This window comes from Trachypithecus francoisi, unplaced genomic scaffold (assembly GCF_009764315.1).
Source record: "Trachypithecus francoisi isolate TF-2019V2 unplaced genomic scaffold, Tfra_2.0 Lachesis_group5, whole genome shotgun sequence".
Taxonomy (NCBI): Eukaryota; Metazoa; Chordata; class Mammalia; order Primates; family Cercopithecidae; genus Trachypithecus; species Trachypithecus francoisi.
In genome coordinates, this window is record NW_022681470.1 from 88,995,048 (window position 1) to 89,118,420 (window position 123,373).

At 45.3% G+C, this 123,373-nt stretch overlaps 4 protein-coding genes across 24 annotated transcripts; 1 reads left to right on the plus strand and 3 right to left on the minus strand.

Annotated features, from left to right (window-relative positions):
* Positions 1-4,558: 4,558 nt before the first annotated feature.
* On the plus strand, positions 4,559-53,057 carry DCAF8 (DDB1 and CUL4 associated factor 8). 21 transcript variants are annotated; one of them, XM_033198477.1, is made up of 17 exons: positions 4,559-5,214; positions 5,969-6,042; positions 6,641-6,818; positions 8,797-8,922; positions 11,700-11,789; positions 24,947-25,021; positions 28,711-29,384; positions 30,331-30,471; positions 31,845-31,939; positions 36,663-36,773; positions 43,110-43,182; positions 43,655-43,712; positions 44,225-44,332; positions 45,988-46,118; positions 49,806-49,925; positions 50,336-50,452; positions 51,061-53,057. In XM_033198477.1, the coding sequence occupies exons 6-17, from the start codon at positions 24,973-24,975 to the stop codon at positions 51,175-51,177; spliced, it is 1,794 nt and encodes a 597-aa protein (XP_033054368.1). In that variant the 5' UTR covers positions 4,559-5,214; positions 5,969-6,042; positions 6,641-6,818; positions 8,797-8,922; positions 11,700-11,789; positions 24,947-24,972; the 3' UTR covers positions 51,178-53,057. The 21 variants fall into 21 exon arrangements, 17 of the variants coding, with proteins under 17 accessions (XP_033054368.1, XP_033054369.1, XP_033054371.1 ...); XM_033198483.1 differs by having other exon boundaries at positions 4,564-4,883; XM_033198478.1 differs by lacking the exon at positions 8,797-8,922.
* A 330-nt stretch (positions 53,058-53,387) lies between these two features.
* On the minus strand, positions 53,388-63,410 carry PEA15 (proliferation and apoptosis adaptor protein 15). Its single transcript, XM_033198494.1, has 4 exons — positions 63,212-63,410; positions 57,041-57,214; positions 55,495-55,650; positions 53,388-55,342 (listed from the first exon to the last, which is right to left on the minus strand). The coding sequence occupies exons 2-4, from the start codon at positions 57,210-57,212 to the stop codon at positions 55,278-55,280; spliced, it is 393 nt and encodes a 130-aa protein (XP_033054385.1). The 5' UTR covers positions 57,213-57,214; positions 63,212-63,410; the 3' UTR covers positions 53,388-55,277.
* A 3,285-nt stretch (positions 63,411-66,695) lies between these two features.
* Positions 66,696-77,886, minus strand: CASQ1 (calsequestrin 1). The gene is made up of 11 exons (XM_033195434.1): positions 77,051-77,886; positions 75,167-75,251; positions 74,226-74,326; positions 73,080-73,191; positions 72,632-72,705; positions 72,145-72,275; positions 70,627-70,672; positions 69,816-69,870; positions 69,543-69,643; positions 68,669-68,743; positions 66,696-67,349 (listed from the first exon to the last, which is right to left on the minus strand). Exons 1-11 carry the CDS (start codon positions 77,327-77,329, stop codon positions 67,209-67,211), a joined length of 1,200 nt encoding a protein of 399 aa, XP_033051325.1. The 5' UTR covers positions 77,330-77,886; the 3' UTR covers positions 66,696-67,208.
* Positions 77,887-81,100: 3,214 nt separating this feature from the next.
* Positions 81,101-116,618, minus strand: ATP1A4 (ATPase Na+/K+ transporting subunit alpha 4). Its single transcript, XM_033195433.1, is given in 23 exon segments — positions 81,101-81,407; positions 81,711-81,802; positions 86,301-86,402; positions 86,519-86,649; positions 90,658-90,803; positions 91,712-91,835; positions 92,068-92,222; positions 93,909-94,077; positions 94,395-94,545; positions 94,866-95,002; positions 96,823-96,995; positions 97,139-97,328; positions 101,026-101,160; positions 101,362-101,471; positions 101,712-101,910; positions 103,726-103,994; positions 108,611-108,728; positions 109,004-109,138; positions 111,998-112,111; positions 112,931-113,118; positions 113,121-113,133; positions 114,943-115,002; positions 115,996-116,618. Coding segments are annotated over 23 exon segments (3,087 nt in total). The 5' UTR covers positions 116,143-116,618; the 3' UTR covers positions 81,101-81,378.
* Positions 116,619-123,373: the final 6,755 nt, after the last annotated feature.

A 123,373-nucleotide genomic window follows, 5' to 3' on the forward strand; every position in this document is an offset into this window, starting at 1 on the left:
TGGTCACATGTATCTATCTATGAATATACAAAAAGCCATTGAAATGTATACTTTTTTTTTTAACCTAGGAATACATTTTTTCCCCAGAAAATGCCATTTAAGTATATACTTTAAATGAGTGAATTTATACTTTTTGTTTGTTTGTTTGTTTCTTTTTGAGACAGCCTCTCCCTCTGTTGCCCAGGCTGGAGTGCAGTGGTGTGATCTCAGCTCACTGCAACTTCTGCCTCCTGGGTTCAAGCAATCCTCCCACCTCAGCCTTCTAAGTAGCTGGGACTTACAGGTGCATGCCACCACACCCGGCTAATTTTTGTATTTTATTTTGTAGAGATGGGGTTTCATCATGTTGCCCAGGCTGGTCTCGAACTTCTGGACTCAAGCAATCTGCCTGCCTCAGCCTCCCAAAATGCTGGGATTACAGGAGTGAGCCACTGTGCCTGGCCAATTGTATACTTCAAATGAATGAACTGTATGTGAATTATATGTATGTGAATTTATATGAATAAAGCTGTTAAAGGCTGGGTGTGGTGACTTATGCCTGTAATCCCAGCACTTTGGGAGGCCAAGGTGGGTGGATCACTTGAGGCCAGGAGTTCAAGACTAGCTTGGCCAGCATGGTGAAACCTCGTCTCTACTAAAGATATAATCATTAGCCGGGTGTGGTGATGGGTGCTTGTAATCCCAGCTACTCGGGAAGCTGAGGCAGGAGAACAGCTTGAACCTGGGAGGCTGAGGTTGCAGTGAGCCAAGATGGTGCCACTGCACTGCAGCCTGGGCGACAGAGACTCTGTCTAGAAAGAGAGAAAGAAAAAAGAGAGAGAAAGGAAAAAGAGAAAGAAAAGAGAGACAAAGAGAGGGAGGGAAGAAAAGAAAGAAAGAAAAGAGAAAGAAGGAAAGAGAAAAAAGGAGAAAGAAAGCTGTTAATTAAAAAAAAAAAAAGTGCCATTGGCCATCAGGTATATGAGTCTAAAGCCTGAGTTGGAAATAAAGACTTGGAAGTCATCATTATGTAGATGGTAGTTTTTCTTTTTTGGGGGGACAGGGTCTCACTCTGTCATCCAGGCTGGAGTGCAGTGGTGTGACCTCAGCTCATTGCAACCTCTGCCTCCCAGGCTCAAGAGATCTTCCTACCTCAGCCTCCTGGGTAGCTAGGACTACAGGTCACACCACCATGCCCGGCTAATTTTTGTATTTTTTGTAGAGATGAGGTTTTGCCATGTTGCCCAGGCTGGGTCTGAGCTCAAATGATCCACCCACCTTGGCCTTCCAAAGTGCTGGGATTACAGATGTGACCCACTGTGCCCAGCCCTGGACAGTAGTTTAAATGTGAGAATGGATACAATCACTGAAAGAACACATAGAATGAAGGGCAAGAGAAGCTAATTGAATAAATGATTAGAGAGATAAGATACACAAGGGATAATAATCATCACAACCTCAAATAGGAAAGCCCAAATAAGAAAGGGACAATTCAGTGGTAATGGCAATTGATTCGGTGGTAATAACCATCGTGTCCACAGAACGGTACAAAAAGCAGATCGTAGAAAAAGAGGCCTCTATCCCTATAGCTCCACTAAGATGACTTGCCATGGTCTGATCCTCCATTTTACAAATCCGATGGTCAATTTTCAGTGATCTTAACCTGTTTTATGAGCAGGAATGATGGAGATTATAGCACCTTCTTGAAGCCTTTTTTTTGGTTTGTTTTATAAGACCCCTCACTTTTGAGTTTTCTTCCTATTTCCTGGCTACTCTTTTAAAAGAAATTTTGTTGTATGTTCCTCCTCTCTGACTTTTATTAGTTGGAATGCCTCAGAATTAGAGGTCTCAGTCTTTAAACTGCTTCTCTTTTCTTCCACATTGATTTCTCTCCACCCCGTGGCTATGTATGCCATTTATAACTTAACTACTCCTTAATTTATACCTCTCACTGTCCCTTCTATGAGCTCCAGGTTCATATTTCCAATTGTTTACTCAATAACTCCATTCAGAAATCTAATAGGGATCTCCACTTTAATATGTCTGAAGTAAAATTGGATGTTCCCCCTGCCAAAAAAAAAAAAAAAACCCTTGCTCCTGTCTCCCCACATGCGCTATCTCAGTAAACGACATCACTATCCAGTTACTCAAATCAAACTGATTTTTGTATTTTGTACTTTGACTTTTGTACTTTTTTACTGATTTTTGATTCTTGTCTTTATCTTGTACCCCACATTCAATCTACTAACACATCACCTCTCTACCACTTTCAGAGTACATCCTGAATCCTACCACTTTCATTGCAACACTAGTCTTGCAGGTCTTCTGTAATAGCTTCCTAACTGGTCTTTTAGCTTCTATTTGGCTACCCTATAGGGAGTTCTCAAAGAATCAACCACAGTGAACATCTTCAATTACAAATCAGATCATGCCACTCTTTTACTCAAAACCCTCCATGGCTTCCCAGCATTCTTAGGATAAAATTCAAAGTCCTTTCATTGGTCCATAAGTCCGTAAGTGATCTGGCTCCCATCTTGTTTCTCCAAACTAGGTTCCTATCTCTTCTTTTGCCACGGTGGCTTCCTTGCCAAGCACACTCAAGCTGCAGGGTCTTTACCTTGTTGTTTCTTCTGCTTGAAATGTTCTTTCCCAAGTATGTATAGCTTACCGTCTCACTTCAAACCTTTATTTAGATGTCACCTCAGCAGAGGGGCCTTCCCTGAACCCCCTATGTAAAAGAGCACACCCATCCATGTAACCCATTTTTATTCTGCTTTATTTTCCTTTACAGTACTCTTAATAACTTTATTATCTGTGTCTTTCCCCTCCTCCTATGCTCCCAACCCTTGCACTAGTAAGTTCTATGAATGCAAGAATCTTGGTTCTATTCACTGTTGCAGCCCCAGCACATAGAACAGGGTCTTCCAGAGCAGGAATTCAATAAATAGTTGTTGAATTCCCCAGCTTGGCAGCTGGGAGTAATCCTCTGCATGGTTCCTGTAGGTGTCATAACGAAACAGAGTACAACAGTCACCCCATATCACCCGATGTGGGAACCTTTACCACACCACCCCTCTTCAGAAAAGAGCCTCTGGAATAGCTACACCTCAATGAATGAATGAAAGAATGAATAGGATGGTGGGGCATTAAATAGCTACTTTGTGCTGTAGCCCTCTTCTAGGTGTTGAGATTACAAAGATGATGAAAACATAGTCCTTGCCCTCAAGAATTTATATTCTAGTAGTATAGCTGGATTACAAATATGTAATTTTAGATTAAATGTTATAGGGAAAAATGTTATGAAAAAAACAGTGCAGAGTAAGGGGATAGGTAGAGGAGAATAATGGCATGAGGTTCCATTTTAGTTAAAGCAGTCAAGAGCTGCCTGTCTTAGGAAGTAGGATTTCAATAGTCACTTCAAGTCTAGTAAAGATCTAGTAGATGGACATTCCAAGAAAAGGAAAAAACCCTAGGGCTGGGACATGCTTTGACTGGAGTGACAGTAAGGCTAGTGAGGCTAGAACAGAGCTAGACAGTGTGGGAGGAGATGAATCAGATAAATAGGCAGGTGCTAGATCAGATCATGTAGGGCCCTTCTTAGAGGCAACTGATTTTTTGATGGCCTCTAAGGCTATCATACTTTGGACTTCTATTATGTGATGGGAAGCTATTGGAGGTTTTGAACAAGGTGGGGACTGGGGAAATAATACTACCTTACTTTTTTCTTTTGAGATAGTCTCATTCCATCGCCCAGGCTGGAGTGCAGTGGTGCGATCTCGGCTCACTGCAGCCTCTGCCTCCGGGTTCAAGCGATTCTCCTGCCTCAGCCTCCCAAGTAGCTGGGATTGCAGGCACTCTCCACCACGCCGGGTAATTTTTTTTTTTTTTTTTGTATTTTTAGTAGAGACGGGTTTCACCATGTTGGCCTGGTTTCGAGCTCCTGACCTCAAGTGATCCGCATCTGCCCACATCCGCCTCCCAAAGTGCTAGGATTACAGGCATAAGCCACCGCGCCCGGCCAGACCTTACATGTTAAAAAATCACTCTGGCTGCCTTATGTTTAACTGCAATGGCAATAATGGAAGTAGACAAACGAGGTAAGTTTCTATTGCGGTAGTCTTAATATACAATGACTTGGACTAGGAGAGTAGCGGTAGGGGAGGTGAGAAGGGGTCCGATTTTTGCACCCTGGCCTTCTGGTTGGAAAAAAAAAAAAAAAATTCCCCAGCTTGGCAGCTGGGAGTAATCCTCTGCACGGTTCCTGTAGGTGTCATAACGAAACAGAGTACAACAGTCACCCCATATCACCCGATGTGGGAACGTTTACCACACCACCCCTCTTCAGAAAAGAGCCTCTGGAATAGCTACACCTCAAGCTACTGAGCCCCTTCTTTAAAAATACGTAAATGGAGACTCTCAGGGGAAAATGGGCCTCGATAGTATAGAAACCACTTAAGGAAACGAAGTCCTGAAAGGAAACGGGGATTTTCAGAAAAATCCTTGTGGCAATCATTGCTCGTTCCCAGTGTTCAAAAACGGCAAAATTGGCCATCATCCAGGAAGTAGCCTGTCAATCCCTTGGAAATTTAGTTTATTTCTATCACAACTCTGGGAAGCCCCTAACTCGCATTTGTTTTGAGTATCACAAGAAAAGCAAGCCCGAAGAAACTACAAAAACAACTTTGCCTCTTCGCTAATGCGCACGCGTCCCTCGCTCTGTTTTCCGTTGGCCTTAAGCCCCGCCCCTTGTGCGTCCTTCCAGGAGGGTTGCGAGCCGTGAGCTTGCGCGACCACTCTTCCCTCAGTCTTCTCGACCACGTCGTCGCAAACGGGGCCGGAAAGCGTGGCAGCGCAGGCGCAAGCGCAGAGAGCGGAGGCGGTGGTGGTGGCGGCCGCTGGCCAGTGTAAGATGGCGGCGGCGTTGGTGGTGGCAGTGGACGGGGCGGCTGGGCCTGGAACAGTCGGAGCAGCCGCTAGCAGAAGGATTACCCAAGACGGGAAGCAGGCTGCTGAGCCTCGCCGATTCCCGTGCTTGTAACTGCCCCAGCCGGACACCCCCCCCCCTTGACCTTACCCGGTCTGTGTCTCGTTCCAGCTCGGCCTGCCCCCCCTCCGCTCCCCAGCCGGTTTCCCCTAAGGATGGGCCTGACTCCTTTCCCAAGCTCTTAGCGCTCAGGTCTTTTCCTTCCGCCGACCCGAAGTCATCGCCGGGAATACTGGTTGTCCTTTCTTCAGGTCAGCCCTGGGGTTGCCCCCAAGAGCCAGCCCCACAGTTCACAGGGACGCCTTGCTTCGTTGGGTGACCCATTTGTGCGCTCCTATTTCTCCCCTTAGATTGAGGGACATGGCTCGCCCTGCGTCTCCCCGTCACCCCAGGGCCACCGCGCAATGGGTCCCCCTCCCCCATCCCAAGTTCCCAGGCCCAGCACTTTGTACGGAAGGCAGAGGTCCAAGAATCCCGGAGTCGGTTGTTGCCTTGTGGTCTTGTACCCTTTGTGTTATAATTCTCTTAGTTTACCTCCTCTAACTCCCAAATCTTTTAGGATATCTTAGAACGGTCCCATTTGGTCCCTGTTAGTTGGAAAGCATCTGGTGGCTTGAATTTCTGACTCATGATTGTTACTGGAGTCTCTGTAAACAAACCGGCACTAGCGCTATCACATTCTCTCCGGGATTTCCCCCTCTGCTCTGTGGCTTCTTGTTGAGAGGTTGTTTGGTTATGGTTTAGCGTTGAAAAGATTCAGGTTATCCTTTTAAATGACTTTACGTTTTAGTGGAGCTGGGAGATTACTTGCCTGGCTTCTAATCTTCATGTTGGTTCATTTTATTTCCATATGCGTGTGGGTTATTCAGTAATTAGAATTAGATAAATTATTCTGCTTTTAAATAGTTTTGAGAAGGCCTAAACATACAGAAGTGTATTCATAAATATTTTTATTATGTTCAGTAGAAGACACACCTTTGCCATGTAAATTTTAACTTTTCTCAGTCCTTCAGTGAATCGACAGACCTATTTTCTCAGGAGCTCAGCCTGGCCTTACTTCAGTGATAAAAGGAGGAAAGGTGAGTGGGAGTTGGAGGCATTAAAATTCTTGAGTTCAAGACAGACTTCCCTGATGTTCAACTGCTGACCACTACAGTCATAAAATTCCTACCAGTTTCCCAGAGTTTGGGTGTTGTTCTTGGCTTTGTTCCAGCTCTGGTTGAATTACTTTTACAAGTTTAATTGTCTGTGGGCTTCTTGTCTTTCCGTCCTAAACTATTGCTGTATGTCTTCAAATGACTTACGCCTAGGAGTGAGTGCGTGCCCCCTACCCCATGTCTTCTTTTCTTCTTTATTCATTTTCATTGTATTTTGTCTGTGTGTCGATCATATTTCTTACGTTGTTAAAAACTGGAACTTAGTTTGCCTGCGTTCTGTTCAGCCTGTTGTCAAATCAGGTCTCTTCCCCTCTCACAGCTTTGGGTTGTCATCCCTTAGTATTTAGAGGAGAATATTTAGCTGCTTGTAACTAAAAGCTAGGGAGTGATGAGTGATGCTGCCTTTAGCTGGTGTCTGAGTCCAGTCTATTTCAGAATTCCGACTTTTTAGGATATAGTGGGAATTTTTTTGTAAATAAATAAATAAATAAATAAATAGTGGCTGCTCTTTCTTTTGTAGCTGGTCTGAAGAATTCTTGGTTAGCAGAAGAAACATCCTGGGCATTCAGCAGCATGGTTTGGTGCCAAAAAGGGAGTCAGAACATACTTATAAATGCAGTTTTCCTGAAGCTTTCAGGTTTCTGGTAGCAGAGACTAGAGGCTCATGGAATGTGACAGAAAAGCTAAGTGACTGGAAGGTAGGCCTGGCTGATTCCTAGTATCTTTATGATTTGTAGTGGGAAAAGATTGAGTGACGCTGGTGAGTTTTATTCCATTTGATGACTGAATTAGAAAACGCTAATTATGTACTGGAATAAAATGATTAGTGATGGTGTGTATGTGTATCAGTAACATATAAAGAGAAAAGGACAGTCTTTAGAGATTGGACCGACTTTTAATTTAATTTTAAGGTTTAAATATTAGACTAATATTTCTTAGCCATGTGACCTTGAGCAAGTTACTTAAACTTCTCTGACTCTTAATTTCCACAACTCTAAAAGTGTGATAATACCACTTACCTCCCAGGGTCATTGTTAATATTATAGGGAATCTATTTAAAGCTCTTAGTAATCTAAGAGCACGTGGTACACACTCAAAAAATGTTTTGTTTTCTTCTCCACATCATTGATATAACTTTGAATAAGTTATACATTAATTTATGCTTCTTTTCCATTTTGCCTTAAAACACATTTTTCTGGTTAATTTTCCCAACAGATTTTTTTTTTTTTTGAGTCTTGCTCTGTCGCCCGGGCTGAAGTGCAGTGGCCGGATCTCAGCTCACTGCAAGCTCCGCCTCCCGGGTTTACGCCATTCTCCTGCCTCAGCCTCCCGAGTAGCTGGGACTACAGGCGCCAGCCACCTCGCCCAGCTAGCTTTTTGTATTTTTCAGTAGAGACGGGGTTTCACCGTGTTAGCCAGGATGGTCTCAAACTCCTGACCTCGTGATCCACCCGTCTCGGCCTCCCAAAGTGCTGGGATTACAGGCTTGAGCCACCGCGCCCGGCCCCAACAGATTTTTTTTTTTTTTTTGAGACGGAGTCTTGCTCTGTCCCCCGGGCTGGAGTGCAGTGGCCGGATCTCAGCTCACTGCAAGCTCCGCCTCCCGGGTTTACGCCATTCTCCTGCCTCAGCCTCCCGAGTAGCTGGGACTACAGGCGCCAGCCACCTCGCCCGGCTAGCTTTTTGTATTTTTCAGTAGAGACGGGGTTTCACCGTGTTAGCCAGGATGGTCTCAAACTCCTGACCTCGTGATCCGCCCGTCTCGGCCTCCCAAAGTGCTGGGATTACAGGCTTGAGCCACCGCGCCCGGCCGCCCAACAGATTTTTAATTGATCAACTTAGACGTGTCCTTTGTAAGTGCCCACCTAGAACTGTCTTCTAAACATGAACCCCCTGTTGGGGGTTCATAACCAGAGGACAGAATATTAGATATTGGTGTATGTATATTTCAAAATGTATTCTTAAACATCAGTAAATGTTTTTGTTCATTGGTTCCTTCTTGGTCTCTCTGTTAGCACATCTGATCAGAGTTGGCAGTGTTGCAATTCTTTCCCTTTCTGCTACAATGTTGTTTACCTCTCCTGCAACTACCCTTTATACTTTCCTTTTTTGCCATGAAGGGAATACATTTTTTCCTTGTTGTTGGGCTGTACAGTGATCCTCATCAACAAATTATCAAAGAACTGTATGAGGAAAAGGTTTTCATTTCTTTTTAAAGTGAATCAGGGCTAGGGAGTTAGGAATGAAGAGGGGTTTTTTTGTTTGTTTTTTGTTTGTTTGTTTGTTTTTGAGACGGAGTCTCGCTCTGTTGCCAGGCTGGGATGCTGTGGCGCGATCTCAGCTCACTGCAACCTCCAACTCCCTGGTTCAAGTGATTCTCCTGCCTCAACCTCCAGAGTGACTGGGATTACAGGCATGCGCCACCTTGACCAGCTAATTTTTGTATTTTTAGTAGAGGAGGGGTTTCACCATATTGGCCAGGATGGTCTCAATCTCCTGACCTCGTGATCCGCCTGCCTCGGCCTCCCAAAGTGCTGGGTTTACAGGTGTTAGCCACCGTGCCCGGCCAAACAGTTCTTTTTTCAGCTCCACAGCTGGACCATCTTAATAATATGACAGCACAGATGAAGAGTTTTAAACCCTTTGTTGGCTTTTCTTTCACATCTTTTTGGCAAGGGCACATGAAAATTAAGGACTGATAATATCGCAATGAAAGCAGCTGTGTCATTCAGACCAGTGATCATTTTAGATTTGATGAACTTTTAACTGCCATCATCCAGGGTCTGAATTCTGCATTGTAAGGTAAGGACTCTCCAGGGTGGTGGTGAGATGGGTTGAGATTGCATTTGTATCATTTGTGTTTTTATGAACTCTGAAGATCCATGTCGGGTGAAGGAAAGGGTGGAAGGAGAAAAGAAAATACTTTGAAAGGGATAACTTGGACTCTATTTCCTTATGTGCTGGGTAAGAATCCCCAGGTAACATCTGTGTATAGTAAATCAGTATTTCTAGTCTGTGGGCCACACTGTAAACTTTTTGTCTTCTAAAGTTTTTTTTTATTTTTGGTTTTTGTAGAGATAGGGTCTCACTTTGTTGCCCAGGCTGGTCTCAAACTCCTGGGCTCAAGTGATCTTCCCACCTCAACTGAGTAGCTGGGACCACAGGCATACCCCCATACCTAACTAATTTTTTTTTTTTTTTTTTTAGAGATGAGGTCTTACTTGCCCAGCTCGTCTCAAGTGATGCTCCCATCTTGGCCTCCCAAAGTGCTGGGATTACAGGCATAGCCACAGCACCCAGCTTGAAGATATTTTTATATTTCCAGGGTTTTAGGTGTTTGCTTAAGAATTATGACATCTTATTAGGTAGTATTTCCTAGGATGGTTGGAGTGGAAGGCTAAGAATGCTTGTGACCTTTTAGTTCTCACCACCAACCTCTTAAAGTGCAGTCTATTTATTTTTGAAACAGATTCTTACTCTGTCACCTAGGGTGGAGTGCAGTGGCACCATCATGTCTCACTGCAACCTCGACCTCCTGAGTTTAGGTGATCTTCCCATCTCAGCCTCTCGAGTAGCTGGGACTACAGGTGCACGCCACCATATCTGTCTAATTGTTGTATTTTTTATAAAGATGAGGTTTCACCATATTGCCCAGGCTGATCTCGAACTCCTGGGCTCAAGCAGTCCTCCTGCCTCAGCCTCCCAGAACAGGATTACAGGCGTGAGCCACTGTGCCCTACTAAGTGCAGTCAATTTAATGTATAAGAATCTGCCAGGCCAAGTGCGGTTGGCTCATGGCTGTAATCCCAGCACTTTTGGGAGGCCAAGGTGGGAGGATCACTTGAGCCTAGTTGTTCAAGTCCAGCCTAGGCAATGTTGAGACCTTGTCTCTACAAAAAGTTAAAAAGATAGCCAAGCATGGGGCAAGTACTTGCACTCCCATCTCCTTGGGAGGCTGAGGTGGGAAGATCGAGTCCAGGAGTAGAGGCTGCGGTGAGCTGAGATTGCGCCACTGCACTTTAGTATGGGCAACAGAGTGAGACTTGGTCTCAAAAAAAAAAAGAATCAGTCCCAGTGCCATGGTCCTTAATGTTGAGTAGGACCAACCTAAGACAGAAGCTTGTCTACAGAGAGCTGAAAGAAAGCAGCCTCTTTGTTGCCAGTTTAAAACAATACTGATGTTTTAAAAACAAACAGATTTGGCCGGGCGCGGTGGCTCAAGCCTGTAATCCCAGCACTTTGGGAGGCCGAGGTGGGCGGATCACAAGGTCAGGAGATCGAGACCATCCTGACTAACACGGTGAAACCCCGTCTCTACTAAAAAGTACAAAAAACTAGCCGGGCGAGGTGGCGGGCGCCTGTAGTCCCAGCTACTCGGGAGGCTGAGGCAGGAGAATGGCGTGAACCCGGGAGGCGGAGCTTGCAGTGAGCTGAGATCCGGCCACTGCACTCCAGCTTGGGCGACAGAGCGAGACTCCGTCTCAAAAAAAAAAAAAAAAAAAACAGATTCTAGTAGGAAACATTGTATAGAAGCGCACCCTGTTGTGAAAGACTGGGATCTTGAGTTTCATCCTCTGAGTCTTGTATTCTATCAGGTGAGTTATAGACTTTTAAAATCATAAAGTGACTATTAAAATGCTTTCAGTAGATAGATTGATTACTCCATTATTTCTGCTGTAGAAAAGTTTATTCTAAACATGTCTAGGAAATATCCAGATTATAAAAGAGAAATAACGGTATCCAAACAGGATTTTGTATTGCATAACATTGATGTTAGAGTTAGTTTTTAAGTCTCTGAGATTGAATTAGCCTTTTTATTTTTTATTTATTTATTTTTTTTTTTTAAAGCAGATTATCAGTGAGCTAAGATAATCTGCTGTTTACCCTCACCTGTTTGGAACGCAGGCAACTGAATTAATTGAATCAGCAATAGGCATGGAGTGGTGACTTTATATATTTTCATTTTAGAGCCAAAAGCCATTGAGTTTTAGCTTAACTTTATAGTAATATTAAAAACTTCATCTTTTATTTTCACTAATGTACCTAAGAAACGTCATTGCTGTTAAAATCAGTCAGAAAAGGAGGCTACTTGCTCTTTATTGATTTAGTCATTCTGCTCTTGGAGTGAGTAGAAAGTCTTTGAAAGCTTTTCAAAAATTGGTGAGTGATGAATTTTATGAATTAGTCACTTCTTTGTAGCAGTTTTTTTTTTTTTTTTTTAATCTCTACCTCTACAGGACATAGTTCCTGGGCCAGAAGCCAGATTTCTCAAGTACCACCTAACCCCAGAATTGTGTTATGATACAGATAAATTAATGAACGGAGGCTGCCTTGAGGTTGCCAGTAGGGCACTGGGGAGTAATTAATATGACAAAGATGGCATCTTATTAATGAAATGTAATAATAGTATGTCTAGTGGATTGGGTCATTGCAAAAATTTTCATCATTGTATCTGAGATTAGATATTTGCTATTTATCCTCTGAAGATACTGTTTAAGGAAGTCTGGCCAAGTTCTGAAGTTAAGCATACGTATTTGCCTCACATGCCATTTTTTTTTTTCTTCCTGGTTTTTTCTTAGCCATCTGGAAAGCTACTATAGGGTTTACCTCTAATGGTAGCCAAGTGACTGTATTCCTCTGGTGTACTTTAATCATTGGCATATTACCAGGTATGTTTTGGTAACCTTACTTAGGATCCAACATTAGACCCTTTCTTCTAACCTAACCTGTAGGAAGGCACTTCTTGATGTTTTAAGCCTCTCTTTACTGTTTTATTGTAAGTTGTACCTTTGGAGCATCATTTTTTCATCTTAAATCCTCTTCAGCAATTTAAGAAAAATTTGAAATATAAATGGCAAAAACTGTTAATGGCAACAGACTTCTGATGTAAACGTAAATCGAGATGGGAACGAAAAGTAGATTTCCCTAAGAATTAGTTAAATTGAGATAAACGCGCTTGGATGTTTTTATAGAAAGGTCTCTTAGTCAGGTGCAGTGGCGTGCACTTGTAATCCCGACTACTCAGGAGGCTGAGTTGGGAGGACTGCTTGAGCCGAGGAGTTTCAGGCCAGCCTGGGCAACATAGCAAGACCTTGTCTCTTAAAAAAAAAAAAAAAAAGTTTCTTAGTTCTGCTGCTGGAAATTAACACTTAAGGGTTAGAGTGCATTCCTGACATAGTCTGAAGTACTGTTATTAGAATTAAAACCAGAGGCCGGGCCGGGCGCAGTGGCTCAAGCCTGTAATCCCAGCACTTTGGGAGGCCGAGACGGGCGGATCACGAGGTCAGGAGATCGAGACCATCCTGGCTAACACGGTGAAACCCTGTCTCTACTAAAAAAAAAAAAAAACTAGCTGGGCGACGTGGCGGGCGCCTGTAGTCCCAGCTACTCGGAGGCTGAGGCAGGAGAACGGCGTAAACCCAGGAGGCGGAGCTTGCAGTGAGCTGAGAACCGGCCACTGCACTCCAGCCCGGGCGACAGAGCAAGACTCCATCTCAAAAAAAAAAAAAACCAGAGGCCACGCATGGTGGCTTATGCCTGTAATCCCAGCATTTTGGGAGGCTGAGGCGGGCGGATCACCTGAGGTCAGGAGTTCGAGACCAAACTGGCCAACATAGCAAAACTCCATCTCTACTAAAAATACAACAGTTAGTCAGCTGCAGTGGCATGCGCCTGTAGTCCCAGCTACTTGGGAGGCTGAGGCAGGAGAAGTGCTTGAACTGGGAAGGCAGAGGTTGCAGTGAGCCAAGATCACAACACTGTACTCCAGCCTGGGTGACAGAGTGAGACCTTGTCTCAAAAAAAAAAAAAAAAAGAATTAAAGCCAGTAAACTATAAACACTGGGCATTTGATGTTACCAGTAGGGAGAGAAGGCATTAATTCAAAGAAGGAACAAAGTTCCTTATTCATAGTTTGAATCCTTATCATTATCCATGGTGATTGCTTTGCAGTCCTCCATCTTGGGTATCCTCAGAACCTTCATGAGGGAGAAGAGGCCAGGTGTGGTGGTTCATGCCTATAATCCCAGCACTTTGGGAGGCCAAGGTAGGAGAATTACTTGAGCTCAGGAGTTTGAGACCACTTGGCAAGATAGTGAGACTCCGTCTCTACAATAATAATAGTAAAAAAAAATTTTTTTAATTACAAGAGGGAGAAAATCTTAGGGAGGCTTATATTGTGGGCTGCTGGGTAGACTGCCTTACTGTAGTTCGTAGAACATGAATACTTGAAAGAAGATTTTTTTTTTTTTTTTTTGAGGCGGAGTCTCGCTCTGTCGCCCGGACTGGAGTGCAGTGGCCAGATCTCAGCTCACTGCAAGCTCCGCCACCCGGCTTTACGCCATTCTCCTGCCTCAGCCTCCTGAGTAGCTGGGACTACAGGCACCCGCCACCTCGCCCGGCTAGTTTTTTTTTTGTATTTTTAGTAGAGACGGGGTTTCACCGTGTTAGCCAGGATGGTCTCGATCTCCTGACCTCGTGATCCGCCCGTCTTGGCCTCCCAAAGTGCTGGGATTACAGGCTTGAGCCACCGTGCCCGGCCGAAAGAAGATATTAACGGAACTCTCTGAATTCTTTAAAATGCCAGAGAGAATGGGTAAGCAGATTTCATAGACTTGGAACTGTGTCCTATATTGTATACGATGTTTGGAGTATCATTGCTGAGTGGTAAAGAAGTCTAGGCTTCTAGGAAATGTAGTCTAGTATAGAGATGGGAAACTAGAAAAATAATATAAATGCCTACTTGTACAAACAGGCTCTTAGCATACGTTGTCTTTAATCCTCTAAATTCCTGCAGGGTGGTGATATTATCCCATTTTACAAAAGAAAAACTCAAAAGCAGGTGGTAGCGGTAGAATTCAAACCCAGGTCTTTTTGACACCAAAGCCCTTTTCTTTCTTTCATAACACATGCTGTCTTTAAAAACAGGACTTTTTTTTTTTTGGACGGCATCTTGCTTTGTCACCAGCCTGTAGTGTAGTGGCGTGATCTTGGCTCACTGCAGCCTTCTCCTCTTGGGTTCAAGCAATCCTCCGGCCTCAACCTCCGAGTAGCTAAGACTACAGGTGCATGCCACCATGCCCAACTAATTTTTGTATTTTTAGTAGAGACAGGGTTTCACCATGTTGGCCAAGATGGTCTTGATCTCTTGACCTCATGAGCCGCCCGGTCCAGCCTCCTAAAGTGTGGAGTTTACAGGCATGAGCCACAGTGCCTGGCCAAAAAAAAAAAAAAAAAACTAGGGCTTTTCAAAGCCAAATGATGAAGCAAATGAACTGAAAGGTAGAATTAAGTATTTCATATAAATATATGTATATAAAGTATTCAAATGACAGTAGGAATAAAATCATCTTTTCATTGTTTAGACATAGTTATGCTATATTGGTAAGCTAATGAGTTTTTTAAGGAAACAATTTTGTTTTTTTTTTTGGAGACAGAGTTTCGTTCGTTCTTTGGCCCAGGCTGGAGTGCTGTGGCACAATCTTGGCTCCCTGCAACCTCCGCCTTCCAGTTTATGCGATTCTCCTGCCTCAGTCTCCCCAGTAGCTGGGATTACAGGCATGCTCCACCACACCCAGCTGATTTTTGTATTTTTAGTAGAGACGGGATTTCACCGTGTTGGCCAGGCTGGTCTCAAACTCCTGACCTCATGATCCACCCGCCTTGGCCTCCCAAAGTGTTGGGATTACAGGCATGAGCCACTGCACCCAGCCCAGGAAATAATTTTTATAGACCTAAGAGACAGCCGAATCCTTGTGTTTTATGATTGTTTACTAGAGAGAAAATCAGCATTCCATTCAGTCTTCTGAGATAATTCCAGGGGAAAAGCTGTTCTGACTCTTACAGCCTTTTAACAGTATACTGTTTTCTGTATTTTTTGGAAGCATGGACTGTCCTCCTTACCTTCTTGGTTTTGTTTTTCTGAGACAGGGTCTTGCTCTGTCACCCAGGCTGGAGTGCAGTGTCCCCATCACGGCTCACTGCCATCTTGACCTCTGGGGCTCAAGTGATCCTCCCACTTCAGCCTCCCAAGTAGCTGGGACTACAGGTGTATACCGCCACACCCTGCTTTTTATTTTTTTATTTTATTTTATTTATTTATTTTTGAGACAGAGTCTCGCCGTGTCACCCAGGCTGGAGTACAATGGTGCGATCTCGGCTCACTGCAACCTTCGCCTCCCATGTTCAAATGATTCTCCTGCCTCAGTCTCCCAAGTAGCTGGGATCGCAGGCGTGTGCCACCACGTGTGGCTAATTTTTGTATTTTTAGTAGAGACAGGGTTTCACCATTTTGGCCAGACTTGTCTCAAACTCTTGACCTCAGGTGATCCGCCCGCCTCAGCCTCCCAAAGTGCTGGGATTACCAGCATCACTTAGGCGTCAGCCACTGTGCCCGGCCTAATTTTTAAATTTTTTGTAGAGACAGGGTCTCCCAATGTTGCCCAGGTTAGTCTCAAACTCCTGGGCGCAAGCGATCCTCCAGCCTTGGCCTCCCAAGTGCTGGGATTACAGGCATGAGCCACTGCGCCCAGCCTATCCTCACGTTGAAACCTTTACCATTTTTTTTTTTTTTTTTGAGACAGAATCTCACTCTGTCACCCAGGCTGGAGTGCAGTGGTGTGATCTCAGCTCATTGCAAGCTCTGCCTCCCAGGTTCATGCCATTTTTCTGCCTCAGCCTCCCAAGTAGCTGGGACTACAGGCACCCACCACAGCACCTGGCTAATTTTTTGTATTTTTAATAGAGATGGGATTTCACCATATTAGCCAGGATGGTCTTGATCTCCTAACCTCGTGATCCGCCCGACTCGGCCTCCCAAAGTGCTGGGATTACAGGCATGAGCCACAGCGCCTGGCCACCTTGAAACCTTTTTACTCTTGACTTCCAGAGATTTAATTTTTATCATTCATTCTTCTCAATTTTTCTCTCTGCTCTCCTTTCTCTTCTCTAAGAGTAGGTGAAGATTCTTCCCTTGAATTTCCTCTCCCAGAGCCTTCTTAGGTGCCTAATTGTTTGAGGTATGATTTACAAGGTGTTTGATTTTGAAGTTTCTCTGTACAGATAACTCACAAGTCTGTATCTCTGGCCCTACTTTATTTAAGTTCCAAACTTAAATTTGTTTGTCACTACTTTCCTAACATGTCAGCTTGGATTTTAAATATATTCAGAATAATCTCTTATCCCACCTACCAGCATCTCATTTGTGTCACTTGATATCCTCTGGGCACCAGACTAAGAACTTGTCTTTTTTGACTCAGCTTTGTAACTGCTTATTGAGCTAAACATTACCTCCCTTTACAACCATTCTCATGTTGATCCCTTTTTAATTCCCTTTGCCGTCCACTCAAGACAGCCCCTCATTACTTCTTATCTTGGCAACTATAATAGCTTTTAAACTTGTTTCTCTTTCGTTTTCCTTCGTTTTAGTCCATCTTATTATCTTTGACAAAATAATTTCCCTGATGCCTGACACCACCCCCCCAACAACAAAGCTTTTATTATACCTCTTAACTTATACAACAAAGCTTTTATTATACCTCTTAACTTATCAACTATACCTTACCGGCTAGCCAAACTAGACTACCCGTATATGTTTCTTGACCATGTCAGGTTTTTAACCTCCATGTCTTTTCTCGCTCTGGTCCTGTGGAATGTCTTTCTCAACTGTACCCATTGAAATCCTGCCTGTCTTTTAAGGCCCATCTTAAAACCTAATTTTCCATAGAAGCGTTTCCTTTCTCCCCGAAACTAAATATAATCTTTTCCTCTGTTCAACCACAACAGCATTATATTTATCTTTTTTTAAAAAGATACTGATACTTATACCTCTTATATCATGATTATATACTCATTTTCCCTAATTGATTAATTGGCTACAAAAGGGATTGTGACTGCCTTGTTTATATTTGTAGCTTCTGTATTGCCTGGTACCAATGCTGTTGTGTAACAGCATGTTTGCTTACAGATAGGCCACTGGGTGGTGCCAGAGGCTTGTAATTTGTATAAAAATGAGTAGCCTAGACTCCCAGCTAGAGTGTACGTGCTAGAGCCTCTCTGCAGTTGGGTTGTTTGTACTATCAAATCTTCAGCACAGTAGGAATAGAGATTAATTTTCCTGTTCCAGAAACATTCAGTTTCTTTCTGCTCATCTGTCCAGCCTACCAGAGGAGACAGTCGTATGTTCGACCCCTCCAAGTACTTATTAGAAAATAGCCCAGAACTAAAGTCCTGCCTACAATAAACATGCTTTATATAATGAGTTTCAGCCTCTTTGGGGTCATCCTTTGAGTTTCAGTGCCTGAGGTTCTCTGATTGATAAACACTATCCGGCCAGGTGCGGTGGCTCATGCCTATAATCTCAGCTTTTTGGGAGGCCAAGGAAGGTGGATCACTTGAGTCCAGGAATTCGAGACCAGCCTGGGCAACATGTCCCCCACCGCCATCTCTACAAAAAAATACAAAAAATTTAGCTGAGCATGTCAGTGTGCACCTGTAGTCCCAGCTACTGAAGGGGCTGAGGTGGGAGCATCACTTGAGCCTGGGAGGTCGAGGCTTCAGTGAGCTGAGATCCCGTTACTGCATTCCAGCCTGGACAACAGTGAGACTCTGTCTTAAAAAAAAAAATCTGCAAAACCACTATTCTAAGTCAGGAAAGTAGGCTTGGAGAAATAAGTGTTTCTGGTGAAGGAGAAATATTAAGAAAAGTAAAATGAAGTTAAAATGAGCCATTTCATCTTGGAAACAAAAATTGGAGGTGGAGAAAGTAGAACTAGTTGATACCAGATGGACTGTGGGACCTAGAAAAGCAAATTTGGACTTTGGATGGAGATCAACCCTGAACAGCTGTTCATTTATGAGTGGTAAGGGACATCTGTCCTCCTGAGAGAAACTTGGGACTGTGTGGCTCTCTGTCTTAATAATAATTGAAGTATTTTCTCATCACCTTCTAGTTTCAGAGGAAATTCTAAAACCTTGTCTCATTTAAACATGGATGTTTATGTAGGAGAGTTGGGTACTTGAGTAGCAGAATGAGACAGGCACTGGTTTGAGAGAATGCTGGGATTATATAAACCATGAGATTTGACAGACTGAGTTCAGGTCTTAGTAAAGGGATCAAGGACAATAATAATATTTAGATGTTGGTGTTTCGATAGGGCTCAAGGTAAGGTAGTTGTCAGACCAGTGTTCATAGACCCTAGACACCAAAGGATTTAAAATGAACTTCAGAGAAATTAAAAAAAAAGAGAGCATAAACATACAAATTAATAGTACAACCACAAGAACAACTTTGAGCTACTTAAATTTCTGCTCTTCTTAGTTATCACCAAGACAATAGGGTTGTAGACTTTTTATGTATTTAGGATTCATCTTGCCATTAATGTGGTCGCTGAGAAATCACATAGGCAGTCTTGGTTGCAGCAAAAATCGTTTCAGCACTTTGGTTTTCAAGTGAGAAGTCTGGACATTATGCTCTCATTTGCTGTCACATATTGACCATTTTAGTCAACTTCTATTAATCACAGCCTTGAGAATTTAGTGTTTTTAATGGTATTATGTCATTTAATAATTTGCATTATTTTTCCCCCATCACTCTTCTCTCATCCTCTTTTTTTTTTTGAGACAGAGTCTCGCTCTCTCGCCCAGGCTGGAGTGCAGTGGCCAGACCTCAGCTCACTGCAAGCTCCGCCTCCCGGGTTTACGCCATTCTTCTGCCTCAGCCTCCCAAGTAGCTGGGACTACAGGCCCCTGCCACCTCGCCCGGCTAGTTTTTTGTATTTTTTAGTAGAGACGGGGTTTCACCGTGTTAGCCAGGATGGTCTCGATCTCCTGACCTCGTGATCCACCCGTCTCGGCCTCCCAAAGTGCTGGGATTACAGGCTTGAGCCATGGCGCCTGGCCCTCTCTCTTTTTTTTGAGACAGAGTTTCTCTCTTGCTGCCCAGGCTGGAGTGCAGTGGCGCGATCTCAGCTCACCACAACCTCCACCTTCCTGGTTCAAGCAATTCTCCTGCCTCAGCCTCCCGAGTAGCTGGGATTACAGGCATCGCTACCACGCCCGGCTAATCTTTTTGTACTTTTAGTAGAGATGGGGTTTCTCCGTGTTGGTCAGGCTGGTCTCGAACTCCTGACCTCAGGTGATCCGCCCCCCCTTGGCCTCCCAAAGTTCTGAGATTACAGGCGTGAGCCACCGTGCCGGCCTGCATTCTCTCTTTTTAGGCCACGTTTATTAAAGTATAATTTATATACAGTAAAATTTATCCTTTTTTAAGTTGGCCTATTCTTTTAATTCTGACAAAGGCATAGTTATGTAACACCAACATGATTGGGGCATAGAACATTTCCATCATTCCAAAAAATTTTCTCATGCCCTTTTGCGGTCAGTTTCGTTCCCCTACCCGCAAGCCCTAGCAGTCCCTGATCTCTCTATTCCTATAGTTTTATCTTTTCCAGAAGGTACTATAAGTGGAATCATAAATTGTATAGCTGTTTGAGTCTGAATTATTGCACTTACCATAACATACTTGAGATCTATCCATGTTGTTGCTTGTATCAGTAAGTAGTTCATTCCTTTTTATTGCTCAGTAGTATCCCATTGTGTGGACCTACCACAATTTGTTCATCCATGACCCAGCTGAAGAACATTTGTTTCCAGTTTTTTGATGAATTTAAGTAAAACTATTAGAACATTCACCTACAGGATATTTTTAATTTTGTGGACATACATTTTCATTCTTATTTATTTTATTTATTTATTTTTAAAGATGGAGTATTGCTATGTTACCCAGGCTGGTCTTCAATTCCTAAACTCAAGCCGTCCTCCTGCCTCAGCCTCCCAAATTGCTGGTTTAACAGATCTGAACCTCTTTTTTCCTATATAAATTTCTGAAGCTGAATTGGGATTCCTGAGTTGTATGATAAGTGTATATTTAACTTCATAAGAAACTGCCAAATTGCTTTTTTCAAAATGACTATACTCTTTTGCATATCTAGTAACAGTGTATAAGAGTTGTGCTACTTCTTGTTAGTACTTAATAAAGTAAATTTTTGTTAAACAATTTTTGACCATTCTAATAGGTGTTTAGTGGATTCTCATTGTGGTTTTGATTTATATTTTCTTAATTATTAATAATGTTGAGGATCTTTTCGAGGGATTATTATTTACAGTACTTTCTTTTGTTTGTTTTTGAAATGGAGTCTCTCTCTGTTGCCCAGGCTGGAGTGCAATGGTGCGATCTTGGCTCACTTGCAACCTCTGCCTCCCAGGTTCAAGCAATTCTCCTGCCTCAGCCTCCCGAGTAGCTGGGACTACAGGCATGTGCCACCATCCCAGCTAATTTTGTATTTTAATAGAAATGGGGTTTTACCTTGTTGGTCAGGCTAGCCTTGAACTCTTGACCTCAGGTGATCCACCCGCCTTGGCCTCCCAAAGTGCTGGGATTACAGGCCTGAGCCATTGCGCCCAGTGAGATTTTAATTTTGATAAATCCAAATGATTAATTTTTTTTTGTATATGCTTTTTGTGTCCTATCCTAAGAAATTGTTGCCTAACCCAAGGACACAGAGATTATTTTCTTTGTTTTCTTTTGGAAGTTGTATTGTTTTAAGTTATATTTAGATCTGTGATTCATTTTGAGTTAGCTTTTGTATATTGAACAGTGTATGGATTGAGGTTTTCTTTTTCTTTTGGCAGTTGAATGTTCAGTTATTCTGGCACAAGTTGAGCATCCCAGATTAAAAAATCTGAAATCTCAAATGCTTTGAAATCTGAAACTTTTTTTTTTTTATACTTTAAATTCTAGGGTACATGTACACAACGTGCAGGTTTGTTACATATGTATACATGTGCCATGTTGGTGTGCTGCACCCATTAACTCATCATTTACATTAGGTGTATCTCCTAATGCAATCCCTCCCCACTCCCCCCTCCCCACAATAGGCCCCGGTGTGTGATGTTCCCGTTCCTGTGTCCAAGTGATCTCACTGTTCAATTCCCACCTGTGAGTGAGAACATGCGGTGTTTGGGTTTCTGTTCTTGCGATAGTTTGCTGAGAATGATGGTTTCCAGCTGCATCCATGTCCCTACAAAGGACACGAACTCATCCTTTTTTATGGCTGCGTAGTATTCCATGGTGTATATGTGCCACACTTTTTGATTGCCAACTTGATGCTCAAAGGAAATACTCGTTGAAGCATTTTGGATTTTGAATTTTCTAATTTGGGATGCTCAACTGGTATATTGCAGATATTCAAAAATTTGAAACACTTCTGGCCCCAAGCATTTTGGATAAGAGGATACTCCAGACAAGGGATACGTAGTCTCTTTCTTGTACAGATCTTTCATCATATTAGGGGAAAAGAGCAGCCCCAGTAGTTTTAAACAAGAGACACTTGGTATCTGTTTTACAAAGTACTCTTATCCAGCGTATTAAAGTGTTTCTGCCTGGTTTTTAGTTAATATTTTGTCATGTAATTGGTTAAAAATTTAAGGCTTTATTCTTATTAAGACAAGAAAAATCTAGGTCACTGGAATTTCTTAGTGAAATTAAAATGGCATCTGGGCCTTTTTTCCTCACCCTCCAATGGGTTACTCTTTAACCTTCAGTTTGGCAGGGGTTATGGTTATTTTTAGAATATGAGCGGTGGAGCTAATCTAATTAAACTCCTCCAACTACCTGGGACAGTGAGCTCATCAGCTTTTCCAACCTCAATGAGATTAGCTTTGGACTAGATTTTATGTGAAAGTTGATCAAAGTAAAAATAGTGGATTTGTTGGAAATATAGTGAAAACTGAAGAAGATAGTTTGGATTTGGGTCAAATATGTCCTCTGCAGACCTTAATTTATAAAGTTAAAAGTGTATTCTTTGGTGATGGAAAAGATTTTTTATTTTTTAATGTTTTGGAGACTGTGTCTTGCTCTGTTGTCCAGGCTGGAGAGACGTGGTATAATCACAGCTCACTGCAGCCTCAACTTATGTGGCTCATGTGATCCTTCCACCTCAGCCCCGCCCCGAGTAGCTGAGACTATAGGCATATGCCTGACTGATTTTTTTCTTTTTTGTAGCAACGGGGGTCTTCTTATATTGCCCAGGCTGGTCTCCAATTCCTGCCTTGACCTCTCAATGTGCTGGGATTACAGACATGAGCTGCCATGCCTGGCTGGAAAAGATTTTTCAGTGGCTTCTATACCTGACACCTAGGGCACAGCATCTCTGCTTCCTTGATTAATTGATTGAGACAGGGGTCTCACAGTTCTGCCCAGGCTGGTCTTGAATTCCTGAGCTCAAGCAGTCCTTCCTCAGCCTTCTGAGTAGCTGTGATTACAGGTGCATGCCACACCTTTGAACATCAGGTTCATGCTCAAAGTTTTCACTGATAGAGGTGCATAATCAAAGTTTGGAGACCACTGCTCTAGAGTATCCTTCTGCAGAAATTTTGACATTTAATTCTACTTACCTTTATCATCTGTGCACATGTATTTTCTAGAGCAATTATGAGTGAAAAGTTCAGGCAGTCTGGACTCCTGTGGGAGTTGATACTTGGTTTTAAGAGAAGTTCTCTGGAGCTGCTTTTTAATTCTCTGGGAGTGGATAATGGTGGGGTGAAACGTATGGTAAAGAGTTTTGATTATGGAGGTGGGAAAACAAATCTGTTCTTCGTGTTATACTGGTCTGCGTATTACCTTTGTTTTTAATGGTTTTTTTTGTTTGTTTATTTTGTTTTTTTTTTTTGAGATGGAGTTTTGCTCTTGTTGCCCAGGCTGGAGTGCAATGGCGCAATCTCGACTCACTGCAACCTCCGCCTCCCAGGTTCAAGAGATTCTCTTGCCTCACCCTCCCTAGTAGCTGGGATTACAGGCATGTGCCACCACGCCTGGCTAATTTTGTATTTTTGATAGAGACGGAGTTTCTCCATGTTGGTCAGGCTCGTCTGGAACTCCTGACCTCAGGTGATCCGCCCTCCTCGGCCTCCCAAAGTGCTGGGATTAATCTTAACAAAGTAGTGCATTTTCCCCACTTGATAGGAATTAATATACTTTTAAACTCTAGATGGAGAAGATAGGCTCCTATGCTAAAGAATATAAACAGGACTATTGAGAGGGAAAAACAAATGCTGTGTGAGGAATGCTGTACAAAACTGTCTACCTCAAAAACAAAATGCATTGCAAACAGCTCCTCACTATTTTTCTTTATGTTGCTTCACATATCTGTTTTTCGTTGGCATTGTATTTCATCATCACCCTTCCAAGTGTCCTTTCCTGAAATTCAGTCGGCTTCAGCCCCACTCTTGCAGTATTTCTGTTCCCACCTTGACCTATTATGAACAATCTTTGGGCCACTGTCTCTTGACAGAGGATACTTTTAATGAAGCAGCTTAGATTTCTGTAGAGGGTAGCAGGGAAAAGGATAAGGATGAGGCTGCTTCTGGAATAATTGTCGTGGGAATGAAAGGACTGTTGAAAGATTAGAGGCCAGTGTGCCTGGGTACAAGGACTGGGGTCATAATTATACTTTGTCTTTTACCAGTGCCTTTTGTCCAAGTCACTGAAAGGGCTTAACAAAATTCTGATCTGAATAATATTATTCCTTGCTCTTTGGAATTTACTGGAGGTGGCAGTGAGGCTCTGAAAAAAATATGAATGTTTTATAGTGGCATAAAAGGAAATGAGTTAGATACCCTGATTCCTTGTTAAGAAAGATGAGTCTGGTGAAAGCTGGTGCTGTTAGGTGAAACAATGTTTGCCATTATTATATGAAATGGGATGAGATGGTTTAATGGAAATGTTGCCCTTTTCTTCCTCACCTTTGTCTTTGTGCTTAGAGACTCTGACTGTTAGTCCTAAGAGAAACAAAACAACTTAAGGTTCTTTCCTAGGGATAGGGTGGTCCTGATTTCTAGTTTCAGCTCTATAATCCTTAGTATCTGTGCCTTTAATAAGTTTGAAGTTAGTCGGGCCGGGCGTGGTGGCTCACACCTGTAATCCCAGAACTTTGAGAGGCCGAGGCAGGCGCATCACAAGGTCAGGAGATCGAGACCATCCTGCCTAACACAGTGAAACCCCATCTCTACTAAAAATACAAAAAATTAGCCGGGCATAGTGACAGGTGCCTGTACTCCCAGCTACTCGGGAGGCTGAGGCAGGAGAATGGTGTGAACCCGGGAGGCGGAGCTTGCAGTGAGCCAAGATCGTACCACTGCACTGCAGCCTGGGTGACAGAGTGAGACTCTGTCTCAAAAAAAAAAAAAAAAGAAATAATAAGTTTGAAGTTAGTCATCTGAGTGAATAGAGAAAGCTCAATCTCTTCCCCCAAGAGCTTGATTTCTTCTGTCTATTGATTTGTATGTAAAATGATATTCAGAATCTGACTCACCTCTTTGTGTTGTGAAAACAAGTGTTGTACGGAGTTTGAGGGTACATATGTCACTTATTTATGTGGGAAGATTCTTGCCTAGGGGGCAGTGCTAAAGTTAGCTTTATGTATTGAGTTGAGACTCTTGGCTTACAGTACCTGTCATTTGATATGCGCCTGCTGTTCCAGGTTTTTAGTTCCCACTTTCTCATCTGAAAAATCACTGCCAGTTACTCAGTGAGTGAAGTAAAGAGATGGCACTTGACCTCCCTAAAAATATGTCATTATATGGAATTTAAACATAGGGAAGAAAAAATTTCTGGTGTGCTTTTCACAAGCTGAGAAGCCCTGTTAAGCATGCATACACAAATCATTTTTATAAAAATGATAAAACCTGTACATTGTTAAATCTTGTCCCTGTTGTCTTCTTTCCCAGGTGGTTTCTTAATTGTTTTGGTTTCTTCCTCTCCCAAACCCAGGCTGGGTACAGCAAACATCATTCAAGATGTCCAGCAAAGGGAGCAGCACAGATGGCAGAACAGACTTAGCTAATGGTAAGGGGCCAAAATGAAGGTGAAGCTATTTTTACTATCAACTGAGGTTCTCCTCCTCCCTGCAAGATAGAGTGGAGGCCTGGATTTTAGTGGAGGGAGGGAAACTTTCCTGTATTGTTCTGAGTATATGAAACTACACAGGAAACACCTTGGACTATATTGTGCTTTTGCTTCTTCTCATTTTGTCTGATCATTTTCAAAAGATCAATAATAGAGCTCTACTTCTAAGAGGTCAAGTGGTTTGGAGTTGTATAAAGCTGTAAGGATGGGGAGAACCTAGGAAATGCTATTAATAAAGGAAAAAAATAAAATCCCATGGCTGGTAGGAACAAGGGAATTTTAGGGAAGATGCACTTCCCCAGTTACATTGAGAGGCCCCTTTCCACAGTAAGTAGTAGTTTGATAGAGAAATTACATGGCTGGGCATGGTGACTCATGCCTATAATCTTAGCACTTTGGGAGGCTGAGGCAGGCAGATCGCTTGAGCCCAGGAGTTTGAGACCAACCTGGGCAACATAGCGAGACCCCATCTTTTTTTTTAAAAAGGTGATTTCATAAGGGATGAAGTTACAACCCAACTATGAGTGGGACATCTTTCCCCTCCTTATTTCCTTCCCTTTCTTCCCCTTCCTTCTTTCCATTTCTTTCCTTCCTTCCTTCCTTTCCCTCCTTCTTTTCAGGACCAGTGCTGCCAAGTGTCAAATCACTGGCTTTAGGGCAGATTTGAAGGCAGAATATAAAAATTCTAATATAGTATAACTACCACCTGGGTTATTTAACCAGTGCTTCACCTCTGAGCCAACTTTTAAATTGGAGAAGCCGCCTTTAAATGGATACAGTTGGGCAGTACAGAGTCCAGCATTCCTTAGCACCTTGAAGGTCAGGATAACAGGCTAAATTCTAGTTGATGTGATTGGAGGAAGGATAGGTGAGATTTTCAACATGCTTTTTCATTGCTCCATATGTTCTTATCACTGCCATTCATTCATCTTTTGTAAAGGAAAGTGCTTCATATTTTTCACTGGGTTTAGTTGAAAGGCACAGGGTTCTAGAGGAGTTAAAGTATACTGTTGATTTGGAGCTTGACCATTAGCTAGGTCAGGGATTGGCAAACTATAAATTGCAGGCCAAATCCAGCCTGCCACTTGTTTTTGTAAAGTTTTATTGGAATACAGTCATGCCTGTTCATTTATGTAGTGTCTATGCGTTGCTTTTGTTCTACATACTGGAGTTGAGTAGTTGTGGTGGAGCTCCATATGGTCTGCAAAGCCCAAAGTTTTTACTGTCTGACCCTTTACAGAAAAAATTTGCAAACCCCTACTCTAGATCTTGGTGATTTACTGTTGGGGCCTTCTTGATGAGCTTGTGATACCTTCTGGCCCTTATGTTAATGTAGTAAGGCCTCCAAAGTTGTCTATATTTGTTACTCATAATTTTAACAATAAACACTAGATGTTTTGGTGTTTTATTTTTTCTTTTCTTTATTTTTTTCTTTTCTACAGACCTGTTAGGTGTGTTTCAGTTCCTGCTCACCACGCCCAAGCTCAAGCCCAGTTGCATTTCAAGAAACTGTAACTGCTAAACTTTCGTAGCATATATAACAGGCTCAGCACATGTGGTTCTTGGGTTCAAATTTCTGTACTTCGTAACTTTTTCTTCCAGCCCCTAGCCCAGTTGTTTTATACTGTGCTCTTAGTTGAGGCTTTTTTTTTTTTGAGTCAGAGTTTTGCTCTTGTTACCCAAGCTGGAGTACAATGGCGTAATCTCAGCTTACTGCAACCTCCGCCTCCCAGGTTCAAGCGATTCTCCTGCCTCAGCCTCCCAAGTAGCTGGGATTACAAGCGCATGCCACCACGCCCGGCTAATTTTTTGTATTTTTAGTAGAAATGGGGGTTTCACCATGTTAGCCAGGCTGGTCTCTAACTCCTGACCTCAGGTGATCCACCCGCCTTGGCCTCCCAAAGCATTGGGATTACAGGCGTGAGCCACTGCGCCCGGCCTGCAAAAACTGTTTATGTCTCCTGGCCTTCTGTTACTGCTTGAATCAAAGCACTTGTATTGTTGATCTTTTTTCAGTATTGGGTTTTGCCTAAGAGTACATTGAAAAGGATTTCCATTGCTTCAGAGATCTTCACAAATTACTGCTCTAATCCACATGACTAGGCAGTAAGGTGCTCCACCTTTGAATCCTTAAACATCAGTGTGGTATTGGAGTTGAATAGCTCTCTCATACTGGAGTTAACATTAAACATCAGTGTGGTATTGGAGTTGAATAGCTCATACTGGATGGTCTGCCTTTCCTGACAGCTTTTACTTCTGGCAGGATAAAATTTATAGCCATCTGAGGAGAGGAGGCCCATGAGCAGCATTTAAAATCTTTTTTCTCCCCTTTTTTTCTGCACACCTTGACTTAGGTTGGAAGTTGTGGTTGTATTGGCTCTAAAACATTCCTCAAGTGCTCATTGGAATTGACTTGGCTGGTGTGAGATAAGAGAATGCAATATGTAGTTATAGGAGATAAGATCGATGAAAGTGACCTTGTTATTTAACTACCAGCATAGCAGACCTAGAATATACTGAACTTTCTTTTTAGGCACCAATATAGTTGCCCAGCTTTTTCTCAATTTTATATATGCTTCCTAATAAAAATTTGTCTCAATAGAGAAACTAAAAATATGTGACTAAAAATTGTATTAAAAAATTCAAGCTAATGGAAGTAAGTCAAAAATATATTTACTAGCAAAAGGTGAGCAAGAACCCACTCAAATGATCACAATTCCCACTTACCCCTTCAGCTTCCTTTCTTAGTGAATTTTAGAAACTTAGGGGAAGAAACTTAGGATTTAGGTGACAGGAGGTGTACTGGTACTTTTTTTTTTTTTTTTTTTTTTGAGACAGAGTCTCACTTTGTCACCCAGGCTGGAGTGCAGTGGCGCGACCTTGGCTCACTACAAGCTCTGCCTGTCGGGTTCATGCCATTCTCCTGCCTCAGCCTCCCAAGTAGCTGGGACTATAGGCACCTGGCTAATTTTTTGTATTTTTTGTAGAGACGAGGTTTCACCCTGTTAGCCAGGATGGTCTCGATCTCCTGATCTTGTGATCCACTCGCCTTGGCCTCCCAGAGTGCTGGGATGGATTATAGCCGTGAGCCACTGCACCTGGCCCAGTACTTGCTTAAAGTAGAAAATGGTGCGACTCCACATCCATAAGTCAGAGTGATTTTTAATAACTAGTTTCCGTCTTTCGCTAAGAAGATGGCTATGCTAGTTCTTGGCTGGAGTTGGCTCTTCTTTTTATATTCTGTTTAATTATTTGCTATAACTTAATAAGTGCCCATCCAATATAACATTGCCAATGGTAGATGTATCAGGCACACTGTTATACAATATGCCAATGTTTTGCCTCTTGAGAACTTAATGTAATCTTAGATTGTCCTGAGATTCTTTGCTTTTGTTGAGGTACTTTATGTGTGTGGATTTCATCTTAATCTTTTCAGTTTCTTGTCCTTTACAAGATTTCCCCTCAGAGAGTACTCTCTGTAATCATTTGTAATGAAAACACTTTGACCAAAGTTCCATTTTTGGTCTTTTGATGTGATGATTTCTTAGACTAAGCTGGGAAGTCCTTCTGATCACTATCCTGTTTTCTTATTTTTCCCTCTCATCTACCCATTCCTCACTAACATGCAGGAAGCCTGTCTAGCAGTCCAGAGGAGATGTCTGGAGCTGAAGAGGGGAGGGAGACATCCTCAGGCATTGAAGTGGAGGCCTCAGACCTGAGTTTGAGTTTGACTGGGGATGATGGTGGCCCCAACCGTACCAGCACAGAAAGTCGAGGCACAGACACAGAGAGCTCAGGTGAAGATAAGGACTCTGACAGCATGGAGGACACTGGTCATTACTCTATTAATGATGAAAATCGAGTCCATGACCGCTCAGAGGAGGAGGAAGAGGAGGAAGAAGAGGAGGAAGAAGAGCAGCCTCGGCGCCGTGTACAGCGCAAGCGGGCTAACCGTGACCAGGACTCATCAGATGATGAGCGGGCTCTAGAGGACTGGGTGTCCTCGGAAACATCAGCTCTACCCCGACCTCGCTGGCAAGCCCTCCCTGCCCTTCGGGAGCGGGAGCTGGGTTCAAGTGCCCGCTTTGTCTATGAGGCCTGTGGGGCAAGAGTCTTTGTGCAGCGTTTCCGCCTGCAGCATGGGCTTGAGGGCCACACTGGTTGTGTCAATACCCTGCACTTTAACCAGCGCGGCACCTGGCTGGCCAGTGGCAGCGATGACCTGAAGGTGGTGGTGTGGGATTGGGTGCGGCGGCAGCCAGTACTGGACTTTGAGAGTGGCCACAAAAGTAATGTGTTCCAGGTGAGGCAAGGGAGCATAATGGCAACTGAGAGAATCAGGCATGAGTTAGAGAAATCTGAACTGCAGCATGGAGTGGGAGCTGATAGTGAGTTGTTCTAGGAATTAGGTATGGGAACATGACCCTACTTTGGCTCCCATAATGACCTAAATACACTGAAAGACTCTTGGCAATCTTAGATTCCTTGAGCATTATGGACTGTTGGAAGCCTTATAGATAGGGTGCATGTAGCTTATTAAATGTGTGCTGGTAGGAGGCAGTGTAGTATAAGCACAGGCTCTTGAACCAAACTGCCTGAATTCAAATCCTAGCCCTTCTGCTTACTAGCTTAGTGATGTTGGGCAAGTTATTTTACCTTTGTCTTCAGTTTATCTGTAAAATGGGACTAATAACACATTGGGTTATGAGGATTAAATAACAATAGAAGCTAAGCAGTTAGAACTGTGGCTGGTACTTAATAAACATTTGATAAATATTAGCTTATACTGTCATTATTCTGTAAAGATTTTACTCCTTGGCCCCATCTACTGTATTGGTACCAGCCATTTATCCTAAGGGTGTTCTCCTTTCTTCCCTGACATTCCCCCTATTTTACTTTTTCTTTGTGGCAAATTTATATTTGCTTTCTGAATCAAGGTAGATTTTCCTCCTATATTCCTTTTCTCCCCTGCTAGGTACAGTCCTAGTTCACCTGAGCTCTTATGTGCCAGTTCAATCTTCCAGAGCCAACTGAAATGCTCTCTTACATCAAAGGACGTTTTTTCTCTCCCTTTCCTTTAACTCCTGGAAGAAATTGGGCTTAGCCAGCTGTACAAGAGTAGGAAAACTAAGTTTCCAGCTGTCATGTAAGAAAAGGGGGTAAGTTGAGGTCATCATCGTATTTTTCATTCTCAAGTTTACCTCTCTCATTTCTTTTGTGTGTCCTTGTTTTCATTCTTAACACCCCAGGCCAAGTTTCTTCCTAACAGTGGTGATTCCACTCTGGCCATGTGTGCCCGTGATGGGCAGGTTCGGGTAGCAGAACTGTCTGCTACACAGTGTTGCAAGAATACAAAACGTGTGGCCCAGCACAAAGGAGCGTCCCACAAGGTAAGTAAGACCTTGCTCCCAAATTTGTGCGATCCAAATCCTTTGTGGTTCTCAGCCAAGGTTCTCCCTTATCTCTGCCCATTGTGGCACATTTGTTGTGGTCACATGCCTCACCTCTTTCGGTCCTAAGATTTGTAGTTAAAGGAGCAAAAGCAGCCACCCTAAACTCCTAGGAAGGCAAGTATTTGAAAGATCTCTAGATCATGCACTTACAGTACTTGGCCCCTAAGCTAAGCCATAGCTGGTTTGGAGATCTTTGAGGTCTCCTGTGCCCTTTAAACCTTTTACATTTATTCTGATTTTTTAGGGTATTTTGACAGTTTCAAGGTGCTAGTGGTTGATTCCTCATGTGTGAGAGCTTCAGCTTACCTGCTCAAACTCTGAGTTCACAAATAGCACTGTTTCTGGAAGCCCTATTTAAAGCTGGGAATATAGGCCAAATAATCATGGTGGCAGCTAGCGAGAAGTTAAGAGCTGCCAGTTTTAAGGTAGGCATGGTGGTGTTCTGTTGTGCCATGAAAAGAGTTTGGTACTCTCTTCTTAGAAACCCTAAGCAAAAATGTAGGTGGACCTGGAGTATCCTTTTCTAGCCAAGACGGCCCAGGATATGTGAAAATTACCTATTTCTTTGATTCTTAAGTCTACTCTTAACCCACTAGATAACTGATTTTTAGATATAAGGAACTAAGATGTAAGGAATGAAGTTGGACACCATTTCTCTCTGCACCTAAGGGTATGGAATTAATTTTTTTCAAGAATGAACTGTTGCTGAGTATGGTAGCTTATGCCTGTAATCCTAATACTTTGGGAGGCTGAGGTGGGAGGACTGCTTGAGGCCAGGAGTTTGAGACCAGCCTGAGCAATATAGCAAGACCCCATCTGTGGGGAAAAAAAAAAGTGAAAAAATTAGCCAGGTATAGTGCCTTGTGCCTCTAGTCCCAGCTACTTGGGAGGCTGAGGTGGGAGGATCACTTAAACCCACAAGATTGAGGCTTTAGCAAGCCATGATCATGCCACTGCACTTCAGCCTGGATGGCAAAATGAGACCCTGACTGGAGAAAAAGGAAATGAACTCTAATGGCTGATATTTTTCTTTGCTATCTCTGTTCATATCTCTTGGGGGCTTAGTTGAAATAGCAAATCACCTGTCCTTTGACTTGTATAGAATAAACAAAGCTATAAATAATTCACATAGAATAAGGGTAAGTGGACTTAAATATTTATCTCCTTTCCTGGGATTTTATGACAAAAAGGTAGACATTTCTCTTTTTGGTACATTTCAAGTGCAGCCCTTCCTAAAGTTATAGGAATGAACTAGATGACCTCTAATTCTAATATTTAGAAACCTCATGTTTTTCCTTTTTCTTCTTCAGTTGGCTCTGGAACCAGACTCTCCCTGTACGTTCTTATCTGCAGGTGAAGATGCAGTTGTTTTCACCATTGACCTGAGACAAGACCGCCCAGCTTCGTAAGTGTAGCAGTAATATCATTATAGAAACTGTATCTCTTAGCCTTGAACATATTCCATTATGTCTTGGTAATGCCTAACTCTGGTTCATCAGAATAGTACCTTTGTGCCTATGGTTAAGAGGTAGTGTAAGGGGAGTTCCTTACTTCCTCTCTTTCTCAGCAGTGAAATACTATTCAGTCTACCTTCATTTCTCAAACAGTTTACTTATTATATGTGGCCTTTAATAATTTGATGATCTTTTGCTCTTTATTCACTCAGATATCATTCATTTTACCCACAGAAAGCACATTATTCCACAAACTCATGTAGAGATAGGTCCTATAAATTTTAAAATTTAAATTGAAATAAATTTTAAAATTAAATTTTAATAAATTTTAAATTATAATAAATTTTAAATTTAGTTATTTATAGAAACATACAAATCTAATAAATTTTGGACAAAAATATTAGTAGCTGTAGTTGAGTTCTGTTTTATCACAGTTCATTTGTATGTGAATCTGAGACTCATAGGTAAATTTTGTTCCTTTTTAACTGGGTGATATCATAGAAAAAACAGAGCATCTTGTTTGGATCCAGGCAGACCTAGGTCAAATCTCAACTCACACACTACTAGTTATGACTTATTGATAGATATCTAGATTGTTTATTTTTTATTGTCTTATTTGTCTTAAAAATTATTACAGCAAATCTTTGTTGGGTGCAGTGGCTCATGCGTGTAACCCCAGCACTTTGAGAGGCTGAGCTGGTTGGATCACTTGAGGTCAGGAGTTCGAGACCAGCCTTGCCAACATGGCAAAACCTCGTCTCTACTGAAAATACAAAAATCAGCCGTGTGTGGTGGCACATACCTGTAATCCCAGCTACTCAGGAGGCTGAGACAGGAGAATCGCTTGAGCCTAGGAGGTGGAGGTTGCAGTGAGCTGAGATCATGCCACTGCACTCCAGCCTGGGTGACAGAGCGAGACTGTCTCCAAAAAAAAAAAAGATTATTATAACATCTTTTAGGTCAGTACCAGTATTGACTAAGGGATGGCAATGATTTACATAGGACATAAGTAAAATATAAATTAATTTGGGGAATATAATATGAAGACTGATTATTACTAGCCTTTTATTTTTGGAGAGATAAGTCCAGAAAAAGCTGTTGGGATAGTAGAAGAATTTCTACGGCTACCTAAAAGATGGAAATGTTTTAGGCTTGGGGAAAAAATATGTTGCTTGTTTATATAACCTTCAAGAGAACAAAGGTTGGGAGATTTATACTGGAAAGGAAACAAGCCTAAATGACAAGTGTTCTGCCTTCTAGTACTAGCTTTGTAGTTATCTAACTTTGAGGAAATCATTTAATCTTTTGAACTACACAATGTTTGTTATTTCCAGTTCTAAAGTTCCACGATTCTGTAATGGTAATGGAAGATTAGCAAGTTTTTCATAGGGAAGGGCAAACAAGCAAAAAATGATAATAAGTTTATTTAATCTGCTGTGTTAAAGAGTTGTGAAACAGAATGAGATCTTATCCTGTGGATCAGGTTCAGAAGGAAACTTTCTCCCCATATACACTTTTGCCACCAGGAATTGAATCTGGTTCAAGTAATGAGTAGAGCAAATGACTTTGGCAGATTATTGAATTTGTAATGAAATTATATAGGCAGAAAGTCTGGCTGAGAGTTAACCATGAATCTGAACATAAGCAGTGATGGGATAGAATCTAAAGAGGGGAACAAGGAGAAAATGAAGAGTAGAAGGAAACCCAAATCTAGATTTGAATAGTAAGGACAGTGAGTCTTTAAAGTTTTGTTGTAAGGGTTAAAGTAGTGTTATAGGCTGGAATGGGGTGAAAAGCTGAACATCTGCGTATGTTAGAGGCTTTTTTTTTTTTTTTTTAGGTGGAGTCTCACTCTCACTCAGACTGGAGTGCAGTGGCATGATCTTGTCAGAGGCATTTTTGTGTGAAGTTGGCATAAGGGAGATTTTCTTTTGTATATATATGATGATAGCCAAGTCTCTGAAAGCTAATGAAGTTGACTAACATCTTAGGAAAAAAGTTTGATTTGAAATTGTGGATGTAATATTCCTTTAGCCAGTGCAAGCCAGTTTGAGGTATTCTTCAAAGAAATCCTTTGGTCTCACCTGTAATTATTTTTCCCTTTTTGCTGGGAAATACTTATTCATTCATTTTAAGGCAAAATTTGGTGAATTTGTTTCATGTTTCCTCTAATGTGAACATTTTTTCTTCCTATTGCCATGATAATCATTTTTATAGCAGCTCTGCGTGTCACGTGCAGAGCTCAGGGTACTCTGCATTTACCCATCAGGAGGGAGAAATGTTTGTTTTATGGGATTAAGTTGAGGCATAGAAAGATTGAGCTCTTCGTCAGGATTACATAACTGTGGAGCCAGTACTTCCTAATCTATTCCTTAGTTTCTTCATTTTGCTTCCACATGGTAAGTTTTGTGTTTGTTTGACCTTGTCCTTCTGAAATTTCAAATTGCTGAGGAAATGAGATGGTCCTGTGGGAAGGAGCAGCATCAGCTCCTACTCTCTTTCCCTGTCTAAAGCTCATATTAGAGCAGTCTCTTAGCTAGTTTTATCCCTGAAGCTGTTATTCTTTTGACATGTTTCCTGCCTTGTGTTTTTGAGGTGTGTGGGGAACACCATTAGGGGATGGAGGTTTCCCCTAATGACATTCATTTTCAGTGCCCTCTCTCTTTTTTTTTTTTTTTAATTTTAAATTAAATAGAGATGGGAGCTCACTTTGTAGGCTAGTCTCGAACTCCTGGACTCAAACGATTGGCCCACCTCAGCCTTCCAAAGTGCTGGGATTATAGGCGTGAGCCAGTGCACCTGGTCCTCTGTATTCATTTAATGAAAAGGTGCAGAGATATTAAGTAAAATCTCTCCACTTTACCTAGAACAGTTCTAGGCTGAAGTGACTTTCGCTATGCGGAAAATATGCTACAATCATTTCTTTACAAAGAAATGTGTTGTCATGGTTATATTTCTTTCTGTTTCCATAGCATCAGAAATAATTAAAACCTTAGACTTAAAAACAAAAGCTAAAGCCAAGCCTCTTCCTATAGTTTCTTGAAGTCTTTCCTTTCCTGTAAATTTACCAATCTTCATTATGTCATATTTGACTAATCAAATGCTTAGATCTGAGAAGAATATTCATCATGCCACCCTTAACCTGGAATAAATTTTGGCTATTTTAGACAGATTCTTCTGGATTTCTTCAGTGAAAAATGTATGTTTTCAGTGTGCATGTTTTAAGCTGGGTTTTTTATTTTTTTGCTTTTTGAGACAGGGTCTCACTGTGTCATCTAAGCTGAAGTACAGTGGGAAGACCACGGCTCACTGCAGCCTCAACCTTCTGGGCTCAAGGAATCCTCACACCTCAGCCTCCTGAGTAGCTGGGACTATAGGTGCATGCCACTACACTGGCTAATTTTTTATAACAATTTTTTTTTTTTTTTTTTGGAGACAGTGTCTCCCTCTGCCCCTCAGGCTGGAGTGTAGTGGCACGATCTTGGTCCACTGCAACCTCTGCCTCCCGGATTCAAGCAGTTCTTCTGCCTCACCCTCCCGAGTAGCTGGGATTACAGGTGCATGCCACCATGCCTGGCTAATTTTTGTATTTTTGGTAGAGGCGGAGTTTTGTCATGTTGTCCAGGCTGGTCTTGAACCCCTGACCTCGTGATCCACCCGCCTCGGCTTCCCAAAGTGCTGGGATTACAGGGGTGAGCCACCACACCCGGCTTTTTATAATTTTTTTTATAGAGATGGGGTCTTGCTATGTTGCCCAGGGTGGTCTTGAGCTCCTAGCCTCAAGGGTTCCTCCCAAAGTGCTGGGATTATATGCATGAGCCAGTGCCTGGCTTAAGTTGGGTTTTAAGCGACTTTTTTTTTTTCTTTTTTGAGACAGTCTTGCTCCGTTGTGCAGGCTGGAGTACAGTGGCATGATCTCTGCTCACTGCAACCCCCACCTCCCAGGCTCAAGTGATTCTCCTCTCTCAGCCTCCTGAGTAGCTGGGATTCTCCTGAGTAGCTGGGATTACAGGCACGTGCCACCACGCCTGGCTAATTTTTGTATTTTCAGTAGAGGTGGGGTCTCGCCATGTTGGCCAGGCTGGTCTCAAACTCCTGGCCTCATGTGACCCGCCCTTCTCGGCCTCCCAAAATGTTGGGATTACAGGTGTGAGCCACCATACCTCGCCTTAAGTTACATTTTAATGGAATCTGAGAGATAGTCTCTGACCTTAAGGTCTTTTTTTAGCCTACTGTTTCTGTGATTCTTCCACTTCTCCCTTTGTTCCCAGGTGATTGGGAAGATAAGATGTATTTATCAATAAAGGGTAGGAAAGTATCTGTAGTGTTGTCTGATTAATGACTGGCTGTTATTGTGTTGGAGTCCAGCTAAACTGAGGCTTCCTGAGGAGCGGTACATTCATATACCTTTAGTTTATACTTCTTATGGAACACTAGAAAGTGACTTCACTACAGGTTTTTTTTCCCCAATCCCCAAGGTCCCATATAATACATGTGTGTGCTTTTTTCCTGTTGTTACGTACAAAACAAACAGACAAAACACAACACTGCTTTCTTTCCAAATGAGAATCTCTTTGGTTACTTATTAGCCATGTTACTCTCTTGGCTCTCCTTTACCATGGCCATCTGGATCTTTTGGAGTATATAATTTTCTGTGCTTTTCTACTCTTAAAGGAAACTGGTGGTGACAAAAGAGAAAGAGAAGAAAGTGGGACTGTATACGATCTTTGTGAATCCTGCCAATACCCACCAGTTTGCAGTGGGTGGACGAGATCAGTTTGTAAGGTGAGTTTGTGGCTCTTTTGTGTCTTTGACAGTTTATAAGACTGATTACCCGGTGCTCCTTTATGGAGAGTTATGAATTTTCTAGGAATCCATTAACTATTATCTTGGATTTTTTACAATTTTCCAAAAATCTTACATGCCTTTGGAGATGTTCTGTTCACTAATGTAACAGTCTCTGAGGGGTGACTTTACATATTTTAGAGATTATCAAATTTTGAAGTTAGATGATGGTCAGGTGCAGTGGCTCACACCTGTAATCTCAGCACTTTGGGAGGCGAGGCAGGTGGATCACCTAAGGTCAGGAGTTTGGGACCAGCCTGGCCAACATGGTGAAACTCTGTCTCTAAAAAAAAAATATAAAAATTAGCCAGGCGTGGTGGTACATGCCTGTAGTCCCAGCTACTCAGGAGGCTGAGGCAGGAGGATCACTTGAGCTCAGGAGTCAGAGGTTGCAATGAGCCAAGATTGTGCCACTGCACTCCAGCCTCAATGACAGAGCGAGAGTCTCTCTCAAAAAAGAAAAGAAGTTAGATGAATTTACCAAGGTCCTCACATGGCAGCTAAGCCGTGAATTTAGGTTTACCAGCAACTGCTGTATTAGTAAATAATCTTCTACCTTTTTCATATATAAATAAACATGCACTAGAAATTTTATTTTACTTTATTTATCCTTTTTTTTGAGATGGAGTCTCACTCTGTCACCCAGGCTGGAGTGCAGTGGTGTGATCTCAGCTCACTGCAACTTCTGCCACCCGGGTTCAAGTGATTGTCCTGTCTCAGCCTCCCAAGTAGCTGGGATTACAGGCGCCTCTCACCGCGCCTGGCTAATTTTTGTAGTTTTTGGTAGAGACGGGGTTTTGTCATCTTGGCCAGGCTGGTCTTGAACGCCTTACCTTGTGATCCACCCACCTTGGCCTCCCAAAGGGATTACAGACGTAAGCCACCACGCCCAGCCTAGAAATTTTAAATACTGGTTTTCAATTCAGAAATAGTTTGACTTGGGAGCACTTAGTGTGAACTGAGGGTTTTTTGGCTCTCACTGTCCTGAGCTACCACTTTTTTTAATCCATAGTGATATCTTTGTTACCGTGAACACCTTTTGTTAACACTGGCTCTTGATACATGACCTAAGGAAAACACACTGTGGATTCAATCTCCATATGTATTAGTTAATTTCCTCTGACCCTTAGTAGTAAGCTGTATTCATCCCTATCCATTTGGCCTATTTTAACTATGTTTCTTTGGGCTCATCAGTTAGAAAGGAGAGAGGGGGACAAGATCACTAGAAAAATGAGTGACTTTTTGCTTTCCTAATGGTAAGTGAAAAGCGTCATCTTCCTTTTGAAATGAGAGCACATTTTATAGCTGTATTTCCAGATTCATTTTATTAGTAAGAATCATGGGGAATAGGGTACATTTTTAGAAAATACATGAGAGATGACTTTGCCTTGTTCAGGAATCCTGGACAAAACCTTGTTTCTCTGTTCTTCCCCTATTCCCATTTCTTCAAAAGTCATTTCCTCTAGTTACCAACAGTCCTCAAATGTGTAGCCATAGATTTTTTTTTCTTTTTTCTTTTTTTTTTTTTAGACAGAGTTTCGCTCTTGTTACCCAAGCTGGAGTGCGATGACACAATCTCGGCTCACTGCAACCTCCACTTCCTGGGTTCAAGCGATTCTCTTGCCTCAGCCTCCCAAGTAGCCAGGATTACAGACGCGCCACCACATCTGGCTAATTTTTTGTATTTTTAGTAGAAATGGGGTTTCACCACGTTAACCAGGCTGGTCTCGAACTCCCGACCTCAGGTGATCCACCTGCCTCGGCCTCCCAAAGTGCTGGGATTGCAGACGTGAGCCACTGTGCCCGGCCGATTTTTTTTTTTTAGATAAGAAGCTGTTGATCAAAAAGGGTTGTACTTTTACACATTTTCAGTTGCTCCCTCTGCCAAGTTGAGCATTCACTGAAATTTCGAGTTGGGAGTTCCTACTTAGAGCTCCAGGTTACTTGAAAAGTCTGTGTCTCTAACGAATTCCACCAGTAGGACCAAGGTGTTTGGAGGGGAATGTAGGAATTTGCTGTATTGAGAACTGTAGTTCATATTGCCTTAACCCAAAGCTGATACTTTCCCAGGGTTAGAGTAGGACTTAAGAGTTTTAGCATTTCAGCACAAGGAGAAATACTCAAATCTTCTGTCTCTTACCAGCCTCAGTATCCTCTATTGGCTATTTACTTGGCAGAAGTTATGTGAAGATTTTTGGTTTTTTTGAGACAGAGCCTCACTTTGTTGTCCAGGCTGGAGTGTAGTGGCTTGATCTCGGCTCACTGCAACCTCTGCCTCCCGGGTTCAAGTGATTCTCATGCCTCAGCCTCCCAAGTAGATAGGATTACAGGCATGTGCCACCATGCCTGGCTATTTTTGTATTTTTAGTAAAGATACAGTTTTGCCATGTTGGCCAGGCTGGTCTCGAACTTCTGTTTTCAAGTGATCCACCCTCCTTGGCCTCTCAAAGTGCTAGGATTATAGTTGTGAACCACCGTGCCTGGCTACATGAAGATTTTGAGGAACACTGATCCTACTTGAGCAGGTGGCCGTTTTCAGCACTCCAGCTCTTCTCTGACATTAGGTTACACTCAACTTCTTTGGCACCTCTCCTGCGCAGGCAACTGACTGTTTTGAGGTTTCTCCTTTCTTTGAAAGAACCCGAACAGCTCATCTTCTGGTATAAATTTGAAAACATTTTTGCTGAATGTTTTATATCATAACATCACTAACTTTCACTCCTAGCCTAAAGAAATTACTTCAAGGGAATACAGAGAAATAGCTTACTCATCCTCAAGGCTTTTGCATCATAAATACTGAATTTTAGTTTAGGGTTATTAAAAAGTATTTAAAGGAAGCTCTGGGGAGACATGCTTTTTGGCCTGTGGTCAAAAAAAAAAAAAAGTAGGCAAGTAGAGGAGGTATAGGTATGAGTCCCTACTATACCTGCTAAGCTAAGCTAATTCCTGCTTAGCTTAGTTTTAAGAATTTATAGGAGTAAAGAAAAAGAGGATATATGAGATGAATCCTTTAGTGGTAAATTTGGCAGTGTGATTGGCTGACATGAAAATTTATTGCTAAAGGATTAAGAATAGGCCCTGATTGATGAAGCACAGTCAGTAAATCATCTCTTCACTTCCCAGTTCTTAAGCCAAAATCAGCAACACTGAGAGAACATTAGATTAAAGGCAGGTACAGAAGAGAGACTTAGGGTAACAAGTTAGTGGGTGCCTGAAGGCATGTGGGAAGAGATGTGGTAAAGGTATGGAGAGGATTGTAAAGCTATTCCTTATGTGACTTAAAATGTCAAGGGGCTTGGTGTGGTTTCTCATGACTATAAAACTAGAGTACTTTGGGAGGCCAAAGCTGGAGGATAGTTTGAGGTCAGGAGTTCAAGACCAACTTGGGCAATATAGCAAGACTGTGTCTCTACCAAAAAAAAAAATTAAAACATTTTAGTTTTTTAATTAATTAAATATCTCCAGATGTGGTGGTATGCTCCTGTGGTCCCAACTGCTTGGGAGGCAGAGGTGGGAGGATCTCTTGAGCCCAGGAGTTTGAGGCTGCAGTGAGCTGTGATTACACCACTGCGCTCCATCCTGGATGACAGAGACCCTGTCTCAAAAAAAAAATAACTAAAAATAAAGTAAAATATAAACTATCAAGGACCTATCATATGTTCAGAAAGTAGTAGGAATGTTTGTATTAATCTTTCTATGCTTACTGTCTATCACAGGGCTTGACAAACTGTACTGCTTGTTTTTATAAATAAAGTTTTATTGGAACACAGCCATGGCCTTCATTTACATGTTGTTTATGACCACTTTCATGCTACATGGCAGAATTCAATAGTTATAATAGAGATTAGATGGTTTGCCTGTTGACCAGCTTAAAACATTTACTGTCTTGTCCTTTAAGAAAATGTTTGCCAAACCTTGTTTTAGCATCATATGTAGAATATAGTAGATTATTAATAAACACTTAGTTGGGGTGTATGGCTTATACCTGTAATCCCAGCAGTTTGGGAGGCCGAGGCAGGATAATCTTTTGAGGCCAGGAATTTGAGACCAAACTGGGCAGATGCTGTCTCCACCAAAAAATAAAAATATTAGCCCGGCATGGTGGTGTGTGCATGTAGTCCCAGCTACTTGGTAGGTTGAGGAGGGAGGATCGTGTGAGCCGGGGATGTCAAGGCTTAAGTCATCAGTAACCTAACTGCCAAAGCCAACAAGATACTTTTCTTTTCTTTTCTTTTCTTTTTTTTTTTTTTGAGACGGAATCTTGCTCTGTCGCCTGGGCTGGAGTGCAGTGGCCAGATCTCAGCTCACTGCAAGCTCCACCTCCCGGGTTTACGCCATTCTCCTGCCTCAGCCTCCCGAGTAGCTGGGACTACAGGTGCCCGCCACCTCGCCCGGCTAGTTTTTTGTATTTTTTAGTAGAGATGGGGTTTCACAGTGTTAGCCAGGATGGTCTCGATCTCCTGACCTCGTGATCCGCCCGTCTCGGCCTCCCAAAGTGCTAGGATTACAGGCTTGAGCCACCGCGCCCGGCCAACAAGATACTTTTCAAATCTTTTTCTCTACTCTTGACATTATTACTCCTTCCCTGAAACACCTTCTCTCCGTGATGTCCAACCACTCCTCAGTGTTGTTCATGGGTGTGTCTTCCTTTTTCCACCCATTAAATGCTGATGTTCTCCAGCATCTCAGTCTTCAGCTCTCATCTTGCTCTATACCAGGGAATTTTAACTTGAAGTACAAGTATTATGTGAACCTCCAGAAAGTGTGCTTATGTGCATTTTTCTGGGGAGAAGGGACTAGAGTTTTCATTATATTCTGAAAGAGGCCAGAGATTCTAAAGGAGGAAGGGAAAATCCTCTCTATATTTTCCCCTGGAGATCTAATTCCATTACCAGTGCTTTAACTACCACCTATACACGGATATATGACTTACATCTGTGTCTGCAGACCACACTTATTCTGAGCTCTAGACTTATACCTACTTGACAAATGGATGTAATTAACTGATGATTTCAGCCAGAAAGTCTCAGTGGTGAGTTGAGGACCAAAACCAGATTAGGATAGACTGAGAAGTGAATAGGAAATAAGGAAGTGGAAATATTGAATGTTGATCGTTCTTTTCAGTAGTGTGACTGTAAGGGGAAGGAGGAAAAAAGCAATAGTAGGAAAGGACAGTCAGTAGAAGGATTTTTAGAAAGTGGCCAACTGGTGATGAGGAAGAGGTTGAGAAATGAGATAATCATCAAACAAGGTCCCTGGAAGGATGAAATGAAGAGCATTTGTCAAAAGATTGACCCTGAGATTGGAGGAGACTGGGTGAGGACAGATACTAGATCTGTCTTGTTCCTCACTGTATTTTTAGCACCTAGCATAATATTTGACACATAATGTGTGTATCCTAAATATTTGAGTTTAAAGCTTGGATTAGAGAGAGGAAGGAAGGTGAAGGTGTAGTGTGCTTGATAAGAATGTGGAAAGGAGAGGGAGTCTTGAGCTATGGGTGGTAGTTTTTAATAATTATTGTGGGGTATGAGAGGGAGAATAGGCGAAATAAAGTTTCAAGGAGGGATTACGGACCCACTGACTTACATTAAGCATGGTTTCTGCCCATGAGTAACCCTTTTCGGTAGGTAATATACGCATAAAAAGCTCCATATTAATGTTAGTTGTTTCAGTGAAAATTATCAGTATGTGATATAACACTTGAGAGAAAGAGACAACTTCAGACTGACAGAATTGAGGATTGCCACTTAAAATGGGAAGTACGTGGATGAAGGATTTAGGGCTTGATGCTAGGTGTGGTGGCCCATCCCTGTAATCTCAGCACTTTGGGAGGCCAAGCCAGGGAGATCACTTGAGGCCAGGAGTTCAAGACCAGCCTGGCCAACATGATGAAACTCTGTCTCTACTAAAATACAAAAAATTAGCCGGGAGTGGTGGCGTGTACCCGTAGTCCCAGCTACTTAGGAGGCTGAGGCAGGAGAATCGCTTGAACCCACAAGGCAGAGATTGCAGTGAGCCGGGATCATGCCACTGCACTACATACAGCCTAGGTGACAGAGCAGGACCCAGTCTCAAACAAACAAAACAAAGACTTGGGGTTTGGAAATGGATTGGAAAAGGGATGCCCTTTAAGAAGAGTGCAAGCCAGAGCTTGGTTTGGAAAATGTTGTTTATTTTCATCCAGCTGGCATTTTCCTGCCACTACATTAGATTGCAGCTCGTTAAGGGATTTGTTTGTAAATTTTTACATTTTCATTGCTTTTCCAACTATAGGATTTATGACCAGAGGAAAATTGATGAGAATGAGAACAATGGAGTACTCAAGAAGTTCTGTCCTCATCACCTGGTAAGATTCATGAAGGGCCAGTTGCTCCAGGCTTCCCTGACTCAACCCCAAGGCTGCACCTGAACTTGTTGGTATGGTGGGAAGAGCTTGGACTTTCAAGCCAATCATCTGGATTTGATTCCTGGCTTTACCACTTACCAGCCTTGTGATCTTGGCAGTCACTTCACTTCTGATAGCCTCAGTTTTTTTAATCGACAAAATATAAATCAAAATAACTGCCTTGCACCTTGATGGTGAGGCCTAATGAGACAATGTACATAAAATGGCTAGCACACAGATGACAACCAAGAGAAAGCCCCAAGATGCTACCCCCTGAGGTGGTCATGTTTCAGCAGTTGTACTCTTGTCTCTGTCTGTCTTTCTCAAATCTCTGGGAGAAGATATAGGGGAGTTTGAAGGAAAAGCTGTTTCCTGAAGATGGTGTAACAAATGGGGGGGTGGGGCATCAGTCAGTATCTGCTCCTTATTGCAGGTGAACAGTGAGTCCAAAGCAAACATCACCTGTCTTGTGTACAGCCACGACGGCACAGGTACGTGAGCAGGGCCCAGCTCCTAGGCTGGCATGCCCCCTCTGTCTAGGGAGCTGCTGAGCCAGTGAGGCATGTGCCCTCCAGTGCTCACCACTGTGCTATAGCTCCAAGTAGAGCAGCTGGGGAGTAACTGCTGATGGTGAGCACATAGCGGGAGGATACAGCAGATGACCCTTGGAGATGCCAGGTACCATTTGCAGAATGCTGCAGATGATATTTGGCAGGGCCTGTCCTGAAGCCCAGGTTGCTTGCCTGAGCAGGTTCTTATGCCTTTGACTCATTCCTGAGGTAATGGGTATGATCTTTTTGAGCATTCTGCTGCCCCTGGGTTGGCAGTGTGTTCCTAGTCTACCCTGTACAGTCGGACTTGCCTGGTGTTCCAAATAAGATGGGTGCTACACCTGGGTATTTGGAGGGGGCACTACTGGCAAGAAGCCCCACCCCAACCCCCAACTCCTGGTCCCTGCTTTTTTCAGCCTTTGCCTTCACTGCTATGTTCTTGTTCTTGGCAGAGCTCCTGGCCAGTTACAATGATGAAGATATTTACCTCTTCAACTCCTCTCACAGTGATGGGGCCCAGTATGTTAAGAGATACAAGGGCCACAGAAATAATGCCACAGGTGAGACTGTCTTCCTAGGTTTCTGTGGCCCAAGCCTGTTGGCTTTGGAGAACCACAGTGTCTTGCTCAGGTTATAGAAATAGAAACTACCTGCCTGTGTTGCCATGGGCACTGAGTAATTATCCTGAATTGGGCTGGAGTTTTCATGTTTTCTCCACTATGCTAGAGAGGAATGCACTCAAGAGCATCTCTTGTCACTCCAATAATGTTGCTTCTAATTGTTTTGGACATAAGGAGACTAGACTAACTTTTTTAAGATTTCAGGTAACTTCAAAATCAGCACAAATGTCTTAGGGAGTCAGGGAAAGCTCTGTTTAGTCAGTGGTCCTGAATTACTTAAAATAGGGAGTGACCTTATACCTCTAGGAGGAGGAGTAAACTATTCTTTTAGATGAGGCAGAAGAGGAGGAATGGTGGTAGTAACTAGCCCAAGATTGGCCTGTTTTGTTCCTTTGGGGCACATTGAAATCACCTCATGTGTTTTGTTTTGTTTTGTGTTGTGTTTATGAGACAGGATCTCACTCTGTTGTCCAGGCTGGAGTGCAGTGGTGCAATTATGGCTCACTGCAGCCTCGACCTCCCAGGCTCAGGTGATCTTCCCACTTCAGCCTCCTGAGTAGCTGGGACTACAGGTGCATGCCTCTACACCTGGCTGATTTTTGTATTTTTTGTGGAGATGGGGTTTCACCGTGTTGCCTACGCTGGTCTCTAACTCCTGGGCTCAAGTGATCCGCCTGCCTTGACTTCCCAAAGTGCTGGGCATGAGCCACCAATCCCAATCCTGATGTTCTTTTAAAAATAAGTTTGGCCTTAACGCTATATATTCTGATTTAGTAGGGATGGGATGGAACTTGAGCACTGAGATTTTTAAAAACTATCCACATGGTTCTAATGTCCAGAAAAGTTGAGGAATCATTACTCTGTTGTTACGACTCCTAACAGATACCTGTCATGATTTTGTCTTGGAGATAGCAGTTCCTTTTATTTTTTTTCCTGAGCTGGTAAGAAGGGAGGGAAAAATCTGTTCTTGGATCTCAGTACACAGGCAGATGAAGGAAGGTTGCCAGTCTCATGGCCAATATTGTACTGACCATAGTCATTGGAACTCTTGGCTTCTTTTACTGATTCTGGAGAGTGGAACCCTGTTAATGGTAGCAAGCACAGATGACTTGCTTCTTGAAGCAGTTGTGGCATATACCTTCATCAGTCTCAGATCAACTGATGACCCCAAAAATATTGACAAAGTACCAATGAAGTCCACATATCAAAGATAATCCTAGGCCATAAGACAGTACTGCCTAAGAGTGGACACAGCTGGGACGAATCAGGGTGGGACAGGTAAGGGATTAGAGAGGCCTGTGGTTGCTTGCTAGGGTATAAACTTAGAGACTGGGGCTGCTGCTAAAGGATTGCAGATTCCTCTGCCCTAAGGAGCGAGCTCTTTGGGAGAATATAAATCATCTCTGGGACTGTTGTGATTCTTATAACTATCTGTTAAACATGCATAATCTCTTGATGTGTTTTGAGAAAATGAAAATAATTATTTGGCCCTCAGCTGATTTAGAGTTTGTGAATAATTAAATTCCCTTTGAGATGAATATATATAGGCCTGATGCCAACCCTCATGTGGTTTGTTCCCTCATTTATCGTTTCAGTAAAAGGCGTCAATTTCTATGGCCCTAAGAGTGAGTTTGTGGTGAGCGGTAGTGACTGTGGGCACATCTTCCTCTGGGAGAAATCATCCTGCCAGATTATTCAGTTCATGGAGGGGGACAAGGGAGGCGTGGTGAGTATGGTATGCTGAGCTGGCTGGCTCCCTAATCTCTCCAGTCATTAAGGTAGGTTTTAGCAGGGACACTGAATTCTGTGACTACATAATACCATGTTTTAGAGGTCCAATCAGCCATAAAAGGCTAGTTAGCCTGGGGGTGCTGAGTTTTTGATGGAGTATTTTCTTCCTGTTCCTATCTTCTGTCCCTGTAAAGCACAGTTTATTGAGACAAGAAAGGGATCTTAGGGAAGAACCTCTGTCCTGTCCTGAGTGATGTAACTTATCTCTAGGCATGCACCTTTTCCAAATGAAAAAGTGTTAGTGTTCAGGGCACACCCTCGTACACAAGGCTAAAGATTTCTCTATTGTCTCTTCCCTTTAAACTAAACTAAGTAGTGATCTTGGCTGGATCTTAGATCAGCAGATAAAAACTATAAAGAGCATTTTTTGGACAGTTGGGAAAATTAGAATATGGTTTATACATTAGATAACATGGTATTCAATATTAAATGTATTTGATTTGATTACTTATGTAGGAGAATATTCTTGTACTTAAGAGATACATGTTGAAGTATTTGGGGTGAAGTGTCACGCTTACATTCAAATAGGTAACAAACACATAAAAATGTGTATATGTAAGGAGAAAGCAAATGTAATTTTTTTCTAGTAGCTGAGCAGTCTGCTTGCTGTATAACCCATGATCATATCATAGTCTGCCTATCCTTTGAGTTCTGCAGACCTCTGTGGAGTTAGGTCAAAAAGGAAGAGTGAGAATCGAGTTAGGGAATGAAGAGCCATCAGCTCTTAAGGTGTATCTGGTTAACCGTATCTTTTTTTTTTTTTTTTTTTTTTCATTTTTGAGACCTAGAATTAGGAAAGAGTTCAGTTGCTTTCTGTTACAAGGTTTTTGGACCACAGGAGATGGGAAAAAGACAGTTTGGAAGACTAAATTATACTGATTGCCCAGAATAGTCTGGTTACCCAAGACCTCTAAGGAATGACTGAGACAGCTTAGTCTCTCTTCCTTTTTATTGCTTCTTAGCTGTGGGGAACTTCAAAGAGCCTAGCCATCTCTTGATGAGGTTTTTTTCAGAGAGTGGTTTTATAATTTAGAATGGTTCCTTGCAATCAGGATCCCATTCCTTATGTTTTTCTTGCCCTGGTATGAGGGTATTTCAAATTTTCTTCTGGTTTCCTCTAAATTTTGGGGACCTGGGACCTGCATAGATCTGGGGTTTTTATGGTTTGAATACAAATGGAGAGGAATCTAGAAGTTCAAGGTGTGTCTCACTCTTCCCTGCTTCATTTCCTACTCTTCCATAGGTCCCCCTGTGTCATCTGCAGTGAACAAACCCAAAACACTTGAGTCTTAATGGGAATTATGCAATAGGCATTTAGAAAAAGGAAGTCAGAAGGGGCCAGTGAATTTTTTCTTGACATAAGCTATTGCCTTGCATTCTGTTCCAGAGAGATGCAGGGCTGAATGCCCTCTGCCAGGCCAGCATTTGTCCATTCTCCAAAAGCATTCTGCAGGCCAGTTTGCTTTTAGCTCAGCCAATGCCAGGGTTTGATGATTAACCCATTTGCCCAGGTGAGGAAGGCATCTACTTGGGATGGGTGGGGCCTAGGCCTAAGTTTTAGTGGTCCTAAGAGTAAATAAGTAGAGTAAGAGATATAGAGGCTACCCCTGAAGCAAATTTCCTTACATATTCTTGTCTCTGTGTAAGCTGAATGATCGATGTGGTCTTTTACTTGGCTCCCTCTGTTCTGTTTTTGGTCCTAATTTTCCAGCAGTGGGGGTCACCAGGCGCTAGTTTCAATGTAGTAGACTCAGCAGTTCTATATCATGCAAATTATAAATGTAGAGTAGAATGTAATTGTAACGTAGAATGTTAGAACCAAAGATCTTAGAAGTTATTTTCTAACTTGCCCAGATCTCCTGACTCTGATTTGAGGATCATTTCTTTGTTCCCATTCAGCTTCACAGGGACAAGAATGGGGGGTGGTATCAGAGGACAGCCCCTTAGTCTCCCAAGAGCACTTTGATGCTTGATCCCATTCTCTACATTCCCCCAACCCAGTCATCTAAGGCCAGAGCTCTTTTCTCTGCTCAGGCATTATTGACAGGATAAGTCCTGGCATTCAGACAGGTCTGGTGAAGTGACCAGGTACTCTGGCCCAGAAGTTCTCTGTCGGCTCCCCCCGCAGGCTCCAATTCAGGTACTGTATGTTATTCTCTTGTTCCTCTTGCCACTGGCTTTTTCCTTAGTCTTAAGTTCCAAGGAATTGTTCCCCTGCGCTTTTTTATTTTGCTGACTTATTCAAGCAGAGCTAGCTCAAAGAGTATAGGTCTGTAACAAGGGCTTATTAGGAGATAGATGAAAAAGTTCAGGTTTATATGTGTAAGTTGTCCGTTACTAGAGATAGACATTATTCCAGGCATTGAACTGCACTGCCTAAAACAGCCCAAAGGTAAACTTCACAATAGGCTGATATGTGGAATGGGAGGAGATAAAGAACGAGGTTTCTGTTTTATTCATAAGCTCAGTCTTAGCTTCAGTCTTTTCTGAGCGTTTGTTTATTTGTAAGATGGAGTCAAAGTAAGTGGGAAGTCTATAGGTCAGCTCTGTTTTCCATGCCTGTCCTTGACTTATCCTCAGCTGTTCTCTGCCTGGGCAGGTGAGGCAGGGGAGGTGGTTGGTCCAGAGAGAACTAAAAGAAGTTGTTTTCTTGGACTGTATGGCCAGCTGCAAGACAGGGTGCCCTTCCTATGTGTTCCTCCTTTCACTAAAAGACTCAAAATGCTTTAGCAGCTAGATCTGGAACTAACTCTTCTGGATGGGGTAGGAACTTCCCTGCCCTTCCCTTAGGGAAGCTCATGTTTCCAAGTTAGACAGCAGGGGGCATGGGTGCCTTTCAGACAGAAGGAAGCTGCCTAAGCTAGAAGGCCTTCCTGCTGTAGTTTATTTCTTTTGCCTTGTTCAGTGAATTTACCCAGAGGGTAGCTGAGATTGAGGCTATGGGAACCCCAAGAAGCTGCTGTATTTTAATGTGCTGCCTTATAGCTGAGCCTGTTGTGCTCAGGGCAGGTAGTAGGATGCTCCCCCTGGGATGTGCAAGGTTCTCTTAAGCAGACATGAGCCTCCATCACTCCCACCACTCCCTGCAACTGAGCCTCCTCTTCTCAGCCTGTGCCTTCCTCCAGTTCTAGTAAACAGTGCCAAATGAATGTAATTGTTCTCCAACTCTTCTCTGGGGGTTCATTGGCAGCTGCTGCTTGCTTCATTTTTTAAAATTTATTTGCCATTTGGTGAAAGCCACTGAGATGGTTTTTTCCCAGCCTTGGGCAAGTTGGAGCTTTGGAATCTGGAGTGAATGAGGTCATCTGGATTTCATTGTCTTATGAAGCCAGCAGTAAGCTTGGGCAGTCCACTCGCCCATCCCTAGGGCCGTATCTGGGGATGAAGCCACCCCTGACCTAAACATAGGAAATGATTGATGTGCCTGGTCTTATACCCAGTCTGTGTCTGGTTTCTCTACCCCCAGTGCCCTTTGGCTTAGGCTCAGGATGGGTGGGCCTCCCTTCCCCAGCAGCTGCATCAGCCCTGATCAAGGGCAATTATTTGGCTCAAGGTGAGTAGTGGTTTTTAAACCCTACTCCCACACACTGCTGAGTCTGTGTTTTCCTTTCTTCCTGACCAGGTAAACTGCCTTGAGCCCCACCCTCACCTGCCTGTGCTGGCAACCAGTGGCCTAGACCATGATGTGAAGATCTGGGCACCCACAGCTGAAGCTTCCACTGAGCTGACAGGGTTAAAAGATGTAAGTGGCTGACTGCAGAAGTTATTTTCTTTCTGCTTATCCACATACTGTTGATTCTTCATTGTCATAGGGAGGAATAACTTGCTGCCCAGTTCTTTAAAGGCACTGCTCTAACACCCTCCCCCACATTCCTGTAATTTCCTCTGTGGGAATAGTCCTGCTCCAGGGGGCAGCTGTGAAGTGGCACTAATTTGTAATAGGATGGGGATAAGGAGCATCTTTAAGAATTATTCTATATTAAAGCCTGCTACCTTTGCAGCAGCTGAACCTAGGGCATCGTTTCCTAATCTAATGTAGCTCCACTTCAACTTAATGGTTAGCTTTTATTGGGATAGAAGATCAGCCTTCTTGATCAGGTCCCGGGTTCCTCTTCATTGCTGCCCCCTCTTCCCAACCTTTTTGGGTTCCAGGTGATTAAGAAGAACAAGCGGGAGCGGGATGAAGATAGCTTGCACCACCCTGACCTGTTTGATAGTCACATGCTGTGGTTCCTTATGCATCACTTGAGACAGAGACGCCATCACCGGGTAAGCTGGGGTTGGAAATGAGTTCCCAAGGGAGTAACCCTCTTAAGAGGGCTAAAAAGTTCCAGAGTAGTGACTTTAAGGAGGAATCAGGTGATCTTGGTTGGATTTCGTATCCATTGTCCTCTATCCCCATCAGATCCCTGATACAGCCTTGGAAGAGACATCAGCAGAAAAGGGTGGTATCTACTGTTGTCCATTGCCATCCATGTGTAATCCTATCTTCATAAAGGCAAAGGGTGGAGGAGGGAATTGAGAAGAAATAACAAGTCTCAGTGTGACCTTTCTATTTTTCCTCTTATGCCAAAAGAGGTCTAGTTCAGGGGTTGGCAGACTGGCAGTTGGCCTGCTGCTGGTTTTTGTAAATAAAGTTTCATTGGCTTGCAGCCACACCCATTCTGTGTATTGTCTGTGGCTGCCTTCACGCTACAATGAGTTGAATAGTTGCAATAAAGACCATATAGACCGCAAGTCTAAAATATTTACTATCTGGCCCTTTAAGAAAAATTCTGCTGATCTCTGGCCTAAAGCATCTATATTCTAGCTAAGACCTAACAGGCTTGTCCTTGTTCCGTCCAGGGAGGTTACTAACAAGCCTTTCCCATCCACAGCGCTGGCGAGAACCTGGGGTTGGGGCCACAGACGCGGACTCTGATGAGTCTCCCAGCTCCTCAGACACATCGGACGAGGAGGAGGGCCCTGACCGGGTGCAGTGCATGCCATCTTGAGGCCTCATACCTAGGTGGGGCAGGCTGGGGCTGCCAATCTGATCCTGCCTGGGCAACCCTTTCCTGTCCCAGGCCCTACATTCAGCAGAAACGCACTTTGGACTTTTTGCTTTAGATAAAAGAAAGACATCCCAGGAGAAGGACAAACCAGAGGAGTGAACCAACAGAGTACCTAGGAATGGGAGCTGACCCCTGGAATGGGGCTCCATGGAGAGGTGCATAGGACTCAGTAGAAATGGCCTCTCCCCAAAGCCTCCTTTTGGGAGGAGAGGGAAGCCTATTTTGTTAACTGGTTTGGGATAGGGAATGGGGTTTCTTTTTCTTTAAGCTCCCTTGTTTGTTGGGCGGGGGGGGTGGGTGGAACAACTGGCTATTCAGTACCAAGGGGCCAGAGTGGAGGGTAGGAGTGCCACTCTCTCTTTGGTTTAGGTTTTTGACCTTTTCTTCCTTTGTTTTTTAAAAGTATATGACAGTTGGTCCCCCCGCCCCCCCACTCAGCAACCCCATCCCAGAATCCTGTTTTCCTGGGAAGTCCTTAAAGCCCCTAACCATCCCACACTCTTCACTTTCCTTTCCACCTTATTCATTCTTTGTACTTATCACAGTGTTTTGCACTTGATTACATATCCTTCACTCTCTTTTCTTCATCCCATCACCCCCTAATACGTCAGGTGAGGGAGGTTGGGGAGAGGTGGGAGAGGGGCAGATGTGAAGGAAGAATAGGAAGGATGTTACCTCTTCTGTTATTTTTTTAAAAAACATTGTTTGGTGGCAGCAATCTCCCTGTCCCTATCACTGTTAGAGGCCTAATTTTATATCTATAAATATATTAAAAAGCAAGTCAAACTTGGATGTATCAAGGTAAAATTATTGTCAAAGTTTAAATACCTATATATTCTCTATGAATGCAATAAAGGGACTTAAGAGTGAACAAGAGTAATGGTGTGGAGGTGACACCTGGGGTCAGTTTACCTCTGTGTATGGTCACTAGAGATTGGGACTTACCCTTTAGGTTTTTGGAGGCTCGAGAATGGAAGGATCCTCATTTCTGCCCTTCCTGGTTCCCTGCTTTGGTATGGGGGTTGGGAAAAACAGGAAATTCCTCTCAGCTCTTTGCCTCAGATCTCCTACCTCTCAAGTCTTGTAGGGGGTTCCAAGGATGGCTCTTCTAACCAGAGGCTGGCCTGTCTTTAAAACTTAAATACTTTAGAGTGGTGCCACCACTGCAGACTATTGTGGTACTTTGTGTGACAGAAGACACGTACACACACACCACACACATACACATACACACACTCTCTCTCTCTCTCTCTTACCTTTAGCTGCTTGATCTTTAAGCCATCCAACTTGATGCCAGTTCCCTTCTTTATAGAAGAGTGAAGGGAAAGACTTCCTGGGTTTGACTTAAACCTTGTCGGCCTCTTGATATTTTAGGATTGAAGAACAAGTCATTAATCTAAGGACTGATTACAGTGGCTGGTGCTTGGGCACTTGTCTTATCACTGGTCACTCAGTCTGAAAGTCCCAGCTGAATTCTTGCCCTTAAGTGCTTTTGCTGCTATTTTTTTGCCCCCAGTTTCCACAAGATCCAATCAAGAATTCTGTATCCTGGGACAGTCAGATTCTACTAAATCAGGCCAGGAAGGAGGGGAAAAGAGTGAGAGAATGGTATTCCCAGACACTTCTTCCTCCTGCCCCTTTTCCCAGCAGCTCTCAGACCAGATGTTGGCTGCTGTACTTACTCCCTGAGGTAGGGAATGTGTGATTGAGTGGTCTGTGTTCCTATTGCTGGTGGGGTGATAGGGTGGGCTAAAAACCATGCACTCTGGAATTTGTTGTATTTTCTCCCAGTAAAGCTTTTCTTCCCCCCAACTGCTGCTCTGTGTGGTATGTGGTCCATTTATTCACAATGGATGGTTTTTGTTCCTACTAATGTAGCTACCCCTCTCATTCTGCACATGATACAGTGTTAGAAAGTCCATTTTGGGAGACCCGTATTTCCAGTGCTTGGGCTCCAATTGGAGACTGTTGGAAGTAGGATACGCTCCATTTAGCTCAGTGATACTTAGGAGATTGGGTGGGGTGAGGGTATACACTTGGGGTATTTTCCCAGCCCTTGTTCTGGGGCATAAATATTGTTCCCCCTCCCTTCCCAGTGATTCAAAGGCTCCAAAATCCTCGTCACTCACAGAAATTTTAAAATCAGTTAGTTACAATACAATCAATCACCTTTATTCCGGGTTAGAACAAGGCCGTGCACACTGCAGACAGAAGAGCACAAGATAGGGGCAATCTCACAGCAATATAAGGAGTGGGTGGGCAGGTTAGTCTTTTTAGATTATTTTGCCTTACAGAGAAACTACTAGACTCTGCTGAAAATAACCCTGTCTCTCTTCTCCCATTTCTTCCATAAGAAAGGCTCCTTATTCTCTCTCTTTCTAATGTAACATATCCCAAATGGAAGGACAGTTTATGCTCATTCTTCCCACCCAATTTTACAAGTATCTCTCTCTCCTTAAGGGAGAAGCCAGACAGGGAAAGGAGACTTGGGAAGGTCCTTTAAGGCAAAACTGTGGAGTCCTAGAGGTGTGTGTGTTAAGGCAGGTGTCTGCAGCAGTGGCCAGAGGGGCAGGGCACGCTAGGCTGGGCTAGGAGTTAAGAATACTGTCTAACCAGTCTGGCTTCTTCCTTCTTCCAGCAGCCAGCCCTCCCCTCCCATTAAAGTTTTACTCTCACATCCTGAAAGCTCCTAACTTCAACTTTGTCTAAATAGTCTCTGAGATTGCATGTGAATTAAATGTTTTTTGAAAAAGCTTTCTTTTTTGTTTGGACTATGTAGCAATTTGATTCTGCCACTCCCTTCACTGTGGCATTCCCCTCCCGCCCCCGCTCTGGCCTAGACAATAAGTTAATGCTAGACACCACAAAAAAGGGCAGACATGGCAGTGCAGTTTTAATATACATATATGTAGAATATATATGTACACACAGTTAGCACGGTCAGGGTGGGGAGGGGCATCTTGGGGCAGGCAGGAGGCTGGGGTCACTCACTGTACTGTAGTGATGTGGCTAGGAGGTGTTCACAAGCCCAAGGGGCCAGGATATCTAGTAAAGAAGGGTTTCCTAAGTCCCTTCCTGGATTGAATTGCGGTGGGGATCGGTGCAAAGGAAAACACTGTAGTTAACTTCTCTTCTTTCTGGCTTGGGATGTTCTTCACCAAGGGAGAGGGAAGGTTGCCTGCAATAACCAAGTTGGGACCCTATAGATGGTGGGGTCAGGATGCAGGTTAAAACCTAAGGATCTCATTCCTCAGCCTCCCTAGGTTTAGAGTACAACAGTCTGAGTAGGAACAACTGAGTGGAAAAGGGGCTCCCCTCTCTCTGCCCTCATCCCCATCTCAGGCTCAGTGGTACATGTTCCCAGCACAGTCTCTCCAGAGTACAGGTGAGTGGGGGCATCTAATGCTGGCTGTTCCATGGGGTTTGATCTTAGGGGCCAGGAAAGGATCCCTGGCTCATACCTGTGCTAGGTCCATGAGAGGCAAAAAAGGGACCTGCTGGTACTCAGGAAACAGCTAGTCCAGCACAGGAGTACAAACAGGGAACTCTTGCTTTTCTTTGCCCCTTCCAGGTGGGGGTTGAGTGGCCTCTTTGCCTTCCCTCCCCACTGCTTTTCCCTGGATCCACCTACCTCTCCCATTACCTTACCCCCATGTCAGCTCCTCAGTGTAGGAAAATGCAGGTCCTTTCTGCTTCCACACTTTAAAGATATGGGGGGAGAGTGGAGGAAAGGGAAGTAGGAGGAATGTGCTGATTTCTATTTGCATAGAAATAGCCCCCACCTCCTCCTAAAGTGGGGAAACTCAGCCCCCTCCCCTAGCCCCTGACCCCCATCCCCTTAAGAAGAGGAACTAGATGAGCTAGACATATAGACAGACAGCCAGAGCGTGCGCACACGCACACACACGCGCACAGTAAGGGGGTTAGGACCAGGTTAGTAAGTGGGTAGATGGTGGGTTGCCCTTGCCCCCTCCCCTGGAGGATGGGGGAAGGGAGTGGTCTGATGAAGGTCCAACCTTCCTCCTCTTCCTCCCCCTTGCTCAGGCCTTCTTCGGTGGAGGAGCCAATTTGATGATCTCTTCCTCAGAGGGCTGCCGGATAATGTCTGGGGACAAAAAGGGATGTGTCCAGGGACAGCAGTGTGGGAGATGCCAGGCAGGCCCATTGGGCATCTGCCTCCACTCTCCTAAAACTCAAGTACTGCAAGGATAGTCAACGGGACGAGGCAGAGGTGCAGCTAAAGGAGTGGCCTCTTACCTTTGTACTTCTTGGCACTGGGGATACGGGTTAGCTTGGTGTCCAGCTCATCCTCCTCAGAGATCTTCAGCACACGGGTTCTATAGTCAACCACCATAGTGAGGAGGTCAGGACGGCGGGAGATCTCAAAGATGTGCTCAATGTAGGAGAGGTTGTCTGGAGGAAGGCAGGAGATAGGGTCAGAGCTAGGCTGTAGAGGTCAGCTTCCCCTACTCCACCAGACTAGTGACCTGGAAGCAAAGCTGAGTTGCTGACATTGGTTATGGGAGGGTACAACACTGGAAGAAGAGGGGCTACTAATCCAGTAAAAGAAAGCTAAGGCACCCAAACAACAATACAGAGGACTGTTTGCAGGAAGGGCAGATAATTGGTCAGTGAAGTTTCTAGACTGTGGTTAGAATGAGGGGTTTAGCTTAGATACTAGCTCCCATATGTTGTGGGGAGGGGACAAAAGAAAAATCAACTTGACTTCCAGATACCCCATCCCCACCCCCATCCTTTTCCACTTTCCATCCAAGTTTTAAGTATAAGAATTTGCTGACAGCACTTGTAGGACCAACAGAGTGGAATCTCTAGGCAACCCAGGAGAGAATCTGGGCCTGGTGAGAAAGGTTATTCTAAATGAGAGAAGGTATGGACACCACCAGAAGGATGATGTCCATGGCCTGGCCAATTTCAGGAGATTATAGATGCCCTTAGACCTTCTTCCCTGGCTCCTCCCCTCTGACTGTTGCCATAGTCTAACTGTAACATGTCCTCCTTTATACTTTCTCCCTGCCAGCCACGCAGCAGTCAGAATAGTGTATCTGAAGGGCTCTGAGTTCACTCACCTCACCTATCCAATACCCAGGCTTTCTACAACACAGTCTTACCCTTACCTTCCCAGCCATTTCTAAACACCCTACATCCTAGTCGAGCCAAGCAGGACTGCTTGCATTTCCAAACACACTAGATACTCTGTGACAGGGTTCTTCTGCCTGGCATGCCCTCCTTTGGATCTTGCCTTAGAAATCCCACTCACCTTTCAGGGCCATCTTAAACACCAATTTTTCCCAAAAGCCTCCAGCTGGGTGGGATTAGTCTAATCCATAGACCCCACTCCCCAAGCAGTAGTCTCTCAAAGTGGATAAGAAAGTGTTAGAACTTGTAGTTTTAAATTTTACCAGTTTTTAAAAAGTGCTTAACAAAGATTAGTATTACTATTTACCAGATGAGATTACACTTCGAGTTCTCCCCTCATTCAGGTATTCTATTTTTATTGTCTAGAATTCTTCCCAATTTTTGTCACTTAAAATTTTACTATTAGATTGTTTTTACATTCTGTTGTGTATGTGATAATAGCACAGGAGTATCTGAATAACGTTTTTTACTGATGAGGGGCACAATGAAAAATGTCTAAGGCCCCCATACTCTTAGAGCACATCTCTTCTGCCTTGCTATAGAGGGGTACACATTGTGGATGTAAGAGCTTTGAGCTCATCTCTGTTTGCTGAATGAACTGAGCCTGAAAGACTGATGACAGGACCCCTGTGCTCCCCTCCCCCACCTTTGTCCAGCTTGTTGTGGCTCTCCAGGAAGCTAAACCAGGCACTGCCAGTAGTGATCTCCTCACTCTTTTCGCTGGGGATGTCTTCCTTGCAGGCCGACTTGAGCTGTTCTAGATCTTCAAGGGTGATGTTGTTGGTCAGGTCTTGCAGGAGGGTCCCGTACTCAGCCATGACTGGGGTTGGGAGGCGACAAAGGGATAGGAGTTGAGCTTAAGGTACGGAGTCTGGTTTACCCCCCGGCACTACCCTCCTACTCCCCACTCTGCCCTACCAGGCATGTGCCTGGAACATGGAGGCTGGAGGTGGCTAGGGCTGAGGGAGAAAAGGAAGACCTAGGGGAGGCGGTCAGGGTAGACGGGATGTTAGGAGCCAGGCAGGAGCCTAGAGTGACAAGTCATACCTCCTTCCCCCCACCATCTTTTTCTTCTGTTTTCCCCCCTCTAACAGTAACCCTGGCAACAGTTCCCTTGACTGAGGAGGCGGTTACCATAGCAACCTGCTCCCGACTTTCTCACCCGCTCTCTCCAAGTCTCCCCCCCAGAATCGCCCCACCCACTTCCAACCCCTCCCCATGTCAGTGAAAAAAAACTCCAAAACAACGAGGGCGAGGCTTGCTGTGGCAATGAGAAGCTGAGAAGGAGCTGGAGGGTTTTGTAGGAGCTCGTGTGTTCTAGCTTCCCCATTCTGCCTCAGAGGCAAAGGGGTCCCTCACTTCAACTCCCCACCACTCCACTAATGACTCATTTTGGATGAATGCCTAGTTGTTTGTCCAATGGTTCCTTGGCCCCTCCATGCTAGCCTTGTATTCAGTCATTAGGGCTCGAGGTGGGGGAAGTAAGGACCACCCCCATCTTGTGGAGCCCATTTTCTCCCCTGATGGTTACCAGGCCCCCACTCAGCTCTCTCTCCTACCCTTTGTGCTGTGCCTGCAGCCCCTGTGCCCAAGAATACCAAGCGACTGGCTCTGGCCCCCTGCCCAGTTCCCAGGCTGGCTGGGTGGTGGAGGGAGGGGACTTTAGATGCGGCTTTGGGAGAATGGCAAAAGGGGCTGCCCCCTCTTCTTGCATCAGCATCCTACTGGCACTACCTTCAGCATGGTCTGATGAGATCAGCAAGGCCAGATCTCACCTAGGCCTTTACCCCATCCCTCTTTCATGATCCTTAGGTGAGAAGTAGAAAACATTCAAGGCCTTCCTTCCACTAAGATAGGAACTGTGGCTAAGACAGAAGAAAGAAGGTCAGATGTTTGAATGAACTTTCTGGATTTCATAAAATGTGACACTAGTGGTGAGCTCAAAAATGGAACTTATTTCCACAATGAGTATCTGTTTTCTTTTAGTCAGAAAAGTAAAGCATGTTTTAAAAAGTAAATTGTATCATAAACACTCTGTATGCGACTAGACCAAGGGGTGGGCAAGCAGCAAGATGACCTCGTCCCTGACTGAGGCTGCCCGCAAATCACCCCAGCATTAGGCTGGGAATGTGGCAGATCAAAGGGGCCTGGTTGACACACTCCCATTTTCCTTCCTTCTTGCTCTACTGCAGGGGAACTGAAATTGGCATGGTGGTCACAAAATAAGAGATGCAGACCCAGAAGTCCCCATTCCCAGCCCCCTACTTGGACCAGAATAAACAAGCCTCCCTTGGTGGCAGGCACCGTGACACAAACAGACAATGAGCCAGACAGCAGGGCTACCATGACCCCCGCAAGAAACAGGCAGTCATAGGCATGCTCAGTTGCACACCCAGGTGCAACCAGACAGAAGGGCCAGCAGTGGCCCTGCCAGGCCGGGCCAGGAACAATGCTCTCTGACTGTCAGCACCAGGAACTGTCTCTGTCTTGAAATCTAGGTCACAGCAGCAGGCTCTGGAGCCCAACCCCCCTCACTCCACTGATAATCCAAGGACAGAAGGAGGGGGATACGGGTGAGGGGGATGATGGGGAGGGGACTAGAGATGGAGATAAGAATGGGTCGGGGAGGAGCCGTGAGTAGAGCTGGAAGGGAAAGCGCAGCAGGAGACAAGACCCTGCCCCAATGGAGGAAACTCTGGGGTCAAGCCCTTAGCTGGAAATGGGGCAGGATTGCAGGATTGGGGGTTATACTTCCCTGCTTTCATATGGAAGGAGAGTTTGTAAATATCACAGATCCTGCAGGAGGAAAGAGTGCATGCGTGCGTGTGTGTGTGTGTGTGTGTGTGTGTGTGTGTGTGTCGGGAGGAGTTAAGATTTAGGGCTTTGAATCTAAAACAGATCTACAGAGGAGGTAGGCGGGAAGAGATTAATGTGTGTAACACACTCACCCACAAAGACTTGGGGGCAGTGGGTAGGAGCTTTCTAAGAGAGTGAAAGATACAAAGAGGCCCCTAAGAGAGACGGGGTTAGGAATGTTAAAGTGGCAGAGGAGAAATGTGTGTGTGCTTGGATCTTACGGATGCTAATCCCTGGGTTGTGGGCACAGCTCTGGAGGAGGCAGTGGCTGGGTATCTGTGGGTGTGTTTGGATGTTCTGGTAATGGAGGTGTATGTGCCAGCACTGGATATATGGCTGTGGGTGCACTGGCTGTGAGTATCTGTGGTGTGTGTTTGTATGTGTCTAAACCAGCCAAAAGCATGTGTAAGAAGGCATATAACCACAGGCTCACATCCAGAGGGGTAAGGGAAGCCTGCAGAATGGAGGAAGAGAGCTGGAGTTGGGAGACAGAAAGAGACTAAGGGTGCAAATGAGGCATGGGGGGGCGAGGGAGAGGAGAGCATACAGTCCACAACTATAGAAGGCTGTAACCTCAGCTCATCTGTTACTATGGCAACCTCAGTTCTGGGTCCCCCCACCCCCCAGTCGTTAGGACAATGACACCACTAGATGGGAGGGGTGTGGGGAATGGTGAGTAAGAAGGGACAGAAAGGATAGGAGTAAGGCCCCCTGAGGGTACAAGGAAAGGCCACCCTGTTGCCTCCCTTCTTGGAGAGATCCATTTGCCTAGGCCTTAGTATGGCAGAAGAAGCAAAGGGAGTGTTGTTTAGGGGAACCGCTCTCAATTCTCACTGATCAGCTGTTGTACCTGGGCTGGTCTGGCCTGACCATGGTGGGGCTTGGCAGAGCTTGTTTCCTTCATCCTCCATGTCACTTTCCTCACCAGAGATTCAGATTTCCTTAGAGCCTGTGGAGAAATCTGCTCTCTGGGCTCTGAAAAATCCTCCTGATCTCTGGAGCAGTGCAGAGAGCTGCTCAGGGATCACCAGGCAGTCTGGGCGGAGGCCATTCTTGGGACAGGATACCAGGGCAGGAATCAGGAACCGGAGCCCTGGCTGCCAGGAAGTCAGTCCTCTTCCCTCCCAGCTTTCTGTGCTCCGCTCACCACTTCCTCACACCTTCCTTCCTTCCTGCCTCCCTCTCCTTCCAAGTTGGCCCCAGGCACAGCCCTGACAAAGGTCAAACCAACTGAGGATGCTGGGGAAGAGGGGCAGGAGGTAAGGACCATTATATACTGACCTTTTAGGGTGGGACAGGTGGGAGCTCCATGGGCACTGGGGTAAGAAGAGTCAGGCCCTGGGAGTGCTTTGAGAAGCCTGGCAATTGGGATAACCACCTGTGGAGGAGGTGGCAGCACCAAAAGAATTTCTGTGCATTTTGACATTAAGTCGTGGTAGATTATCCCTTTTCTCTAATGTTTGGTTCCAAATCCTCTGTAAATTCGAGAAGGAAGCCTGAAGATTAGGAGTTGCTGCCCCTCCCTCTTCCACATCTGTTGCAGCTGCCTAAGGCTAAGGGGAGGGGACATCCCACACAGCTGCAAGGACCTAGAGGTCCCTGTATTCGGCAGGAGGGGACTCCCAGGCACTCAAGTCTGTCAGTCTTCTGCCTGAAGTTGGAAGTAATCATGGAGAGACAGAGGGGTTGGAAGGGAGAGTGTAGGGGTCCAGCTTTCCTCTTTTAAATTATATCTGGGCCCCAAATTCAAGCAGTCCTGTAGTTTATTTCCTTTAATATAATTCTCAATTGATTTCTTCTTTAAGCTTTTTATCTAGCTTTGCGGGGGAGGAAGGGGTTGTCTTTATTCCTGTAACAAGGAAATTGAGGGTTCTGAGGCTCCAGGGTCAGCCTGGAAGTGACAAAAGGCAGGACATCTGGACCCCAAAATGTTCAGCCCAAGAAGCAAAATGGATTACCTTCGGGCATGGGGACAGGGATTAGCCTTCAGCCTTTAGTCTAGAGAAGAGTCAGACCCAAGATGGGGCATCACGAGATAGCTGGTACTGGATCAGGCAGGGCAGAGGAGGGCCGGCTGATGGCGAGGAGGGGAATGAGGCCTAGGACTCTCCCCAGACCATCTCTGTCTCCACTCTTCTGATGTGGCACTCCCTGATTCTATTGCCATCTCTCTCCATCTCTCTCACTCTTCGTCATCCATTTCCTTTCTACTTCATCTTTCAGTATCTCTTTTCCTCCTTTCTATAGGCTTTCACCCCTTCTAGCATTTCCTACTCACCTATCCAACTTAGTCATAGCAATGAATATTTAGGACTTCTGAGATCTGTGCTTCAGTATCCCCATCTGAATACTCAGAGCTGCAATTAGGAAGGGGTGAGCATCCCTGCTACAAAACAGAGTAAGTTTGGTGGGAGTGGCTTGGAGATTCAGTGGTTGGCTGCCTACCAGCTGGTGAAGATATCCATCATGACATTGTTGGTGAGGATCTGTGTGAGCGAGTGAGGCGCTCTGATTCTGTGACCCTCTTCATGCATGATAATACATCCACACATGATGGGCACGGAATTGAGGAAGTAGGCAACCAGGGAAGCCTGCAGCCTAGGGCATCACTGGCAATTTCCCCAACGGAGTATTTAACCACAAAGGGAAGAGCAATTAAAGCTAATCGCTCTGACAGCCTGGGGCCCAGACACACATACCACTTTCCCTAACTCCCAGTGGTCTTCCCCCACCTTCATCCTCCCTAATTTGTTTAGTGCACTCTCAAGCACTTCTCACACTTCTCTGACCATCTCTGTCTCTCACTTCCTCCCTCTCCCTGGTTCCCTGACTATCTCTGGACCTCTCTGGAGATGTCTGTCTGCTTCTCACACACATTCCTCTCATTCTCTCTCTGACGGGCTCCATTCTTGGCTGACTCATACCCATTCTTTTTCCTCTCCGTTTCTTCCACCCCCTCCTCCTCCATCCCTTGGCCACTCTTACCCAGAAACTAGCCATTCCCAGCACCCTAAGCCCTAACCCCAGGAAGAGAGGCCACCAGAAGCCCCTACTCTCGTTAGCCCACAAAATCCTGTCTCCTTGTTTTAGAGGAATGAGACCAAGATTTTCTCCCATCTTTCCCCACTGTTAAAGAGGAACAATCTGAAGCCAGGGGCTGGGAAAAGCTGCCAGAAAATCAGGATGGATTTGGGGACAGTGGCCCTTTCTGTCCACTCAGCTGTCCTGTCGGACTGATGACTTGGAGCCCACAGTTCAGAAGACTCCTCATGGGATGCCCCACCCCACAGAGTGGGGGTGTGGTGGGCGGCCGGATGCGTAGTGCAGGGACGTTTGTGATTTGGAGTGTGCTAGACTATGTGTATAAGTCACATGGGTGTGTGTCACTGTGTGTGCTGGCGTGCCTTATAGGTGTGCGTGTTTCCCTGTCAGTTTTGACACGGATTATATGAAATTAATAAGGGTTTTTACGTTAGATACATCACTCCCCTACACCCCCAGCTCCTCCTTCCCTCTGGACAAGCTTTCCACCAAGCCCACCTCTTCCCCAGGTGCAGTGGGCTAGGGGTGAGGGCACATGGAACCGAGACAGGGCTGGGCCGGGAGACCGCCAGCGGGGGCGAGTCCGAAGCCTGAGCGGGGAGGGAGGGGCGGGCGCTGGCCTGGCCAAGCCGGCTGGGCGGGAAGCAGGCTGCATCCTAATCCCCAGGCCCCGGTCCGACTCTCAAACTGCCGTTCAGCGTGGAATGGGCTGGCCAGAGCCACGCCGCCTCCAGCACACGCTCGGCGCTCAGGACGCACCGACCGAAGGAGGGACCCCGTGGGGCCTGACACAAAGTGGACTCGTCCGGGGTCCCCACGCTCCCCGTCTGGCCCCGGTGTCCCAGATCGTTGCCCCTCCAAGCCTAGACCCCCAAATCTGCCCCTTCCCCGCGACATGTCTCCTCTCCGCCCCTCTCACCGTCTCTGGAGCTGAGCGCTCAGGGCGCGGGCACTCCTGAGTCCCCGGTTCCTGAGCAGCGTCCGGAACCTCCTCCTCGGCTCCCGCCGCCGCCGCCGCTTCTGCCGCCGCCGCCGCCGCCTCTTCCGCCCGCGGAGCCGGAGCCCGAGCCCAGCGCCGCTCACTCCACCCGGCTGGCCGGTGATGTCAGAGCCGGGGAGGGGCGGGAGGCGGGGAATGGCGGGAGGAGGGGGAGGGAGGGGGAGGCAGGAGGGGGCGGGGGACAGAGGGGCCGGGGTTCTGGAAGACTCCTAGGATGGGGGACAGAATTGGGCGAAGGGCTGGAGCAGAGATGGTCTCTTCCCCCTGAACTGCGAAACAATTCTCATATTTAATTATTACCCTGTAGCGCACCCTCCTCCCCTTTTGACCTTTGGATGTCCACGGTGCCTAGGACCCCTGGGAGGCACAGAGTAGGTTCGGTTTAGGGGTTTGGAAAGCCTTTGGGGGCTGGATTCTCTTGGCTGCTGGCTTCGATATTTGTAAAAACTTATTTCCTTGCCTTAAGGGTCAGGGGCACAGTGGTAAATGACTGATCAGACTTATCCACATTGGGAGTGAGGGGTCCGGGCCACATGGGGTCTTGAGGAGCCCTGAATCTTCTCTTTCCAGGATGATGCCTCCAGGCCCTCTTGCATTCCTCTCACCTTTCCCAAACATGCCCCACTCCTGCCTTCCCCCTACCATGATGTAATTTTATTTTCTGGGGAGAAAAAGAGCAGCAGTGAGCTCAGCAGGCAAATATAGACAACTTGCAAAGCCACACTTAGCTCTGTCTCCTAGCGCTGCCCCTCTGCCCAGGCCCAATGTGGCAGCTCTCACTTCCCCTCTACCCCAGGGACTTTCCTTCCCCAGATTCTCAGCCAGACTGAAAAGAGGAAAGGAAGAATTGGAGAAGCATATGTTTTCACCCCCATCTCTATAGCTTAAGGGGTCTGGTCTCAGTTCTGGGCAGGGTTTGGCCCTGGAAAGAAGTCTGACCCTGGGTAGGTCCTTCCTGCCAAGAACTCCACCAGGCCCGGGTTGGGAAGATTCCCTTCAGTGTTTGTGCCACTTCTAGGATCACCCCATCTCGCCTCAGTTCCTACCTGGCAGAGACTCCTCCAGAAACCTCAAATAAGCCCCTCCTTTCTCGGGTCTACACCACTCCTAGAAGAGGCTCAAGTTCCTGCTGCTCTGGATTTCACAGCCTTTCTCTGCTGTTTCCTCTCCCCAGCACTCCCTGTCACACCCTAATCATTTGCCTTTGTATATATCATGTTTGCTCTGTGTTGTAGGGACAAAACCTATTTCTTTGACCCATCTTTGAGACTCAGGTCGTTTCGAAGTGAAAGGCTCAGGTCTGGAGGCAACAAGACCTGGGGGCCTTGGGCTGCGTGCTAGTTCCACCCCTTCCTTGAGCAAGTTATGCCTGAAAGTCTTAGTGTCCTCACCGGTCAGATGAGGGTGCCGATGCCTATTTCTGAGGGTTCTTCTGAGATTCAGAAATAGTAAGTCTCTAGGGACTGGCACAGATGGGTGCTTAAAAAATAGGAGCTATTATTTAGACCAGGGCCTTCCACTGACCTATGCTAGACAGTAAGCTCCACAATATTATTGTAATACTAGCTTAGTGCCCATACTACTATTAAACATTTATTAAATAGCGACAAGTTGGAACGAATACATCGTTTCTGCTTTCTACACCCCTGCCACCTTCTCCAGGAACACTTCCTGGACTTGTTTGTGGGGAGTGAAAATATATTTAATCTCAGGTCTCATCTTTCCATACTTAGAAATCCTCTAAGTCTCCCAGCAACAACTTTACACCTGATCCATGAGAAATAAAATGTTGGCTTGGCATGGTGGCTCACGCCTGTAATCCCAGCACTTTGGGAGGCTGAGGTGGGTGGATCACGTGAGGTCAGGAGTTAAGACTAGCCTAACCAACATGGTGAAACCCCATCTCTACTAAAAATACAAAAAAGTTAGCCGAGTGTGGTGGCGGGTGCCTGTAGTCCCAGTTACTTGGGAGGCTGAGACAGGAGAATCGCTTGAACCTGGGAGACAGGTTGCAGTGAGCCGAGATCTCGCTAGTGCACTCCAGCCTGGCGACAGAGTGAGACTCCTTCTCAAAAAAAAAAAAAAAAAAGTGTATATATATATATTCAAAATTATGGGCGTCATCTCAAATATAAAATGTATATCTTTTATGGGCTTGTTTAGCTATTTGGCCCTCCCATCCCCAACCCCCTAAACTCCTTTTTGCTTACCCCGGCCTGGGCCTATTCTGGAAAAACTAGGTCCTTCCTGCCGAGACCTCCAGCAGGCCCAGGTCTGGGAGATCCCCGTTGTATACGTTATCTCCTCTCCATTCCCATGACTACCACTTGGGTCCATGTTCTCCCAACATCACTCCAATTATTATAACAGTCACTGATTATGGGTTGGGCTCCTTACCTCTGGCATCTCTATCATCTCCCCTCCCCATCCTGCTTATCACTACCAGATTAAATTTTGCCCTGCCTCCTCAGCTGGCAGGATTCAATTCAAACAGCTCTACAACCCAGCCCCATTATGCTTACCCAGCTTCATGGCCACAACTTGAATTTCTCTTCTTGTCTCTCTGGTCTCTGTGCCCCCAATATGACAAACACATCCTGCCAGTGTTTGATGTTTCCACTGACTGAAATGTCTCCTCCTCAGCTCCTTTGTCTGCAACCAAATCCCATTCTTCAATGTAAGGCCTAGCAAAGGCTTACTTCCTTTGTGAAGTCATTAAGCCCACTCTGATCTCTCTTCTGAGTCCATTCTGTTCTTTCCTTTGTTCTTCCTTTAAAAAACATTTATTAGGGACAAGTTTTGAGTGTCAGACCCTGTGGACACAAAGAAAAAGCTTGGGTTCCTGCCTTCAAGGGGCTCACAGTTGAGTAGGGAAGACAGACATGTAAATGAAGAACAATAATAGACTGTGCTGAGTGCTGGAATGGAAGTGCAACAGGAACTCAGAAGAGGTCATTGCTGGAGGGGCCACCTCTGGAAAGGCTTCACCAAGGAAGTATAATTGGAGCTCTGTCTTCCTGTTCAAATAAGAGCTGCAGAGAGGGTGCTATCGAGCAGTACATAATCACTTAATTACATATTGGTTTGTATTCTTCTTTGATTGTTTAGTATGCTTGTCTTGACTTCTCGATGAGGCTAATCAGCTCAAGAGCAGGGACAGGCCTGACACTCTCTGTTCTCCTAGAGCCTAACAGTGGCCCTGGACAAACACTATGTGTTCAGAAAAGGCTTGTTGACTTGAAGTAGATAAATAATCCAGGCTTCTCTGGGAAAGCTGCCTGGAGGAACCGCAGCCCCCACTATAAGAGTCCCCCAGCTCATCCCTAGCAAGGCACCCACATCTGAATCCCCTATCAGAGGCCACCTCCTCCTGCCATAGCGGGGAGACTTCACCAACATACACTTGTTCATGCTGCCCCAGATGTCTTTATTGAGGCCTCTCATTTGACCCAAATACATTAACAAGTGATTGCTGAGATACAGTCCCAAACACAGTATCCTCCCTTCCTTCTGGCCAGGGACAGGACAGTCAGAAAGATACAGGATTAGAGAGAGTGGGGGAAAGCTGTGCGTAGATGGAGGGAACAGAACAGAGATGGGGCCCATATAGATGGCTAGAGGAGAATCACAAGAAAGAGTATGGAGAATGATGGAAGAGACACATAATAGATACAAGTAAGTTATGGGATAAGAAACAGAAGTCAGATAAGAGAGAACTGGGCTGGTGTCTAGTGAAAAGTAGCTCATTTCCTCATCAAATGAGGGGGATCAGGGTCTCAGCACCCAACGTATAGACCCCAGTTAGCTCTATGGCGGAGAATAACCTAGTCTCCCTGGAGGAACTCAGGGAAGGACAAGGGAAGGCAGGAGAGAGTATGAAAAGACCAGTGGGGTTGAAAGATGGTTGCCATAGCATCTAGTCATCATCATCGTCGTCATCTTCGTCATCGTCCTCTGTGTTGATCTCGCCCTCCAGCACATCTTCCAGCCAGTCCTCCAGCTCCTCAGCAGAAGGCAGGTCCTCCTCGTCGTCCATTTCCATCCATACGCTATCCGCCTAGGAGATGGCACAGGCAGGGGATGGAAGCTAAGTCTGACCCAGGTCTTGGGATCTGTGCTCTCACTCACTGTACTCTGTACATCCTTCGCTACATCCTCAGTCCCTTCCTTTCATCTGCCAGTGGCCAGAGAATCTGTCCTGGTGAAGATGTGGGTTAGAATAGTGACAGGTGAGAGTGGGAAGAAAAGTTAGATTGGCAAATAGACCTTCTCCCTTCAATCTGTCTTCTATGCTCTTGCCACACTGAACTTCCCTATCATGCCTTTGGTGCAAAACCACTGGCAGCTCTTCATGGCCTATAAGAATAAAGTTAGCAACTCTTCAGCATTCAGGACGGTTCTTTCTTTCTTTCTTTTCTAAAAGAGACAGGGTCTCACTCTATTGCCCAGGCTCAAGTGCAGAGGTGCAGTCACGGCTCACTGCAGCCTTGAACACCTGGGCTCAAGTGATTCTCCTGCCTTGGCCTCCCAAAATGCTGGGATTACAGGCCTGAGCCACCACCCCGGCCCCAGGGCTTTTCATAACCTGCTTTTCAAGTACCATTCTCAGTGACCTCTAGACTCTCAACAATAAAGATCTACCTGCCTTTTCCGGGAACCTGATATTCATTTTCCTGTTTTTAACTTTTGATCTTCCTTTTCCTTCAGTTTGGAACTGACTTCCCTGAATCATCACTTGTTGAAATCGTATACATTGTATAATCTCCATTTTGAATGTCACTTTTTCTTAAACTTTTCTCTGATTCTGTCAAGCAGAAATCAATGTGACTCCTGTGTCTTATTTTATTTGTATCATTATTTTAAAGTTTATCAGATCTGGCCTTGTAGTTAATAGAATACTTGCCTCTCCAATTAGTCTGAGAATTCTATGAAAGTAGAGACTGTGGCTCATTCAGTTCAACTTAGCAGTTTTGAAGCACCTACTGTGTGTGCATGAGAAGACTTCTGCCCTGAACAAGCTCAAAAATCTACCGGAAGAGACAGACATAATGCATAAATAGCCATTTAAATGTCATGTTCTCAATGGCTAATGAGCCCTGGGTATGCCAGGGAGGGAATGATTCTAAATGGGAGATCTGGAAAGACTTCACAGAGGAGAAAGGATTTGAACTGGGCCTTGAAGGATGAGCCACTGAGTCCAACATGGGGGACAGGGCCACATTCAGATCCTAAGTCTCCCCCTCCATCCAGCCACTAGACTGGGCATGTCTGTGTCTTGTGAGAAGGGCCCAGCTCCTAGTTAGCAGAGAGGAGGAGAGCTAGCTATGCTGGGAAGTAGAGTCGGGGGTCCACCAGGGATGAGGACAGGAAACTCACATCAGTAACATTGACGACTCCTATTTGTGGGGCTGACAAGTCGATGTCAAACGTCTTCTCCCAGTATGGGACCAGCTGTAGAGAGATCCAAATACGGCAACTTAATGGATGCTAGGAGCACAGGAATCCAGGAGGATAAGTGTGAGGGTCAGCCCAGGGATGGAGATGGGACAACATGAACTGGCAGTGAATGGGGACAGGTCCAGCTGTGAGGGCATCAAGGCAGTGGGTAGAACTAAACAGCAAAAAAGGAAAAATCCTAAAGGGAGAGCATCGGGAGGGTCAGCCGGGCACACTGGCCCCTCTTTTCTGAGGAAAACTGGATAGGAAGCCCTGTTCTGATCCTGGATCAGATCCTTGTGTTCAAGGTCAAGTCACCTCTCTCTGGCCCTCCGATCTTACATTTCTGAAATAAGGCAAGTATACCTGGTAAGTGCCAATGCTTCTCACATTTCTCTTTGTTCTTTCAGCTACTCATTCAACAATGAGTGCTAGGTGTTAGGAATGTAGCTGAGAACAAAATCATCTCCTGAAACATGGAATCTCTGTGCTATGATTCTATGATGGAGTGTGTATAGCCATATGCAGGGGTATTGTGCCTCAAAACACTGGTTTTCTTTAGGAGTCAGCCCTAGCACCTGAGCTACCTGTCCAGCTTCTGCTCTGGGAATCGTATGTGATGTCCCGTCCTGTTTCCCCTTGCTCAGGATGCCCTCCATGCCAACAGTGCCCTTAAGCATGCAACACACATACCCTCCCAGGGCCCCGCAGCTAGGAGTTGGGGATAGGAACCCTGAAACAAAGCCCTCACTAACAAGATGCCACAGTCCAAGTCCCTGCCTTAGGATAGCAGTGCCTGAGCTGTGCCTCTTACCAGGGGGAAGTCATCAGGGTCAATCCAGATGATGCTAAGATCTGGGTTTTCAGTGTTATCTTGGGCCACAGCCTTGAGAGTCTCTAAGAACTCGAAACCATCTTGGAGGGAACACAAGTGCAAGGTGTGAGGTGTATGAAGAGGAAAGGGACCCAGATGAAACAGGAGTGCAGAGCTACCTCCCTGCTCCCCGAGCTTCACATGTCTAGCCCTAGGGTGTTTGCAAACTCCCAGGAAAACCTCCGAGTGTCCAACCCAGTATTCCTCCCTCACCAGGATCAGCTTCCTCTGCGAAGGCCACAATGTGGATTCCATCCATATCATCCTCCTGTCGGGGGGTAAGAAGGAGAACAGGGTTTTGGAGAAGACCTTACTATACTCCCTGAAGTTGGGGAGCCCAGAACAGATCTTAGATGTTCATTGAACCTCAATTTTGTGGAAGTCCAGCTTCGGGACCAGATATATTCTTTTGTTTTCTGGTTTTTGTTTTTTGTTTTTTGTTTTTTTGAGACGGAGTTTCGCTCTGTTGACCAAGCTAGAGTGCAATGGCACGATCTCAGCTCACTGCCACCTCTGCCTCCCAGGTTCAAGCGATTCTCCTGCCTCAGCCTCCAGAGTAGCTGGGATTACAGGCATGCACCACCACACCTGGCTAATTTTGTATTTTTAGTAGAGATGGAGTTTCACCATGCTGGTCAGGCTAGTCTCGAACTCCTGACCTCAGATGATCCGCCTCCCTCGGTCTCCCAAAGTGCTGGGATTATAGGCGTGAGCCACTGCACCTGGCCAGATATATTCTTGTGATGGTGACCTTTTTCTAAGTGACACGCCTTTCAGCTCCAAAGCCCCACACTTCCTCTGATAATCCCTTTATCCCCAGGCTTGAGGCTCCTCCCTTGTCATCTTCAGTTATGTCTGTCTCCCATTTCCTCACACATTCTTCAGCGTAGAAATCCTTCAACTGCTGCTAGTGCACTGTTTTTTCTACAAATGGGCCTGAGGAGCAGCAGGGTGGGATTTTGCTAGGACTTGAGTCTTCTAGCACTGCTTCCCTGAGGGCCTGACCCTGGCCAGGGGCACTCACCCAGGTCTCATACATACTCTCTGGCTTCAGTTTCCTCAGGGTTGATCTAGAAGAGACAGACAGAGTGTCATTACTCAGTGGGTTAGAAGTACACCCCCTCCAGAAGGTCCCGTAGCAGAGGCTGCCTCTAGGTCAGGCCCAGGGCACAGACAGCTTGTAGCCTAGAACAAAGCCATCTGGCAAGGCCTCAACTCTGGGCACCAGGCCCAGCTCACTGCATGGTTAAAGTGGTGGGAGAGGGGAGGGTGGGCAAAGGGACTGGAAGAGAGACTCTGGGGAGAAAGGCAAGAACTGGACATCAATGTATTCATTAATGTATTCATTCATTCACTCAGTCACTATGATTGAGTGCCCGATATGTTCTAAGCACTATGCTGGGTGCTGCGTACAGTTGAACCAGGCAAGCATGTTCCTACCTTGATGAAGGGAGCCAGTAGTATGGGAGAGAGTAAGTACTGTTTATACTGGTGATTGGATATTTCCAGCTGTTGACTACTATGAAGGAAGGGAATTATGTGTGAGTGCCAGGCAGGGTTATTCAACCTCAGCACTATTGCCATTTGGAGCCAGATCATTATTCGAAGTAAGGGGCTGTCCTGTGCACTGTAGAATGTTTAGCAGTATCCCTGGCCTCTATCCGCTAAATACTAGTAGCACTCCACACAACCAAAAATGTGTCTAGACATTGCCAAACATCCTTCGGAGGGCAAAAACCTATGCCCACCTTGCCACTCCTTCCTACCTTTTAGAGAACCATTGGTTTAGGGTATATTGTATTAGAAAGAACACGGGGCCGGGTGCAGTGGCTCATGCCTATAATCCCAGCACTTTGGGAGACCAAGGCAGGCGGATCACTTGAGGTCAGGAGTTTGAGACCAGCCTGGCCAGCATGGTGAAACCTCATCTCTGCTAAAAAATACAAAAATTAGCCAGGTGTGGTGACGTGCCTGTAATTCCAGTTACTTGAGAGGCTGAGGCAGGAGAATCGCTTGAACCTGAGAGGCAGAGGCTGCAGCAAGCCAAGATGATGCCACTGCACTCCAGCCTAGGGGATAGAGTAAGACTCGGTCTTGGAAAAAAAAAAAAAAAAAAAAAAAACACATGGGACACATCAGGGTTAAAATCCCAGCTCTGACACTTATTACCTGTAGAACCTTTCACTGAGGTTAAAAGGGCTTAATATGATCATAGAGATGGAAAGCACCTTGCAGTTCCTGGCCGGCCACAGGCAGTCAACACTCATTTGTTGACAGAATTATTTAAGTCTCAATCAACCTCACACTGAATTATATACATGTATGAAGGACCTTCTCTGTGTAGGGCTCAGGGCTAAGTACTGGGATGTAAAATATTGTGCAAAATTATCAGTGTATCAGCAAGCACTGGTGCCCAAAGTGTATTCATCTCCAGGCAAGACTGGCTTCCCGGTTGGCTAAGCTTTCCCCAGCCCATCTCACACAGTGTGTTCTCGCCCAAGGAGGAGCCGACCCTGCTCAGAGGGTTGCCCTTGGTCCCCACCTCCTGTGCTCCTCCACGAAGTTGACAATCTCCTCTTCACTATTGGGTTTGTCTGGGATGGTCACAGGCTCTTCCATGAAGGCTTCGTAGAAATCAATCTCATTCAACTTCAGAGTCAGCTTCTTTGCCACCTTTGGGAGAGGGAGTAGGAGGGGAGTGGAGCAGGAGACACAGGGTCATGTTGAGAAGCAGTATTACGGGGGAACAAATATTAGGAAGGCAGTCAGAAAGCTGGGATCCTTGTCACCGCCACTGTGACACTTGACAAGTGTCTTAACTTCTCTGGGGTTGGGTTTAACATGAGATGGGTTTTAGATCATCTAAAGCCCTTCTTCAGCTCTAAATCTATGGAATGGGAGGAGCCAGGGTGGGGTAGGGAGTGCCAGTGCGTAGGAAGGGACTAGGTCAGCCATCGATTCTGGGAGAGGAAGGTGGAGGACAGCTTCGGGACATGAGGGAGAACCAATACAGCTGTAGGGAGAAGAACCTTGCTGTCGAAGGTGGCGAAGAAGGGGATGTAGGGATGAAACTCCTCAGCTGCATCCTCGAAGGCTTTGTAATCTGTGGGGGGAATGCAGAGTCGGTCTCTGGGGAAACCAGGGTCTGCCAGGGAATCATCCCCCACTACCGTACCCAGTTCTTTGCAGGCGGGGTTCATTTTGAGACCCACCCCCTCTAGTTCTTTGAGAGTGAGGGGAAGGTGGGATACTGGAGGTGCTTGTCTGGGAACTCCCAGAGTACAGGGGGTTCAGGTGCTTGTCTGGGAACCCCCAGAGTACAGGGAGGTCAGAGCTGTTGATGGTGCCGACCACAGCCAGAGGAAGAGGTGGGAAGTGCGAAGGTAGAAGCTGAGACACTGGGTGACATGGGGAGGTGGGAGGACGGGTGAGATGGGGATCCAGGGAGGGGTACAGTGGAGTCTGAGGGTTACCCACGCTCTGAGTCTTTGCTCTTGAAGTAGCCAATGAGTTTGATCTCATCCTCAATATTCTCAAATGCCTGCAGCTCTCGTTCACCTTCAATCAATTCCACAGGGTCCTCTAGGACCTGAAAGAGGAGGACATTGCAGGTAGAGGGTTTCTATCCTTGAGTAGAACCAGAAAGGGACCTAGGGAAAAGAAGGCTGGGGAACTGGAGGAGAGGGCTAGATGTTGACTGTGTGTGTGTGAGTATGTGTGTATAGGGGGTTGTGTGTGCGTGTGTGTGTATTGTGTGCAATGTGTGCAGAGTGTGTGGTGTGCATGTGTGGTGTGTGTGTGCATGTGATATATATGCGTGGTGGGTGTGTGGTATGTATATGATCTGTGTGTGATGTGTGTGGATGGTATGTGTGTGGTGTGCATATGGTGCATATGCGTACTGTGTGCTATGTAGGTGATGTGTGGTCTACTGTGTGCATGTGTGGCATGTGTGTGATGTGTGTGAATGTGTGTGGTGTGTGCATGTGTGTAGTGTGTGTGCATGTGTGGTGTGCATGTATATGTGTGCATGTGGTGTGTGTGTGCGTGTATGGTGTGTGTGCATGTGATATATCTGGTGGGTGTGTGGTATGTATATGATGTGTGTGTGGTGTGTGTGGTGTGTGTAGTGTGTGTGTGGTGTGCATGTGGTGCATATGCATAGTGGGTGGCATGCAGGTGGTGTGTGGCCTATTGTGTGCATGTGTGGCATATGTGTGACGTGTGGCATGTGTGTAGTGTATGTACATGTGTGGTGTGTGTGGTGCGTGCATGTGTGTGGCATATATGTGGTGTGTGCATGTGTGGTGTGTGTGCATGTGATATGTGTGGTGGTGGGTGTGTGGTATGTATATGATGTGTGTGTGGTGTGTGTAGTGTGTGGTGTGCATGTGGTGCATATGTGTAGTGTGTGGTGTGTAGGTGATGTGTGGCCTATTGTGTGCATGTGCATCTATGTGTGTGGTGTGTATGCAGGTGGTGTGTGTGCGTGTGGTGTGTGTGCGTGTGATGTATGTGTGTGCGTGTGGTGTGTGTGTGCAGTGTCAGGTTGGGGTTGGTAGGGACTAGGGGGCAGGCAGTGGAGTTTTCAAGCAAAGCCGTCAGATCCAGGGGAGTCCTTACATCAAGCAGAAACTCCACGATGGTGTCAGCAGAAAACTCGCCATCGTACTCAATGACTTCATCTCCCTTGAATACATACACGCTGTCCACTTCAGTTAGGCCTAGGGAGTGAGCCAGGGCGAGTGAGCCATGATCCCAGGCTTCCCACAGAACCAAGGTCCAAATCCTGGGCCACAGCCCATTTGATAATCACCGGGGCCCCACCTGCTCCACCACATGGGTCCGCTGCCCTACCCACCTCCTCTGACCCGGAGGCGGACAGGCCTGATGTCTCTGCAGCTGGATTTAGCCCAGGGGGCTAGCCTGGCCTCAGGGCTCTCTAGGGAGGAGCTGGGGGATCAGGTAGGGTGAGGGGAGGGAAGAGAGAGGTGTAGATTCTAGCAGTATTTCTCCCCTTCTCTGACTGCCACGACTAGGAGATGAGTATTCATGCCACCCCCTCTGAGGACTCTAGTAGCTGGTTCCCAGTCAAGCTCTTTAATTGCTATTACTGACCAGATGACTTCATTATTACTAACCACCCCTCCCCCATCCATGTCCAGAATCCCGTCTCAAGCCTGTGCTGCCCCCTGGTGGCTCGCTGCTGTAACAACCATGGCTCTGTAGGGGAGTGGGTGGAAGCGGAGTTGGCAGAGGTCTGGCCAGCCCAGCCTGTATTCCTTCGCTCCAGCACCTACCATGTTTTTTAGGTAAGTATAAAGAAGGCCTCCCCCACCTCTTTCTGGGATTTGAGCATGGAACTTGATAAGGAATAGAGAGCCAGAGTCTCCCAGCCATAACCCTCCCAAGCTCATATTTTCTCACCCCTTCTTTCAGAATAGATATAAATCTGAGAGGTTTCCAAGCCCCTCAGATCCCAAGGTCTGTCTGACAGGTCCTCCGCCTTAAGCCTCCCTTGGTCTCAATGCCACCTTCCCCTCCCCTCCTCTGCCCTCTCTTACCCAGTTTCTTGGCCACAGCCGCATCCTTCTCAGAGTCTACCAGCCCGAAGCCAACACCCTTGTCTTCTAGGACTTGGGCTGCTAACTGGAGGGAAGGATTATGATGAAAATTAGCCCCTGGAATTTTTATTATACCCTATTCTCCCTCTCATGCTTTCAAGTTGGGTCAGTAGAGGTGCAGGAGATATAAGAGTTGACCTTGACCCTTTGCTGAGATCCAGAATATCTCCCAGATTCCCTACAGTCACACAGTTCTGTTTTTGGCTCAACTTAGTTCATGAATATTGATTGCTCATTTGCAATGTGCTTATTATGTTGGACTTGAAGACACTGCACTCAATACTTCCTAGTGCCTGAGAGGTGCTGAGGAGTCTGGCTTCAGAGTGACTGAGGGCCCCTTCCCTCCTTCAGGGTTGAGCCCTGCATTCCATCTTGGTCAAGTCACACCTGGAGGTCCCTGTACCTGGTCAAGGGCCAAGCTCAGTGTGGGGTTGATCTTGGAAGTCCCTGAGATTCTTCAGAGTGACTCCCAATGGGAAGAATTTTGGAGGGTGGAGGGTAGTGATGGGCCTGGTCATGTTGCTGAGGAGTGGGGAAGGCCAGAGAGCTGAGAGAAGAGGTCACCATTTGTCACCCCCCAGAGGGAGACTGACAACAACTGGACAGTTCTCCCCATCAGGGCCCAACTTTCCCTTTTCACACTCTACTTCAGCCTGTCCTTAGGCTGTGGACAGTTGCTCCTGGAGGTCCCTGCCGCCGTAAGTCTTCCAGCTTAGCGTTCAACCCTGATTCTCTCTGTTGTGGGCACAGCTTGCAGCTCTACCCCCACTCAGCACAGACTCAGGCACTGTGATTCCCAGAGGGGCGGGGAAGGGAGGCAGTTGGCAGGTGGATGGCCAGGGATACTGAGCAGTCAGGATAAAAATACTCAGCTCATTAATCAGGTGGCAGGTTCTAGCACCCAGCAGGGGTGTACAAAATGAGAGCCTGTGGTTCTGGTGTCTCACCCTGAAATGCTCCAAGCTCTGGACAAGCTGAGTCCTATCTGCATGCCAAGCCAGAGAAGGGGCCACAGGAGCTTGGACAAGAAAACTCACACATCCCAGCTCCTAAAGGGGTGTGTACGACCACATAGCCCCGTTATTCCCAAATATAGGTTTTTTTTTCTTTTCTTATGGTAACTCCTTTCTCCTTTGGGCCTGAAGTCATTTTGGTGGTGAGAAGGCTCTTCCCACAAAGAGAAGATTGGGGAAGACATTCTGACACCTCCCGCAACCAAAAGAAATTTTCCAGTGAAGGCGTCCGGCTCATCCAATGGAGACAAATGGGAAATTAGGGAGGGGGAAGGAAGAGAGAGGGGACTGTGAGTCCAATGGGAGGCATGATCTCTAGAAGATATTTAAACATGGCATGCAAGTATCATAACACTTGCATTTACATTTACACTCAATTTGGATTTCTTTGGGGTGCAGCCCCTGAAGTATATGGAGAGATGTGTTCTGGCTAAGTGGATGGGTTGGGTAGGGGAGTGCAATATACACTGCTGTTCTCCCCTGGCCCTCCAAGTACCTCCCTTTTCTCCCCCGCACTGTCCTAGCGAAACCTAAGTCAAATACTACCAGCCTCCTACAGCAGGGAGGGGAGTTCTTCCTGCAGCACCCCCAGTAAAGAATTACCTAACGATGATAGTACTTTGGGGTTCCTGAGACTCTGCTTCTCATTTGACTAAAGCCACATGCCACTTGCGTCCTGTTGGTTAAGACAAGGGTCCTACCATACTGCCCCTCACCCCCAGATCCCATCCTCAAAGAGCTGGGATGTAGGATAGGGGATTCCAGAGAGGGGCCAGACATGCTTTGCAGGCCTGCAGTGCCCCCAACTCACCTCCAGGATCAGCTCCTCCATCTCAAATTGTCTTTGTGAGGCCTTGTCATCCTCGGGAGGTTCATGGTAGAGGAGTGCCAGCACCTCATACTTCTTGAACACATTCTTGTAGTTCTTTGCATTGACATTGATCACACGGTCCACACCATCGTACTCAGGGAAGTCCAGCCCTTCCTCCCCCTGTACCCCTGACTTGGGTGTTCCTAGCACCAGCAGCAGCAGCAGTGCCAGCCACAGGCCCAGCACAGCTCTGGGCCCCATCCTGCCTGTAGCACTCATGGAGGCAGTGGGATCTGGGTTGGCTCTCCTGGTCCAGAAGAGGTTAGCTGGGGTAGGGAGGGGCCCCTGGGTCCCAGATTCTGAGTTAGGGGCTCAAGTGGGAGGGGGGATTGGGGAATGGCCCAGAGCAGTGGACAGAGGACACTGCTGAGTCCTGGAGAAACTGCCGACAGAGCCAAGGGAAAAAGGGTCAGGAGGAGGAATAGGAACAGGGGGCGGGGAGGGAACCGGAGCTGCCCCCTTAAATTGGCACCCCTCAGTCCCCACCTGGTCCTGTCTAAATATGTCTCCATGGTTGGCAGGAGAGACAGATAACCTTCTGAGGCCAGGACAGCTCCATGTGGGCCGAAATCCTCCCACCTCCTACACTTCTACCCCAGGCTCCCAGGGGCTCCTTCCCTCCCCCTCCTCTGGTGTCCAGGGCACCTCAGCCCTGGTCCCTATGCTGGCCTAAGAGCTCATCGCCATATTAAGAAAGGAAAAGGAGAGATGCCGGAGCTAAAAATAAGACCAGATGAGTCGGAGGTAAATGAAGCTGGGGCTGGGGGAGGGGAGGAATAAGGGTAATTAGGGAGGGCCGAGGGTAGGGCAAGGGTAATTAGAAGTTAAATGCAGTGGAGAGGAGGAGCTAACGGGGTCAGAGGCTAAACTGATAATATAGGGTAAAAGGGGGCACATGTGGTGTTGGCTGTATGTCCTCAAGCCTGGGAATCTTCTGTAGGTGAAGTCTGATTCTGATTCTTTGATCCTATGCAGGAGATTGGGGCAATGAAAGTGCAAGCCAGGCTGCAGGAAAGAGACCCCCCTCCACTTTCTTTTAAAGAATCAGGACCAAGGATGAGGTCATTCTCTGAATAAAAGATGGAGCCGCGTCCAAGACTGGCGACCTGGCTCAGCTCCAGCCAGTTTCCTTTGCTTCATTCAGCACTCCTAACTTGGGAATGCAGGGAAGGACAGGACTGACTCGGATCCTGTCCTGTAGAGATGTGGGTTTGGGGTTTCTCTGCCCATACAGCCCACAGTGAGAAGGGGACTGTCATTTGGTTGCCACCTGTGTGTGCACTCCTTACCCTGATCCTATGGGACTCAGTTTTCTGGGGCACAGTGGGAAGGGAGGTTTTCCCAGGCTGCCTGCTTCCAAGGAGAGTGAATAGCTACTATTTATTCCCACGTCTTTGACGAGACAAAGAGGATCAGTTACTGACACTAGGGCAAAAAAAATTAACATTAGGTAAAGCATGAAGAGGTGAACCCTGTGCCCTGAACCAAGACTGATGATTAATTCTGTGCACCCGAGATCCGAAGCAGAGTTGGGCGGGTAGGGGCTTAAACTTCTGGATCCAGCTTGGGGGTGAGGACAGAGCAGTGAGTTTAACTCTGGATACGTAGGAAGGAAGGATCTTCTTCATGGCCCTCCAGGGTTCTTACTATGCACAGGTAAACTGAGGCATGAGGGAGACCATAGAGGGTCAGATCAAAGTCACAGGCTGCCACCGCACCCTGAGGTATCTCTGATTCTAGAGAGAGAGTGCTGTTTTTTGTTTTTGTTTTTGCATCCAGGGAGGGGCATGTAGTTATGTTAGCAGAATAACTTTTCCACATGTCTGCGCAGTGGACCTTACACAGCTAAACAAGAAGGCCACAGAAAATCTCAAAAGCATGGCAGGAGTGAGGCCAAGAGGGACAGCTGTCACTGCAGTAGGAGAGGTCGGAGCTAGCCTAAGCACAGCACGGTGGAGCTAAAGAGACCTCAGAAGCCCATCTCCTGGTCTCCCTGAAGAGTGACTAATGTGGGAAAGCACCATGGCCAGAGGAAGACAGCCAGGTGAGATGGGGAGGCCTGGCCAGAAGCAGATGACCTAGGTGATGTCCAGCCCCAATTTCTCACTTCTGCATTCCAGGGGAGGAGGGAGACACTGGGAGAGAGATGCTGGAACATAAAACTTGTTCCATCTTGAATCTGACCTTTTGTACCCCCAAGAGTGTGAGATGGAACTCTGATGGCGAGTCTGCTCCATCTCCTGGTCCTTTCCTACAGCTACCGGACATTGCCATCCATCCCATTCCCTCTCGTTGCCCTCTCTGGCTCCAGTCCCACCCTTCCCCTTTCCAGCGCCCGTCCCCGCTGCTTTCCCTCTTGATGCTTCACTCTCTCTACTTTCTACTCAGTCTCCTTCCCTTCAGGCCCTTGGACTTGAGAAGCCTCAACCACTGGTATCAAATGACCGTGAGTAGGGGCCTCTGTATTTTTAACCCACCAGACACCTGAAGCTCCTGCTTCTGAAAACTGAGGAGCTGGCCCCTCTGTGCTCCCGCTTCCCACCTCACTCACATATACCCTGGCCCGTTCATCTTCCAGGGTCTGGTTCAGCCATGTCAGCAACTGGGGAAGGACCCCAGGCTGATATAGCACTGTCCCTAGGAGACCTTGTGTTGGAAGAGAGAGAAGAGGGAGAGAGACCTCTGAGGAGGGGCCTGATGTAGGGAAAATGGCAGGCAATACTCATGGTGGCCTTCTCCTTGCTAGCCCATGGCCTCTCATCCTCCAGACCCACCCCGGGTCCTTCCCCATCACTAGCCTATTTTTTTTGTTGTTGTTATTTTGTTTGCTTTGTTTTGTTTTTGTGTATTTTTGACCCAGCCCTCACTGAAAGACCAGTTTGAAAGTGATTAAGGGCACACGTTCTGAAAACTGACAGACCTTGGTTTCTTCTTGGATAGCATGGAGTGGGTGGTAGGGAAATATTTATGTGACTTACTTGATGGTGTATATAAAGCCCTAGTCCCAGTGTTAGGCGTAGTATGCTGACTCCTAGTACATGTGTTTTGTTTTGGATAATAACTGATGGTTTTCCCCTGGCTTTCTTTAGCATTTCTCTTCCACCCTGTATACATTTGGGCACAGCCAATGGTCTACTCTGAAAGAGGCCTGAGAATGAACTGACCCACATGGCACGGTGGAGGGGCTCACAGAGCAAAAGTGAATGAGCGGGTGAAGGGGAAGGAAGAAATGCTGAGATGAAGGGGGGCAGGAGAGAAAGGTCTCCATGACTTTTCACTCATCTGAGAAGGCACCTGGGCCCAGGCACAGAGGCCAGGCTCTTGGGAAAATCCATCACCCCATGCAGAGCGCGGGCGGCTGCTTTACCTATAGTAAAGGCCACAGGGATTCAGAAAGTCTTGTTATAGCCTCTATCTCAAGGTTACACCAGAGAAAACAGGCTGAGGGTCAGAATGGGGTTGAGGAGTCCTGATGACAGAGGGCAGGGACCACCAGTATGCCTGGAGTCTATCCCTCCTACCTGTCCCTTTCTCAGATGAGGGACGCCACTCAGCACATGACCGTTCCCAAGTCATTTAACCTCTCCCGACTTCAGGCTTTTCACTGATGCAGTCTGATCTCTTCTAGCACCACAGCGCTGTGGTCTGCAAGCTGGTCTCACAAACTGCAAGGTGTGGTCGGATGAGTCCACCCCACCCACCCCGTGTGGATGCTGTGGACCCTCTCCTATGTGTGGCTCAGCTGCTCCTCTCTCCCTGACCTTCCATTTCTCTGATCTCAACTGGAGTTTTGAGGCAACCATTTGCCCTGTCCTTGCTGTCCAGTGGCTCGGAGAGTGACTTTAAAGGGCAAGGATGCTTGATACTGATCCTATTCCAGCCTTGACTCTGGTCCTTAAAACACTTCCCCAGCCTGGTCATCATGGACCTGTGGAGGGAGCTTCACAGTAATCCCCACTCCCCTAATACAGATTTGACACATCCAGCCGATGAGGGCTTTTCCGGACATTTACTGTCTAGACTGGCTACGGGATTCAGCAGGACCATGCCCCTCCCTGCAGGGCTCCAGCTAGATGCAGGCTGGGCTTCCCTTCAGCCCACCTCATCCTCTGCCTGTGATGCCCTCAAGCCAGCCCAGGATTTCCCATCTTTCTCATCCAAGATAATTCATCCTAGTGTCTCAAATGTTGTGTCAAACTTATAATCTCTGGCCCCACCCCAGCTCTCACGACACCCCTGTGTCACAGGAAGCTCTTCCTCTGCTGAGTTTAGTAGTACGTCTCCCTCTCCACCCAGCCTGTGGAAGAGAAGAGACCAGTGTGAACTGGAAGAAGGGAGGAGAGGCATCCAGGGGAGACAGGCAGAAGGGAAAGCAGGGACAAGGTTGGAGGTGGGAGGTCTGGAACACAGGGCACTGAGGGTCAGATGGAGCAGGGGGGTGCAGCCAAGGGGTGGAGAGGTCTGAGTTCCAGGCGCAGTCAAGGCTGGCAGCGAGGAGGGGAGAAAGTCAGTGGTGGGTCTGGAGGGACTAGGTGGGATAGCGGAGCTAGTCAGGGGGCTGGTGACCACTCAGTCAGAGCGGGGCCCAGGGGAGCCTCACCACCCGGGTGCTGACGGATGAGGAGTTTTCTGATTTCATCATAGATGAAGATGAGAATACTGTAGGGAATGGCACAGAGCCACCAGGTTATCCTGTAGAGAGCAAGAGCCAATCAGCATGGCAGGAGAGACAGATGCTAGAGGACAGGTGCAGAGAGTAATGCACAGGAATTGCATGTTTCATTGCTTGTGTCTACTGTGTGCCTGGGACTGTGCTGGGGACAGTGCAGTTGAGTAAAATCTGGTTGATCCTTCCTTTTTTTTTGAGACAGAGTCTCGTTCTGTTGCCCAGGCCGGAGTACAGTGGAGCAACCTCGGCTAGTGAGGCAACCTCTGCCTCCCTGATTTGAGTGATTCTCATGCCTCAGCCTCCTGAGTAGCTGAGATTACAGGTGCGCACCACCACTCCCAGCTAATTTTTTGCATTTTTTTTTTTTTTGAGACAGTCTCACTCTGTCACCGAGGGTGGAGTGCAGTGGCGTGATCTCAGCTTACTGCAAACTCCACCTCCCAGGTTCAAGCGATTCTCCTGCCTTTGCCTCCCGGGTAGCTGGGACTATAGGCATGCACCACCACTCCCAGCTAATTTTTGTATTTTTAGTAGAGATGGGGTTTCACTGTGTTGATCAAGATGGTCTCGAACTCCTGACCTTGTGATCCGCCTGCTTCGGCCTCCCAAGTGCTAGGATTACAGGTGTGAGCCACCGTGCCTGGACAATTTTTTGTATTTTTAGTAGAGACTAAATTTTTTGTATTTTCGCCACATTGCCCAGGCTGGTCTTGAACTTTTGAACTCAGGCAATCCGCCCTCCTCAGCCTCCCAAAGTGCTAGGATTATAGGCATGAGCCATCGTGCCCGGCCTGAGACCTACCTTTGAGGAGGTCAAAGCCTGTGGGATTAGCGATTGGGAGTGGAGAAGAGAGGCATGAGACAGAAACATAAAGAGCCAGTGATAGCCGGGCGTGATGGCTCACACTTGTAGTCCCAGCACTTTGGGAGGCCGAGGCAGGCGGATCATGAGGTCAGGAGTTTGGGACCATCCTGACCAATATGATGAGACCCCGTCTCTACTAAAAATATAAAAATTAGCTGGGTGTGGTGGCATGTGCCTGTAATCCCAGCTACTCAGGAGGCAGGAGAATTGCTTGAACTTGGGAAGTGGAGGTTGCAGTGAGCGGAGATCGCACCACGGTGCTCCAGCCTGGGCGACAGAGCGAGACCGAGACTTCCTTGGAAAAAAAAAAAAAGGCCGGCCGGGCGCGGTGGCTCAAGCCTGTAATCCCAGCACTTTGGGAGGCCGAGACGGGTGGATCACGAGGTCAGGAGATCGAGACCATCCTGGTCTACACGGTGAAACCCCGTCTCTACTAAAAAATACAAAAAAACTAGCCGGGCGAGGTGGCGGGCGCCTGTAGTCCCAGCTACTCGGGAGGCTGAGGCAGGAGAATGGCGTGAACCCGGGAGGCGGAGCTTGCAGTGAGCCGAGATCGCGCCACTGCACTCCAGCCCGGGCGACAGAGCGAGACTCCGTCTCAAAAAAAAAAAAAAAAAAAAGGCCAATGATAATATAATATGATAAATGTCATATTAGAGATACATGCAATGTTCACAAGATTCTCTGCCAACATTTGTGGAGCCACTGAGGGAGACCCGTGTGCTCTCTGCATACTCTAGGGCTTGTGCCCACAAAGGGGAGGTTGTCTGAGCAGGAGGGGTCTGAGACATCTAGTGTGGGGATACTTTGTCAGCGAGTATACTGATGCTTCTGTATTACAAAGATGGGGACATTGTTTTCTTCCTCAACCTCTTTTTATAAATAGACCAGGAAGATGGATTCTGGGGAGGGGCTGAATCAGGACAGCAGTTGTTCCCTTGGATGACAGAAGAAATGGCCTAGACCAGCGCTGTCCAATAGAAATATAATGTGAGCCACATGTAACATTTAATATTTTCTAGTAGCCACATTAACATAAGTAACATGAAACAGATGAAATTAATTTTAATAATATTTTTATTTAACCCAATATATCAAAAACATTATCATTTAAATATGTAATCAATATAAACATTATTTATTTTAATTACATTTAATGTGTTTTATAGAGACAGGGACTTGCTGTGTCCTCCAGGCTGGAGTGCAGTGGCACAATCATAACTCGCTGCAGTCTGGAACTCCTGGGCTCAAGCCATCTTACTGCCTCAGCCTCCTGAGTAACTGGGACCGTCGGTGTGCACCGCTACACCTGGCTAAGTTTTAAATTTTTTTGTTGAGACAATGTCTCACTTTGTGTACAGTTTGGTCTTGAACTCATGGCCTTAAGCGATCCCCCCCACCTTGGCCTCCCAAAATGCTGGGATTGGAGCCACTACACCCCCACCTCAATATTAGCATTATCAAGGTCAGATGCGGTGGCTCATGCCTGTAATCCCAGCACTTTGGGAGGCCGAGGTGGGTGGATCATGAGGTCAGGAGTTTAAGACCAGCCTGACCAACATGATTAAACTAAAAACACAAAATTAGCTGGGCGTGGTGATGCGTGCCTGTAATCCCAGCTACTCAGGAGGCTGAGGCAGGAGAATTGCTTCAACCAGGGAAGCAGAGGTTGCAGTGAGCTGAGATTGTGCTACTGCACTCCAGCCTGGGCAACTGAGTAAGACTCCATCTCAAAAAAAAAAAAAAAAAAGGCATTATCAATAAGATACTTTACATTCTTCTTCTCATCCTAAGTCTTGGAAATTCAGTGAATATTTTTCACTGACAGAATGTCTGAACTCAGATATAAAATTTCAACAGTTGAAGGGGAATATGGTCCAACCAAAATAATGAAGTTGTAATATAGAAAAATATTTCACATTGCTTTAGTTTTTGACTTTAATTAAAATTGAATAAAATTACAAATTTACTTCCCCAGTCTCACTAGTCTCATATATCGAAAGCACAGTAGTCGTATATGGATATACCGTATTGGACAGTACAGGCCTGGGCCATGGCTCATTCCACATGCACACAAATATAAACATTTCTACACAAATAGCCACCCCACCCCTTCATTCAACAAACAATTGTTTTATATACTCTGTGTCTGTGTTAGGTATTGGGGAAATAAAAATGACAACATGTTGGTCTCGTGTAGCTCTCAAGGAACTCAGGGGAATCAGAGAAAAGAGGGTGAACACACACACACAGAATACAGAATCGCAATATTAGGTGCTAAGTTTTATGGTTAAGGTGTACACAGAGTATTTGAAAGCACAGATAATACTCAACTGCATTTGTTATTATGTCTATAATGGCATTAATAGCAACAAGAATAAAGCTACTAGTAACAAGGCGTCCACCATGACCCAAGCATGCTTGGTGCTTTATGCCCATTTCTACGTGTAAATCTCACAACACTCTGCAAGGTCCATCCCTGGAGTGTATTATTGAGACTTTGCGGGTGTAGCTGAGGCTCAGAGTGGTTCCATACTTGTCCAAGGTCACAGAATAATATATAGTAGAGTTGAGACTTCCACCTGGGATTGTCAGTGTCTAAGGCCAGTGCCAACGTCTCCTATTAAACATTAATTGAGTGCCTACATTGTATAAAGCATCGTGTAAAACACTACAAGGGATGGAAAGGTGAGCAGAGTACGGACATACACAGAAATGTGTTGGAAGAAGGACAGGTGTGGTGGCTCATGCCTGTAATCCCAGCACTTTGGGAGGCAGAGGCGGGTGGATCACCTGAGGTTGGGAGTTCGAGACTGGCCTGGCCAACATGGTGAAACCCCGTCTGTACTAAAAATACAAAAAAATTAGCTGGGCATGGTGGTGGGTGCCTGTAATCCCAGCTACTCAGGAGGCTGAGGCAGGAGAATCACTTGAACCAGGGAGGTGGGGGTTGCAGTGAACCGAGAATGTGCCATTTCACTCCAGCCTGGGCAATAAGAGCAAAACTCTGTCTCAAAAAAAAAAAAAATGTGTTGGAAGAATACATACTACATCCTTAATTGAGGCTACCTATGCAAGTTGGGTTGGGTAATGGGGATGGGAGTGGAATGGAACATTTGCTTTTTTCTCTGTACATTTTTAAATATAAATTTTTCCACATCAAGCATATACTAATGTTAATGCAAAGCAAAACAAAGCAAAAACCTGGAGTTGAGCAAGAGAAGGCACCAGACAATAAGAATTTCAGTAGGCATGATCACATACATATACATTAAAACATATTTGCATAAGTACAACAGAATTAGCTAAGCATAGATTAGGCTATTTTTATGGTTACTTCAGCTGCAAGCAATATGTATCCTTGGACAACTACAGCACACATCATCACGAAAAAGATTTCATTCTGTTAAACACTGGTAAGTCTGCTAAATTTGTGTGTCTAGTGGGTTGTGATCATTTGGCACAGTCTCTAATATCTCCCTAAATAAGATCCACTTATCAGAGCACAGATGACTCTCCTTGTACCACTGAGTGTACATGTAGCTCCATGTATCCAGGCAGCTCCTGGCTCATTACAATCCTAGTGAAACACACCCTTCCTCTCCATGCTCCCCCATTCCTGGACATCCCCTGCTTGCATCCCTTCCCTTACTCACTTGAGTGGGTACATTCGCAAGGCCACGTCCATGCCTGGAGTGTAGGACAGAAATGCAGCCAAGAGTGTCTCCTCCAGGATCCCAAATATTAGGACTTTGTTTCTGGGTAGAAACATTCATGGGTGTGATGGTGAGGGAGAGGAAAAGACAGGGGGAAATGGTATGTTCTGGTGTGTAGGGCTTGGGAGAGTGTTGGGGCTGTTTTGTGGGATGTTCACCTCATGCCCTGCTGGAAAGCTGAGCTGCGGCGAGTCTTGGAGATGATGAGATCCGCCCACTGCACAACCACGATGGTGACAAAAAAGGCCGTTTGGCACGTGAACTCCACAACTTTTCGTTGCTCATAGGTCTGGAGAGGGCAGGGAGGAGGAGACAGTGTCAGAAGGAGATTCTGTACACCCTAAAGTTTCTTCCCTCTCCCACCTTCCAGGACCCCGGGGCTGAGTCAGGTCCTCATTTTTTTTTTTTTTTTTTGAGACGAAGTATCACTTTTGTTGCCCAGGCTGGAGTGCAATGGTGTGGTCTTTGCTTACTGCAACTTCTGCCTCCCCGGTTCAAGCAATTATCCTGCCTCAGCCTCCTGAATAGCTGGGACTACAGGCACCTGCCACCACACCGGGCTAATTTTGTGTATTTTTAGTAGAGACGGGGTTTCACCATGTTGGCCAGACTGGTCTCGAACTCCTGACCTCAGGTGATTTGACTGCCTTTGCCTCCCAAAGTTCTGGGATTACAGGCGTGAGCCACCACGCCCAGCCAGGTCCTCACTCTTTAGACCCCCACAGCACTTCACAGATGTCTCTGTTTTAGCGCTTTTCATATTGTATTATGATTTGTTTGTGTTTTCCTTGCCTGACTGAGAGCTTCTCAAGAAAAACTACTTGCCTTATTTAGCTCTATGTCCTCTCCCTGTGCTTAGTTCAGTGGATGGCATGTAGCATGGCTCAATAAATATGGATTGAGCTAATAAGAAGGGGTAAGAGAAGAAGGTAGAGTTAGAGAGGAAGGCAGGGCTGGGCATGGTGACTCACGCCTGTAATCCCAGCACTTTGGGAGGCCGAGGCAGGTGGATCACGAGTTCAGGAGATCAAGACCATCCTGGCCAACATGGTGAAACCCTGTCTGTACTGAAAAATACAAAAACTTAGCTGGACGTGGTGGTGGGTGCCTGTAGTCCCAGCTGCTTGGGAGGCTGAGGTGAGAGAATGGCGTGAACCTGGGAGGCGCCACTGCACTCCAGTCTGGACAACAGAGTGAGACTCTGTCTCAAAAAAAAAAAAAAAAAAAAGCAATAAAAAGAGAGGAAGGCAGAGTCAGGAGATATAGGTCAGAAAGGGTGGGGCCAGAGGACAGTGTGAATACAGGGGGGAAAGAAATACCCCAAAGAGTGGTATCAGATAGGAGACATTCATTCATTCATTTGCTCTTTCATTCACACTTTACACATAAGGAACTTAGAGTCTAGTGGGGAAAATAAATACGCTAACCATGTCAGCACAATAGGTAGGTTATAAAAGAGAGATTGCAGAGGGCTACGGGAACACAGAAGAGGTGCATCTAAATTAGACCGGACAGAAAAGCTTCTGTTTTAAAAACTAAAACAGCATGTTTATAAATAACTCGTAGATCAAATAAATTTGAAAATATGGAAGACTGCACAATCATGAAATACTACGTATCAAACCCCATGGGATGGGGTAAAGTTGTACTTGGAGAGGAATATAGAGCCTTAAACGATAGAAGACAAGACAAAGGCTGGAAATTGATGAGCCAAGCATGGAACTTAGAATAAGACCAATCAGCATGTTTGTGTGCATCAGATTATCCCACCACTGTCCATCACAGTCAGTTGCCATTTCCTGCATCACTCACTATCATTTCTTGAAGATTTTAGCTTCTGACACTGTTACTCCACTATTACTTCTGTCCTTGTTTTTGGAGATTGAAATGTCCATGTTGATGATCCTTCCAATGCCGTGGTCTCACAGTTCCTCGATCTTCTCCTCCAATGATATTATTGTCCTCCACTCCCCACCTGGGCTGCTTGCTCCCATCCTTAAACGCTAGATATTGTCCTTTCCAATACCTATTATTTCTTTGTAATTTCAAGCATCTTTCTCTCTCTGACCAGCATTTTTATAATTCCATCTCACTCTAGTATCCTAGTTCCAACACTTCTTGGACCCCCTTGGACTTACAATCTCTTGATTAAATATGTTATATAGTTGGTTATTATCTGTCTTCCCATCCCTACCTAGAAATAAGCTCTATGAGAGCAATAACTTGATGATTTTTGTTCACTATCATATCCCCAGGCCCTAGAACAGTACCTGGTACATAGAAGATGCTCAGTAAATATTGTCTGAATGAACAAGTGAGTGGAGGAATCACTGGAATTAATGAAAGATATTTAGAAAGCAAGGAGCGATCCTTGCTTCTACAGTGCATCATGCACTTCCTGGGTGGGTGGCTCTATACTAGATTATCTGAAAATTACAGTCATACAAGAGACACGGATGCACCTTTATAGAGTTTGTTGCTCAGGGCAACTGTTCTCAACACATTTTTGTGATACTTCAAGATGCCTTCAATGTGCAGGGGGGAATTCTTAACTTTTTACCTCAAATTACTTTTAATTACCATTAATTTACTGTCAATAAATTTATGTCATGCTGCATCTTGGCAACAGGAAGGGAGTATCAAGATGGAAAACAAGGGCTTGAGCTGGGAGTTGAGATGTCGGCAGGGTGCACAGCAATGAGAACTTTGGGTGTCATTGGATCCTGGAGCAGTGTTGATAGCTGGGAATATTGACATCTGATGGCCTTTATAAGACTGAGCTAGTGGAAGCCAAGTGAGGGGCATCTTCCCAGCAATTCAGATTTGAACACAATTTGAGAAGCCTGCAGTTGGCTAGGTTTGGAGACATCATGGTGAAGTGGGAAAGTGCTGGGCAGGGATCAAGAGTCCAGAATTCAAGTCTAGCTGTTTTAGGGATTCACTGTGGGACTTTGAGCAAGTTACAGAATCTTCCTAGATCAGTTTCCTCATCTGTAGAATGATGATAATTGACTGTGTCCTCTGTGACACTACAATTCTAGCAATAATTGGTGTCACATGTCACATGTCCCACTGTCTTAGAAATTGGGACAGGAGTATTCACAGATACCAAAAAAGCATACTTACTAAAATTCTTGCACACATATTGTTGGGGAGAGGGCTTCGGTTTGAGCTTCATTCATCTTGGATGTTAGAAAAGACAACTATAGAGAGGTATCCTCTAGGTTAAAAAGGTTTAGAATGATTAGGAAGGGATATACAAAGAAAATAGGTTTTCAGGGGTTTTTTTCTTTGAGACGGAGTCTTGCTCTGTCACCAGGCTGAAGTACAGTGGCGCAATCTCAGCTCACTACAATCTCCGCCTCCTGGGATCAAGCGATTCTCCTGCCTCAGCCTCCTGAGTAGCTGGGATTACAGGCATGCGCCACCGTCCCCAGCTGATTTTTGTATTTTTAGTAGAGACGGGGTTTCCTCATGTTGGCCAGGATGGTCTCGATCTCTTGACCTCGTAATCCATCTGCCTCTGCCTCCCAAAGGGCTGGGATTACAGGCGTGAGTCACTGTGCCCGGCCGGTTTTCAGAATTTATATTTATTTAGTTAGTTTTTGAGACAGAGTTTTACTCTTGTTGCCCAGGCTGGAGTGCAATGGCATGATTTGGGCTCACTGCAACATTTGCCCCCCGGGTTCAAGTGATTCTCCTGTCCCAGCCTCCTGAGTGGTTGGGATTACAGGCACACGCCACCACGCCCAGCTAATTTTGTACTTTTAGTAGAGATGGGGTATCTCCATGTTGGTCAGACTGGTCTTGACTCCCAATCTCAGGTGATCCACCCACCTCGGCCTCCCAAAGTGCTGGGATTACAGATGTGAGCCACTGCATCTGGTCTCAAATTTTAAATCATATCATTTGAACTGTCAGGGAGGAAGAGTATAACAGGAGAGGACCCAGCATTTATTTCTGGGGCAATCATGGTTAGAACCTGCGACAACAGAAACCAGCTCAGAAAAGTTGATATGACAAAGACTTCAAGGAGCCAAAGGACCCAGACAGGCAGGGCCAGACAACAGACAGGAGGAGCCAGCTGGAATGAGCCTATGCTAAACAGAAGAGGATTTGCTGTTGTGACTGGAGACTGAGGGCAAGTGTGAGAATGCTCATACAGGACTGAAGAAAAGGCATCGGCTCTGCTTGTGGGGTGCTTCCCTTCTTTCCTCTTAAAAAATGTGCTAGACCCACTCTCCCCTGTCACTCTCACATTTACTGGTCTCAGCTCCTACCTTATCCTTCTACTCACCCACTGCTGTCCGTAGCTGTCCTCCAGGTCATTCAAGTATTTATCTTCCCAGTGGAGGCGGATGCCCAGCAGATCAACAGGCCTAAAACCATTCTCAGCCAGGATTACAAAGTAGGTGAAGAATCCAGCCAGAGCCTGGATCATCCCTGTGAATGACAGAGTTGCAGGACAGGGGAGCTTGGTTCAGAGAAGGGCCCCAAAAGGTAGGCAAGGGGAGGGCTGGGGGCTGGGACTTGCTTCTGGCTGGGCTGGTGTGTGTCTGAAGAGTAATGTGGAAGAGTCTTGCCATCAGCAGCCTGAGCCTGTCATCTCTCATCTCTGTGGGACTTTCCTTCAAGCCCTGACATTTATTTCTAAACTCTGACCCAGAGTCAGCTTTGAATCATATAATCTTAAAACTGAAAAGGACTTTAGAGGCCACTGATTCCCTCTCCCAATTTTTTTTTTTTGAGACAGGATCTTACTCTGTTCATCGCTCACCCTATTTTCTGAAATACCATTGCACCTGGAAACTCAGGAACAAAGACTTCTAATGACTCTCAAATGTCTGTCAAGGCTGACCCCAACACAAATGATATCTATGTCTACAGTCTTATTTTTCACTACTTTATAAAGACTAAGGGTTCTGCCAACCTGATTTATTCACTCCTCTCTAACTGTGCCATATGAAATTCCCCACTCCTTTGGTCTCCCACACCTGACCATAGTCTAAGCCCCATTTTCCCACACCAAGTTTAAGTCCTATTTCCTGCATAAGGCTTCTCTGGCTATCCTCATAATGGTGAGCCTACTTGCTTTGTAATCCTGTAGCATGTTCTGTCTATACTCATTATTTGGCAATTGGAGATGCTATCATTTTATGTATGTTTGTTCCTTTTGTACTGGACTCTAAGTCAAGGACAGATCAGAGGTGAGTGGTTCTTTGTGTTTTCAGGGCCTAGAACAGTTTGTTGCTGAGAAAATATCTCCCTGACTTCCAAACTGAGATGGCTCACGTTGCCAGGCAGGGGCAACCACTCCCCACTCCCTCCACTCCTCATTCCTCTGGGCGCACCAATCTGTCCATAGGCCACGCCAATGAGACGGTGGTTCACCAGATTATCCGTCTTTGGGTTCCGTGGAAGCCTCTTCATGATGTCGCTTTCAGCTGACTCATAAGCCAAGGAGATGGCAGGGACCTGGAGGATGGAGGGTGGGGACGACAGGGGTCACAAAGCTCAGAAGGAAACTCAGCAGTAATTCGAGCTCTACCCTTCTGTCTTGACGCAGCCTCAATCCATCTCACAGGAGGTGCGAGAGCTGGGTCATAAGTGGGTTGTCATGAGTTCTAGTAAGGTAGCTCCAGGCAGAAAGAAGGGAGCTTAGGAGGCAGAATTCTGGGAATCTCTTGCTCATCAGCTTGACCCTTACCATGTCAGTGCCGAGATCAATGCAGAGGATGGTTATGGTTCCCAGAGGCAGGGGTATACCGAGGATGATGAACATCAGGAAGGGGGTGATCTCAGGGATGTTGCTGGTCAGGGTGTACATGATGGATTTCTTCAGGTTGTCAAAGATCAGGCGGCCTGGGGAGGATGGTCAACCTTCTGTGAGAAGCCCTGGGAGAACACACCTCCCTCATACCAGCTCCAGGACAGACAGGCCACCTCAAAAAAGTGTCACAGTCCGCTGGGCGTGGTGGCTCAAGCCTGTAATCCCAGCACTTTGGGAGGCCGAGATGGGCGGATCACAAGGTCAGGAGATCGAGACCATCCTGGCTAACACGGTGAAACCCCATCTCTACTAAAAAATACAAAAAACTAGCCGGGCGAGGTGGCGGGCGCCTGTAGTCCCAGCTACTCGGGAGGCTGAGGCAGGAGAATGGCGTAAACCCGGGAGGCGGAGCTTGCAGTGAGCTGAGATCCGGCCACTGCACTCCAGCCTGGGTGACAGAGCCAGACTCCGTCTCAAAAAAAAAAAAAAAACAACAAAAAAAGAAGTGTCACAGTCCAGGAAAGGGTCTGGAAGTCCTAGACTTCCAGGGTCCCAGTATTGTTTCAAAATTGTGTGCCTTTTAATCAGAGTCATGCCGTCTGTGTACTCTTTGTTCTTAGATTCACCCTAGCTAACGTCATCTGATCTCTGAAAATTAGCAGGGTTGGACCTGGTTAATCCTGTGATGTTTGAGAATGTCAGTATAAAAGCCTTTACAAGATTAAGGCTGAAATGGAAAGAGCCGGGGCTTGGGACAGGCTTGCGTTCAAATCCCATCTTCTGCCATAGCTAGCTGTGACCTTGGGCACCCTCACCTCTGTGAGTTTTATTCCTCCTGCCTTGCAAGATTGCTGCATCCATCTTGACTGCCTTTTCAAAGACCGAATCCCTCTCTGCACTCTCTGCTTGGTCTGTCCCATGACACTTATCTTCTTTTAACATACTATATAATTTACTTATTTGATTGTCTGTCATCCCCACTAGAAATTAAGTTACATGAGGGCAGGGATTTGTGTCTTTTGTTCTCCCTACTGTTGTATCCCCAGTATCAAGCCTAGTGCCTCCCACATAATCAGTGTTCAAACGAACTTATCGAATTGAGTGGATATAAAATAGCAAGCAAAGTGTCAAGATTATGCAAGGTTTCAATAAAATGGTAATCATTATTATGATGTGGATTGCTATATGTTTTAGTAAGATAGCTCCAGGCAGAAAGCAGGGAACCTGGAATGCAGAATTCTTGGGCTCTCCTGTTTGCTGGAGGTCATGCTCTTCACAGTTCTCTGGGGCAGAGGGTGTGTAATTGGGCTCATGCAGTCAATTCATGGGTCAAGCTCCAGCTGATACTGATGTGTCATCATTATTTAGGCAACAGGTTCCTAGAAGACCCTCCTAAAGATGGTAGCACATGGAATAGTTCCAGGGGTGTGGCTACATCTTGGAACTTGCTGTGGGCCTACTTGAATTCCAGTGAGAGGACTGGAATTCCTCACAGTGTGGACAGAGAGAACTCTGGTATGTTATACCAGAGTTCCAGTCTCCCTGATAGGAAAATAAAATGAATAAAGTGGACTTTTATCTGCTCTCATCAAAAGGGGTTGCAGATAGTGATGTACCAGCTGATCTAATTTGCAAAATTTTGTCTTATAGTGATTTTCTTCTGAGCCCGTACAGGCTCATGGAGGTTGGATGATGGGAAAACAGAAAGAGGGGATGTACACCAACCCCCACCTGAGTCCAAGGTTGAAGTCTCCACCCTGGGCACCCTGCCTCCTCACCCTCCTCCACCCCCGTGACGATGGAGGCAAAGTTGTCGTCCAGCAGGATCATGTCGGCTGCCTGCTTAGAGACGTCAGAGCCAGAGATGCCCATGGCAATGCCAATGTCAGCCTTCTTCAGCGCAGGGGAATCGTTCACCCCATCACCCGTCACGGCCACAATGGCTCCCTGAGGAAGTCCAGACAGAGGGAGTGAAAAATTTATTGCATCAGATCCAGAACTAGTCCCAAAGATCAGTATGATTTCTGCATCCCTCGTTTCCTGATGTAATCATGCTTGATCTAGGGCTCCCGTTCTTCTCCCACTCCTCCTGAGATATTTAAACTTTCAGGGAGCCCCCAAACTGAAGGCCACCATGGAGGTTCCAGATAGGTACTCTCTGGAGTCTCCTCCAGCCCAGCCCATATGTTCTTCTGCTTGGTTTGGAACTGGGCTAAGCCACAGGAGTTCTGCCAGTTTCCTTGGGGCTCCTTTTTCTTCCTTACCAGCCTCTGACATCCTTCGACAATGATGAGCTTCTGCTGAGGGGAGGTCCGAGCAAACACAATCTCAGTGTGGTTCTGGAGGATCTGATCAAGCTGGTTTGACTGTAAGTCCTTTAGTTCTGTACCATGCACCACAATGGCTTTGGCAGCACTGAGGGAAAATAATTTCAAAAGGCTAGTTTTGGGTGTTGAGAATTCACCAGGGGTCTTGGTGCCAATCTTGACTATAGCTTCATTGCTTCTCCTTTCAACCTAGTCTCCTCACTTGTCCCCAGCCCTATATTATCCCCAAATTAACACATCCTATTCCCTCCCCACACTTTTGTCAACCACTTCTCTCTTTACTTCTTTCTTCATCTTCCTTCCTACCTATTGAAGGAGACTCCAAGAACTTTAGTAAAGTGGCCTCAGGGTGGGGCAGGCTGGGGATGGAGGGAACATGGCAGATCTTGAGTTCTTTAGTGATCTCACCTGGCATCAACCTTGCTGATAGGGATCTTAAGCCGGGCAGCAACTTCCTCTGCCATCTCAGTGCCTTCTGAGATGATGCCCACGCTCTTGGCAATGGCCTTAGCTGTAATGGGATGATCTCCTGTTACCATGATCACCTGGGTTGAGAAGGGGAGGGAAGAGGAGCAGAATCATCTTCAGAGCCTGGATCCTTCATCTTTCTGCTCTAAGAACTGACAGACCACTGCTTTTTATCAACAAGGATTTTAGTTGCTCATTCCCAAGAACTTGTGGTGTAGGCCAAAAACCATGCCACTATGATTTCAACCCTCGGGAGTGGGTCAAGACCATGAGACCATAAAACAGGACAATTTGGATCCTAGATTTACCAGGAATAAGCCAGAGATTTGACTGTATTCAGAATTTCATTTAATTGCTCCAGAAGCTATTCTGCTTCCTTAAGTGCAAAGACAGAAACACCTACACATAGTACAAGTGGTAACAAAGGAATGTCTGGAATAATCCATCTGCCTAGCAAAATTTCATCTAAGGCCCAGTGCATTGAAATTCTCACTCTACCCTTCTTCTTTCTGTGGCCTCACCCTGCCCCTTTGTTCCAGCTTGGTTTTGGATACCTGGTACCTAGTCCTGTCCCATTTCTACCCAAAGATGAATACCCAGGCTGTGTGCTTTCATAGCATTCCATTCCTGCCATATTTCAGCACTTGCCACACTTCTCTGTATGGTGATTGCCTGTTTATCTCTCTCCCGCACTAGACTGAGAGCTCTGCAAGGGTAGCTTCCTTGTAAAGTTTCCTGCCCTAGCACAATGCCTAGCACATAGTAAGCTATCAACAAATAATTACTGAATGAAGGAATGCAGGAATGATCACTACCTGGAAATCACTGCTCAAGGTTCCCAAGTCCCTCCCAGCACACATGGCCCAGACTGACCCCGGACAAACTGCCAATAGTCATAGGTCTAACATAGAGCCAGCTCCAACAGAGAGCACCTAGTTCTCCTTAAATACCTCCAATCCCCCAAACCTAGGAGCCAGAATATACAGGTAATCCAGAATGTAAGGTATGAGCAGGGAAGGTGTCTATATCTAAACTGTAAAGATGTGTATGAGTCTTAGAATTTGACCCAGGAAACATGGGACACAGAACATCTCAGAATTTGAAGAATTCTATGGCTGCCATTCCATGAAGTTCAAGGCCCAACCTGACCAAAGAGGATTTTCTACCTCTGGGTTTGTTCTGAAGCTGAACTTCACTCTCGGTCAGACCGATTTTTGGTTTCCAGTTTTTACACTTGGACCTATACCTCTTAGGGCAGCTGTTCACACCCATTGAAGATCCTTCAGCTCTCAATATCTCATTCTCACTATTGCCTGGTCCAGAGCCCCAGCCCTCCTAGCCTCACCCTTTTACCACCCATCTCGGCAGCACATTTACACGACGTCTTCTAGCACTTTGCTATTCCTAGTGTGGTCTGCAGACCAGCAGCAACAGCATCGCCTGGGAACTTGTCAAAAATGCAGTCTCTCAGGTTTTCCTGGACCTTCTGAAGCCAGATATGCATTTCAAAACAATCCCTGAGGGATCTGCATGCACATTGGTCTGAGAAGCACTGTGCTGGACACTGGTTCTCAGACTTCTCTGCTCATTGGAAACTCCAGGAAAGTTTTTAAAAATACTGTTGCCAAGATCCTATCCTGAGAGTTTCTAATTAAATTGGTCTGGGGTGTGTCCTAGACATCCAATTTGTAAAGGCTCCCTGGTGATACTAATGTTCAATACAAGTGGAATTCTAACTAGAGAGGAAACTTACTATTAAATAGAAATCAGAAGCCCAAGGAAACAGAAATCGGCTCAATTAAACTAAGATTATTAAGCATCTACTCTGTGCAAGGCCTTCTAGTAGATGCTCCAACTTGTGACAGGTTGGGGGCTCCTGGGCTGGCAAGTTATTTACCTTAATTCCTGCACTACGACACTTGCTCACAGCATCAGTCACGGCAGCTCGGGGAGGGTCAATCATGGATATGAGGCCCACAAAACAAAGGTTATCCATGGGGAAATTTATTTCATCTGTATTAAACGGGAATCCCTTGGAGAAGCTGCTAGGCAGATTCAAGAAGCAGAAGCCTGGAGAGATACAGAGGGAGGGACCAGTAGTCATCCAGCACTCTACGTTCCTATCTGCTTACCCCAACATCCTTGATTTCTCACCCCACGGATAATAACCATTTTGATGTCATTCTTTAAAAAATTCTCCTACAGCTCCTCACCTAGCACACGTTCCCCAAGACCTCCCAGTTCTAAATAGGCCTTTTGGAAGGCTTCCTTCATTTCGTCGTTCATTGGGTACTCTTGCCCATTCAGAAGAAAAGTAGAACAAAACTCCAAGATCCTCTCTGGAGCACCCTTCATCATCAGTACATGGGTCTGGGAGCTGTCCTCCCGAAGGTGGATGGACATCTAGGGAGAGCAGAGGGAGCACTGATGGGGCAGGAGGAGAGAACAAGGATCGGGGCAAAAAGAAGGGGAAGATTTCAAAGGTAAAAAGACAGACAACGTGTTTCATACTCCCATTTCTTTTGTTCCCTCCCCTCCCCAGTCACATCTTGCCCAGGTTGAGCGCAGCCCCTCCTCCTTTTTCCAGGAAACTGCAGCCTGGTATTATTTGCACAGAAATCTCTATTATCTTCTCAGCCGGAAGCTCCCTGGGGGGAGGACCAGGCACTCTCACTTTCCCCCTGTGTCCTTCCTTGCCAACTGGATGGTGAGAGAGCAGAAATAGTGGGACTGGCAAAGAAAGAAAGCAGAGTAGACAGGAAAGAAAAAGAGTCCGAAGGCCAGGCATAGTGGCTCATGCCTGTAATCCCAGCACTTTGGGAGGCTGAGGCGGGTGGATTGCTTGAGGTCAGGAGTTCAAGACTAGCCTGGCCAGCATGGCAAAGCCCCGTCTCTACTAAAAATACAAAAATTAGCTGGGCATGGTGGTATGTGCCTGTAATCCCAGCCACTTGGGAGGCTGAGGCAGGAGAATCACTGGAACCCTGGAGGCAGTGAGCCAAGATTGCACTATTGCACTTCAGCCTGGGTAACAGAGCCAGACTCTACCTAAAAAAAAAAAAAAAAAAAAAAAAGTCCAAAGACGTATGTTCTGGGGCCAGCAAGAATGCATTATGGCCTCAGATCAGTTCATTTAACCTTGCAAAATCTTAGTTCCTTCGACAAAACATAAAAGTGTCTGCCTGGCCTCCTTCCTGGGTTTTTTGTTGTGTTTTGTTTTCGTTTTTGAAGACGGAGTCTCACTCTGTCACCTAGGCTGGAGTGCAGTGGTGTGATCTCAGCTCACAGCAACCTCTGCCTGTGGGTTCAAGTGATTCCTGCTTCAGCCTCCCGAGTAGCTGGGAGTACAGGCACCGCCACTATGCTGGGCTGATTTTTTGCATTTTTAGCAGAGATGGGGGTTTCACCATGTTGGTCAGGCTGGTCTTGAACTCCTGACCTCAGGTGATCTGCCCACCTTGGCCTCCCAAACTGCTGGGATTACAGGCATGAACCACCACACATGGCCCTTCATTGGGTTTTTATAAGAGATAGTGTAGAAAATACTTTGACAACTGTGAAGTACAATCCAAAAATAAATTAGTCATTCTAGTGCCTGGGCCTCTGTCTCCTAAAAGCATGGGAAGTCTCCTGAGAGGGGCTAGCTAGTGTGGCTGGGCATGGGGATCCTTGTGGCTGTGGTGAGGGAGGAAAAGGGCACATTCATGAAATGAACCCGAGGGGACAACCCACAGCAAGGAGAGAGAAATGTGGGTTTTGCATTTCCTCTTGATCTCTGATGTATGAAAAGGAGCTCTCCATGGGGTTCCTCTTGTGATGGACAGGAAATGCCCACTAGGTTGCCTGTTGAGAACAAAATCGACGCATTGAAAGGAACAGTGGGAGTGCAGAGGAGGCCAGACTGTACTGCCCACAGTACAGTAAGCAGGGTGGGAAACCAGTGCACAAAACGTGGTTACAACTGTTCTATTAGTTTGTTCAGTTACATTCAAAATATGCTTAAGCAATTAAGAGGAAGAACCGTAACTCACTTAAGCAGAAAGCTGGAAAAGGTTTAAAGAGCTCAGTTTTCTAAGTTCTCAGTAAAATGTGTTGAGTAAGTGAAGGGCCCAGGAGGTGACGGCAAGACCTATTAGTAATTTGGTCACAGAAGAAAATCACATCTTGATAGAAAATTACAAATAAAAGAGACGGAGGGAAAAGTCTGGAAATGCTGGAACAGAGCATCTTCTTCGTTTCCTTTTTATCTCAGAGGGAAACAGACCAAGCTCTGCAAACCACCAGCAGTCTGAGATGTCTCTTGCAAAGACTGGAGTCTCCACCGTTAGGGCAAGCTAAGGAAGGCACAAACTGAGGGCCTCCCAGAGCAAGTGCTTGCCAGAGCTTGGTGGCCAGTGGGACAGTCTGTCACACTCGGTGAACCACTGAGGACAAGTCTGCCATTTGAGCCACATGTTCAGTAGCTCAGAAGAGGCACCAACATAGTCATTTGGGAGAAAGTCACTATTTGTTGGATGTCCCAACAAATGTTGTGAATATTTTTTGCTTTTATTTTGAATCACATAGAAGGAGAGGTACCTAATTCTTTCCAGTTAGAGGCTATGCTGCTGTCAAAGGCCTGCCAAGCCACAGAATTCCTGTCTGACTAGTGAGGCCACTAAACATCAGAAAAAGATGGGAATAAGTTTGCCATTTGGGCCTAAAAGACCTATTTTATTACACTGACTAAAAACCAGTTGAGACAGAAAAGGATAGATCTATTTAACCCTTACTTGCTCAGTGTTCAGTGTAAAACTATGAGTAATTCAGTTTAAAAAAATTTATATAGAGGCCAGGCACGGTGGCTCACATGTGTAATCCTAGCACTTTGGGAGGCTGTGGCGGATGGATACCTGAGGTCAGGCGCTCGAGACCAGCATAGCCAACATGATAAAATCTCATCTCTACTAAAAATATAAAAAATTAGCTGGGTGTGGTGGCACATGCCTGTAATCCCAGCTACTCGGAGGCTGAGGCAGGAGAATCACTTGAACCCGGGAGGTGGAGGTTGCAGTGGGCCAAGATCGCACCATTGCACTCCAGCCTGGGCAACAAGAGTGAAACTCTGTCTAAAAAGAAAAAAGAAAAAAAAAAGATGCCAGCTGACTTGGGAGTCTCGTTGTCATTTTCTCTGACACGTTTTCCCAACACCTGAATGTCTGGCCTTTTCAGTAATGCATGGAGTGGAAGAATCTACTTCCCTGAGCAAATCTTGATTGCCCCGTGGAACTCAGTTCACGCCTGGCAAAGCTCCAGTTCTGATAATGCCACTGTTCCTGCATCCTACCATAATCCTCTCTTCAGTCTGCCCAGATTCTACTTGGGAGAGAAAGACTCTCTTTCCTGTCCCTCCACAGTCTCTCACTCAGCATTTCCCCTGCTCTCGTCCACTCCTCCCTGGAGAGTGGACCAAAATGTTCCTGGGAAATGAAAAACTTCATGCACATGAACACATGTAATTAGTTAAGGTTACGTAGAAGTAGGGGAGACCCTAATCTAATATGATTTGCATTCTTATCAGAAAAGAAGATACAAGACACACAAGGGAGAGGGTCAGGTGCCAATGGAGGCAGAGACCCCTGATCGCCTACCCACTGGCAGCCACTAGAACTGCAAGTCAAGTGTGTGGTGAAAGGAAATACTTGATGGCTAACGAAATAAAGTGTCTTGCAAATGCAACCTAATTCTGCAGTGGCAAATCTCCTAGTAGACACAGAGGGGCCCCCTAACAGCTGCATGTGACTCCAACATGACTTTCATCAACCAGCTTCTGCTATCTACAGACATTTCAGAGAGCATTTTATGACTCGCTTTTTCCCCAAGTGGCACAGCTCAGAGCTCTGCATAGGACTGACTGATGCCTCTTCCTTTATCACCTGTTTCACCTCTCTTACCTGTTTGTCACGTTCTCTTGATGTGAGTCTTCTGTTAATTGGGATGCAGGTTCTACTGAGCTCCTCCACTGCTCAGAGGTGAAGCTGAAGGCAGAGGCAAAGCTCCCCTTGCTCCAGTGATGAGCCCATCCCCCACCAGCATTCTCCTACCTTTGTGGATTCTGTACCTGGTACTTGTTGGTGGAATTAAAGGGAATCTCTGCCACCTTGGGGTTTTTCTCTCTCATCTCCGCCACAGAGCTGTAAGACTGCTCGATGAACTTGAGGAGGGCTGACTCAGAAGCATCACCCGTTGTGGCTCTCTGCCAGGATGGGGTTTGTATAGTAAGCCCCAGGGGCATGCCACCTGGGCGTGAGGCATACCTGTGGCAACATGGAGAGCGGACAAATGGGGGAGGGCGGGTACCTGGGGTGAAATTACTGAGCTCCAGGAGAGGATTTTTTGGGAGAGGGCAGGTTATGTCCTGGACACTGAGGTACCCTCTTCCCCTTGGGCCTGACACCTTATCAATGGGCAGGGTCTCCTGATTGGTCTTAAAGTCAGCCCGGTTGCAGAGGCCAGCGATTTGGGCCAGGATAAACCAGGTATCAGAGCTCTTGGCAAATGTTTTTCCTAGGGAGAAAGAAAAGAAGAACTGTGAGCAGGGAATGAGAATTTTAAGCAAGCGGTTATTCACATCCTCTTTGGCACCCAGATACTTCACAGGAGCAGTGTTTCTTTCCTTCACACCTCCCTCTTCTTCACTCCACTTTCAGGCTCCCTCCTCTCTGTCTGGACTCACCATTCTCTCTCAGCTCACTCATCACATCCCCCAAATCCCTCCACTCTTCTTCCACCAGTACCACTAGTCACCAGTCTGTTCTTCGGTGGTGTCAACCTCATACACGGTCATATCGAACCACATGTGGGTGACGGTCATGCGGTTCTCGGTGAGGGTGCCCGTCTTGTCTGAGCAGATGGTGGATGTGGAGCCCAGCGTCTCCACCGCCTCCAGGTTCTTCACCAGGCAGTTCTTCCGCGCCATACGCTTGGCTGTGAGGGTCAGGCACACCTAAAGCCAAGAAGAGAGGAGAGAATACACACAGGAGATGGAATACTCACACCACTTTGCATTGTGGACATTTGATCATTTTTAATGCTATTTTAATTTTTTGTACTTATTTCCCTTTTGTTCCCACCTACTCTTTAAACATTTCATTTCTGGCTGTGGTAAAGGAAATTAAGAAAGTGATTGTGGTTTGTGCTTTATGGTAAGAGTTTCAAAAAATAGTGCATTTTTTAAAAAAATGTTTTTTTCTGTTTTTGTTTTTGAGACAGAGTCTCACTCTGTGTTGCCCAGACTGGAGTGCAGAATGATCTCGGCTAACTGCAACCTCCATCTCCCAGGTTAAAGAGAGTCTTCTGCCTCAGCCTCCCTAGTAACTGGGACTACAGGCGTGCACCACCATGTCCAGCTAATTTTTGTATTTTTAGTAGAGACAGGGTTTCACCAGGTTGGACAGGCTGGTCTCGAACTCCTGAGCTCAAGTGATCTGTGCGCCTTGGCCCTCCAAAGTGCTGGGATTACAGATGTGAGCCACTGTGCCCAGCCAAAAAACAGCGTATTTCTTTACTAGGGTATCATAGACAAGGATCCTCTTCATTCCCCCCTGGAATATTCCTCTCCCTCAGGATCCTTGCATCTTTTCTATTCAGCAATCTCTTTTTCATTCAAGTTTAGGCCACACCTCTTTAAGTCCAATCTTTCCAGGGACCACATAGATAGCTAATCTTTTATGATGGTATAAGATGCTAGGTGATGGTATAAGAGGGGGTGTTGGACCAATAGTTTAAACAAAGAATGTGGAGGAGATAACAATAATATCACAGCACTGAAAAGGACTTGAAAAATCATTTAAACCAAAAGACTTTTGTTGATCGTGAAGGCAATGTAAGTCAAGTGTGAGGCAAGATTGTTTTAAAAGCTAATGAATTCTTAGGCTGTGGTTATGTTAAGTATGGACTTCTAATAATAGGATTAGGGGTTATAATTTATTTACATAATATCACTAGACCCTACATTTTTGTGCTAGTCCAAACACACCCCAAGTATTATTCTCATTTCTCTTTTAAGAATATTGACAAGCTAGAGTATACCCTCAACAGGTGATCATCAAGACAGGTGGCCTACAGACCATGTCATAGGAAGAATGGCTAAGGGAAGAGGGATTATTTCACCTGCTACCACAAGAGTTTGAGGGGACATAATGGCTACTGTCAAAAATCTAAAGGGCTAGTCTGTAGAAGAGAAAGAATTGGCTTATTTTGTTTCTTCAGCTGGGAAACTTAGGACAAACAGGGATTTATAGTTCTGCTTAACACAATGAAATTTAAATAGAGCAAGCCAACAATGAAATGAATTGAGACAGAAAGGGGTGGACTTCCCGATTACTAGAAATAATAATCATCTCCCATGGGTTTTATAGAGGATATTCAGCACTGGTTGAAAGGTTGAATTTATATGATCTTTGAAGTCCTGTAAGATTCTATAATTCTAAATCAATCTTCCTCTATAAACTGATGAATAAATTAAGGTCTGGAGATGTTAAGTGATTTAGCCAATACTAGAACTCACTCTCAGTGACTGATAATCCAATGTATTTTCCATTGAAACTTGTTTCCTCTCTCATTGAGGAAAGAGAAGCCACCAAAATATATGGGCAGAAGGAGTCAGTGTAATATTGAGAACTAAATTATTCCTGATACCCAGGTACATATCAGGAAGACTCTGCACTTGAGAGGTTCGATGACAAAAGAGATACTAGTGATCCCTTTTCCCTGGGGTGATTTGTCTGCCCTGAGGCCATTTTCCACCCTGTCTACTCACAGTGACCGTGGCCAACAGCCCCTCAGGCACATTGGCCACAATGATGCCAATGAGAAAAATGATAGCCTCCAGCCAGCCATAGCCCAAGAGAAGTGACAGCACAAAAAAAGTGACACCAAGGAAGACGGCCACCACAGTGATCAGATGGATGAAGTGTTGGATCTCAGCAGCAATAGGTGTCTGGCCAACCGCCAGGCCTGACGTCAGGGAGGCAATTCTGCCCATCACTGTGGAGTCACCCGTAGCAATCACAATACCCCGGGCGGTTCCTGTGGATGAAGCAGGAGAGGGCAATGTGATGTTGTGATAAGAAGTATAGATATTGGTCTCTGCCCCCACTTCCTGACATAGAACTTCTAAAACCCTTGAAGATAGGGGTGCTAGGAGAATCGTTTGTTCTAATATTTGGTCTTTGGCCCAGTTCTGGACACAGAGCTCCTGAGACCTTTGTAATTTCTTGAATGATAGGAGCATCTGATGTAGAACTCTTAAATGCCTTGGAGTTTCCTGGGTGATAGGAGTATCTTTGTTCTAATGAGGTGACTCTTTGTGGGTTCCTGGATAGCCACAGGATGGGGCTGGTCGCCAGGGCAGATAACCATGTGATTAGAGAGTTGGAACTTGCAGTTCGTGGCCTGACCTCTTTGGAGGGGAGGAGGGATGAAGGTTGAGTTGATCACCAATGGCCAATAATGTAATCGATTATACCTATGTAATGAAACACCCATTAAAACCCCCACAGGACTAGGTTTGGAAAATGTCTACATGTGTGACCGTGTGGAGGGTTACTGGAGGGCAGCCCGGACAGGATGTGGCACGGATGCTCCTCCATGCCCCTTCCCACGTGCCTTGCCCTATGTATCTCTTCCATATGACTGTTCATCTGTATCCTTGTAATATCCTTTATAATAACGGGTAAACCTAAGTAACGTGTTTCCCTGAATTCTGTGAGCCATTCTAGCAAATTAATCAAACCTGAGGAGGGAGTCATGGGAACCCAAATTTACAGCCAGGCCAGAACCTAGGACTTGCGATTGGTGTCTGGAGTTAGGGACTGTCTTGTGGGGCTGAGCCCTAATGTGTGGAATCTGATGCTATCTCCAGGTGGATTGTGTCAGAACTGAATTGAATTATAGGACACTCAATCATCGTCCTTTGGAGAACTGGTTGTTGGTGGGGAGAACTGTCTACATGTTGGACACAGAAGTGTCCTGTGTTCAGTGTGAGTGTAGAAAAAAAAAAAAGCTGTTTCTTTTTTTTTTCCATCAGAGATGGTCACCCAAGACATACCAAGTCTGAATTGAGGAAGCTGTTTGGTTTGGTTCCTACAAAGAGGAAGCTGTCAATGGTCAAAAACGAAGTGGACACTCAAGGCCCTCTGAGAGGTCATTATGTTCTGCTCTCCTCATATTTAGTTTATACAAATAAAGGTCTTCTAGTCTGAAAAATCTCTGAAGAGGTCTCACAGTTCTCCTGAAACACCCAATTTTATTACCTAATTGCCTTCACTGTCAAGAAGGCCTTTATTATACTTAATCTGAGTATCTTCCATTGCCTATATAGTTCTTATATTTTCTTCAGCAGCTAAGGAGTTTCTAGATCCCAGGAATAGTGGTTACCCTTCTGGTGGAGCCCTATGTTCCAACATCCCATTATCCCCTAACCCAGTGGTTCTCAACTGGAGGCAATACCTACCCACCAACCCCCTTCCCCAGGGACATTTGGCAATGCTTGGAAACATTTTTGGTTGTCACAACTGGGGTGGGAGAAGGCTGCTACTGGCATGCGGTGGGTAGAGGCCAGGGATGCTGCTGAACATCCTGCCATGCACAGGACAGCCCTCCTGTCCCGCACAACAAAGAATTATCCAGCTCCAAATGTGATTGGTTGAGAAATCCTGCTCTAACCTGCGCCCCCTCCCTGCTTTGCTGGCTGGAGCCAGTCTGACCTCTGCTGGGTAGCACGGGCCATAACAGCTGGGCTTCTGTGCTTATGAGGTCCCTCTTTCCTCTCCACCAGCACCGCCCCAGTCAGAAGGGCAGCTTGGACATCATGTTTGGCTTTACACACACATGATGCGGGCTACTCACCTTGAAATGAGGGGCACGACAAAATTTTTTCTTAAAGTAATTCTTCCTGCTTTACCATAATGACTGAAATGTCTACCATTAAAACCAGAGTCAGAATCACTCAGACAGGCAGCATATCACCGAAACTGCATTTATTTTAAAAGCAGAAAGACTCAGGGCTGGAAGTTCAGTTTTCTAAATTACTATCTCTTGTCAACAGGGCAAGTTACTTAAACTCTGAGAGTCAGGCTTCCTCATCTTTAAAATGGAATGAAAGCACTTACTAAACTATTTTTAAGAGTCCAGAAGAAGGTTAGGCACATCATAGGCACTCGAAAATTAGTTTCTTTCTTCTCATCATTTAGATGAACTTAGGGATTCCAGTAGGACCAACATAGAATCATGCTTGTGACTTAGTAGGGGCAGCTGTAATCTGGGAGCGCCCACGAACATTGTTGCACGTGGTGGTCTCCATTTTCTAAGGTTGTCTTTAGCTGTATGAGTCTGAGAGCAGGATACTACTCAAGGAGCAGACAGGTCAGGTCAGTGTTTATGTGGAAGAGGAATCCTGAAAAGGTTCCCAGGCCGAGGCATTCTATAGATGGGCTTCAAACTGGTTGCCAAAGGCATATATTGGGTCCTGTGGAATGAAGATGCTGAAATACTTGAGAGATGCTGAGGAGTTTTCTATTTTGGGTCGGGTGCGGGAGGGTGGGTAGAGTATGGTGTCACCTAAATATATTTTGTGTCATGGTTTAGTCTAGTTCTTCCATTTTATTCCTTCTGCTGTGGTTTCCTCATGATTGGAGAAATGGGATTTAATAATTAATCTCAGTGTGTCTAGAGAAGGGGATGGGTTGATGTCAACCTTGGGGAAGGCTGAGAAAGCCAAGCATCCGGCAACCTAGGCCAGACTGGCTCCTTCATACACCTTCCATATATTGCCAGAGAAATAGCCTGGGCTCCCTTGAAGATGCATGAGAACCCAAAGAGATGTCTGTGCCACAGCCATGTCAAGGTCTATGGTGATGAGACATGGGAGTCAAGGGTAAATGTTAAAGTTATGCTACTAATTTGCAAATTGGTCTAAGGCAAAGGTTAAACGTCTACGGTAAAAGTTAAAGGGCAAACTGGTCTAGGGTAAATGCTATCAGTCTGCGAGTTGCTGAGAAATACCTCAACTGAAAGTCCTTCGGCCCAGCTCCTTCAACCTAGCTCCACCTTCTTGGCCACATCTTGGGTTTTGTTAGTCTCCTACAAAACCATTTTCTATCTAAACAGACCCTTGCTTCCCAGTCGAAATGCCACCACCCACTTTCCTCCATACCCTTTATCTGAACATGTACTTGGTTGATGAAAACCCTACTTTGTAAGGATAAATTTGGGCAAATTTTTTCCTAAAATCGAATAGTAGACATCTAGTGTTTTGGGGGAAAGCTTGCTAACTTGCTTCTGTCTAATCAATTTTAAAACATTTTTAATATATGTATATTATTTTCTAGTTGGATTCTTTCTCATGGTCTATTCTGTCTTAACATGACTCTTCTTCTTAAAGGTATTTTCAAATTAAATAGCAATCTTTCAGTACAGAGTAGGGACTGTGGAAGAAGCATGAGCTATGGAGACAGACCTACATTAGAATCCCTGACCCACCTCCTTTCTATTGAGCTGTACTCTTGGATATGGTGCTTAATTTCTTTGAACCTTAGTCTGCCATGTGTAAAATAGGGATAATATCTGGCATTGTGCACATTGTGGGAATTAGAGATAATATTTATAACATTTAACAAATACTATGCATTCAATTAAAAAATAACTATTTCTAGGCGTGGCATGGTGGCTCATGCCTGTAATCTCAGCACTTTAGGAGGCCGAGGCGGGCAGATCACTTGAGGTCAGGAGTTCGAGACCAACTTGGCCAACATGGTGAAACCCCATCTCTACTAAAAATATAAAAAATAGCTGGGCATGGTGGTGGGCACCTGTAATCCCAGCTACTTAGGAGGCTGAGGCAGAATAATTGCTTGAACCTGGGAGGCAGAGGTTGCAGTGAGCTGAGGTCACACCACTGCATTCCAGCCTGGGTGACAGAGAGACTCTATCTCAAGAAACATAAGACGAACAAAAGAACTATTTTTAGATAATCAAACATTTGTTCTTAAGCATGAATAATGGTTTTCAAGTGTGCTCCATGGAATCTTCAGGCCTCCTTAAGGGAAAAGGGCAAAGGAGAAATTGACAGAATGATGTTCAGTCCATTTTTATTACCACTTTGCCAGAACTGTCTCCCAGTTCAAGGATTCCTAGATTCTAGGAGCAAAGCGAAAGTTTAAGTGGTAAAGTCTAAGTGGCACCTCTGGTAATTCAAGTTTCCAATGCCAATATCTTCTCTTGGATAGGGGAATAGTTAGAAGTTAGGGTTTACCTTAGGAGAAGAATGACTTAGCAGGGCTGAACAATTTTCCTCCCTTCTGTGCCATTTTCAGCTTATAGAGCATAGTCCATTTACAAGCTAAAATAATAGCTAATAATTGTAGGTCACTTACAATGTATTAGGCCTTGTACTGGGCATTTTACATATATTATCTCAATTCACACAAAAATCTATGGAGTAACGACTTTTACTGTTATCATTGTGCAAATGTGGAAATGATGACCTTGACCTTTCACCAGAGGTCACACAGCTCATGATTGATGGAGAAGCTTGACTGTTAACTGGCTCTTACCTACCCCGCTACCTTTAGAAGATGGTTATTAAAATCTTTATGTTTTGGTGTCTGCTTTTGAATCTATACTACTTATGGTTCGATATTCACCTTCCACACAATTGGTAGAAAAGAAGCAGATGTTTCGGGTCTCCAGAGGGTTCTCATGGGTGAAGTCAGGGGAGCGGCTCTGGGGTTCTGACTCCCCAGTCAAGGATGAGTTGTCCACCTGGGATGGGAGAGGGGATGGGTTGTAAGGTGAGCATAGGGAAAAGGGCAGATTTATTTACAAAGATAGCATGTCTTCATCTGGTCACCAATGTCATCATTGACAGGCAGAGAGAAACACATTTCCACAACGTCTATTGTCTCTAACATCAAATCTGCACTTGTAACTTCTCAAGATTCTGAGTAATAAGCTTATACTTTCTCTAACAGCACAGGTGTCTACCTTGCCATGAGATCATGCTTGGGTCCCTCACATAGCTTTCTGCATCCCCTTACCTTACATCCTTGTGCAGAGATAAGCCGGAGGTCAGCAGGGACTCGGTCTCCACTCTTGATTTCCACCAGGTCCCCCAATACCACCTCTTGTACATTAATTTGCATTTTCTCTCCTCCTCGAATTACCAGAGCTTGCTGTGGGAGGATAGTGCAGGATCATTTCCAAAACTGTTGGCTTCCCCCATCCCGCTCTTAGCCTAAAACCTCCTGTTACTGGTCTCCTTCCTCCTTACTCCCATTTCTTACTATCACCCACCACATCATTCTTGAAGGTGTCTTTGGTGGATTGCAAATTCCCATGATGCTGTTTGCAGGGCCCTTTGCAATGTGACTTTGATGCTCTTCCCGTTAAGAGGTAGAGTCTATCTCTCTACCCCTAAACCTGGGCTTGGCCATGTGACTTGCTTTGGCCCATAGAATGAATGTGATGGAAAGAAGAGTTTAAAAAGTGCTTTCAGGCTGGGACTGGGGGCTCACACCTATAATCCCAGCACATTGGGAGGCCGAGGTAGGAGGACTGCTTGAACCCAGGAGTTTAAGACCAGACTGGGCAATATAGTGAGACCTTGTCTCTACAAAAAATGAAAAAAAATTAGGCAAGTGTGGTGGCATGCACCTGTAGTCCCAGCTGTTTGGGAGGCTAAGTTGGAGGTTCGCTTGAGCCCAGAAGGTTAAGGCTGCAGTGAGCCATGATCATGTCATTACACTTCAGTCTGGGTGACAGAGTGAGACCCTGTCTCAAAAAAAAAAAAAAAAAGTGCTTTCATGCTGGGGCTTGCATTCCTGTTTCTGAGAATCCTCTGCCACCATATGAACAAGCCCAAGCTAACCTCTCTGTAAAAAGAGAGGTCACGAAGAAAAAGGCTCCAACTGTCTCAGTCGTCTTAGCTGAGGGCCCAGACATGTGAATGAGGTCATCTAAGACCATCCAACCCCAGCTGAGGTCAGCTTAGATCAGAACAACAGCACAACCACAGAATTATAAGTAGGAGTTTGCTATTTTAAGCTACTAAGTTTTGGGGTAGCTTGTTAGGTAGCAAAAGCTAACTGACCGTCTCTAAACTCCTAGTCTCCAAAACTGCCCAAACACTTTGTCCCAAAACTCTTACCCAAGGAAGGAATTAAGTGATACCAAAGAGAGAAGGAAATCCTGGGCTATACTACTGGAACATGATCGTATTCTTGGGAAAACGTGGAGACTATTCCTTTGCAAGTTTCCAGCCCTGTGCCTAGGAACCTCTGTTTACCGTTATATTCTTTCCAGATACCTTTAAAAAACATTTAACTTGAAATAATTTTAAACTTTCAGAAAAGTTGCAAGAATAAAAATAGTACCAAGAACACCTACATCACCTTTATCCAGATTCACCTATTAACATTTCACCCCAGTTACTTTGTCATTTGTTTTCATCCTCTCTCTCTCTCCCTGTGTGTGTGTGTGTGTACACTCTTTTCCTGAACTACTTGAGGGTAAGTTACCTACATCATGATCTTTTATCCTAAAAACTTCATGTGTATTTCCTACGAATTAAGATATTATCTTAAATAACCACAATGTAGTTATCAATTTCAGTAAGTTTCACACTGATACTTTAATCTACTGTATTAATCTGTCAGCATTCCAGTTTTGCCAGTGGACCCAATACATCCTTTAAAGCATTATTTTCAGTGGAGCTGGAGGACATTGTCCTAAGCAAACTAACAGGAACAGAAAACCAAATACCTTATCTTCTCACTTATAACTGGAAGCTAAACACTGAGTACATATGGACACAAAGAAGGAGAACAACAGACACCAAGGCCTACTTGAGAGTGGAGGGTGGGAGGAGGGTGAGGATAGAAAAAGTACCTATCAGGTACTATGCTTATTACCTGGGTGATGAAATAATTTGTACACCAAATCCCTGTGACACACAGTTTACTTATAAAATAAACCTGCACATATATCCCTGAACCTAAAATAAAAGCTCAAAATAAAAAGTAAAAATAAAGCATTATTTTCTCCTCTGGCACAGAATCAGATCTAGGGTTAGATATTGCGTTTAGTTGCCATGTCCGTGTCTTTTTTTTTGTGACAGCATCTCTCTCTGTCACCAGGCTGGAGTGCAAAGGCACGTGATCTCTGCCTTCTGTGCTCAAGCAATCCTCCCACCTCAGCCTCCTGAGTAGCTGGCACTACAGGCATGCTCAGCTAATTTTTAAATTTTTTGTAGAGATAAGGTCTCGCTATACTACTCAGGCTTGTCTTGAACTCCTGGACTCAAGCAGTCCTCTTGCCTCCCTCCCCCAAATGGTTGGGATTACAGGCGGGAGCCACCACCCTTGGAATAGTTGTCATGCCTCTTCAGCCCTTTTTTTTTTTTTTTTTTTTTGAGGTAGGGTCTTGCCCAGGTTAGTCATAGTTCACTGCAGACTTAAATTTCTGGGTTCAAGTAATCCTCCTGCCTCAGCTGCCTGTGTAGCTTGGACTACAGATGTAGACCAGCTATTTTATTTTATTTTATTTTTGTAGAGATAGCGTCTCAAACTCCTGGGTGATCCTGTTGCCTCAGCCTCCCAGAGTGCTGGGATTACAGGCGTGAGCCACGATGCCTGGTCTGTCTAATCTGGAACATCCCCACAGCTGTTCTTTGTCTTTGAGGTCACTGACATTTGAAGAATCCAGCCCACCCACTGCACCCCCCTCCCAGACCCACCAACACTTGTCTCTTTAAAAAAATAGAATGTTCTTATTTGGGGTTTATATGATGTTTCTTCTTCAGATTCAGATTCTACCTTCTAGATCAGACCACTTCATAGATGACATTATGTCTTTCTCAGGGTTTCACAGCTTTTCCAGGTACTTTTAAGGACTAATAGAGTACCTTGACCTCCTCATCACCAACCTGACTCAGCTCACTCGTCGTAGGATATAATTTTCCATGGGACTTCATCATTGTGTATTTGGCCATATCCTGCTCCTCGTCCCACTAGATCCTCCCACTCCAATCCTACCTGAGGCACCATGTTCTTAAAAGACTCCATGATCTTGGCGCTCTTGGCCTCCTGATAATAGGAGAAGCAGCCGGTGATGATGACCACGACGGAGAGTACGATGCTCAGGTAGAGCTGGGGGTAGGGAAAGAAATCATTTATCAGTGGGGCCTTGTCTTCCTCTTCATCCTCAGAAAATCAGTTTGCAAGGGGCATGGCCATTTCACCAGGTGTAAGAGACCATAGGACTGAGTTGAGAGTAGAGGGATAGAGAAGAATCTGAGGTGGGGCCAGTACACTTGGCTTCCTGGTAAAGGAACCCTGAGCCATGGTGAGCCATCAGCAAAATTCCTGGTCACAGAAGGCCTGTATCTTTCTCTCCAGGAAGGCTAATTTCTGGATGGAGGGAGCGGATCGTGAGGGAGGCTGGGAGGAAGGAGATGAGGTTAAAATTGTGGAGAAGAGAAAGGGACTGCAAAGTGCTTTGGGGATAAATTGGGAAGGTCGTCAAAGAACAGCAAGTTTTTTGGGGACATTGTGCATCTCAAGGAACTGGACCAGAAGCTTTTTAGATAAAAGGTGAGAGGAACCAAGATGGCACTTAGAAAGTGCTGGGAGTATTAGGGATTTTGGTTTATTACATTAATGTACATTTATTACATTATTATGTAATGTACATTTATTATATTACTGCACATTTAATTATATTTTGCAATTAATCACATTGATTACAATCAAATTAATGAATTACATTGCAATTAATTATAATCAATTACATTTACAATTAATGTACATTTATTATATTATCACATTAATGTAATGTAATTATTACATTAATGTGATAATGTTATTAGGGATTTGGGCCAGAGGACTTCAGGAGTGCTAGACTGCTGAGCAAGAGTGTCTGGAGCTGAGCAGAGATAGGGCTGGCTAGTAGCAGCTGAACAGACTCACGTTGTCTTTTGCAGGCTCCTCATTGAAATATATCTGGATGCTGTAGGCCACAAAGCAGAGAATGGCCCCAGTCCATAGTAGGAGGGAGAAGCCTCCAAACAGTTGCTTACAGAATTTGACCCATTCTGGAGTGGTAGGGGGTGGGGTAAGGGTATTGGGTCCATCTTGAGTCAGGATTTCCTTTGCCATTGGTGGCTATGGCCCTGTGTAGAAAAGAAATAGGGTTGGATAGAGAGCTGTGAAAAGAGGAACAGCCATTACAAAGGGGAACCTGACATTTGGAGCCCCAGGACGGGTCTAGGGACTAGAGACGCTTTCGGAAGGTCAGTCTGGAAGTTCTTCCTAGATAAGGTGAGGTTTTAAAATTTGCATTACAGGAGGGATGTCATTTAGCATGCTTACATAGGAAAGTTTTTGTTTATGGATTGATTCACAAACCTTTTGAATCTTGAGAACCTATCTTGGGTCCTAGGTGCTGAGGATACCAACTTGAGTAAGAATGGTCCCCAACCTTAAGGTGCTCCAGTGGGGAGATAAATACATACAGATAATTATAATGTGCAGGGCCAACGTCATGATGAAATATAATACTTAATGTTGATAACATATTAACACCCACACTTTGACTCTCCAACTTGGAATAAGACCTAGTGTTTGGTAGCACAGTAGGGCAACTATAGTTAATAATTTATTATAGATATCAAAATAATTAGAGGAGTGGCTTTGGAATGTTCCCATGCAAAGAAATGATAAATATTTGAGGTTATCCTAAATACCCTAATTTGATCATTACACATTGTATCCTTATATCAGAATATTACATGTATACCATAAATATGTACATCTACATATCCATTTTTTTTTTGAGACAGAGTCTTGCTCTGTCACCCAGGCTGGAGTGCAGTGGCGTGATCTTGGCTTACTGCCATCTCTATCTCCCGGGTTCAAGTGATTCTTCTGCGTTCAAGTGATTCTCCTGCCTTAGCCTCCCAAGTAGCTGAGATTACAGTTGTGTGCCACCATGCCTGGATAATTTTTGTATTTTGAATAGAGATGGGGTTTCACCATGTTGGCCAGCTGGTCTTGAACTCCTGACCTCAAGTGATCTGCCTGCCTTGGATTACAGGTGTGAGCCATGGCACCTGGCCCATAAAGTTTTAAAAAACATAAATAGAAAAGAACACCAACAAAAAACATAAATGCATAGATTCTCATTCCACTCTTGTGCACAAGCTTATGTGCTTTTTCCTGTTAATGAAAATGATAGTAGAACCTGCCAGTCCCCATCAGCCACTCCCCAACCTCTGCCTGAAACACCCGAGGGGCCCCAATACCGTTTCAGGGGGTCCACAAGGTCAATTTTCATAGTAATACTAAATCATTGTTTGCCTTTTTTTACTCATTTTCTTAAGAGTATATAGTGGAATTTTCTGAAGGCCAGCTGGCATAACATCACAACAGATTTTATATGGAAAATATTTGAGAATCTAGCTATCTTCTATTAAAAAGCAAGACATTGAAGAAGTTTGCAAAAATGTAAGATGCTGCTAATTTTTTTGTTTTGAAAAATACAGCTATTTGTCAAAACATATTATATATGAATATATGATATTGTTTTTGTTATTTTTAAATGAATTGAGAAATACATTTTAAAACTGTCAATTTTAATTTCTAATATGGTAAATATAGACAGACGTAAGCCACATAAGCACAAGATCTTTGCAGTCCTAGATAAATTCTAAGAGTGTAAAGGAGACCTAAGGATAAGACGTTTGACCAGCACTGCCCTAAAGCATTCTTATTCTCTTATCTAGTCCTACACTCTCTTTGGGGGTAGTTACCATTTTTAGCTTTTTCTAGGTAGTGTCCATGGAATGTGGCCAGGCAGAGGGTGAGGGGTGGGAACATTGGACTTGAAGTTAGGGGGCTGGATTCCTAGTTCAGCTTTTGTCCTGGCGGCCTCACAGTTGGAGTTGGAGACTCTCTGCCTCCTCAGGGAGCTTCTTACTCACCTTTGTCAGGTCTACAGAGTACTTGGCGCTCAGTTCTTCCAAGGTTAATTTGTGATCATCCTGAGGGGACAGTAGAGGCATTGAGGGACAGGCGGTGGCCCAGGTCATTTCCAGGGAGAGGGGGAGAAACAGACTGGAGAATGTTAGTCCAAACTGCAACTGCACCATTTTGTAAGCTCCTTGCAATTTTTTTTTTTTTTTGAAAGGGAGTCACTCTGTCGCCCAGGCTGGAGTGCAGTGGTATGATCTCGACTCACTGCTACCTCTGCCTCCCGGGTTCAGGTGATTCTCCTGCCTCAGCCTCCCAAGCAATTTGGATTACGGGTGCCCATCACCACGCCTGACTGATTTTTGTATTTTTAGAGGAGAGGTTTCACCATGTTGGCCAGGCTGGTCTCGAACTCCTGACCTCAGGTGATCTGTCCGCCTTAGCCTCCCAAAGTGCTGGGATTACAGATGTGAGCCACCATGCCCAGCCTAGCTCCCCACTATTTTACAGACTTTGGTCAAAGTGAAACATTTCATGGGGGTTCGGGCGGCAGAAACAGCCTGCCTAACCACCTGACCACAAGGCAGACAAAGGCATAAAGACAAAGGCCCCACGAAAGAAACATCCCTATCACATCCTGCGGGGCAAAGGTCCAAGGAATACCATGATCATATTCTGTGGAAATAAGGGCCAAAAATCACCTCATCATGAGAACATCTTATCAGTATCCTGCCAGGCAGCAGGCCATACAGCCCAGACCCCTCCCGCCCATCCCTAAAAGTACCCCAGCCTGTAAGTGGCAGTGGACTGTGGAATGAAGCTGGTCCCCCACTTCCGCAGGTGTCTACAATATACCTGTGTTTGTTGTTGAGCTGCCCTGTCTCTTTGTGTGTGTCTTTTTCTTTCTTTTCTTTTCTTTTTTAACCCTCTCCTTCCCTCCAAAACCTAACAGAGAAGAGATGTGGCTCTGGCCTGTGTGTTTCATTCTCAAGGTAAGATGTTAAAAATATGTAGAGGAGTGTTTTCAGAGGGCAGCTGTCAGCGCCTACTTTGGGTGACCTCACCATGACCACTTCCTTCTTCAGTTCCTCCATATTGCTCTTCTGTTTTTTCCTCTTCACCATTTTTTTCTTGTTAGGCCCCTTTTTAGGTCTTCGGCTTGGATTCTGGTCTTGGGAAGCCACTGTCCGTTTCTTTCCCCGAAGCCCCATAGCTATCCCCAGAACGAGCTGCCCGAGCTCAACTGTGGGAAGAAAGCTGAGAGAGTGAGGGAAGGGGAAGGGAAGAGGGGTTGTGGGCAAGGGGGCCACGAGAAGAGAGTGATGGGGAGAGAATGAGGGAGCAGAAAGAAAGAGGCATGGAGGGAGGCATTGGGTGGTGAAGGTGAGAGAGGGGAAGGGGAGTGAGGGAGGAGAGACCCAGCGGTCCTCGAGTGGTCCGCTGGGAGGAGGAAGAGTCAGGAGTGAGGGAGGAGGGAGGAGAGGAGTCTAGGGTGGAAGGATGAAGAGGTAGAGGTGAGGAAATGCAGTGAGGGCCTCAGGAAACAGGAGGTGAAGCTTAACCAGTTGCCTCAGTGATGAAGATGCAGCAGGGTCCACGGGCAGGTGGGAAATGCAGTGAGAGTGAGGAGGCAGAGTGAGCTTCAGGGACCCGGGAACCCCCTAGTCCCAAGCCCTGTGGTTGCCGGGGCAATGACCCAGGTCTGGCATCACAAAGGCCTGGTGAAAGTTCTAACCAAGAATCCAGAAGTCTTGCCTTGGCGATCATCCAGGTCTGCTGTTGCAAAGGCCTCATGAAGGTTTTAACCAAGAACCTAGAAGTCTCAGTCTTTGGGTTTGAGGATGATTGGAGCAGGCCCTGCTACAGAGAGAGTTTCAGTCTGAGGGCAGAACTAGAACAAAGTTCTTGTGTGGTCCTGCAGACTTTGGAGGCTTAGAGGTATCCCAAATAGCTGACTCAAAAATAAAGCGGGTACTCAGCCAGGCGCAGTGGCTCACGCCTGTAATCCCAACATTTTGGGAGGTCGAGGCAGGTGGATCACGAGGTCAGGAAATTGAGACCATCCTGGCCAACATGGTGAAACCCCATCTCTACTAAAAATACAAAAATTAGCCGGGTGTGATGGCGGGCACCTGTAATTCCAGCTGCTTGGTAGGCTGAGGCAGGAGAAACATCTGAAGCCAGGAGGCAGAGGTTGCAGTGAATTGAGATTGCATCACTGCACTCCAGCCTCAGTGACAGAGTGACTCCATCTTAAACAAACAAAACAAACAAACAAAACAAAAACCATAGCAGGGAGCTTACAAAATGGTGCAGCTGCAGTATGGACTAATATTCTCCAGTCTGTTTTTGAGACCCCATCTCAAAAAAAGAAAAAGCAGGTACTCTGTGTGTGAGTATGTTTTTTTAGTGAGGCACACTTTTCCACCAACATTGGGTTTGATCTTTTAGTTTTAGGAGATCAGCTAGCAGAATAGATCAGATTTTGGGCTCTGGAACCAGTCCTAGATTTCAGTCTCGGCTCCTCCACTTGTCAGCTGTGTGGCTTTGAGCAAGTTACCTCACATCTGTACCTTTCTTTTCTTGTTTGTAAAAGACGATGCCTTCAACCTTAAGTGAGGTGCTCTACAAAAGGCACTATGTGACATATATAGTATGTGCTCAATAGGTAGCTTGAATTCAGTAGTAGAAGTTTTATTTGTGGCTTAAAATGCAGCTCTTCTCAGTGAGAGTAAAAATATGCTTTTCCATGTGACAGCGTTGCATTTTCTCATTGTAAAATGATGTACTTATCTCTTCCATTGGCCTTCTCTGGTGTCTCAGTAAGTGCTTTGACTATATTATTTGTATATATGTTTTGCATGTCCATAGGATTCCACCTCCTTCCAAGAATAATCTGAAGCATCTATACATTTCTATCAACCATTATATATATTTTCAATTGTGCATGTCACATAGATTTTCCCTTTCTGTTGTTTGATATTTGCTTATTTACTTTTTGAGACAGGATCTCACTTTGTTGCCCAGGCTGGAGTGTAGTGATACGATTATGGCTTACACTAGCGTCAACCTCCCAGGTCCAAGTGATCCTCCCACCAGAGCCTCACAAGTATCTGGGACCACAGACGTGTGCCCCCACGCCTAGCTAAAGTTTTTTCTTTTATTTTAGTAAAGACGGGGTCTGCCTGTGTTGCCCAGGCTAGTCTCAAACTCCTGGGCTCAAGCAATCCTTGGCCTCAGCCTCCCGAAGTGTTGGGATTACATAAGTGAGCCTCCAAGCCTGGCCTGATATTTATTTAATTGCATTTTGGTTGGGCATGCTTTTTTAAAATATGACTGTATCTGGAAACATTCATCTTGGTGCTGATGCAATCCTCCTTCAATATTCAGAAATAGAAATGTTCCCTTCCCAGCTGGGATAAATGATCGTCTATTTCTTTAACAGATTGGATTTTTCTTCTCTATTAAAAATATATAAGATAAAAATTGAAAGCCCCACCTTCCCTCCCTCCAAACTCAGATTCTCCCCACTGCTGAAGTTACTGCTAGTAACAATGTGCTGCATGTCCTTCCAGTCTTTTTTCTATGTTTATACAAATAGATATCTAAAAGGAGATATTTTTCAACTTTTATACCATCATTCAACTCTCTATCAACCTGTCATGTACATAAAGCTTATTTTTTTTAATGCTGTGAGGCTTCCACATTCTGTATTGACCATGCTGTATTCAATCATTCCCATTACTGATGGATTTATGAGATATTTTCCATTTTTTAACCATTAATAAAATAGTTAGTGTCATTCTTGCACACAGAATGTGGCCCTTGAGCTTCTATTTCTGTAGAATCAGTTCCTGTTGCTGAATCATAGAGCACACTCATTAACAATCTTAAAAGGTTCTGCCAATTGGTCTTTAAAAGGGTTTATCTATCTACATCCCAACAACAAGATACAAGAATGTCCAGTCTCCACGCCTTTGATTATGCTAGATGACCTTGATTTTTACTATTATAATCAATGAACTTTGATATCTTGTAGTTTTAATTTGCATTTTTAAATTGTCAATGTGAGCATTTTGTCTTATGTTTACTGGCTTTCTGGTTTTCCCCTTCTTTCCTTCCTTCCTTCTTCCTTCCTTCCTTCCTTCCTTCCTCCTTCCTTCCTTCCTTCCTTCTTCCTTCCTGTCTTTCTTTCTTTCTTTCGACAGGCTGGAGTGCAGTGGTGTGATCTCAGGCTCACTGCAACCTCCACCGCCTGGGATGAAGTGATTCTCGTGCCTCAGCCTCTTAAGTAGCTGAGACTACAGGCACAAGCCACCATACCCAGCTGATTTTTTTGTATTTTTTAGTAGAGATGGGGTTTCGCCATGTTGGCCAGGCTGATCTTGAACTCCTGACCTTGGGTGATCTGCCCACCTGGGCCTTCCAAAGTGCTGGGATTACAAGCATGAGCCACCATGCCTGGTCTTGGACTTTATTTATTTTGTGAATTGTCATTCTCACAATTTGCCCAATTTTCCATTGTTTTCTTTTTTATATTGATTTGTAGGAAACCCTTGTCACATACATTACAAATGTTTTCTCCCAGTCTTTGTGTTTAATGTAGATGAACACAAAATTCTTAAGAACAAGGTTAGAATTAAAGTTAAAATTCCTATGTTTTTCTATGCATCATCTATGCGACAGTAACACTTGGCTCAGTCTTGCACATGGGGATTGCCCAAAAGCAACTTTATGGAGATACAATCAATTTTTAGAAGCCTCATTTTGTTCTAGAGATCTTAGCTCAAAAGTCCACCTCTTCCGAGAAGCCTTCTCTCATAGTTAAATCCAAAACAGCCCCTCTGGCGCCAGCCCTCTCTCTATCACTTTCAGTCTTCGCAACACTTCTCTCCCTCTGAAATTATCCTGCCCATTAACTGTTGATTTGTCTGATTGACTTGTCTTGTTGACTTGTCTGGTTCTCCATGACCCTAGGGACCTTCCCTGTTTTTTTCTCAGCTGTATACCTGGCTCCTAGGATAGTGCTTGGCACAGAGCAGCTGGTCCACAAATAGTCCCTGAATAGATGTTGAATGACTGATGAGTTTTCAGGTTTTATCTTAATGCTACAAAGTTTTGATAATTGCCACTTTCGTCTGATTTTTTCTTTTTTTCTTTTTTTAATTTTTGAGACGAAGTCTCACTCTGTTGCCCAAGCTGGAGTGCAGTGGTGTAATCTCGGTTCACTGCAAACTCCACCTACCGGGTTCAAGCGATTCTCCTGCCTCAGCCTCCTGAGTAGCTGGGAATACAGACATGCGCCACCATGTCTGGCTAATTTTTGTATTTTTAGTAAAGACGGGGTCTCACTATGTTGGCCAGGCTAGTCTTGAACTCCTGACCTCGTGATCTGCCGACCTCAGCCTCCCAAAGTGCTGGTATTACAGGTGTGAGCCACTGCGCCCGGCCAGTGGTCTGATGTGTTTTAAAATCTGTTGGGGTAAATATGTTAGCATCAGTGATCTATTCATTTGCTTCATAATTACTTAGAAAAAAACCTCTGAGGTTCCCTGTGCCTGATTACTCTTGCAGCTGAATGTCACAACCCATATGTCATGTTTTATAAAAATATAGCGAGGATTTTAATTGATATTGAATTGACTCTTCCATAGTAACTTATTTTTATCTTTACTACATTCTGCTTTCCCAAATGGCAGTCAAGTTTAGCTTTCCATGAATTCATGTTTTTTAAATTTCTTTCATTGTACTTTTAAATTTTCTTTAATAATTACTATATGCTGCACATGGTAAACCCTGAGTATAATTAGTTTTCATTCTATTGTAAATAGAAGCTCTTTGTGCTGTATTTTCTGTCTCCCTAATATTTAGGGATACATTTGATTCTTTGAAAACTGATATCATGTACCTTGTAACTTTGAAGTTATTGCTTCTAGGATTTTTTTTGCTATTGATGCTGTTGCTTTGTATTGGTTGAATTTCTTGGATTTTTAGGGAGTTACGCTTCCTAAAACACAAAGCTTTTATTTATTTAGAATATTTATTTACTTATTTATTTATTTTTATTTTTTGAAACAGAGGCTTGCTCTGTTACCCAGGCTGGAGTGTAGTGGTCCAGTCATGGCTCATTGCAGCTTCAACCTCTCAGACTCAAGTGATCCTCCTCCCTCAGCCTCCCGAGCAACTGGGACCATAGGTGTGGGCCAACACACCTGGCTAATTTTTTTTTTTTTAAGTAGAGATGAGGTCTCACTATGTTACCCAGGCTGGTCTCAAACTCCTGGGCTCAAGCAATCCTCCTGCATCAGCTTCCCAAAGTGCTGGGATTGTAGACATGAACCACAGTGCCTGGCTTATTTAGAAATTTTTTTTTTTTTTTTTTTTTGAAATGGAGTCTCTGTTGTCCAGGCTGGAGTGCCGTGGCACCATCTCGATTCATTGCAACCTCTGCCTCCTGGGTTCAAGTGATTCTCGAATCTCAGCCTCTTGAGTAGCTGCGATTACAGGCACCCGCCATCATGCCTGGCTAATTTTTTTTTTGTATTTTTAGTAGAGACTGGGTTTCACCATGTTGGCCAGGCTGGTTTCAAACTCCTGACCTCAAGAGATCCACCCACCTCGGCTTCCCAAAGTGCTAGGATTATAGGCATGAGCCACTGCGCCCGGCCCCAAGGATATTTTTGAAAGACTCACTTTGTATTAAATGTCTTCCTTTGATATTGATCTAACCTCTTTCTTCCTATTTTTTGCTGCGTTCTTAGCATTATGAATATTTAGTGACTATCTGTGATTATCTCTATGCATGATCACATTTCCTATTCTGTAGATAAAAAGAAAATGCCATGGAAAGCCTTTCTGCCTGGGCCAAAAGTTGGCTTTAGCTCCTCGGATTACACTCAATAGTAAGATTCTTCTTTTGCTAAGATCCTCTAGCAAACCATCAAATCTCTTTGGATCTTTTTCTTTCTTTCTTTTTTCTTTTTTTTTGAGATGGAGTCTTGCTCTGTCACCCAGGCGAAAGTGTAGTGGCACAGTCTCAGCTCACTGCAGCCTCTGCCTCCTGGGTTCAAGCGATTCTTCTGCCTCAGCCTCCTGAGTAGCTGGGATTATGGGTGCGTGCTCGGCTAATTTTTGTATTTTTAGTAGAAGACAGGGTTTCACCATGTTGGCCAGGATGGTCTCGAACTCCTGACCTCAAGTGATCTGCCCACCTTGGCTTCTCAAAGTGCTGTGATTACAGGCGTGAGCCACTGTGCCTGGCCTGGATCTTTTTCTTAACCCCCTAATGCATCTTTGAGATCATGTCTTCTCCCTTTCTCATGGGTCTGCCTTGCCCCTGCTGCTCAAATGTTCATTGTCCACAGATTCCTGGCTCCCTTGGCAGCCTCCCCAGTTCACTGAGCCATTGGGCTAGTCAGGCTCTGTCCATGCCCATAGGCTTTCTGTTCTTGCAGTTGCAGAGCATGGCACGGTTAAGAGGGCACGCCCTGGAGTCAGACTGGCTTAGGTTTGAATCCTGCTTCTGATGCTTACTACCTTTGAAACTTTGAATAATAATTTAACTTTCTGAGCACCAGTTTTCTCATCTGTAAATTGGAGATAATAGTAGTCTCTATCTTACTGAATTATTGTGAGGATCCTTTCAGTCATCCAACACGTATTTATTAATTGCCTAATGTGTGTCAGATGTTTTAGGTGCTAAGGATAAAGGTGTTGAACAAAAGAAATAGAGTCCCTGTCTTCATGGAACTTATACTGGAGGAGTCAAACAAAAGCATAAATAAACAACAACAAAATACATGTTTATCTTTCTAAATATTACATCTAGCTGTCTTTCTATCTAAATTTAAGGTAATGGGTATTTATGAACAAAAACAAAGAGAATAGAGAAAGAGGTGCCAGAAAGTAATTATTTGAGGTCCTCTGTGAGGATCTTACTGAGGATGTAGTATTTAAGGAGTGATCTGAATGAAGGGACAAAGCTAGGTATATGAATAACTAGGGAAGAGTGTTCCTGGCAGAAGGGCCATCAAGAATAAAGGCCCTGCAGTGGGATGAACAGAGACTATACAAATAAAATTTTGGCATAGTTATGGCACAAAATGAGCTGCGGTTAATGCTCTTATAATCACTACTACTATAACTGTCATTAATGACACTGTTAGAGTCATAATAAAGGAGCTGCAATATGGCTTGGGCAAGAATTGACTTCTGACCATTATTCTGAGATCCTGGCACAGGTTGTAAGAGTTGGTGTCTTTCTCTCTCCCTGCCCATTACATTCTGTCCATGATGGTTTCTGATGTCTACTACTCAGGTGAATTTCAAGGATTGCATCCACTTTACCCCCACCCCTTAAAGAGAGCACCCAGGACAAAGCTCTGCATGAAGTACAGATTGTGAATTGGTGTTGACTCTTGGGCCCCTCAACCCACTATCTCC

Bases quoted from the DNA above. Each gene is read 5' to 3' on its own strand.
- CASQ1 (XM_033195434.1), bottom strand. From the start codon at position 77,329: ATGAGTGCTACAGGCAGGATGGGGCCCAGAGCTGTGCTGGGCCTGTGG. The intron at 70,673-72,144 runs GTGGGGACCAAG...TGTCTCTTCTAG, and splicing joins TTCGTGGAGGAGCACAGGAG to ATCAACCCTGAGGAAACTGA. The intron at 69,644-69,815 runs GTGAGGGAGGAA...GTTCCCTCCAAG, and splicing joins CGCAGAGGAAGCTGATCCTG to ATGGTTTCGAGTTCTTAGAG.
- PEA15 (XM_033198494.1), bottom strand. From the start codon at position 57,212: ATGGCTGAGTACGGGACCCTCCTGCAAGACCTGACCAACAACATCACC. The intron at 55,651-57,040 runs GTGGGGGAGGGG...GCCTTCCTCCAG, and splicing joins CCACAACAAGCTGGACAAAG to ACAACCTCTCCTACATTGAG. The intron at 55,343-55,494 runs GTAAGAGGCCAC...TTTTGTCCCCAG, and splicing joins CAGTGCCAAGAAGTACAAAG to ACATTATCCGGCAGCCCTCT.
- DCAF8 (XM_033198477.1), top strand. From the start codon at position 24,973: ATGTCCAGCAAAGGGAGCAGCACAGATGGCAGAACAGACTTAGCTAAT. The intron at 25,022-28,710 runs GTAAGGGGCCAA...ACTAACATGCAG, and splicing joins CAGAACAGACTTAGCTAATG to GAAGCCTGTCTAGCAGTCCA. The intron at 43,713-44,224 runs GTACGTGAGCAG...TGTTCTTGGCAG, and splicing joins GTACAGCCACGACGGCACAG to AGCTCCTGGCCAGTTACAAT.